The 144,179-nt window shown below is 34.1% G+C and overlaps 1 protein-coding gene and 1 long non-coding RNA gene across 3 annotated transcripts; one reads left to right on the top strand and one right to left on the bottom strand.

The window, feature by feature from the left end:
- Nucleotides 1-47,695: 47,695 nt before the first annotated feature.
- On the bottom strand, nt 47,696-95,585 carry LOC133338792 (anion exchange protein 2). Of its 2 annotated transcripts, XM_061546900.1 has the most exons (14): nt 95,500-95,585; nt 71,631-71,784; nt 70,401-70,549; nt 70,178-70,302; nt 69,867-69,993; nt 64,866-65,030; nt 64,550-64,792; nt 63,593-63,733; nt 58,207-58,389; nt 53,895-54,086; nt 52,134-53,839; nt 51,870-52,064; nt 50,222-50,450; nt 47,696-47,790 (listed from the first exon to the last, which is right to left on the bottom strand). In XM_061546900.1, the coding sequence occupies exons 1-14, from the start codon at nt 95,575-95,577 to the stop codon at nt 47,719-47,721; spliced, it is 3,759 nt and encodes a 1,252-aa protein (XP_061402884.1). In that variant the 5' UTR covers nt 95,578-95,585; the 3' UTR covers nt 47,696-47,718. The 2 variants fall into 2 exon arrangements, with proteins under 2 accessions (XP_061402884.1, XP_061402883.1); XM_061546899.1 differs by lacking the exon at nt 58,207-58,389.
- On the top strand, nt 62,593-69,364 carry LOC133338793 (uncharacterized). The gene is made up of 2 exons (XR_009754636.1): nt 62,593-62,779; nt 69,052-69,364. It is a non-coding gene; the product is annotated as an uncharacterized LOC133338793 (long non-coding RNA).
- Nucleotides 95,586-144,179: the final 48,594 nt, after the last annotated feature.

The following is a 144,179-nucleotide window of genomic DNA, read 5'->3' as shown; positions in this document are numbered from 1 at the left end:
TTGGGATTTTGGTGTATTATTTACTTTAAATCGAACGTAACTATATATGGGAGCTATATCTAAATCTGAACCGATTTTCTCGAAACTTGGCACACTTAATTCTGGAACTTATTCAGTACTCTGTGCCAAATTTCGTGCAAATCGAAATATATATCTATAGGGACTTTGGTGCCCCATTTACCTTAAATCGAACGAAACTATATATGGGAGCTGTATCTAAATCTGAACCGATTTTCTCGAAACTTGGCACACTTAATTCTGGAACTAATTCAGTACTCTGTGCGAAATTTAGTGCAAATCGAAATATATATAGGGACTTTGGGGCACCATTTACATGAAATCGGACGAAAATATATATGGGAGCTATATCTAAATCTTGACCGATGTTCACGAAACTTGACAGACATCACTCTAGGCTCAATTCAGTACGTTATGCCAAATTTCGTGCAAATCGAAAGATATATAGGGACTTTTTACATGAAATCGGCACGAAACTATATATACATATCTAAATCGGACGAAACTATATATGGAAGCTATATCTAAATTTTGTGCAAATCGAAGGATATATAGGGACTTTGGTGCACCATTTACATGAAATCGAAACTATATATGGCATATCTAAATCTGACATCATTCACACATAGACCTAAATGATTAGGTTGTACCAAATTTCGTGCAAATCGAATGATATATAGGGACCGTTTACATTAAATCGGTTAAATATATATATGGGAGCTATATCTAAATCTGAACCGATTTTTCCCAATTTCAATAGGGTTCGTCCTTGGGCCGAATACGCGACCTATGCCAAATTTCATCCAATTCGGATCGTAAATGCGACCTGTACTTTGTTTACAATTTAACATCGATAGACAGACGGACGGACATGCATAAATCGATTTAGAAAGTGATTCTATGCATATTCTCAAAAGGAACCATGTGCCTATCTCGTTTCCTTTTGCCTGTTACAAACATATGCACAAAGACATAATACCCTGTACCACAGTGTGGTGAAGGGTATAAAAATATAAACTAAACTAAACTATTCTCTTTCAAGCTTCCGAAATTTCTGGCGAGTCATTGCAGATGTGTGTGGCCTAGCGTTGTCCTGGTGGAACACGACACGTCTCCTTTTGGCCAATTCTGGCCGTTTCTGGTCAATTGTAAATGGTTTAAAACAGTTTTATGTTCGATTTGTAGGTCATGGGCGATGTTACGACTGCTAAACTTGAACATATTTGGCTGTTACAGTATCGGAAACATGAACACCATTCAGAATTTTAGCCGCTTGCCCATGTTTGTCTGTTGAAATCGCAATAGAGCTCAGATTATTTAAACTAGAGAAATTGCATCCTAGGGTGTTGGGGTTTGAGATAGTTGTACCCATTTAACGGTACATCCATTATGGTATTTTCGATATTTTCGTTACGTCTTTCAACTGTTTTGTATTTAATTAGATATTTTGTGTTCCCCTTGCTAGTAAAATCTTTAATTTATCATTGCATAGCCTCCACATAAAAGTTCCGATCCGATGTTTGAATGTCCACATCTTTCTTGTTCGGACGAATGCTTTTACAGGTTATATTTGTATATTTTTCAGTTTGATTCCAAACATCAACATAAACGCCTGACAGTAAAGACAGAATATGATACGAATTCTTCTCCTGTGGCCCCTTAGAAAAATATACCATGATGCAACTGAAACATAGATTGAATATCCAATTATGGGCATCTGGAAATTGGAAAATAAGCAAATATCAACAACATGTTAGTATAAAGATTCTTTCGCTTTAAAAGGCATTCGTTCGCAGAATTACGAAATCGATAAAATTCAACCATTATATTTTAAACTACAGAATTGTTGTTAACTTTGTGTGTGTGTGTGTGCACTTGCGTGTATTTGTAGAACAAGTAGACAACTCATCATGATATTCCACACAAGATGACTTCACAACGGGTCGGAACATTTTTAATGAATTCGTGCTTTTTGCCGTTGGGACACCCATTTGCATTTTGGGCATTTTAACGAACGCATGATCAAAAACTAACTCGTACTTGTTACTTGTTACCATACATTCAATTCTGCATATTTTTGTGTAGGCCAAGATGGTCTGACACAAGCACTCGACCGTTATTTCGTTCTTTTTTTGTTTTCTTTCTTGTTTGCGATAAAATCCGTATGACGACTACCTTTGGTAGAACACTTGCCGGAGTATGAGCAAATTTATTGGTCTGTGCTGACTTATGTGTTTTATTATTTCTTTGTGTGGGTTTTTATTTTATTTTTATTTTTTTTTTTCATTTTCTGTTATCCACACACGTGAAGTGGGTATACACAACTTGTCCTCAAAACCCCACAATAGAAGGTTAGGTGTTTCAGAATTTCACTGCTAACGTGATTCAAACAGAAGCAAGCCAAGTATCAAATTGCTTTCGGTTGCGTCTTCTCAATTTGTTTGACTCAAAAATAAATTTAAAACGAAATGAAATAATTTAAAAATATGCATACATTTTTTTTTTCATTTATACGAAGGAAATAAATGAAAAATTTTAAAAGTAGAAATTTCTCTTATTTTTATGCCCAACTCCTACTTTCAAAAGTAATTTGTAACGTTGTAATAATTTTCATAAATGTAGTCGAACTTCCACAACTGGATAACCACCATTAACCCGAAAAAACTTCTAGTTATGGAATTAATTATCATTTAAAATTTTCAAAATATATAATCTAACAAATAGGGAATAGACATTCCAATTTTCGTTGAAATATTTTAGATAGATCAATTTGTATACCCTTTACCACACTGTGGTACAGGGTATTATGTCTTTGTGCATATTTTTGTAACAGGCAAAAATAATCGAGATAGACCCATGGTTCGTTTTGCATAGAATCACTTTCTGAGTAGATGTATGCATGTCCTCCCGTCCGTCTGTCCATGTTAAATTGTAAACAAAGTACAGGTCACATTTATGATTCGAATTGGATTAAATTTGGCACAGCGCATTTGGTTGGCCCAAGGACGAACCCTATTGAAATTGGGAAAAATCGGTTAAGATTTATATATAGCTCCCATATGTATTTTCGTCCGATTTAAGGTAAGCGTAATGAATTAGTTCTAGAATTATGCATGTTAAGTTTCGTGAAAATCGGTTCAGATTTAGATATAGCTCCCATATATATTTTCGCCCGATTTAAGGTAAATGGTGCAACAAAGTCCCTGGAAATCTTTTCATTTGCACGAATTTTGGAATAGCGTACTGAATTAAGTCTAGAATGATGTGTGCAAAGTTTCGTGAAAATCGGTTCAGATTTAGATATAGCTCTCATATTTATACATATATATTCATCCGATTTTAGGTAATTAGTGCACCAAAGTCTCTGAAAAACATTCGATTTGCACGAAATTTGTCATAGCGTGGTGAATTATGTCTAGAATGACGTGTGCTAAGTTTCGTGAAAATCAAATCAGATTTAGATGTAGCTCCCATATATATTTTCGTCCGATTTTATATAATTAGTGCACCAAAGTCCCTATATATCTTTCGATTTGCACGAACTTTGGTATAGGGTACTGAATTAAGTCTAGAATGAAGTTGCTAAGCTTCGTGAAAAGATCCATAGCTAGGCCGATTGACACAACGAACTGAAGTAACATAAATTAGCCTCTGGCAAGTTTCCCTGAAATCGGTTAAGATATATAACAAACACGCGACGTCTGTTAGGATACATATGAAGAATATCCAAAGTGGTGACGGGTATTATATAGTCGGTCCAGTCCGACTTTAATACTTTCCTTACTGTACAAATATGTACAAATATTCTTACACTGTTGCTCGCCGCTGTATACATACATACAAATATTTACAATACTCCAACATACCATTGCAAACAATGTATAATAAGCACCCAAAAGTTACTCATAAAATTACAATGTTTTTTATGAATTTACTTTTATTTATTGAATTCTTTAAAAAACCAGCGACTTTTTTATGTCGGGGTAAATCATAAAAACATTAGTATCATTGAACATATTTAATGGACATGTGTTGTTGGTTGTCTTGGTGTTGCGTTCCTTTATTTGGTATTTGTTTCTTTTTCGTTACAAATGTCAAGCAAAATATTTTATGACTTAATTTAAGGTCGTAATAAAAAAAAATAGATGATTTCCTGCTAACCATTGTTATGCCAACATTTAAAAAATCCCTTCTTTTACAACGTGATAAAATATATACAATCCCACAAGATGTTGCATAACATTAAAACATGATATGTTCTATGTTGACTTGAATAATTATTTTCAGATTTTTTTAGCATAGCAATGCATTAAAAAAATGTATTTTTGCTTTTCTTATAAATTTGAAGGAACAGTTCATGTAGTTCAAAGGAATATGGAATATTATTCCGATATCAATCTATGTATATATATATATATAATCTCTTTGCTGGTTCCATTGAGACTCTTACCACTGGTGGGGGAAACGCATTTTGGAATTTGACATCTCTATTCGTCAAATAAGAGTCACACTTTGGGGACTATCCACAATAACTACTGTTTATTGTTTCCAAGTAATATATGTCACATTTTAGCTTGTTGAAGTAGCCACTGTAGCGCAAATGGGCCTGAGCAGTCAAGATACATTTCAATGACCTAATATGCAAAGACACGACGATATTTAAGACCGACCAACTTGAGTTATTGTCGTTACTTTAGAATCAGAAGTTCAATATCTTTAGAAAACGTTTAAATTTAAACAACCTATATGTAAACACCCTTAATCTTGTGAAGATTTGTATTACTCAGTCTTCATATGAACACAATCACATATTCATTAATTTTTAGTCCATGATTTTATGTTCTTATTTATTAGTATTTAAGATATATTTAAAAATTCATTTAACTAAAGTTCTACATAAAATAAAATTATAAAAAACATGAATGTTTTTGTATCAAAATGAAATTGGGACACCATTAAATAAACTATAAATTCACTTCAATGTTATATACTTGTATATCCTGTTTGAGCTCTAATTTTTCGTAAATTAATTTAACTGCGGATAGTCTTCGAGGCATCAACTTCAACAGGTTTAGTCAGTACTACGGTTCAATTTTAACCCACTCCTCCTTTTAACCCACTGCTCCTTTAACCCACTGTGTTTTGTTCAATATATGTGAATGTTTTTCAATTGATCTTCCAGACGACTCCACAGAGGTTTGATTGGGTCAAATCGGGTGAATTTGATGGTATTACCAACACATGGGGGTAGTTGTATATGAGCCACAATTTCTTTTTTGTGTTTTGGATCGTTGCATAAATTATCGCCAATGCCTACTTTTCGAGCTGAATCTTTTAAATATGTTTTACGTATATCCAAATACATTTTTGATGACATGTATCCGCATAGCATAATTGATTCTAGGGATAAGTAAATCGTATTTCGGCTAGTCGACTTTTGATCTTGGAGAAATTCGGCTTTTCAAGATCAACTTTCGATTTACTTCATAAATACTATATCATAAAGCCCGTATTGCCCAAAAATTACGCAGTTACAGAATTGTATTTCATCCGTTAACAACAACTCTCATAAAAAATTATATTATTAGTCGATTTTGTTTTAGTTGCTAAAAGTTGAAAATCGATTTTGAACAGGTTTAACAAAATCGAAAGATTGAAAAGTCGACTTTTTAGCAAAAGGTGAAAATTCGACTCATGACTTTTTTTTCGGAGGGGCGGCTCGAAAGTTAATTTTTCTGAATTATTTCTGTATTGATTTGGGTCACTTAGATCAGGCTTAATTTGCTGGACGATCCATCTCACGTCCGTGTCCGAAAGTATCCACTTTGTACCACTTTTATTTTCGATTGAATTGGATGACTTATAGCGTCGTAAGTCACTCGAATTCGTTCGTTTGGAATTTTACAAAAACAGGCTGTTATTCACAAATATCAATCGAAAATTCTACAAACCGAAACACACATGGTCTGTTCCCGTACTGCAACAACCTACTACTTTTTACTACGATAACGAATTTTCCTTTATGTTATCGAAGAAAATAGTAAAATCTAACAGACCAACACACAAATGCGAATGCGACCTAATAATAATAAAAATAAAAATCGCTCCGTCTGTTACAAACTGAACCTTAGTTAAAAAACGCAACCTAGTTAAAAATCGCTCCGTCTGATACAATATTACAAAACAAATCATTATGTTTTATGAAAAATCGCTTTAATTTATGTACTTTTTTAAAAAAGTGGCACAAAGTAACAAAAAGTTTCACAAAAATTCAAAAAGTGGCACATTTTGTATCAAAATAAAAAAGTATCACAAAAGTAGCAAAGGCGAAAAAAGTGGCAAAATTGCCACTTTAGTGGCACAACGGTTACGCTGTCTGTGTGACCAAACAAATGCATATGTATTTGTTGCTGACCGCTGTTCCACACACATTCGTTCATTGTTTGTGTGTGTTTTTATGATATTTTTTGTTGTTGTTGTTTTTAACTGTGCTCGCGAAAATTCGCGAACATATTATTCTTCAGCAAAGAATGCTCGCGAAAGAAATAATCGACGACGCTTGCAGCGAAATTTTATCGTTCGTGAATGCTTGTGCATTCATTGTAACTTTATCATTCGCGATAAATTGAAAACATTCGAATTCTCGCCCGTGAGCATTCGAGAGAAAGAGTGTATTTTATTCATTCTTCGCACCCTGGTCATAAGTGAGTCAACACTTGATTTTCAACTCGTTTATTATTAACTTATTTGGTGTACAGTTATATGCGCGAAGTAAAGCTAAAAAATTATTATTGGTATTGCATTTAGACATCCGTAATTGTTATGTGAAAAGATCAATTTAATAGAGAAAACGTAGTCAAAACCATGAGAACTAAAATCTCCTTGGAAACCAAGAATATCATAATAGATTTAAGTAAAATGGCAAATCGTTCCTTGAAATTTCCAAAATGGATGGAACTCCACACAACTTTAAAGAAAATCGTTGATAAATTTGAAGACTACCATCAATTACCTATAGAGTATATGAAAAAGTTTGCGGAATCAATGCAACGACGACTATAAATTAAAATTGACGCGTAAAATGTTGAGTTATATTATATACATGTTTCTAAAAATGAAGAATGCAAACTTTTTAATGTTTTCACGCTAAGGAATAGTGTGGACTCACTTTTGGCGCTCATTGTAAAAATACCAACAATTTGTTACGTTTTCAGTGCTCTATATTTCCGATTTTAAAATAATATTTTTGAAGTGAATTTTTATGTTCTATTGCAAACATTTGTACATGCTGTCCCAGTTTTATTTTGAGCCACTGTATATTAAATATTGCCCTACACGTTTTCGGCTTCCTATTATTTACATGGAATAAATGCAATTTGTTAATGATGACTCACTAAGGAAATCATATTCTGTGATGCCTATTAAAATGTTTAGAAAGAGATTTGTATTTGTCATGCATAAATATGTATGTATACGTATGTACATGTAGATCCATGAATATATTTTATTATTATTTATTTCATATGTATGTACATTTTTATTTGAAGATAACACAATACTATTTAAGAATATAATATATATATATATATATATATATATATACATTATCTGCAGTCATTTGGTTCATTCACGAGGAATAAGATAAATCTTATTATCATAAGAACCTTGGTTGTCATTGTAATCGCATACGGTATAATTGAACTTTCTGTAAGTAGAGAATTTTAATTTTAAAGAACATTATTAATTGGTCAAAATCTTGTCATGTGTAAACAGTAGTGGCCGGTTCAGATCTTATTCGATAATGTATTTCAAGCAAATTTCGCACATAACAATGTTTATGTGAACATAATGGCAAGTGTGCAATATGCATGTATGTATGTCTGTAATAAATTAAATATTATACCAACACACAGATTATGAATCTCGACAAGGAACCAGAAATTAGTTGGTATAAATTTCTTATTAGACATTTATTGAATTAGAGTATTCCAATGCGACAGGTGGGGGAGACTGGGGCACCTTCGGCATCGGTGCACCTTCGGCAATCGCGTTTTCGATATGAAGCTCTCACCGTACATCAGTGTTACCGTTGGGAATTTAAAAAAAAAGTTGCACAAAAAGTCGTTCCCTTGTAAAAAAAATAAAACTGTTCCTAGAATATGTCAGATACCCTTGGACCGCAAAAACGAAGTAGACGAATCGAAATAAGTTTCAATTTACACATAAAAAGGAAAATATAACTTAACAAAAACAGGAAAGAAAAGTCGCACAAAGCTTAAAAAGTTGCAAACACAGTTACAGAGCATCAAAAAGGTTGCAAATTGCGACAACGGTAACCTTGCCGTACATCACTAGTTTCGATACATAGGTAACGAATATCGAAATAAATAATTGTCCCAAAGTTTGAAATTTCTAGCTAATAAACTTATTTAGATGCACGGATTTTTGTTTTTTATAGATGTATTTGTAATATTTCCATTCCATTTCGTAAGTATTTCGTGTATAAAACCTATCAAATTTTAAGACAATATTATTAAAAAGTGGTTAATTTCGATGTTTGTTATTATAGAAATATTTAAAAATATAATGTTTGCACAAGACTGATAAAAAATAAAAAAAGTATTAAAAGCACATTCGGGTTATATTGGGCATTTTAAAGTGGGGCACATTCAGATTGTGCAATATTGTTTCCTTAAAATGTTTTTGAGTTTGAGTTTAAAAATAATCCTTTAATATGGTTCGAAATTACATATATAAGACTAAACGTGCTTGTATTGACCAAAAAGGTGATAGAAACCAGTAAGGAAAGTAGTAAAGTCGGACGGGGCCGACTATATAATACCCTTCACCACTTTGTGTATATTCAACAGATGAATCATAACAGACGTCGAATTTTTGAAGGACCATTAAAATGAAAATGGATCCATAAACATATCATTCTGCAACCTACACTAAATTTTTAATTTGGTCAGATATAGGGTTGCTTCTTACAATGGGATAAAATTATATAAAGCAATGTAAAGGAAATATATATATATATATATATATATAAGCTATATCGAAATCTAAATAGGTTAAGTTATATGCATTATGTACTTAAATTCGGGAGAAAATATATATAGGAGCTCTATCCAAATCTGAACCGATTTCAAAACTTTCCACACGCTAGGTTATGTTACCTTCAGTGCGTTGTGCAAAAGTTTGTGTCAATCGCTTTATCTAATTCTGACCCGATTCTTATTATACTTAGCACACGGTACGCTATACTAAATTCAGTACATTGTGCAAAAGTTTGTAGCAAACGGCCCAACCTTTGGCTCTTTGGTGCGCCTTTTACTTAAAATCTGACAAAATATATAGGTTATTTGGTGGACCATTTACATTAAACCGGACGAAAATATATATGGGAGCTATATCTAAATCTGGACCGATTTTCAGGAAACTTAACAAACATCTTTCTAGACCTAATTCAGTACTCTATGCCAAATTTTGTGCAAATCTAAAGATATATAGGATCTTTGGTGCACCATTTACCTTAAATGGGACGAACTATATATGGGAGCTATATCTAAATCTGAACCGATTTTCACGAAACTTAGCACACATCATTTTGGATCTAATTCAGTACTCTATGCCAAATTTCGTGCAAATCTAAAGGTATATAGGGACTTTGGTGCACCATTTACCTTAAATCGGACGAAACTATATATGGGAGCTATTTCTAAATCTGAACCGATTTTCTCGAAAATTGGCACACATTATTCTAGAACTAATTCAGTACGATATGCCAAATTTCGTGCAAATCGAAATATATATATAGGGACTTTGGGGCCCCATTTACCTTAAATCGGACGAAAATATATATGGGAGCTATATCCAAATCTGTACCGATTTTTCCCAATTTCAATAGGGATCGTTCTTGGGCCAAATAAGTGAGCTGTGCCAAATTTCATCCAAATCGGATAATAAATGCGACCTGTACTTTGTTTACAATTTAACATGGACAGACGGACGGACAGACGGACGGACATGCATAAATCGACTTAAAAAGTGATTCTATGCATATTCTCAAAAGGAACCATGTGTCTATCTCGTTTCCTTTTGCCTGTTACAAACATATGCACAAAGACATAATACCCTGTACCACAGTGTGGTGAAGGGTATAAAAACCTATTTATGATGGTGTGTGCGACCTTGAGATTTCAAGGTCCGCCGCTAAAAAATATAGACCTAAAATTCAAACATTGTGTCGCGTATTAAAACCAAAAGAGCCTTTAGAGGATCTGAATTTCAATCAGACTGATAGCGATGATAATTACCAGGCTATGACTATGGTGTCGAATGTGCCTTATCAAATGCCGAAGCTACCCCGGGTTGTGCCCCATTTGGCGAATTTGACTTTTTTTACAAAACTGTAAAAATTTGTAACTAATACTAATTTTTTATATCCATTTTGGAACTAGTTTTCAATTAAGTGTCAGAGGACAATAATCAGCCATAAAGTTTTTATATATGTTGAATAAGTACTGAGATATAGAGCTCTAAAAAAAAGTGCGGAAGGTTCCCCAGTCTCCCTTATGTAACTCGAGGGGCATTTCAATAAAATGTCCTTATTAGATCATTCAGTTAAGGGAAACCAACAATTTCTTTTTAATTCTTTAAAGACTAGTTCAACTGAAGGAATAATTACTTTTATAATGGATTATTTTAACGCTTTCTTTTTCACATTAACCTACTTTGATTCTGTGATACTATCAAACTTTTTTCAGTAGCTACTTAATTCAATTCAAAAGCAATGAATCGATATCAATACCAGTTAAGTATGTATTATATGCTAATTCACAGTGTAAGCGACAACAATTACAGAAAATGGTGATATGTGTCCATTCATTTCGCATACAACTTTTGGATGAAAGTCGAAAGGGCCGACTATATATACATTACTCACCCTACCCAACCAGATGATTTAAAAATTCTATTGTGAAATATAATTAATAATGTGAGATTTTAATATATATAATAAGCTTAATTTCGAAGTCTATCTGAAAAATTTTGTTTCAATAAAAATATATAGGTCCTTCAAATATTACTGACATCTTAAGTTGTCTATAATAAAATTGCAAATGGCAAACAATTAATTTAAACAAATTAAAACAAACAGAACGAGTTCGGCCCGGCTGACCTTTGTAGAGGTACCGTTATATTGGGGTTGAACAAAATTCGGTTGAAAAAAAAAACATATCCAAAATCTCCTAAATATGGAATAATGGGATGGAGGCTATATCCATACTATGGTGGAGAGTATAAATAGATTGATTTATGGGGATTATCCCTAAAAAGGGCGAATATCAATAATTTTTTAGGGGATATTTATTACCAAATACGAATAATAAATACAAAATTTCAGCGAATTCTTTTGAAAAACGCGCTCAAAAACAGCAAAATATAACATATATAACACTGTGCGACACGAAAATTTTTCAATGGTTCTAATGTACCAAATATGTTTAGTTGGAGTCCCTGGACCACGAAAATACCTTTGGTTTTTCTGGGTCACTTCGAAATTTTATTTTATAACGGTAAATATAGAGAAAAACGTGGTTTCATGGATTTTCAATTTAAAACTCGAATAACTTATTTACTTTTTAACAGATTTATATTATTCTTTTTTTTCTTTCGAAGAGTAAAATTTTTCCTTTCAAACAAGATATATACTTGGTAAATCGGTTGAGGATTGGCTGAGTTACAGCGGTTGAAATGTGAAAAAATACGTATAAAATGACAAAATTTACCTTTCTTCGGGCTGTACGATGAAATTATGATATCAAGCCATATAAGTTTTATTCTATTACGGGGAAGAAAATTAAATTAGCTTTCGAAAATGATAAAAATCAAAAAAATCGGTTAAAAAATGTATGACTTATACACATTTTTGTATTGATTCTATGCATATTCTTAGAACCCCTGAAAAAAAAAATTTTGTTATTTTGTAGCACAGTGTAATTTTTATAAACTTCACCACACTCTGGTACAGGGTATTTGTCTTTGTGCACATGTTTGTAACAGGTAAAAGGAATTGAGATAGACCCATGGTTCCCTTTGAGAATATGTATAGAATCACTTTCTGAGTCGATTTATTCATGTCCTTCAGTCAATGTTAAATTGTAAACAAAGTACAGGTCGCATTTATGATTCGAATTGGATGAAATTTGATACAGCTCATTTGTTTGCCCCAAGGACGAAATTGGGAAAAATCGGTTCAGATTTAGATATAACTCCCATATATATTTTCGTCCGATTTAGGGTAAATAGTGCACCAAAGTCCCTTTATATCCTTCGATGTGCACGAAATTTGGTATAGTGTACTACATTAAGTCTAGAGTAATGTGTGTTAAGTTTTGTGAAAATCGGTTCAGATTTAAATATAGCTCCCATATATATTTTCATCCGATTTAATGTAAATGGTGTACCAAAGTCTCTACATATCTTTCGATTTACACGAAATTTAGTACAGAGCACTTAATTGAATCTGGAATGATGTGCGCTAAGTTTCGTGAAAATCGGTTCATATTTAGATATAGCTTCCATATATATTTGCGTCCGATTTTATGTATACAGTGCACCAAATTCCCTATATATATTTCGACTTACACGAAATTTGGCACATAGCACTTAATTGAATCTGGAATAACAATAAGAACTCAAAGCAATAACTTACAGCCAATTCGGTTAAAAAATGCGCTCAAAGCCCTTAAAATTGGCGGTACCGAAATATGGGGCTATCCTACCTATATTTTTTATCCCAAAAGAACCCAATGTATCAAATTTCAGGAATTCGGTTAAAAAAGTCGTTCACGAATCTCAAAATTCCGAAACTTCATGGTAACTTTATATGGGGGCTTTGGACCGATAAACGTGGACCGATATAGGCCATCATCGAACTTGACTTGTCTGCAGACAAAAGACAACTTTACACCAATTCGGTTAGAGGCTAGATTAATTACAACAGACAAACGGACATGATCAAGAATGATCTGCGACTAAGTTTTTCGAATAATGCGATATTAGAGTCAATTCCGATGTACTACATGTCCAAAATCCTAATAAATACTTTCTGGGCATATATTCATAGAGATTTACGATAGAGCTTTGAATTATTGCACAAAAATCGGTTCAGATTTAGATATAGCTCCCATATATATATTTAACCGATTTAATGTAAACGGTCCCTATATATCTTCGATTTGCACGAAATTTGGTACAGCCTAATCATTAAGGTCTAGAATGATGTCTGCCAAGTTTCGTGCAAATCGGTCCAGATTTAGATTTAGCTCCCATATATAGTTTTGTCCGATTTCATGTAAATGGTGTCCCAAAGTCTATATATATCTTTCGATTTGCACAAAATTTGGCATAACGTATTGAATTAAGCCTAGAGTGATGTCTGGCAAGTTTCAAGAAAATCGGTCCAGATTTAGATATAGCTCCCATATATTGTTACGTCCGATTTCATGTAAATGGTGCCCCAAAAACCCTATATATCTTTCGATTTGCACGAAATTTGGCATAACGTACTTAATTGAGCCTAGAATGATGTCTGCCAAGTTTCGTGAAAATCGGTTTTTAGATATAGCTCCCATATATAGTTTCGTCCGATTTCATGTAAATGGTGCACCAAAGTCCCTATATATCTTTCGATTTGCACGAAATTTGGTGTAACGTACTGAATTGAGCCTAGAATGATGCCTGTCAAGTTTCGTGAAAATCGGTCCAGATTTAGATATAGCTCCCATATATAGTTTCGTCCGATTTCATGTAAATGGTGCACCAAAGTCCCTATATATCTTTCGATTTGCACGAAATTTGGTATAACGTACTGAATTGAGCCTAGAGTGATGTTTGCCTAGTTTCGTGAAAATCGTTCCAGATTTAGATATAGCTCCGTTTTATTATAGATTGATTTTAAGTAATTGACGCACCAAGGAATCAATAGGAACAAAGCGTTCTGAAATTAGTATAACCTAACCTGTGAGAAGTTTGTTTGAAATCGCTTTATATTTGAATATAGCCTCCATATATATTTTCGCCCGATTTCAAGTAAATTAGGCATCAAACTCCTCATGTTAGTCAGATTGACATCAAATTTTGCACAACGTAGAAGTACAGACATAGCCCAATGGATGGCCTATTTATATTTGTTTGAAGTCGATTTACATACTTTATGGATAGATCTAGGTAGATTCACATTTAGATAAATATCACATATTTTATTTCATGCAATTTCATGTTAATAGTCCTGTTTAATATACCCATAGTGGTGAAGGGTATCATATAGTCGGCCCCGACCGAATTTACTACTTTCCTTACTGGTTTTTATTTTTTTTTTTAGGTATTTTCTTGATCCTGAGTAGATTTTCAAACCGAAGAGGCTATAAAAAACATTTAGGGTTCTTGATGAAAAAAAATGGGAAACTCGAATCTAGTTTTGACATAACTTTTATATAAACGTTCCACGCCATTTTTTATATGTTATATTTTATTATTTATTTAAACAAAAAAATCTCACAAAATATATGTCGGCCATTCTGCATAAATATTTTTCTTAAAAATTTACAAATAATTGAATTTGTCAGATTAAATAATCAAATGGAAAAAATCTGTCTTCATCGCATATCATGAGATTGAGATTTCTTTGTAATTCACATTCTCCTCCTAGTGTGTGTATGTGTATGCGTTGGTTTTTTCTCTTGCTTTTTCATGATTTAAAATATTCAGATTATCAAAAAAAAAATCCCTTTATTGCATAATAATTCCATGTTCCTTCTATACACTCTCCATTCTGAACACAGAGTGATGGCTTGCGAAATACAACATGACAAGTGGTTGCGGTATAGATAGATGTAGATGTTGGTGGCGGTGTTGGTGTTCGTTGGTTTTTGAAATTGAATGTCACAAAAAATAAAATTGAATGAGAATTGAAGCATGTCAGTATATATTTTGAATCACTATACAAAAGCTAGCTCAACACACCATACGATGAAATCAACAGGGAGCATGATTATACATTTCTGTAGTTGTGTTGTTGCAAACACAATGTATATATATGTTGGTATTTCATTGTATATGTATGTGCAACAAAAATATGTACAAACGACAAAAAACAATACTGAAACATTCTATATACATTGAATGTTAATCTTAAGTGTTTTTATTTACTTTTGTTTCTATATGAATTTTCAAACAATAAAATATTGATATAAAAATATTTGAACAAAAAAACATTGTATTGATCTATTTTTAATTGATTTTTGAAACATATAAGCATATAAACATATAAGCAAAAAAATATAAAAGATGACTACTAATCAGGGACCGAAAATAACAGTTATTTTTTAAAATGCGAACAAAAAAATCTTCATGTTAGAGACATGGGACACCAATAGTATCATATACCAATAGATTCGTATTGAGGAGCCCATTAAGGATATTGAGTGATCTTGAGAAAACACCCTCAGTTCCCATGTTAAGGATTATTTTTTAACGGAAAAAATAAACGTTGATTTTTAACTGTTAAAAATGATTTTTATTTTTTCCGTCAAAAATAAAAGTCTTTTTGGGATTTTTATTTTTTCCGTCAAAAATAAAAGTCTTTTTGTGACTTTTATTTTTTCCGTCAAAAATAAAAGTCTTTTTGGGATTTTTATTTTTTCCGTGTGAAAAATAAAAAAGTCTTTTTGGGATTTTTATTTTTTCCGTCAGGAAATAAAACTCTTTTTATGTAAATAAGTTTATACAACTTGTAATCAGTTATAAAATTACAATTTATAAATCTCTGTCCTTATTACAATAAGTGTACACATAAGTAATCAAGATCAAAGGTAAAAAATATTTGTTATAAATTTTTAAAAAATAGTCTAGTGTACCAAATCATGAATATAAATTAAAACATCATTCCCCTGACTATTAGGTCAAATGTTATATAACTGGTACCAAACTCTATATGTTTATTTACGTAAAAAGACTTTTATTTTCTGACGAAAAAAATAAAAATCCCAAAAAGACTTTTATTTTTGACCTCTAAAAGTCCCAAAAGACTGTTATTTTTGACGGAAAAAATAAAAGTCACAAAAAGACTTTTATTTTCTGACGGAAAAAATAAAAATCCCAAAAAGACTTTTATTTTTGACGGAAAAAATAAAAATCATTTTTAACAGTTAAAAATCAACGTTATTTTTTCCGTTAAAAAATAAATAATTAAAGTGGATTTTTTTTATTTAGGTCACATAATAACAGTTATTTTTAACCTGATTTGATATAAGTTATAACCGTTACGGTCCCTGCTACTAATTGACACGTTAACAGATAGACGTAAATGAATTTCCGGACATTTTGTATATTAGTTGTTGTGCTTTCTAAGGTGGTTTCATAAGAAAAGGTTCTAAAACGTATTTTGTGTGTTAGAATATGAAACGAATAAATATTTTGAATCTTGAAATTATACAATTGATATGAAAGCGTGTGGTTTGGTGGGATTTTTTATAGCCTACAACAAAGCAGAACAGCGATAAATTAAATATTAGACAATTTTTAGGCAAATTTGAAAATTCGAATAGGATATTTAACATAAATGAAACAGCTGGTGTTTGACGATTTTAAGTGATGAAGTTTTTTGCAGAAAAAAACAGAAAGGAATGTTTAAAAGTCGGTCGGGGCCGACATAATACACTCCATCCATTGAGCTCTGCATATGTTCATTTTAATCGACAAATGTTGGGTGTTTGGTAGTATATGTACATAAATATAAATTCAAAATTAAATGATCTCAGTATAGAAAATTGGACTAGTACCTCGAACATAACAAAAATGGGGCAGGACCTTTGTATGGGAGATGCGGAAATATTCTGTGAAATAGTCGTTTTCCCACCAAATTCTCGTGATGTCAAATTACTGCCACTTAAATAAAATTACGATAGAGAGCTACAAGAATATGTTGCCAATATTGTTATTATATACTATATATTTCTAAAAGACTATTGAATTTAAATATATAGTTTGTTTTAAGACTCATGGTGAAATTTGACGTAGAATACTTCATTCTTTGATACTAAGCATGAAAAATGAAGTTTCATTTTACTTTCATAAAAATGTGTTAAAAAAATACTGAGAATTTTCTAGGAAAAATAAAAACAGTGAGCGGAGCAGTATAGTCGGACGGGGCCGACCATATGATACCCTACACAACTACCACGAAAAGCACACTTTCGGCGGTTCTATATTCTGAGCCTGGGCAATTTTTCGTGATATTTGCACCCTTTTTACTGATTATAGATCAACAACTCCACTTTCTAAGTCTTGCATATTTTCCAAAATGTTTATCTTGAAGTGAATTTTTACGCCATAAAATAAAAAATTGGTCGCTTTAGGTTTTGGTTGATTTGACCTTCGGAAAATTGACCGATCATCATCTAAACAGCCGCTCTAGGTATTTGGTCAGATCCCCTTCACCTTGTAAAATATGTGATGTTCAGCATATAATAATTGCCTCTAGAGCGACTAGAAAATCTGAAAAAATTAAAGTCTTCGGTTCATTGCACCCACTGAATGAAATCTCGACTTCACCGAAAAATATAGGCGTCGCCCTTGACCATAATCGGAAATTCATGTACAATTTCAAAGCGATCAGCGCGACTTTTCGGTCCTCTAATGGAGTAATAGTAATACTATGCACATAGTCACCTTTACCTAATTACGTATAACTCCCACATCAGAGTACATACAGCCATATAATTGCTATCAATTTGAAGGTCAACAACTCCTCTTGGATATACTATCAACTTCTCGGGTATATATCCTTCAGGAGCAAGTATATACACCCCAGAGTAAAAATTTTGTAATTTTTCACACAAAAGTCAGGGTCCATTTGACCCGCGAAATATTGACCGATCTTTATCAAAACAGGCATGCTTATTCTTAAGCCTGATCCCCTTCTCCATGTGAAATTTCGCGATGTTCGGACCAAAACCGCGGCCTCTGGAGCGACCAGAAAAACCGACAAAAATTTAGTATTTGGTCCATTTCATCCCCTAAATATTAAACGATCTTTACCAAACCTACATGCAAAATTTCGTGAAGATTGGTCCATTACTGTGGCCTGTATCGTGTTTACAAATTATAATGGACAGATGGACGGACGGACACACATGTCTAGATCGACTCAGCTAGTCGAGATATGACGATCGGTATACTTAATGGTGGGTCTAGGACCAATATTTCGCGGCGTTACAAAGTTTTGGGGCTGCACAAAGCTATAATACCCTGACAACATAGTTGTGTAGGGTATAATGATGATGATTTTATATACCGATTCGTTTAAACATATATTATATACCGATTTATCTTGTTCAATGACTTATACTAAAATATAATGGATAATATTTCTGGCCTTTATATCATCTTTTTAAAATGACATCTAGTGGGAAAGATTGGTACAAACTCGGTATAAAATCGGGTTTTAACCCTAAAATGAGTTTTCATATTTTTAAGAATTTTGGCATTTATGCTGATTTTCGAGTTTTGTCCTATTCTGGACTCATAATAAAACTTTATGGCGAACATTTATGCAGAATATTCTGACCTTCTAAAACTCCGTTTGAAAAGAGCGTTCCTCACATGTATATTAGTAATAATGCCGAAGACAACATATACCTAAAACGCACGGATTTCAAGAAATTTTGATGGGAATATTTTCGAATGTCTTTACAGTAGGTAATATTGACACGCCTTCCACCCAACGTAAACTTTCTAAATGTCGATACAAGAGTCTTCTATTTGTAGACCCTCTATTAATTTTTTTTTTGGAATTTTGCACAGTGTAATTAAGTTAGAATTTTTGATAAATTAAATTTTTGCTCTGTTCCAAACCTACTGTAAATTTGGATTTTTTCGATTTGTCTTTCATAAATTACATAATTTTTTTTATATTTCTTATAACCACACAGCATTAATTTACCAAATTTGTTTCTTTGCCGCCCACCGAAGCTTTTTTTTTGTGTTGAATTTTAACACCCTTCTAAACCCCAGAGTCTAAAGTATCACACTAACAATGGCAGTGGCATATTTCATCGTCCATCTAATTTCAAAATAAAGTAAAATTAATGTGAAAAAAATTAATACTAATAGCCATAGCCATAATAGCCATAGTTTATTACGTTCTATTATTAACGTTTTTCTTCCTATTTGAGGGAGGAAACATTTTTGATGGCCGACCGGCAGGCCAACCAGCCAGCCATCCTGCATCATAAATCATTCTATTAATTAGCAAAGGACTCAAGGTTATTAGTTTTACTATAAACTAGTCAATGTTTGTCATTGACAAACATCGCATGGTCAGTAGTATATAAATAATGTGTGTAATTATGATTTATAAGTCACGTATTGTATGTGGATAGTTATCCATGTCGTGATTTCAAAAGTAAACGTCAGTACATCGTTGAAATGGCATCCAGGCCCAAATACGACAATTTTCTTTATTAACACTAGAAAGCCGAAGGCGGTCATTTTGACCGCTTTCCAATTTCAAGTACAAAAGCAACTGTACATTTAATGACACTTTTATTTTAAATTTGGTGATTTGTTTATAATAAACGTAATTCTATGAGATACAAAAAGTCACCAAATTTTAAAAAAAAAGTGGCATTAAATGCACAGTTGCTTTTTTACTTGAAATTGGAAAGCGGTCAAAATGACTGCCTTCGGCTTTCTAGTGTTAACATACCCACCAAGTGAGGAATGGATTTATAGCTGATGAAAATTGTGTTCGAAAATTGTCATTCTACCGCCTCTTTTCAATCACCTATTCCACGTATCAACGACGTTGTGATTTGTCATCTGGTTTAATTTGTTTTTTGTGATCTGTGCTTTAAATGGATGTAGGTGTAAATATAAATGTAAAATACGCTATAATGTGCCGTAATACAGTGCAAATTCCTGAGAAAGACGTGGAATCGGCACATTCGTGTCTTCGACAATAGAGAACCGTGTCCATAATCCCCAAAATACCGAATTATGGGGGTACAGTTATATGGTGGATACCCTGAAAATTGGATCAACATTTATTATGCCCTACACAACTATATTGTCAGGGTATTATAGCTTTGTGCAACCCCAAAAGTTTGTAACGCCGCGAAATATTGGTCCTAGACCCACCTTTAAGTATACCGATCGTCATATCTTGACTAGCTGAGTCGATCTAGACATGTGTGTCCGTCCGTCCGCCCGTCTGTCCATTATAATTTGTAAACACGATACAGGCCACCGTTATGGACCAATCTTCACAAAATTTTGCTTGTAGGATGGGTTCTGGCCAATGAATACCCCTATTGTTTTTGGTAAAGATCGGTTAATATTTAGGGGATAAAATGGACCAAATACTAAATTTTTGTCGGTTTTTCTGGTGGCTCCAGAGGCCGCAGTTATGGTCCGAACATCGTGAAATTTTACATGGAAAAGGGGATCGGGCCCAAGAGTAAGCATGCCTGTTTTGATAAAGATCGGTCAATATTTAGCGGGTCAAATGGACTCTGACTTTTGTGTGAAAAATTACAAATATTTTTTTCTGGGGCGTATATACTTGCTTGAAATATTGCGCTGATCGCTTTGAAATTGTACATGAATTTCCGATTATGGTCAAGGACGACGCCTATGGTTTTCGGTGAAGTTAAGATTTCATTCCAAAAAAACTTTAATTTTGTCAGATTTTCTAGTCGCTCTAGAGGCAATTATTGTATGCAGAATATCACATATTTTACAAGGTGAAGGGGATCTGACTAAATACTTAGAGCGGCTGTTTAGATGATGATCGGTCAGTTTTCCGAGGGTCAAATCAACCAAAACCTAAAGTGACCAATTTTTTATTTTATGGCGTAAAAATTCACTTCAAGAAAAAACATTTTGGAAAATATGCAAGACTTAGAAAGTGGAGTTGTTGATCTATAATCAGTACAAAGTGTGCAAATATCACGAAATTTTGTCCAGGCTCAGAATGTAAAACCGCCGAAAGTTTGCTTTTCATGGTAGTTGTGTAGGGTAGCATATGGTCGGCCCCGTCCGACTATACTGCTCCGCTCACTGTTTTTTTTTATATTTTTTATAACCTTCACCACACTGTGGAGCAGGGTATTATGTTTTTGTGCATATGTTTGTAACAGGCAAAAATAATCGAGATAGACCCATAGTTCCTTTTGAGAATATGCATAGAATCACTTTCTGAGTCGTTGTATGCATGTCCGTCCGTCTGTCCATGTGAAATTGTAAACAAAGTACAGGTCGCACTTATAATCCGAATGGGATGAAATTTGGCACACCGCATTTGTTTGGCCCAAGGACGAACCCTATTGAAATTGGGAAAAATCGGTTAAGATTTAGATATAGATCCCGTATATATCTTCGTCCGATTTAAGGTAAATGGTGTACCAAAGTCCCTATATATTTCAAGTTTCAAAAAAATCAGAAAATCATATATATATTCGCCCGATTTTAGGTAATTGGTGCACCAATGTTTCTATACATCGTTCGATAACATTTAAATATAGATCACATATTTGAGTTCATCCAATTTCATGTCAATGGTCCTTTAAAAATGCGACGTCTGTTAGAATGCATCTGTTGAATATACCCAAAGTGGTGAAGGGTATCATATAGTCGGCCCCGTCCGATTTTACTACTTTCCTTACTGGTTTTACTACGGATATGTGTTATTCAATGAGAACCAAAATTACCAAATTGTAGCCAATTCGGTTGGAAACCTTGTCCAAAGTACCGAATTTTGGGTGTTCAGTTCTATGGGGGCTTTAAAATATGCATATTTTGTGGGGTCTCCGTTGCATATTTCGAGGTGTTACACTCCACCTTATGGTGGAGGGCATACAAAGTAGATTATGTTCGGCCGGGTCGAACTTTTAATACCCTCCACCACAGGTAACCGATGTGCCAATTTATGGTCACTTCGCTGAGAAATTCGGTTAAAAACGTAGTAATGCTGAAAATGAGGCGGCAACTTTACGTAGGGCTATATAAAAAATTTAGTCCTATATAGAAAATTTTCCGCAAAAAGTTTTATAGCAAATTGCAGTAGCATCGGTTAAAAATTCCTTTAAAATATCGAAAGTGGGTCAGTTTCGTTTTAAAGAAGCTATACCAAAACGTAAGCCGATATTATGACAATCTGAATTAAGGGAACCCCACCCATTCTCGATTTTAATTTTTCAAGATTTTCAATGGGCTGGTAAATCAATACCAATGCTTGTTAAGGTTTGTAACTTTGCACATATATATTTGAAGATTTAAAAATGAAGAAAAATAACTTACAAAAAATTGTTGTTATTGTTTTGTTGTTGTTTTTTGTAATTAAAGAAAAGTCCTTATTTGTGATGGCGGGCATGATAACTCCTCACTGGATCATCGGAATCCGAAAATTCCAACGGTGTTAGAAAGAGTACATGTCTGGCTCTCGTATGAACTAGGATTATTGAATTCGCTCTAAAACTAACAAAATGGCGGACCTTTGAAAAAATATTTTTGAAAAATCGCCGAATTTTGTCCAAAGACCAAGTTAAAAAATAAGGAAGATCTTCACCGATTGGCTTCATACGATAGCTAATCGGGCGGGGCCGACTATACTGCTCCGCTCACTACCACGAAAAGCACACCACGAAAAGCACACTTTCGGCGGTTCTATATTCTGAGCCTGGGCAATTTTTCGTGATATTTGCACCCTTTGTACTGATTATAGATCAACAACTCCACTTTCTAAGTCTTGCATATTTTCCAAAATGTTTTTTCTTGAAGTGAATTTTTACGCCATAAAATAAAAAATTTGTCGCTTTAGGTTTTTGTTGATTTGAACTTCGGAAAATTGCCCGATCATCATCTAAACAGCCGCTCTAAGTATTTGGTCAGATCCCCTTCACCTTGTAAAATATGTGATGTTCTGCATAATATAATTGCCTCTAGAGCGACTAGAAAATCTGAAAAAATTAAAGTCCTCGGTTCATTGCACCCACTGAATGAAACCTCAACTTCACCGAAAACTATAAGCGTCGTCCTTGACCATAATCGGAAATTCATGTACAATTTCAAAGCGATCAGCGCGACTTTTCGGTCCTCTAATGGATTAATAGTAATACTATGCACATAGTCACCTTTACCCAGTTACGTATAACTCCCACATCAGAGTACATACAGCCATATAATTGCTATCAATTTGAAGTTCAACAACTCCTCTTGGATATACTATCAACTTCTCGGGTACATATCCTTCAGGAGCAAGTATATACACCCCAGAATAAAAATTTTGTAATTTTTCACACAAAAGTCAGGGTCCATTTGACCCGCTAAATATTGACCGATCTTTATCAAAACAGGCATGCTTATTCTTAAGCCTGATCCCCTTCTCCATGTGAAATTTCACGATGTTCGGACCAAAACTGCGGCCTTTGTAGCGACCAGAAAAACCGACAAAAAATTTAGTATTTGGTCCATTTCATCCCCTAAATATTAACCGATCTTTACCAAAAACAATAGGGGTCTTCATTGGACCGAACCCAACCTACATGCGCGGCGTTACAAACTTTTGGGGCTGCACAAAGCTATAATACCCTGACAACATAGTTGTGTAGGGTATAACAATATGCGAGCTGAGTAATAGCAACGTCCGATTTCATGAAAATCATGTAACAAGGACCTGACGTTTATCAAGTTTTATTAAAACCAATTCGGATTTTATTTACATCGATTTAAATCATACTTGATAAATATCAGGCCCTTGGTGTATCCTTCATATAAAATCTGGAATATATTTTACATAAAATTTAGGATAGTTTATCGATTTGAATATAAAATTAGGTATGCCAATTTGTATTTGAAATTTGCACATATCTGATGTTATTTTAATGACTTATTACACACCCTGTCCTATATACGATTAGCACGATTGACATATTCATTTCGAATATACAATTGACATATTCATTTCGATAATACATATAACACTCATATATAATTAATTATGTAATTAATAATAATTAATTACGCATTATAATTATTTTCGTAAGTCATTTCTTCTTCGCTCCGGTCTGACTTTGCTACTTTCCTGCTTAATATGTATATGCGTTAATGTCAGCTGTTTTCATTTCTTATCATTTATTTATGACTTACTGATTTAAATTTACGAAATATAAGTTAAAATATGTGTAATATAAAATTCAGTAGAATATTTCAGTACTTACCTTTGAATTGTTTGTGATGAAAAATTTACCGGCACTACAAACAACATTCAGCTATCAGCCATTCATCCATCAGTCATCGTGTTGTTGTTAGGTTAAAATATGCAGTTATTTGGTACAGGTTTTCCGTAAATAAAAAAAATCCCAAACCTTATATTTGAACATGTATGTGATTTGATACGTAGATGTATTTTTTTTTAATTATTTATTTTATATTATTTTCTTTTGGCATCATAACACTTTAAGTTTTGTTTTTTTTTTTTTTTTTGTCGTTCAATAGTATGCAATTTTACACACATACACACACAGTTCCAATTATACGGTATCTATCATACATACACTGATTTCCATTGGGGCACATTTATTAATGCAACGGACGTTGCAGCAGCAACAGAAAAAAAAAAAAACTGAGAGTAAAAATATAAATAAAAATTTCGAACATAACTCACAATATTAACAAAAAGAAATGAAAAGTTTCCGTACATCCCCAGGTGCATTAAAGAGCAGCACAACAACAACAACAGCAGCAACAACAAAAACACTACAAATGCCTTCTGAATCGTTGGGAAAACACGAAATGTATGCAATTTTTTTCCTGTCCGTATACATGGTTTTTGCATTCATTCGTGCATACCTCGTCGAATGCATGGTGTAAAAATACATACATATATATATGTAGGTATGTGTCTATGTATGGTATTGAATGTTTGACTATGTGCCATGTGTATAATCGGCATACACGCACCAATGTTCCGGTCATTACTTGTACATATATACGCATACGAATGTACTACTGGTATGGAAGCTTGTATTTTTTTGTTTTGTCATTTAACTCATCGTATACCCTACACAAGAGCGTGAAACTGTGAAATGTATCGGACATATCAATTGGCTTGATCATCAGATTTCTTGCGATCTCCAATCTCCAAAATATTTCTAAAAGTATACTAATTTTACAAAATTTCCACAAACCCTGTTAACCTAAATTCTTATATTGGAATATATTATTGCCTTATGTGGCAAAAAGGTTGTGCATACTCTGAAAAAATAATGTTACAAATTCCAGACACTCAGATTGGAAAAGAATTGTCTATCCCAGGAAAATATCGAAACTTAAATGAGTCATTTGTGAAGGTATATTTTAATACATTAATCAATACTGAATAATTTCTGGAAAGAGGTATTATATTCACCAGGAATCCGATATGTCAAATTATAGCTACTTTGATGAGAAAATTCGGTTAAAATCATAATATTAGCGAATATTAGGAGTGATCTTTCAATGGGGGCTATGTCAATACCGCCTAAAAATAAGTATTTTCGCTATACAAGAGCACGGATTGTTAAAACACAACAACTTCAGTGGATATTCGGCTGAAATCATCAAAAGTACAGGTACTTTTAATGAAGGCTATGTGAAGACAGGAACTAATTTTGAAAATTAGGTAGAAAAATGCTGCTAAAACCAAAAACAAAAAATCGAAAATGGAACGGAACTGTTATATTAAAAGCATGGACCTATATAGACAATTTTTCGTAAAACTAGAATCCCAGAATGTCAAATCAAAGCCACTCTACAATGGGAAAAATGGGGCGCTACTCTTATATGGGTGCTAAATCATGGACCTATATTGATAAATCTCCTTATACATGTGTGTCTGCTTTCAATAATCTTTTATACCAGATTACAGAAACATGGGTGGTAAAATACGCCTAAAGCCTTCAATAAATTCTTCAAATGTGTCGGAACCAGAAATAGGAGTGAACCGGAAAAAATCATATTATAGCCAATTCGGTTGAATTACATACCCCAAAAAACCCTAAAAGTTGAATAATGAGGGTTCTATTACCTTGCGGCCTTTCGGAATCTTGGTTCAATATAGAATACTTTTAGCGGGGAGATTTTGTACTCATTCCAAATTGCAACCAAGCAGATTGAAAGACGTGTCCATAAGCCTCAAAATATTGATGGATACAGTTGTTTGGGTTATATTATCCTAAAAAAATGGAAGGACCATCCCTTATATTGAAACATTCAAAGCTCCCTTTTCAATATGGCCAGCTCTATCTTGATTTCAACAGACGGACGAATGGGGATATCAGGTGAATATTAACAAGTATACACGTCGTTAAGTTCGGCCGGGCCGGACTTGTTGTACCCTCTAGCAAGAGGTGGACATTTAAAATATTATTTAAATGTTTTTCTACTCTTAACCATAAGGTGGAGTGTATATTAAATTGGTCATTCCATTTGCAATACCTCGCAAATATTCACCGGATACACCATAATGTATATTCTTGATCAGAATAAAATTTCTTGTCGATTTATGCTTGTACCTCTGCCTGTCCGTTTCTTTAAATCACGATAAAGATCGCTATATTTAAGATATAGCTCTTTAAAATTTCCACAGACATTGGTAATACTCCTAGGATTTTTGGTATAGTAAATGGGATATATAGGTCCACGTTTTGGTGTAGCCGCCATATAACGGTACCCTCCAATATTAGGTTCAAAAATTGTTATTTTGCATTCTCATTGGATGTTAAATTTCCCTACCAAATATAATTAATATTGAGCCAAGTTTCAGGGTAACCCCCATGTTTCTCAACCACAATTTTTTATTTTGGATCCCATTGTATAATACATCTCCGTATCAAAAAATTAATTATATTGACATAAGTTACGGTTATAGCCCACATATAACCGTACCCTCCAATATTTGGTATTTTAGTTCTAAAAATTATAGCCATTGATCTAAGATTGAGAGTAGCCCCCCAAATAACGGTACCGCCAAATTTCCGTTTTAATTTTCGTATTTATTAATATTGACCTATATCGGTATTTAGGGAATTTTGGAGACGTTTTTTTTTTAACCCAATTGTCTGTAATTTGGCTGTCATATTTCAAATCCAATATCGATCCCCGTATTATAGATCCACTAATAGGTATTTTTAAAATTAAAATTATATTTTTCTCAGGTCATTATCGGTATTTTCAACGTTCTATCATAATATGAGTTTTTTCTCCCAGGAGCTCCCCACAATTTCATATATTTTTAATATCATCCTCATGGTGCAGGGTATAAAAAAAACTGTCGTACCGAATATGACATCGATTTTGCTTGTTGGTATGAAGATTTGACACGAAGATTACAGCCACTTCGGGTAAAAATGTTCCAATAATCCCCAAAATACCATTATATATAGAGGCTATCGTAAGCTACTAGCTAGTCAGTTATAATAACTCTGAACCCGTATGTCTAAACATGGATCTATATTGAACATTTTTTGCCAAGAGACTTTTTAACTTCTGATACGAAAATATACGTCTTCGATTTGAAAATGTGGATAAAATCATAAGTATTGGACACACTCTGGTGTTTTTCTGTCAGGAGGTTTTCTTCCGAAAATCTCAAATTCCACATGACATCGATTGGAAAATATGTGTTAGGAGTTTTTTGCAACCAACAAATATTTGATGGACCATTGTCCTTCCATTTTCCATTGCCTTAATTTTTAAGGCATCAAATGATCGGCCAGGTCTGTCTTTACTCCTATAGTTACAGACCTTAATTAAAGTTTTTTTTTTTTTAATTTCAGAAGCATTTCTTCATAGCCACTGTGCGCTTTTTGCATTTGGTTTGTAAGAATCACATCACAAACCTATAGGATTCAGATTCCATCTGTACTACATATGGAAAATACATGTGATGTCTGTTTCAAAATCTACAAAAGTGTACATTTTTTTTACTACGTAACAAATTTTTCCTTTATGATATTGGAAAAATTAGCAAAAATTAGTAGACCATTTTATATCGTATAACCCTTACAGATCGACCTTGATCTCAACCGTACTGAAATATTTACTTATAAAATATATGAATTTCGATCATTACGGTGTAAAGGAATATTAAAAAAGAATATAGTATACATTCTATTCAATCAGAACGGACATAAATGTATCCTGGTTTTATTTTACAACCTGGACGAAATGCACAAACATCAATACATACGGTTGATCATGTATGCAAAAGTAGAAGTGACCACTTTTATCTTCTTTCGAAATAACATCGAACAGACAATTTGTTCTCAATATTTTGTAAAGGACCCAGAATTCACACAAACGCACGCACACTTTTTGTCAATGAAGCTGCTTCATTGAAGCAACACTTTTAATGTCCGACCGTCCACACGCCGAAACGAATTGTATGTATGTTTATCACATACATACATACATACATGCTATAGAAATATACCAGCCGTTCATCTTAAAAATTTTACAAATTCTTCGATATCGAAATACAGAGCTATGTGACATATCTACTACTACATATATTCAATTATATGGAATGAGTTTTTTCCTCACGAAAGGAAAGTTCTGCGAAATTATAAAAAAATGATTTTTAAATCACATGTCGTTATATTGTCAAATTAATGGATTTTTGTCGTACCATTGAATAGTTAAGAAGCACGCGGGGAAATTAATTTTGAATTGCTTTAATATGTGGCAGAAACATGTACGGCTCTCGATGATAAATGAAGGTCAATGCCCTCGAAGGACAATATCAAGCATTGTGTATTTTTTATAGAGTATCCGACAAATGATGACTTTGTTAAGTAATAATTGTATATGCATAGTTGATTTTAAGTTGTACACATAATCACTCCGAAGTCGATTTTTTATATACACTTTGCTACGGTAAAAATGTTCCTCATAGAAATATTGGTTTTAGTTCCCATGTTTCTTTGGAAAAAAAATCGCTTCAGGCAATTTGGAGTCAATTTACAAATTTCCGTCTGCCTGATTGGCTGGTGCGCACGATAACTATCGATGCGAGTAACCGATCTCATCCGAACTTTGCACATCGTAATATTTGTTTGGGGGAAAACAATTCCTTTCTTTTTTGTAAATGTTTTAAAACAGTTATGGTCGATTTTTAGGTCCTAGGCGTTGTTACAACGGCTGAAATGCCGGTCAACTTCGATCATTTCTCCAATTTTATCGACATATTCGACGAAACGCCTACCTGTGCGAGGTGTATTTTTAACATCAAAATCAAGATCGTAAATGACAGCCATCAGTCCACTCCATCTGGTACGTCCCATACAAAGTGGCCAATATTTCCCTAAAATTTAATTAAATAATCTCACGCGAACGTACTATCCGATTTGAAATAAACTTTGCACAACCTAATATTTTAACCGTGCCTGCATTTTGTTTGTAAGATGGGACTTGTCGGTTCACTCCTTCTAGTACCTCCCCCACAAAAGATCAACACTTTGAAAACTTGTAAATTTCATATAAAACGCACTGAATATCCGTTTTCATTGATCAGGTTCGAAGGGTCCGGTCCGAAACTCTGAAAATACTGAAATTGGGGACCTATACCGAAACATAGTTCGATATTGACAATTTTGGTAGGAATATTTAACGCCCCATAAGCACCCTAAATATTAAATTATAGCAAATTCGATCCAAAGTCCTCCGAATACCGAAAAATGGATGGTACCATTACATGGTACACTGGTACCATTACATGGTACACTGAAACATGGCTACACTGAAACATGGGTTAATGTCGATAATTTTTAGTATGTGAATTTTCTTTCTAATCCAATGAGAATTTGAAATATTACGTACGAGGCAAAACGGCTAAAAAATGGCACTGAAACTCCCTTAAAATACTGACATTTTTGCATTTCTATAAAAGTGAGTGTTTGGTAATTTTTTAAGAGATCTCAATAATTTAACGAGTTTCCAAAATTCCGAATTGCAGGCATTGCGGTTAAAAAATGTGCCTAAAATACTGAGTATTAGGGGGTACCGCCATACTAAAAGCCTGATCCGATATATCCCCTTGGCAATACCAAACATCCTAATAGCAAAAGGTGTGCTTTAATTAAAATCTCTACTGTGATTTTAACATATGGGCAGTCAGTCGGATATTCTTCGAATCCATCATAACATCATAACACAAGCCATTCAGTTTGTTATGCCAAATTTCATGTCAATCGGAAAAACGATGGATCTTTGATAACCTATTTTGAAATCTGACGAAAATATGTGTGGAAGCTAACGTTAAATCTGAACGAATTCTCACGAAGTTCGGTAGGTTTTGTTCTTCTTGAGACATGCCAAATGCAAGAATACACAGACGAACAGGCATGCATAAATCGAAGCAGAAAATGATTCAAGGCATATTCTCAAGCGTAACAATTGGTCCATCTTGCCTCCTTCTGTATTTAACAAAAACATATCCACAAAGACATAATACCGTGCAGCACAGGTTTACAAATAGTTTCGGCAGCAAATATTTTCATATTCTATTGTTCGTTCGATAAGGTAGGGGATGTAAGTAGAATATTACATTTTTCGACAGCTATTAATAAATGTGGATATATCAAATTCCATAATACAAAAAGTCATAATACAATATGTAGACCTGTTTTGACTGGTATAGAGCTTTTATGAGAAGTTTTGTATATTTTAAAACCGATACACTTTAAAGTGACAGACTAAAATGATATTTTGTTCGCGCCTTTAAGATCACGATTCATTGCAGCAACTCAATTTGTTTTATTTACTTATGTTTCTTGTCCTAGACTTGTTTCAACATTTGTTTTTAATTCGTTGCTGACAGCTTTATATCCATTGTATTCTATTGTTTCTACCATTTCACTTCCTAATGCTCATATAGACTTCATTTTCAGATTCCTTTCCTTGAATTTAGATCAGTTTTCATTCTAGGCTATTTGAACATTGCATGACGGATTGTTTGTCTACTCGAATGTTCCAGGTTGTGACAACACGTGTACCCGCATTTTACCAATCAAATGGTATGGTCGAACGCAGACTATTCGTCCATCCGTCCATCCATCCATCATGAGGTTATTGTATGCAAGAGACTGACAATCAAACGCATTTCGCCAACTTGCCAATTGTTAGTCTGATATGTCATCGTCTTCTAAATTTGAAAACAAACAAGAAGAGTAAACAAAACGAAAAAAAACTAACATTCAGTTGTCTGTCTGTCGTTATCCTCGTTCTTTCGACAGATATTGGCGCGAGTGATATGCAATTGTGTTTTTGTTTCTGAACGATTTTGATCGCTGGCAGTTTGGTTCCAGTTATTTTCCTTTCATTGCCAGTATAAGTAAAAGTTTCTCAAAAAGTTTTCAAAACAACTCAAAGAAGACAAACAAACCGAAAATAACACAAAGAGAAATTATTACAAAATAAAAACCGTATTTGTGCATGTTATATCTGTTATTATTTTTGGCATCTAATCCACAAAGTATGCCACAGAGACCAAAACATAACATCAAACAAATTACGGTTCTTAGTAAACTGACCTAGATTATAACCGCACTCTAATATTAATAATGGTAATGCCTTTTTGGCCAACACTTTTTCTTTTATTTTGAAAAATTAATCACAACCGTTTCAGATAATATCACAACCCTTGACTTGGTCTGCTTGTGGTAAATTAATCAACTTACTTTCAACGCCACAACAAAATAAACATTCCAATATAAATATGCTGAATTGTGTATGAAAATCCACTAGTCTCCACAGTCTAGAAGCACAGGAAGTAGCTGCAACCGTTGTAGTCAATCGTTATGTTGGTTGCAACATCACACACTTGAACTATACACGCCCGTCATATGCCGCCGCCGACAAGTGATAGTTGGTTGATGCACGAACGACCGAAATGCAAAGGATATGTCACGTAACGCCAACCGAAACTGTTACGAAGTATCACACGACGTTTAAAAGGTTAACAGTCGATACACCTTAATTTCCATTCACTTTTCGGTATATTTTCTTTTGCAACATTTTTCCTTTTCTTTATCGTTTGTTATTATTATTTATTACTTGAAATTCGGTTTTTATTGTGATTTGTTGTTATCATTAATTATGCGTTAGTAAGCTTGTTCGCCAGAGCTGCATGTAGCGACCGACCGTCCTTTCGCTTTAACAACACAAATTGTACTGATTCGAGAATTTCACCTTTCATTGTGTTATGTAGTCGAATCCTACCACAAAAACATATGCCTTTAGGTTTGGCCCGCGTGTTTGATTGTGTTCGATTTCCTTTATTCAACTCATACTCATCAGATAGGTATACGAAGTAAATGTCCTTCGGCCATAAAAAATAACAGTTCAAATGTAGGCTAGCAAATTTCACTCAATAAATGTGACAACCTCTCTCTCTCTCTATCTCTTTGGGACAAGCGAAGAGAAAGAGAGGAGAGAGTGTGTGTATAATGGCGAAGAGAGGATTAAACGTACAGTTCTCATTGCGCATATCACCCATTTGTATATCTCTTCGCATTGGGCTGATAACACTGTTGCGTTTTTATATTCAAATTTAAATTTGAATGGAGTGATAAAATATACAGGGTGCATAATAACCAATCATAATTAAATCATTAAAAGGCTGACCCAAAGATATAATAAATATTTTTCTGTAGGAACAGTTCCTTTCAATTTCAAGTTATATACAATGAGTAAAAATTTCGTTATGTTCCAAAGCGTACCACAGGGTGGTGAAGGGTATAAAAATAATTACAAAACAACAACAAATGCACCATTGACATAAAATCGGACGAAGCCATAGATGGGAGTCATATCTAAATCAGAACCGATTACAACAAAACTTCGCATACATCAATCTGGATATAAGTCGATATTTTGTCTCAATCGGACAAATATTGGGAGTTTGGTGCACCATTTACATATAATCGAACAAAATATATATTTGGAAGCTATATCTAAATCTGAACCGATTTTCTCCAATTTCAATAGGCTTCGTCCTTGGGCCAAATAAGTGACATGTGCCAAATTTCATTCAAATCGGATCATAAATGCGACCTGTACTTTGCTCACAAAAGTACATTGACGGACGAACAGACGTGATTCTATGCATATTCTCATATGATTCTATGCATATTCCATGGGTCTATCTTGATTCCTTTTGCCTGTTACAAACATATACCATACCATAGGGTTATCTATACTAATAAAAGAGTATAGTGATTGATTGACTGACTGACTGATTTAACCATTCATCAACGCCCAGACGAAACGGCTGAAGCTAGAATCTTGAAATTTTGGGTGAGGGTCACTCTTGGTCCAAATGTGACAGATAAGGCTGGGTTTTTGGAAATTCGTACTAGAACGGTACGAAAAGTACTAAATGTGATACCATTTGTATTTGGCGAACCGGTAGAGCTAGAACTCTGAAATTTGGATTTGTGGTCGCTGATGGAGTGCTGGATAGGTGTAGCAAAGGGTTTTTGGAAATTCGAACAATAACTATCCGAAAAGTACTAAAATGTACTTAATTTGGTACAAATTCGTAGCATGTGTACGAAAAGTACTAAATCGTACTATAATTGGTACAGTTTTAATTTGGGTGCACCGATAGAGCGTGGACAATGAAATTTGGAGTCAAGATATCACTGTGGGGGTGTGGGATTGGGGTCAGGATTCAGTTTAAGAAATTAATACTTATGGGTACTAAATTTGGTACATTTTGAATTTTAGGTGAATCATGAAATTTGGAGTCAGGATCACTGTTGAGGATTGAGATATGTAAAAGTTTTAAAAATTTGGTACAATTTGAATTGTGAGTGCACCGATTTAGTTGGAATCCTGAAACTTGGATATGGGATCACTGTGGGTATGTAGGAAGTTTTAGAAATTTGTACTAAGTGTACTAAATTTGGTACAATTTAGATTGAGGGTGAAGCGATAGAGTAGGAATCCTGAAATTTTGATTTAAGATGTGTAGGATTTGGGTATGTAGGAAGGTTTGGAAATTGGTACTACTATGTACTAAATGTAGTACGATTTGATTTGTGGGTGAACCGATAGAGTTGAAATCCTGAAACTTGAATTAATGATCACTGTGGTGGTGTAGGTTTGGGGCAAGTAAGACGTTTTGGAAATTCGTACTACTGTGTACCAAATTTGGTACAATTTGAATTGTGAGCGAACCGATAGAGTTGGAATCCTGAAACTTGGATTTAGGAGCATTGTCGGGGTTTAGGTTTAGGTTAAATGGCAAGTTTAGAGTTTAAAGGTCGAATCATGAAATTTGGTACTAAATGGTAATCACATGTAATTTATGGTCGAGATTAATATGTGGATTGTTTTTTCTTGACATATGCTGTTTAAGTATTTCCTACATTCGCTAACGAAGTTGCGGGCATATGTTAGTCTATATATAAAAGAGTTGCGTTATAAGTGACTGACTGATCATCAACGCCCAGACGAAACGGCTAAAGCTAGAAACTTGAAATTTGCCATGTAGGTTGGGTTTAGTGGGGAGGCGTGTGATAAGGCGCATTTTTGGGAAATTCGTACTAAAAGGTACTAAAAAGTACTAAAAACTGTATTACGCGGCAACGGTTAGATAGAACTCGGAAATTTGATATGCAGCTTTGCCTACGATAAACGAAGTGGTGTGTGTGAAAAAAATTTTGGAATTTAGTACTAGAAGGTACTAAAAAGTACTTAATATTATATTTCAATGGAACCGGTGGAGATAGATATCTGAAACCCGGTATGTAGCTTAAGCTTTTACAAACAGAATAATGTGAAAAAATATTTTATGGAAATTAGTACTAAAAGGTACAAAAAAATACTAAAAGTGTATTAAGCTGGAACGGTTGGAAGTAGAACTTTGAAATTTGGTATGCAGCTTTGTCAATGATAAGGGAAGGGGAATGTGTGAAAAAAATTTTGGATATTAGTTCTAAAGGTACTAAATAATATATTTGAATGGAACCGTTAGAGGTACATATTTTAAACTTGAAATGAAGCTTAAGCTATTAAAAATATAATGATGTGCTCTATCACATTGTCAAAAATAAAAAGTCCGAATGCATCAGAAATTAGTAGAAAACAATAAATAATTCTCAAAATAAATAAATATTTGAAATAAAAACTCAAAAAATGGGAATTAACCTAAAAGACGATTCAATTTGGATAGCCTTTATTGAAGAAGACCGGAATATTTGTTACCCAACATTGCAATAAATTGAAATTTATCACAACCAATACACAATCTACGTTTTAACTTACTGGTCCACATTACCCGCCAAGTTGTTATTATTCGCAGTTTTTTTTTTTTTTTTTTTTTTTTTGTAAATTAAAGGCAATAACATTTTTATAGTCGAATACATGTATGTATATATTGTTTGATCTGGAATATATTTAGACGACAAATATACTGTCGTGACAACAATGTGGGCATACAATATCAAAAATAGAAAATGGTGGTCCACATTACCCGAAGTTACACTACTATTTGTATTGGTCCATCGGGATGATCGAGAAATAAAATATAAAAATTAGTAAGTTGCACTCGATTTAGTAGGATTCTGTCATCAAAGCTTCTTAAACCTATGTTCGAAACAAATTATGACTAAGATCTGTAATTTTCATTAAGAAATAATATTTAGGACCAATTATTATTAATTTATATTCTGTAGCTAAATTAATGTTTATTTTAACTATAATGTGGTTAATGTGGTTTTTGGAAAGATCCGCTAACGAAGTAGCGGGTGAATGCTAGTTATATTTATTTGTCTTGCAAAAGATTTGGTTTATTTGATTAGAACAATATTGACCACACATCAATAAACCGTATTTCTTAGTTTGATGTTCGGATTAGTGTGGCTAGTAAAATTGACTAACAAATTTTGATTAATTTCATCTTCTAAATACCATCCGATCCGAATGCATCAGAAATTAGTAGAAAACAATAAATAATTCTCAAAATAAATAAATATTTGAAATAAAAACTCAAAAAATGGGAATTAACCTAAAAGACGATTCAATTTGGATAGCCTTTATTGAAGAAGACCGGAATATTTGTTACCCAACATTGCAATAAATTGAAATTTATCACAACCAATACACAATCTACGTTTTAACTTACTGGTCCACATTACCCGCCAAGTTGTTATTATTCGCAGTTTTTTTTTTTTTTTTTTTTTTTTTTTTGTAAATAAAAGGCAATAACATTTTTATAGTCGAATACATGTATGTATATATTGTTTGATCTGGAATATATTTAGACGACAAATATACTGTCGTGACAACAATGTGGGCATACAATATCAAAAATAGAAAATGGTGGTCCACATTACCCGAAGTTACACTACTATTTGCATTGGTCCATAGGACCAATTATTATTAATTTATATTCTGTAGCTAAATTAATGTTTATTTTAACTATAATGTGGTTAATGTGGTTTTCCAAACAACGAAGTAGCGGGTGAATGCTAGTTATATTTATTTGTCTTGCAAAAGATTTGGTTTATTTGATTAGAACAATATTGACCACACATCAATAAACCGTATTTCTTAGTTTGATGTTCGGATTAGTGTGGCTAGTAAAATTGACTAACAAATTTTGATTAATTTCATCTTCTAAATACCATCCGATCAACACAAAAACTATAGATATCGCACTTCACCATAACCGGAACTTTATGCAAAATTGCATAGCTCTCAGCCCGACATTTCCGAGCATAATAAACTAACAACAAATTTATTTAAATGCATTTTTTATACAATACACTTTTGGTTTCGTTGATTTCGTTCAGGAATTTTTAATGTTAAAGATGCACCTCGCCCATGTATGCCAGTCGTCGAAAATGTCGAAAAAAACGGAGAAATTAAGCAGCTCTAACATCGCCCAGGAGCCGAGAATCAACCATAACTGTTTTATACAAAAACTCAGTGAGCGGAGCAGTATAGTCGGTCGGGGCCGACCATACGATATCCTACACAACTACCACGGAACTCTATCTTTCTGTGGATGTTTATTTCGAACCTGGGCAATATTTCGTGATATTTGCTCCCATCTGACATTTTTTCCGAATATTACCATTCATATTCAGTACAGATTCCCTTCACCGTGGGTTGTCTTGTTATTTTCGGCGTATTATTGGCATCGACTGGAAAAAATACAAAAAATAGTCTTCGGTCCACTTCATCCCATAATTATAATCTGATTATCACCGAAAGTTATAGGAGTTGTCCTTGACCATAACTGGAACCTCATGGAAAATTTCCGCTGTATTTCCGTAGGGTATAATAAAATAAAAAAATAAATAATGGATTTAATGTTCCCCAACATAATAATATTTTTAATGAAACACAAGTTTTTTCTATAGAATAGAATTTATTAGATATTTATTATTAGAATAACATCATAAACTAAATTACTAAATGTAAGATACCGAATACCAAAGATTTTTATTAACAAATTACAAGTTCTCTTAGAAATAACGAGTTTTGGTTCATCTGATCATTGACCATGTAGTTGTTCTAGATTAAATATAAAGTTTTATATTTACGATTGAATTCCACAACTTCAAAGTGTTTAACACTCAATATCACTAATTATCATTAGGATTTTAGTAATCAAAAAAGAAAAAAAATAATAATAATAAATAAATAAAAAAACAAACTAAAATATGGCATATAAACATCAAATGATTAAGCATATAAAGATGTAATGACATTTGTTGATTTTTATATGCATGAACAAAATAAATTGATTAATTATGGATTTTATATAAATATAATTATTTTGTTATTTTATTGAAATTAAAGTTAGTGTGATATTGTCAATATAGACGGAATTTGTATATGCGTCGTTTATTTTGAAAGTGGTTTAAGTCCATTTTAGGTTTTGATAAAAAATGTGTTTTTTTTTCGAAAATTTTTATTATGTTATATACTTTATCATGTTTAAAGCCACAAAAAAAAAACCAGTAAGGAAAGTAGTAAAGTCGGACGGGGCCGACTATATGATACCCTTCACCACTATGGGTATATTAAACAGGACTATTAACATGAAATTGGATGAAATAAAATATGTGATATTTATCTAAATGTGAATCTACCTTGATCTATCCATAAAGTATGTAAATCGACTTCAAGCAAATATAAATAGGTCATCCGTTGGGCTATGTCTGTACTTCTAGAAAACGCAACTACGTAATTCTATACTAACATGAGGAGCTTGATGCCCAATTTACTTGAAATCGGGCGAAAATATGTACTGAAATCGGGCGAAAATATATACGGAAGCTCTACCCAAATATTAAGCGATTTCAAACAAAGTTGTCACATGTTAGGTTATAGTAATTTCAGAACGTTTTGTTCCTATTGTTTCCTTGGTGCGTCAATTAATTAAAATCAATCTATAATAAAAGGGTGCTATATCTAAATCTGGACCGATTTTCTCGAAACTTGGCAGACATCACTCTAGGCTTAATTCAGTACGATATGCCGAATTTCGTGCAAATCGAAAGATATATAGGGACTTTGGGTCACCATTTACATGAAATCGGACGAAACTATATATGGGAGGTATATCTAAATCTGAACCGATTTTCGCAAAACTTGGCAGACATCACTCTAGGCTCAATTCAGTTCGTGATGCCAAATTTGGTGCAAATTGAAAGATATATAGGGACTTTAGTGCACCATTTACATGAAATCGGACCAAACTATATATGGGAGCTATATCTAAATCTGGACCGATTTTCACGAAACTTGGCAGACATAATTCTGTGCTCAATTCAGTACGTTATGCCAAATTTGGTGCAAATTGAAAGATATATAGGGACTTTAGTGCACCATTTACATGAAATCGGACCAAACTATATATGGGAGCTATATCATTCTAGACCTAAATGATTAGGCTGTACCAAATTTCGTGCAAATCGAAAGATATATAGGGACCTTTTGCATTATATCGGTTAAATATATATATATGGGAGCTATATCTAAATCTGAACCGATTTTTCACAATTACAATAGGGTTCGTCCTTGGGCCGAATAAGTGACCTGTGCCAAATTTCATCCAATTCGGATGACCTGTACTTTGTTTACAATTTAACATGGACAGACAGACGGACAGACGGACGGACGGACATGCATAAATCGACTTAAAAAGTGATTCTATGCATATTCTCAAAAGGAACCATGTGTCTATCTCGTTTCCTTTTGCCTGTTACAAACATATGCACAAAGACATAATACACTGTACCACAGTGGGGTGAAGGGTATAAAAATAAATACCACAATATTTTTGAAACAAATCAAACCCGAATAAATATCTCAATATAAAAAATTAACTTGAACCGCTTTTGAAATAAACGACTAATATATATGATTATGTCCTTTTGTAATTTCGATATCTTACTACAGAAACTGATGCGAATGTAGCTTACCTTTTATTGGTTTCATACCAAATGCCTAGTATATTTAAATCGAACATGACCAGCATAAGTATAGCATCAATTCCGTCGCATATATCGACCAATAAAATTCTATGTCGACTTAGATATATTCGTGTATTTGTTGAAGTATACACTAAATTTGTCATTCTGTTTGCAACAACTTGAATTATTCGAGGCCGACATTTAAAAAATAATAATAATATTGATGAAGACGAGATTAATCATTATAATATTTTGTAATATGCCATCCATTACTGTATAGTTGTAGACTAAATGACCTGTTCTTCCAAAACATAGGCGACCCTTTACGGTGAAGTGGATATTATAATCATATAAAATTTAAATGCATATATACCAGTCCGACTTTAATTTAAAAGCATATATACCAGTCCGACTTTTACATGTGTTAGAATTTCCCAATATTTTTTTAGCAGTCAGATTTTCATATAACCCATATTTCAGTTTTAAAAGTATGGAACTGGAATTCGACATCTGCCAAACTATTTTTCTTTTCAGTTGAAAGTCTGACATTGACGAAAATGTATCGCTTAACTATCTCACAACGTATAAAATTTTTTGAAGATAGACCATTACATCCAGAAAATGGAACGCTTAACTATCTCACAACGTATACAATTTTTTGAAGATAGATTATTACATCTAGAAACCAGTGAGCGGAGCAGTAAAGTCGGACGGGACCGACCATGCGATACCCTACACAACTATCACGGAAATCTAACTTTCTGCGGATATTATTCCGAGTCTGGCAATATTTCGTTATAGTTGCACCCTCTTGCCCGAATAGATGTCAACAGCACCTCTTCCTTACCCTGACATATTTTCCGAATATTACTAATATTCAGTACAGTCCTTCTAATTACTTGTCCAGATTCTCTTGACCGTGGGTTGTGTTGTGATGTTCGGTTTATAATTGTGGCCTATAGATCGACTCGAAAAAAATAAGTTTTCGGTCCACTTCATCCCAAAATTATTATCTGATCATCACTGAAAATTATAGTCGTTGTCTTTGACCACTTATGGAACCTCATGGAACACTTCAAAGCGATCAACTCTATATTTCCGCCCACCAGTGTGGTAATGGGTTACTAAATAATATCTCAGTAGGTAAGTACCTGTAAATATTTAAGTGTAACTCCCAAATCAGAGAACATACGACCATATAATTGGTACCAATTTAAAGGTCAACCACTCCTCTTGGATATCACGGGTAAATATATACGCTATATATATATACAAATACAATATATATACAAATACAAATTTTGATATTTTTAACACTAAAGTCAGGGTCCATTTGACCCCCTAAATATTGCCCGATCTTTATCAAAACAGGCATGCTTATTCTTTGGCCAGATCCCCTTCTCCATGTGCCATAATTGCGGCCTCTGGATCGACCAGAAAAACCGACAAAAATAAAGTTTTTTTGTCCATTTCATCCCCTAAATATTAACCAATTTTTTCCAAAAACAGTAGGGGTCTTCATTGGCCAGAACATATCCTACATGCAAAATTTCGTGAAGATTGGTCCATAACTGTGGCCTGTATCGTGTTTACAAATTATGATGGACAGACGGACGGACACACATGTCTAGATCGACTCAGCTAGTCGAGATATGACGATCGGTATACTTAAAGGTGGGTCTAGGATCAATATTTCGCGGCGTTACAAACTTTTGGGGCTACACGAAGCTATAATACCCTGACAACATAGTTGTGTAGGATATAAAAATTGTATTGGCATTTACTTTTGAAGCCAGGACATGGAAAATTATGTAAAATCTTTGTATTCGGATAATACCTTAAAAATATGTAAAATTCCCTTAAAACTCAAGAATGACGTATGTATATAAATCCAAATTAGTTTGAATTTAGACATAAAAGGCCGGCCTACCTGTGCGAGGTGAATCTTTAACATCAAAAATTCCTGAACTGGTTCTACGAAATTAAAATTGCACAGAACTTGGCTGTTACAGTATGGGAACCATAAACACCGTTCACAATTTTAGCCATTTGGATTGCGTTGTTGCCTTTGTCAAAGAAAAACTGTAAAATGTACCAAATTTTCTCTTTGTTCGCTTCCATTTTTAACACCCTGTAACTCACAACTGAATGCATCAAAGAGCAAAATAATTTTTTACTGCGAAATGTCATCCTTCCAACGAACATAAATCTGAAATCGTTTAAACGAAACTTTACGAGAAATCTATCAATACAGCCATCTTACGAAAAAAGCAATGGATTTCTTTTTCACCAACCTAATATATATACAAATTCCTACAGGGTAGTTTTAGATCCAAATCGTTAAAGTAACACAAATGCCTAAACATATGCTACAAATAGTATGTTTATAATTTACTTTATAAAATAGCAGTTATGCTGATTTACATTAGCGCCTAAAGATATGTTCTAATTTTTGCACCTATGATTTAGTAAATGACAAACAAAAGTGAAAAAGCATTAAGTTCGACCGGGCTGAGCATTGCGTACCATCCACCACAAATATACTGACAGTTACAACATAAATTTCCTTCTCCACGTGGAACTGTACTATAGGGAATGGCCTTGGGTAGGGTGATTAATACTACCGATGTAAACAAAAATTGGTGGTATATTTATATAGGCCATATTGCAAAAAATTGAACCTGCAGAAACAATGATTTTCAAAGATATATTGTCAACTACTGACCAGAAATATTAAAATGCTGTCAATATTTTTATACCCTTCACCACACTGTGGTACAGGGTATTATGTCTTTGTGCATATGTTTGTAACAGGCAAAAGGAAACGAGATAGACACATGGTTCCTTTTGAGAATATGCATAGAATCACTTTCTAAATCGATTTACGCATGTCCGTCTGTCCGTCCGTCCGTCCGTCTGTCCGTCCGTCCATGTATTTTTGTGAACAAAGTACAGGTCGCATTTATGATCCGATTTGGATGAAATTTGGCATATGTCACTTATTTGGCCCAGGGACGAACCCTATTGAAATTGGGAAAAATCGGTTCAGATTTAGATATAGCTCCCATATATATATTCGTCCGATTTAATGTAAAAAGTCCCTATATATCTTCCGAATTGCACGAAATTTGGCACATCGTAATGAATTAGGCCTAGAATGATGTGTGCTGAGTTTCATTAAAATTGGTTCAGATTTAGATATAGCTCCCATATATAGTTTTGTCCGATTTTATGTAAATGGTGCACCAAAGTCCCTATATATCTTTCGATGTGCACGAAATTTGGCACAGCGTAATGAATTAGGCCTAAAATGATGTGTGCTGAGTTTCATGAAAATCGGTTCAGATTTAGATATAGCTCCCATATATAGATTCGTCCGATTTCATGTAAATGGTGCCCCAAAGTCCCTATATATCTTTCGATTTGCACGAAATTTTGCATAACGTATTGAATTAAGACTAGAGTGATGTCTGCCAAGTTTCGAGAAAATCGGTCCAGATTTAGATATAGCTCCCATATATAGTTTCGTCCGATTTCATATAAATGGTGCACCAAAGTCCCTATATATCCTCCGATTTGCACGAAATTTGGCATAACGTATTGAATTGAGCCTAGAATGATGTCTGCCAAGTTTCGAGAAAATCGGTCCAGATTTAGATATAGCTTCCATATATAGTTTCGTCCGATTTCATATAAATGGTGCACCAAAGTCGCTATATATCTTTCGATTTGCACGATATTTGGCATAACGTATTGAATTGAGCATAGAGTGATGTCTGTCTGCCTTGTTTCGTGAAAATCGGTCCAGATTTAGATATAGCTCCCTTTTATTATAGATTGATTTTAAGTAATTGACGCACCAAGGAACCAATAGGCTGATCGGAACAAAACGTTCTGAAATTACTGTAACCTAACCTGTGACATGTTTGTTTGAAATCGCTTAATATTTGGATAGAGCATCCATATATATTTTCGTCCGATTTCAAGTAAATTGGGCATCAAACTCCTCATGTAGTCAGATTGACATCAAATTTTGCACAACTTACAAAATTGAGCATAGAATTACATAGTTGCGTTTTCTATACAGACATAGCCCAACGGATGACCTATTTATATTTGTTTGAAGTCGATTTACATACTTTATGGATAGATCTAGGTAGATTCACATTTAGATAAATATCACATATTTTATTTCATCCAATTTCATGTTAATAGTCCTGTTTAATATACCCATAGTGGTGAAGGGTATCATATAGTCGGCCCCGTCCGACTTTACTACTTTCCTTACTGGTTTTTAATATATAATGGTGCCTTTAATTTTCACCATTCTTAGCAATGAAGTTTCTAACCCCACGAGGAACTATGCTACACCGATGTTATGAGGATATATGGAACATACCAAAAAGTGGTCCTATAGCGACAATTTTTCCAAGCGATTGTTTTAAAGCATAATCCTCATGAAGCATAAATTTCAGCAATTTTAATTGGGATTTTTCTAAAATCTCCCTACCCTACATATTGGTCCTATATTGATAACGCTTGGTAGGGTATATCGGGACGACCGCCAAAAAAGTGGCGAATATGAATAATTTATGGCAGGGAGATTTTTTACCATATACGACTACGGCTACCCGAAAATGTGAACCTATATTCATAACTTTAGTGGAGATTTTTACCCAAAAATACTCAAAATTTGGGTTAGCTTTATATTGAGGTCTACCCGAAAATACGAAACTGTATTTATAAATTTTATTGTATAAATTTGGTACACAATAAGAACTCAAATTAAAAAATTAAATTAAAATGCGCTCAAAATCCCAAAATACTAAAAATTAGGAGGTATGTTTATATGGGGGTTACCAGAAAAAGTGGGCCTATATTTCTAATTTTCAGTGAAGAAATTTGGTAGTAAATTCGGTTGTAAAACGCGCTTAAGAACCGCAAAGTACCGACAATTGAAGTATTCCCTTATATGGGTGCTAAGCTTAAATATGGACCAAAAGATCCCATTTTCGAACTGGCCTGTCTGCAGTCAAAAGATAACTCTATTTGGTAACTCTACGATTTTGGTGATCTATCTTAATTCGTTAATATGATAGAATGAATTTTATGCGCTGGCGGACAGGCGCACATGTGTAGATCGTAATAGAAAAAACATCTTGACTGATGAGGGGATACAGTACTGTTAGGGCATTTTTTCTAGTGTTGATACCATGTTTCCAACTTATTATAGTTATTTTATTTCTGAAATACAGTTATATTTGATATTATAACACCGCTACCACTCGGAATTTTAGATGCTTATCTATGTTAATTTCAGGTCATATCATGATACATCGTGTATGCCCTTCATCACAAAACATTTTTATCCTACAAGAACCCGGATGGCAATTTACAGCAACTTTGGTGGACAAATGCGGATAAACCATTAAAAAAGTCCAAAGGTATCCATCGGTATAATTTTCAATTTAATAACGGTTAAAAGTCAATCTTCTCATGGAATATTGAGTTTAATATTGCATCAGACATTTGTTTAACTTTACGCGTGGGTTCGCTTATTTGCATAGTCATCGTGATTATTTCAGACCATGGGACGCCATCCTACGTTTGCTGAGAGAAAATGAAATGAAATGTCGGATTCTTAAGTGATTGTATAAAACTGCATATATTTCACTTCGATACACTTCTGCTAACGATTTTTTTAAAGCGTAGATGCCTGTCTTAAAAACAATTTGGTCTTTAGAATTAATAAACTCTGATATCGAGTTTTTTAGACTGTCTTGATTTTCATAGTGTTTGCCACTTAAAAACAGCTCTAAATGCTTGAAAAAATTAAAATCGGTCGCAAGAGATCCGATGAATATGGCATTGGTTCGAAATTAATCGCCAGTCCGAAAAATTTCGAACCAACGCTGCAATTTCTGACCTCCCCAAGCGCGCAGCTTTTGCAGCACTATTACAAAGTTTATACTCATGTAAGAAAATGACGCGAATGTTGGCAGAATTCATATCGGCAATAAACTCAAAATAAATAACAAAAGGAAGCACCTTCGAGAAACCCCATTTTGCTGAAATGAGTCTCAGGCAATGGACAATATGACTATGAATGAGGTTATGCCAAAGATAAACGTATAATGAAAACAGGGAGACAAACCTCCTCATGTAAAGAGAATTCTACATTTCATACCCACCAACCTAATATATGGGCTCTTCCATCTATATATGTCGAGATGTTACAAACGGAATAACAAATTAATTTACAAACGGAATAACAAATTAAATCGGCAATCCATCTTATGGTAGAAATTGAATAAAAATTAAAAAAAAAAATAGTATTACTCCCTTAGGCTATATTAATCAACTTTATTTTTTTCCAATTCAAATTACACTGTGTAACAAATTTGAATTTGTTTGATAATTACCGGGAAATTTTAACAGATTATGAAAAAGGGGCAAAAAAAGAAGACACGTGTATTGGCGTTTTGAAAGTTTACGTCGGGAGGTAACCTAAAAACATCTTGTGGGAAAAACGGGTAAAAACTTTTAATAAGTACGATATTAACCCTAAAATGAGTTTTTGTTTTTTATTTTTAAAAGATTTTTGACGTTTAGGCTAATTTTTGAGTTTTAGTCTATTCTGAGACTTATAGTAAAACTTTATGGCGAACATTTCTGTAGAATATTCTGAGCAGCTTTAACCCCGTTTTGAATGAGTTTTCAATCACAGCTGGAAAAGGGGACCGAAAATACCCCTTTAATGAGTCGGTTGAGGGTTAAAGTTACATACCAAAATATTCCTCGATATTTTATCAGGAATATTGCCGAAGACACGATATACCTAACATGCAAGGATTTCAAGAAAACATAATTCGAAAATTATCAAAAATCTTGAAAAGGGGGAATACTGCCCCCCCCCCCCCCCCCCCCTTTTAGGTTACCTCCCGACGTAAACGTTCAAAACGCCGATACACCTGTCTTATTTTTTTAGCCCCTCTTTCATAATCTGTTGGAATTTCCCGGTAATTATTTTTTGTTTTGCACAGTGTTATAATGTTAAAAAAGAAAAATTATACTTTTCCTGTGTTGCTGTTAAATTTTGAGTGTGAGTGTGTCCTATTATTTTAGATTTTTTCTTACATTTTGAAATTCGTTGATATTGCATGATAATTCATTAATAATATTTTTTTATCTGTAGATATTTTGTAAATATTTCTGAATGTCTATGTATATATATAGTACTCTATGTAAAGTATGTATGTATATTATTTCTTAAAATAGGTTTGCATTTTATTTGTATTGTATTTCAACCTGATATTCAAGTATACAATCACATAGAAGCCTTTCAGCAGCTGATTTGAACATTTAATATGCACGGAGATTTGTTTGTTTGTTTGTATGTATAGCATAAATATATTAATTTTCTTCTTTTTTCGCTTTGTTTTTATTTTTATTTAAGATTGGTTGTGTTTGTTTTTTTTTACATATATAACAAATAAATAGGATTTTAAACATAAAAAGGAAACAAACAAAAACTAAGTACAACATAAAATATATATTAAGTACGTAAATTTACAATTGGTTGCATCATTTTGTTTTGTTTTAAAGATATTTTAGATTATTATTTCTAAGAGTTTTACATACATAGATTTAATACTTTTAGTAATAAAGCTCACAAAGGTGTTTTATTTTATTGAATTATAGTTTAAACTTTCAATTATCGCTTGATGTTTATTCTTGTAATAATAAGATTTATTAAAATATTTTCTCTCTTTTTTTTGCTTTGTTTTGTTTGGAATTATTCCAATTAATTTAAAATGTGTGTGAGTGAGTGTTTGTTGGTTTTTCATTTGTGTGAATAATTGAAATTTGTTTATTGTGTATATACTAACAGATGTAAGTACTTAATTACATTTAGACTACAACATGTTGCAATTGCAACCAATGTTCAACATACTCGTAGAGTTTCAATCTAATTGATTTTCACAAGAAATTATTAACAAATTAGATATTCTATTTATTAAGTTTTTTCTTTGTTTTGTTTTCTCAGGGGGGTTTTTTTGTCGTAATTACTGACAATAACAACAACAAAAAATTTGTGCATTTTCTAGTTCTAGAGGAAAGGTTACTTTTTTTGTATGAGGATTTTTTTAACGATGAAAGGTATCTACGCGGGTATGGTTGCCTCTTCATAGAAATCTGGTTCATCTTCATCGGCTTTAGCTTCGCTGCCATCCAACTAAAATGAAAATTACAAAAAAATCAATAATGAGGAAATTTATAAAGAATGGTCTAGAAAGGGAGCAAAGTAGGACGAGTCGACTATATTATAAACTACACCACTTTAATTATTAATTTCATATCCAATAATAAATGAAAACTATAATATTTAAATGAGGTATCGTAAATGTACTTAGCAGGTAAATCAAAATCTTATTAGAAACGAATTTGGTAACAGCTACTACCCTGATGTGTCGTATTAAATTTTATCGTTATAAAATTTATACATCCGCAGTGATGGAAGTATATATGAATAATATATAGAATCGAATCAAAAATAAACGCTATTTTCAAATTCTGTAAGTTACATATGATCGATTTTCGATTTTATACCCTCCACCATAATATAGAGGGTATATTAAATTTGTTATTTCGTTTGCAATAACGTGAAATATTCGCCGGAGACCCCACCAAATATATATATATATATAGAGCTCTGAAATATAGAGCTCTGAAATTTTGCACAGACATTGCTAGTACTCCTACAATGTATTGTATTGCATATTGGGGATTTTAGACACCCTTTTTAACACATTTGGTATTTTGGATTCTCATTGTATAGCACATATCCTTACCAAAAATTATTGCTATTGACCCAAGTTTCTGGGTAGCCCACATTTACTCCCCATTACTCGGTATTTTGGTGATTTTGGGCAGGTTTTCCAACCAAAATCGCCGTAAATCGGTATATATTTATACCCTTCACCACACTGTGGTACAGGGTACTATGTCATTGTGCATATGTTTGTAACAGACAAAGGAAACGAGATAGACCCACGGTTCTTTTTGAGAATTTGCATGGAATCACTTTCTGAGTCGATTTACGCAAGTCCGTCTGTATGTCTGTCCGTCCATGTATTTTTGTGAACAAAGCATAGGTCGCATTTATGACTCGAATTGGATGAAATTTGGCATAGGTCACTTATTTGGTTCAAGGACGAACCCTACTGAAATAAGGAAAAATCGGTTCAGATTTAGATATAGCTCCCATATATATTTTCGTCCGATTTAATGTAAATTGTGCACCAAAATCCCTATATAACTTTCGATTTGCATGACATTTGGCACAACGTAATGAATTAGGTCTGGAATAATGTGTGTTAAGTTTCGTGAAAATCGGTTCAGATTGAGATATAGCTCCCATATATATGTTCGTCCGATTTAATGTAAATTGTGCACCAAAGTCCCTATATATCTTTCGATTTACATGAAATTTGGCACAACGTAATGAACTAGGTCTAGAATCATGTGTGTTAAGTTTCGTGAAAATCGGTTCAGATTTAGATATAGCTCCTATATATACTTTCGTCCTATTTAATGTAAATTGTGCACCAAAGTCTCTATATATCTCACAATTTGCACGAAATTTGGCACAGCGTACTGAATTAAGTCTAGAATGACATGTGTTAAGTTTCTTGAAAATCGGTTCAGATTAAGATATAGCTCCTATATATATTTTGATCCGATTTTATGTAAATTGTGCACTAAAGTCTGTGAAAATCATTCGATTTGCACGAATTTTGGCATAGAGTACGGAATTAAGTCTAGAATGACGTGTGTTAAGTTTCCTCAAAATCGGTTCCGATTTAGATATAGCTCCCATATATAGTTTCGCCCGATTTTAGGTAAATGGTGCACCAAAGTCCCTCAAAATCATTAGATTTACACGAATTTTGGCATAGCTTTCTGAATTGCATGAATTTTGGCACAGCGTACTGAATAAGGTCTAGAACGATGTTTGTTAAGTTTTGTGAAACGGTTCAGATTTACATATAGCTCCCATATATATGTTCGTCCGATATTAGGTAAATGCTGCACCAAAGTCCCTGAAAATTATTTTTGTTAATTGTACACCAAATAATCTCTGTACTAAAAATATTAATATGTTATCAAATTTCCGGGTAGCCCCATATAACGGTACCCCCAATACTCGATATATTGCGGATTTTGGACAGGTTTTCCAACCGATTTGGCTTTAATTTAGTATTTTGGGTTCTCATTGTACAGCACATCTCCGTATCAAAAACTATTCTTACTGACCCAAGTTACTACTCCATAATATTCGGCATTTTGCGGATTTTGAACACGTTTTCCAGCCGAATTGGCAGTAATTTAGTACTTTGGGATTTTCATTGTACAGCACATCTCCATACCAAAAATTATTAATATAGACCCAAGTCGGTATTTTGAAACTTTTCGACACATTTTTTCAATCGAATTCCCTGTAATTTGATATTCAGTATTCTCATTGGCTATCAAATCGCACTAACAAAAATATCAATATTGATATCCGTTTTTTTATAGCCCCATCATTTGCTCAAAGTGGTGTAGATTATAATAATGTCTGTCCCGCTCGATCAATTTTCATGAACATTAATACAAAAACTTACCGCTGCAATTTCCTGAGGCTTATACATTGCTGCTAATTTCATACGAATTGGTACCATCATCACCAAAAAGAAGGGGAATGCCAACGATATCTTTGACGATTTCACAGCCCACAGTACGGCTAGACATAGAACTTGAATAACCGTAAACATGTGCATTTTCCAGGTAGGAACTTTCTTAACATAGGGTGTTGGTGGATAATGTTTTACAGGCATAAAGAATAATCTCACTCTGGAAAAGAAAAAAAGAAACAAACGTTAGTTCGTACTTAAAAAATGTGGATAAGCGAGCATTAAAAAAAAAACACACACACACAATTTATTCGGGTCACATAGATTGTAAAATGCGGCTAGAATTTCTGAAATTTCTAAAGCAAATAATATGAAATCCCGAGTCTGTACTTCTAAGGGCTAAGAAATCTTTAGAAGAGGTCTTTAGATTGAAAAATAAGAAGAGCTCCTTAAAAATGCCTAGAACGAGGTCTTGGGCAATGTAGCCCCTATTGTTTTTGGTAAAGATCGGTTAATATTTAGTTGATGAAATGGACCAAAAACATTTTTTCTGGTCGCTCTAGAGGCCACAACACCACGAATGTTTACACCAGGAAGGAAATCTGGCCAAATAATAAGTATGACTGTTTTGATGAATTTCGGCCAATATTTAGCGTGTCAACTGGACTTTTTAGCCCAATAAGTTGATAGTATAACCAAGAAGAGTGGTTGACCTTTGAATTTTTGTAAGATTTTCTAGTCGGTCTAGAGGTCATAATTACATACAGAATATCACACAGTGCACACGGTGAAGGGGATCTGACCAAATATTTAGAATGGCTGTTTAGGCGATGATAGGTCAATATTCCAAGGGTCAAATCAAGCAAAACCTAATATGAGCAAATTTTATTTAATGGTCAATTATCGGTATAGTGGGAGTTTTTAGAGCTTTGTGGTAGTCGGTCGGTCCCGTCCGACTTTATTGCTCCGCTCACTGGTTTCATATTTAATTTATATAAATATTGGCTTATTTATTACATTAATTTATGTACACATATAAAAAAGAATAAAATTTTATTCATTATATAATACACACTTGTGCCAATGTAATAATGAAAAATAACCGAGTGCATGCTTTTGTGACTGTGACTCACTGTATATGTAAAATTGAATTGATTTTCACCAATTCCATAATTTTTGTATTTGGTCCATTAGAATGAATTGTGCCAATTTTTATCGCAATTGGATAATAACAACGATTTTCATTTTGTTTATATGAACTAACAGACAGACGTGCTTAATTCGACTTAAAACTTTCTTCTAAGTATCTTATCAAATGCAATCAAGACCCATTATTTTTTGCATTTGTAAGGTTTTATGGAGGATTTTCTCTAATTGCATTGCAAGATTGAGAATTCTGAAAGGCTTCCATTATCTCCATTGTGAAGATTTTAGAAAGTTCTCACTTATTTTCTCCGTTATATAAATACCTATCACATACAAAGCATCGTGTCGAAAATCTTCATTCACCATACTTTAAGACAATTAATTTTAACATTTACTCAAATTAATCTATGCTACAAATATTTGCCAAGAATTAAATTTGAATGCATTGCCATATTTAATAAGAAATTTCATGGAACCCATTCTATGCACTTACCTATCAAAGAACTGGACACCACTCATTGAAGCAACGCCCATATACAAGAACACACCGAACAGCACAGCCATAGGAATGAGACGTAATAATGGTGCCATAGTAACGGACAGACCAATCATCAGTGATACAAAAAAGCCAGATAGTCGTTGTTCTTTGACATCAATAATTCTCGGCGACTCACCGGGAGCATGAGTTCTGCAAACGAATACAAAATATTTTGTCTAACTCAAGGACATGGAAAGGATATACTTTAACTATATGTACCTGGACATTATGGTGAGGGCGGAGACATGAGCCACTGAACGTACAGTGGCAGCACAATGCCATGGCATACCAAAGAATCCGCATAGCATATTCAAACAGCATAACAATACAATATCAAAATGAAGGCCGGATCCCTTTTTTAATCCTCTTTCGGGCTTGTCGACAATCAGCTCGGATATGTGTGATTCCATGAAAATCAGTATGTAAACTAAGAGGGCAGGAATTCCGGCCATGAAAGGCAACCAGGTCTCAACAGGCCCCAAACTGACTAACCAACCGCGATTAACAGGATCACTGGGTGAAATGCCCTCGGGCACACTCAACTTTTCCGTGTACACTTGCGGTATGAAATAATCAACCATGACAAATATTGTTATGGAAATTGGAACCCCAAAGTCACCGAGGGCACGACGAGCATTACGTCCCAAAAAATGTGAGTTACGGAACAGCTTCAGATAGTAGGCCACAGTAAATGTGCCCAATGTTAGGATGGTGCAAAACAGAGCAGTATTGGGCATATTCAACGGAGAAAGGCTACCATAATCCATGGTCATACTGGAATTTGTTGTCACATTTGCTCCATCTATGCTGGACGAATCTGCCAGGCCCAATACGGTCTCATTGACCCCATTCAATGGTGATGAACCAACCATTGTCGGTGGTGGCAAATTGTAATCAGCCAACAGGGGATGTTTCTTATACACCGATACAAGTTTCATAATTGTCTCCACGATGTAAATCAAGGTGATTAAGGCCGAGAATATCTCCTGGGTGAAACGGGTCAAGAGACGAACATAAACACTGCCTTCAAATGCCGAAACCAAAATTGAAATAACCGCCAACCATATACCGATGTAGGCTCGTATGGTTAGGAAGCTTATTCCATTTTCCTTGCAAAAGTTATTCAGGGCCTCGTCGAACAGCAGCAGCGGTCCAGTTGTTCCAATAATTACCAACGGTTGACCAGCCAACGAGTGGAATATGACACCCACCACAGAGGCACTCAACAGGGTTTCCGAAATACCAATTAAATTGTGGGTTTTATCCGAAGCCAAACCACCAAAGGTGATGGCTGTCGAAAGGCAAGCAAAATACATAAAAATGGTGGCGGCCAACGTTTCGGTGTTCAGGCCATCCAAAATATCACTGCGATACATGGGCAAGCGTCGCTTAAGATCGTTGCGTAGACCACCCCACAGGCGGTGTGTTTTCTCCAAGGGGCTTGGTTTTTTCTTTCCATCATCATCGTCGTCATCCGGCTTTTTATCTACCAGAGAACTTATCAGATCGGTGCCGACGTTATTGATCTGCTTCTCTTTGAGTTCCTTCTTGCTCTGGAGAGCCTGGGCCTTACGCGAACGAATCCAGTCCTTTTTGGCTTTCAACTCTTCGAACGGCAACAGATCATGGCGGTCCCAATTGCCAGGTGGCAAAACAATGGAATCGTCCAAGAATTCATTTATGGCCGAGAGTAAATCTTTTCTATCATCAGCTGTATAGGCAATGCCGTGGAATGATTCGTTAGCCATGAGAGTGGCAATGGCACGACCCACTTCATGGTAATCCAAATCATAATTGGGTGGACCCAACAGAATGAACATAAAGCGAACGGGTATGGGAACTTCGGTCAGACTTGGCATCGGTACACCTTCTGCTAAGCGCACAAAGGCAATGGTTGGTTGTTCCAAGAAATCGACAGCACCTACCTATAAATGCACATCCATTAAAAGAAACTCTAGGAATCTGCTTCGTAATACATACCAATACAGTTGTGGCTTCTGCTCCCTGAGGAATTCTCTTGAGGATGGTATCGTTTTGCAGTTTCTTTAAGTCTTCCTGTGATGACGAATACATATCGTCCTTCATATCAATTTTTAAATCATTGCTTTTCTTACTGCCTCCAATTTCTAGGGCGGGCATAATTTTAATTTTTTTATCATCACCCGAAAGATTCTGCACAGAGAAGACAAGAGGAGTGAAAAAAACAAAGATTAAGAAAATCGTTCTCAGGATGTTTTGATTATTTAAAAGGAAAAAAAGAGTAGATGTTGAAATTGAAAAAAAAAACAAAGAAGAAAAACATGCAAGAAAAGCAACAGAAAAGCAAAATTTTACAGCATAGTTATTTTTGTTTCAGAACATTAAGTAAATAAAAAAGTTGTGACAAAAAGTTGTGTTAGATAAATAAATAATTCGAATTTAATAGTTAATAACACAAGAAATATCATTTGAAAATATTATGTGTGTGCCCATCCATGCCCAAGTAGCAAAAAATAAATTTCGAGATTTTGAAAAATCCATTTTCTTTTAACTTATGTAGAAATAGTCGATTTAAGGGGACCTCCCAATTCTCGGTGTCAAAAAATTTAATTTTGTATTTTGACTTAATTCGATCCTACAAAATTCCTTATCTTCGCTAGAATATATTTTCTACTAAAAATATGTTTTAAAATAAAAAAATATATATATTGTATAAAACATATTCCTTGAAACAAACTACGCTTTAAATAATATTTTTAAAAAAATGTACAAACATTTTTGATGTAGATCGAACTCTGTAGGTTACTATAATTTGGAAATCGGGATTTCTGGTGAATAAATAAAATCTTTCCAGGAAGTTTTCAAAAGGCTCATGACTTTTATATCGATAATATACCAAGGTCCCGCATAATTTTCGGTACGTCAATATTAAGATCCCCATCATTTTATAACCTCCACCATACAGTGAAGTGTTTATTAAAATTGTCGTTCCGTTAGTAATACCTCGAAATATTCACCGGAGATTCCACAAAGTATATAAATTCTTTATCAGAATAATATTCTAGGTCGATATCGATTTACTCATGTCCGTCCGTCTATCTATCTGTGTAAATCACGATAGAGATCCCAAAATTTAAGATAGAGCCTTGAAATTTTGCACAGAAATTGCTAATACTACTAGGATATCTGGTATTGCAAGTGGAATATATCGGTCCAAATTTTGGTGTAGTCCACATATAACAGTGCCACCCCCAGTATTCGGTATTTTGGGAATTTTAGACTGGTTTTCCAAACGAATTGGCTGTAATTTGGTATTTTGGGTTCTCATTGTATAGCACATCTCCATACCAAAAATTATTAATATTAACCCATGTTTCAGGGTAGCCCCTATATAACGGTACTCCCCAATATTCGATATTTTGGGGATTTTGGACACGTTTTCCAACCGAGTTGACTGTGATTTTGTATTTAGGCTTCTCATTGTACCGTACCAAAAATTATTAATATTAATCCACGTTTCAGGGTAGCCCTCATATAACGGTACTCCCCAATATTCGGTATTTTGGGGTTTTTTGACAGGTTTTCCAACCAACTTGGCTGTAATATTGTGTATTCATTGTATGACGCACTTCCCTACTCAAAATTTGTAACTTTGACCCACGTTTAAGGCTAACCCCCTATAATGCGGTAGCCGCAATATAGAAATTTTTGGCATGCTTTTCAAACAAATTGACTGGAATTTTTGATTCTCATGACGGTATCATCACATCTCCACACTAAAAATTATTAATATTGACCCAAGTCGTCTTTTTGAAAATTTTGGACACGTTTTCAAATGAATTTACAGTAATTTCGTAGCTTGTTTTCTTATTGGCTGTCAAATATCCCTAACAAAAAATGTCAATATTAATCTCCGTTTTATTATAGCCCAATATAACGGTAGCCCCCATTATTATATTATTTGAGAATTTGAATAATTTTGTTCTGCGCATTTTTCGCTATGTTCGAGGTCCTAACATAACATGGAGCCCGCAATAATTTTAGATATTTTGATTTTCATCCTCATGGTGGAGCATATAAAAAGTTCGGTCGGGTCGAACTTAACATAGTTATTACTTGTTAATGTTTTATTTATAATTTTCTTATATTAAAAAATATTGTTTTTTTTTTTTTTTTTTTTTTTTTTTTTTTGTAAAAAGTGATAAAAAACTTTTTATATGCATTAGAAATATATTTTAAAAATGCTACCCTTTTTAATTCCTTAGTGGAAAAATAATATTATTTAAACCTGAGTTTTAAAAATTTATCATGAAAAATGTTTAAATAAAATCAAAGCAAATCCAAATTTGATTTTTTTTTAAATCCATGTTTGAACTAGTTTTTTTTTCAAATACGTGCCTGAAAATTCTACAAGTAAAGTGTTTGTTCAATATTCAATGTCATTTTTTTGTGTTTTGACAGTAAAATCGAATAATGGAATTTAGAATATACCATTAAAATTTTAAATATCATCTACCAAATAGAAACGGAACAACTTTAGCGCAAAAATCGAAAATGACCGACTATAGGTCACAAATATTGCTAATATTCAGTAAATCCCTTCTAATTACTTGTCCAGATTCCCTTCACCGTAGGTTGTGTTATGATGTTCGGCTTTCAATTGTGACCTATATATTGACTCGAAAAAACTCAAAAAATTAAGTTTTCGGTCCACCTCATCCCAATATTATTATCTGATCATCACCGAAAATTATAGGCGTTATCCTTGACCATACCTGGATCCTCATCGAAAATTTGAAAGCTATCCGCGCTGTAAATCCGCCTCTAGTGTGGTAATGTGTTACTAAATAATATCCGAGTACGTAAGCACCTGTAAATATTTAAGTGTAACTCCCACATCCGAGTACATATCGACGCCTCCGAACCATAGTATGCTAAGTCGACTTAGCATGTTTTAAAGTTCTTCACGTTTTTAGATACTACGGTCCTTAATTTAAATTCACTGAAATTTTGTTAATCACCTGCCAATCCAAACCAAAGTTATAAGCAAAAATGTACTTAGCATGGCACGTTCGATTAAAGAAACTTCCATACTTTGAAAGCTTCTACTGAAAAACTCACTTTTCAGACTTAGCATACTATGGTTCGGAGGCGTCGATATGACAATATAATTGGTATCAATTTAAAGGTCAACCACTCCTCTTGGATATGGTATGAACTTTTCGGCTCTATGTCATTCAGGAGTAAATATGTACGCTATAGAATACAAATTTTGTCATTTTTCACACAAAAGTAAGGGTCCATTTGACCCGCTAAATATTGACCGATTCTTTGGCCCCATCCCCTTCCCCATGTAGAAATTCGCGATGTTTGGGGCATAATTGCGGCCTCTAGAGCGTCCAGAATATCAGACAAAAATTTAGTTTTTGGTCCATTTCATCCCCTAAATATTAACCGATCTTTACCAAAAACAATAGGGGTCTTCATTGGCCAGAACCCATCCTACATGCAAAATTTCGTATAGATTGGTCCATAACTGTGGCCTGTATCGTGTTTACAAATTATAATGGACAGACGGACGGACGGACACACACACACATGTCTAGATCGACTCAGCTAGTCGAGATATGACGATCGGTATACTTAAAGGTGGGTCTAGGACCAATATTTCGCGGCGTTACAAACTCTTGGGACTGCACAAAGCTATAATACCCTGACAACATAGTTGTGTAGGGTATAAAAATGACACACAAGGAAACGAGTTAGAAGGACAAAGAGTTCTACAAAAAACGTCCTCATAAGATTTCACGAATGAATAATAGGGTCGCGAGCAAAAAATCATCACATCATATTTCCGAACATTCACCTAGTGTGCATTTTTGCCTCTGTGGCTTTCACATACTCGCCAAAGTCTTTCATCCCCAATGGGAATTTTCGAGTGAAATAAGTGTGTTCCACTTTTAAAATACTGCAATTTGGGGGTTTTTTTTTGCAATGGCCCCAAAAAATATGTTCAATTCCAAGAAAAAAATTGTGTTAAATTTGTAAAAATTAAGGACAAAAACACTTTTCTAATACAAACAAAAGAGTGTAGAAATAAATTTCAATAGAAAATTTAGTTATGCCGAAATAGTGTGTGTTGGTTTGTTTTAATTAAACAATTTTAGCATTAAAAATCTATTTACATAACAAACAAAACAGAAACGAAATAAGCCACAAACAAAGAAAAGAAGCACTTTTCTACATAATCAAATCAGTTTTTCTATAAATATACATATTTTTTTTTTCAAAATTAGTATTGTATAACATTTACACCCATGTAGGACAATGTGGAATGCCTACGGCAAGACGCATCTATGGTGACTGCTGTCGCTGGTGGTGCACTCAGTGTTTCACAGATGGAACGACGTGCTGGTGCGTTGGTTGCATTTATTCGAATTCGTTGTTGCAACTGTAGTTGTTGTTGGTTATTGTTTTCACTTCCCAATAAAAGCAACTGTACGAGTTTGTGTGGTTGAACATTTTGTTTTTATGTTTTATGCAAAGGTTCATTGTTGGAATATTTAAAATATTATGGTTTGAAAATTATATATAATATTTAATATAATTATATATATGATTTTATATATAATTTTACCACAATTACATATGTATTAGGGTGAAAAAAGTACCATGGTTTCAATAAAAGAAAGAAGAAAGAAAAAGAGATCATTGTATTAAACGAAATGTGGTTTGCAGTGAAGTGTGAATACTTCTTGTTATGAATTCGTGGCGTGTATAAAGAAGGGAAGCGAATAAATGGGGGGACACATGATTGAATTCAAGTGTGGTTATTATGAGAGTCCTTGGCAAATTAAGAACTTATTTCGAGAATTTGTAGATAATTTCGAAGCATAAAACTATGTGCATAATCAATCTATACTAAACATTTGGGAAATTACTAGCAATAAACTTGGAAAATATGAACATAAAAAACATACCTCGATTTATTAGCCCTTTGAGCCTCGTTTTTTTCCGTGATTGCAACTTTCGTAATAAGATATAAACTAAATATCATTGCATTCGAAAGATACAGTACATTCTTTCAGAAAAATAATAGTCCAATATCAAGAAAAGATAAGTCAATATCGGCGCAAACAAATTCTTCTTTAGATTCTTATTTCAAAGAATCTGAAATAATGTTGAGAGTACAATTCGTACAATTCGAATACGTTTAATTAAATAATTTGGACTGTATACGCAAATTGGTACATTTTTAACCTCAAATATACGATGGATAAAAAAATAGTTTTAGATTTGTATACCCTTAACCATACTGTGGTACAGGGTATTATGTCTTTCTGCATATGTTTCCTTTTGAGAATATGCATAAAATCACTTTTTAAGTCCGTCGTTCCGGCTGTCTGTCCATGTTAAATTGTAAACAAAGCGCAGGTCGCATTTATGATCCAAATTGGATGAAATTTGGCATAGGTCACTTATTTGGCCCAAGGACGAACCCTATTGAAATTGGGAAAAATCGGTTCAGATTTATATATAGCTCCCATATATATTTCCGTCCGATTTTATGTAAATGGTGTACCAAAGTCCCTATATATCTTTCGATTTGCACGAAATTTTGCACAGTATACTGAATTAGGTCTAGAATGATGTGTGTTAAGTTTCCTGAAAATCGGCACGAAATTTGGTACATTGTACTAAATTAGGTCTAGAATAATGTGTGTTAAGATTCCTGAAAATCGGTCCTGATTTAGATATAGCTGTACTAAATTAGGTCTAGAATAATGTGTGTTAAGATTCCTGAAAATCGGTCCTGATTTAGATATAGCTCCCATATATATTTTCGTCCGATTTAATGTAAATGGTGTATCAAAGACCTTATATATCTTTCGATTTCCACAAAATTTGACACAGCGTACTGAATTAGGTCTAGAATGATGTTTGTTAAGTTTCCTGAAAATTTGTCCAGATTTAGATATAGCTCCCATATATATTTTCGTCCGATTTAATGTAAAGTCCCCATATATCTTTCGATTTGCATGAAATTTGGCATAGCTTACTGAATTAAAATTAGAATGATGTGTGATACGTTTCCTGAAAATCGGTCCAGATTCAGATACAGGTCCCATATATATATTTTCGTCCGATAGATAAATGGTCAACCAAAGACCCCAAAGTAGGCCGATTGACAAAAAATTTGGCACAACGTACTGAAGTTAATATAACCTAGCTTGAAGCAAACCTGTATCTGACCAAATGAAAAATTTAGTATAGGTTGCTGAATGATATGTTTATGGATCCATTTGCATGTTAATGGTCCTTTAAAAATTCGACGTCTGTTAGGATTTATCTGTTGAATATACCCACAGTGGTGAAGGGTAACATATAGTCGGCCCCGTCCGACTTTACTACTGTCCTTACTAGTTTCTTTTGATTTGAGTCGCACATTATTAGTTCTTGAAATGTGTAATCGAAAAAAAAACAGTTGAAACGCAGTAAGGAGCCGAATAGATGATAATGTGTACAATATCCTGTAGATAGAAGAGTCATAGCATCTTTGGAAAACCATTGAAATGGAATCAGGCGAAAAAAAAATCATTCTGAAATATATGAAAAATGTGATGTCAATCTGGCAGATTTGGATTTTTTTGTGTAACATTTAAATGAAATTCAGCAAAATTATGTATGGGAGCTGTATCCAAATCTGAACAGATTTCAACAAAACTTCAAACTGGACTGAATTCAGTACGCTGTGCAAAATTTTGTCTAAATCGGACAAACAATGGGTTACATAAAATCGAACGAAAATTTATATGGGAGCTATATACAAGTTTGAACCGATTTATGCATTGAAATTGTTATTATTTGGTCAACGTTTTGATATAGCTGCCAAAAATTGGTGACACGCAATTTTCGGTATTTTTAATGTTTGAACTGGCAGCTGTGTCATATTTCATCTAATACGGATCATAAATGCGACCAGAATTTCGTTCACAATATATAATGCCCACAGACGCACATATATACATCGACACAGAAAGTGATAGCGCATATCTTCAAAAATAATTACGGTTCTATTTCAATTTTCTGTACAACAGTAGGATGTAGAGTATAAATAAAAAAAGTATTTTGTGAGTCTATTGTATTTGTATTGCCCTCTTATTGCGAAAAAAAAACAAAATGCTAATTTTAATTTTTTTTTAAACCAATTTTCTAAGCAGATAAATGACTAATTAATGAATGAAAATTTACCATAATATGATTATACCTTACATATCTATTGAGTCAGGGTGTTAATTATTTATTTATCTTTTTTGTGTCATTCGTATGTTACAATGTCATTAATATTACTATAATCTATTTAAAAGCCTGTTAAATCAATCAAAATGAAAAGTAATGACGGAATAAAAAAGAATGGCATAAAACAAATATTACACTGTGCAACAATGAATATGCCAACAAACTTCAAATAAAATTTTTTAATTCACTCTACCATATCCATGTTTTGACATTTCCTCCATATAAGGGCTGTGCCCCTCCAAAGGAATCCACGCCGTTGTCGGTGTTATGAATGATTTAATCGCATTTTTTCAATTGTAGTGGCTGTAATTTAGCATTCTCGATTACTGGAGGATAAAACACATTTTTTTCGGAAAATTGTCTATATAGGTCCATGTTTTGATATAGCTCCCACATTTAACCGATTTTTTTCTTCGAAGAAGCTACAATTTGGCATATCCAGAACATTATAGATATATTTTTTTAGAATTGTCTCCATACTAATAACCCATTTAATTTTCGGTGAGATAAAGTTCATACCCCATTTTTAACACCTGAGTGCTTGTAATTTAGAACATTATTTTTTCAGGGCATGAACGAACACCAACAAAAAATAATGCAATAATATAGTCACCATATTAAAGTTTAACGGATTTAAAAAATTTAAAACATCCCACATTCGACTGAACAAAATTCTGTGTTATTTTTGAGGCTAAATTACAAATTTCGCACTAAATTGAGGGTTTATTAGAATTTTTTTGTTATATTTCAATTTTATGTTAAGATGTCCACTTATTGATTACCATGTACTTATGGCATTTTTATTATAAACCAGTGAGCGGACCAACCATACGATACCCTACACAACTACCACGGAACTCTAATTATCTGCCGATGTTTATTTCAAGCCTGTACAATATTTCTTGCCCAATTAGAGATCAACAACACCTCTTCCTTACACTGTCATATTTTCCGAATATTACTAATATTCAGTACAGCCCTTCTAATTACTTGTTCAGATTCCCTTCTCCGTGTGGTTGTGTTGTGTTGTTCGACTCATAATTGTGTTCGGCTCGAAAAATACAAAAAAATTAAGATTTAGGTCCATTTCATCCGAACATTATTATCTGATCCATTGTCCTTGGCCATAACTGGAACTACATGGAATTATTATCAATTTGAAGACCAACTACTCCTCTTGGATATGCTATCAACTCTTCGGGATTATGTCCTTCAGGAGTTAATACATATGCCGTAGAATCCAAATTTTGTTATTTTTCACACAAATGTTAGGGTCCATCTGACCCGCTAAATATTGTCCGATCTTTATTAAAACGCGCATACCTATTGTAAATGGAGAAGGTATCCCCTTTTGATAAAACATTCCTTGTCCAGCAGTTTGTAAACAAACAACCATAGTGATGGTGTGGGCCGCCATAACAGCCGATGGTCGCTCCCCGCTCTATTAATCGACCGTGACATGAGAATAAATGCCGAAAATATTCTGAAGGATGTTTTAAAGCCTTGGGCACACAAACATTTTGGCCGCAGACCTTGGACATTCCAACATGATTCAGAACCATCGCACTCAGCACGCGCCACCCATGGTTACAAAATGAGGTTCCTCGCTTAATTTCCAGCGCACAATGACCAACATTTTCGGATACCAATGCGTTGGACTATTGTGTCTGGTCGTCGATCACCTCAAGCAAGCGCTTCGCCGGATATGGTCCAAAATAGCGCAGAGCAACATTCGGGCAGCGTGTGACGGTTTCATTGGCCGTTTGAAGGCCATAATTCGTGCCAATAGTGACCAATTCGAACAAATCTAAACATATTCTAAAATTTGATTTTTTTATTTCACCCTGTATATGCTGTTTAAAAGTGTCCAGTAGAATTTGCTCACACTCCATCATAGCAACAAAAAATGTAGCATGGTGTTATAAAGGAAAGTCCCACTGCTGTGATTAATGTTATGGGACCATATGAAAGGATTGCGAGAAAATAACAAAGCGTAAATAAAAATGAAATGAATGAAACTGAAATAAAAACAACGGAACTATGTCTACTAAAAAACATCGATAAATATTTTTACGGACGAACAATTGACTTGTACAGATGGATGGATGTATGGATGGATGTATGCATATACAATTATAGTTATGGGCATTAGGGGGACGTTTTTCGACGATGAGTGCAAATATTGTAGTATTGAGAGCGATATATATTTATATATTGATATGTTTAATTATAAGTAATGAGTATGCATTGTCTAGTGTTGACACACCCCGCACACATACGCTTTTATTTTTGTTCGGCATATCAGCATATGAGCACGTTGTTGTGCGTGTGTGAATGAGTGATATATCGAATTGGAATTTTCTTCAAATAATAAAAAAAAAAAATACTATGGATATTACCTGTAAACTTGTATAGCTATTGTATTTTCGCTTGGTAAAGGGAAAACCACTTTGGTGTTCGTTGACATGACGATGGCGTAAAAGTAGGGAACGTAATACGGCCGGTTTGTCATCCACATGAATTAAATCTTCTACAACCATCTGCAATGAAAATATGACATTAGGATGTAATGAAAAAATAGTTTATAGAAATTAGTTTATAGTCATTGTACAATAATATTACATAATAATATTATATAATACGAGGGCAGTTCGGAAAGTTCTTAGCCTAGCACAAAAGTGCGGTATAAACAGAAAAAAAGTTAAGTGTTTTGGTAACTTCCATCTCTGTTAAGAACACATGTTTAACTATGTTTCGATCTGGCAACTCCTTCATATAGAAACAGTTGTTCAAAAAAGACGCATCCGCAATTTTTTACAATCGAAAAATTAGAAATGCGTGCTTTCATTGTAAAAATGTTGCGGATGCGTCTTTTTTGAACACCTGCTTCCATATGAAGGAGTTGCCACGTTTGCTATAAAAAATATCAAACCTTCAAATGGAAATTTCAGATGGCGCCTGGGAATATATGTATATATTAGCCCACATAGTCATTGTACAATAATATTATATAATACGAGGGCAGTTCGGAAAGTTCTTAGCCTAGCACAAAAGCGCGGCATACACAGAAAAAAATTAAGTGTTTTGGTAACTTCCATCTCTGTTAAGATCGGGCAACTCCTTCATATAGAAACAGGGGTTCAAAAAAGACGCATCCGCAATTTTTTACAATAGACAAATTAGAAATACGTGCTTTTATTGTAAAAATCTTGCGGATGCGTCTTTTTTGAACACCTGCTTCCATATGAAGGAGTTGCCACGTTTGCTCTAAATAATATCAAACTTTCCACTGGAAATTTCAGATGGCGCCTGGGAATATATGTATATATTAGCCCTCATTATCATCTTCTACTTACTTGTTCGACAACACGATATGCCACAGCTGGTAAATCTTTTTCATTCAAATCCAGCAGCACAACACCCGTTTCAAGGCAACGACGTAAATTAAGCAATGAATGGAATGATAGCGATGAAACATGAGCTTTACCCCAACGATCGGAACCCTCTTGAACGTCTTCTTCATATTTGATCCAACGGGCCGTTTCTTTCCATTCACGATCCTCACCGGATCCCATAAGTTCATCAAGCTGCACAAAGATCTATAAAATTCATAATGACAAATTTGGCTATATATTTTATTCTGTACATAGTGGATCCATTCAAAAAACTTACTTCATGTGGACTATGATCAAATTCCTTTTTAGCCTGCTGCTGTAAACCGGCCACACTTATTTGTGGCAATTCACGTAATTTTATGGATGAATGATGAATTTTGTGCCTTCTCAATGCCCGTGGATCATCGGAGCGATGTGATCTTAATTCATTGAGATCCGCTTCCTATAAGAAGTAGAATTTTACATTACTTTAAAAGGTATCCAAAAAAACAACTTAATGTGTAATGTTTTTAACCTGTGGCGTCTTTGGTTAGCAAAAGGGGGTTTAGGTTAAGCAAAATAGTAGAAGAAAATAAAAAAAATTGTATATATGGTTAGCTTCATATACACTTTTACACAAATAATTATATACTTATTATATAGAAAATGACACAAAGGATCGCCAAAAAGTGTACTCAGTGTTCTGTCTTAGAATACCTATTAGTATTACATTAGTATGATCATATGATCGAACCACTATATTTTATGGAGAAAATGTAACCGGTTCATGAATTTGAAATTTATGTTCATATTTTCTCCTGGGAAAAGATATCTGCGATTATATCCCCTTTCTTTATTTTGGCTAACTCTGCTGACTTATTTCCAAGCAAAAAAACAATCACGATCTTCGTCTCCATTCTCACAAAAATGTAAGAAGAAGCAAAGAATACATAAAAATAGATTTAAGATTATAGATATAAAAACTGCAGTCATAAAATTAAAAAAAAAACTAAATGCAATACTAACTAAGGAGAGAGAGAGAAGATAAGTGGTGTTCCAATGAAAATTAAAAGCACAACTTTCACTACTTGGACAGGTGTCATAGCACGACAACATTGACAACGTAGGAGAGTCCGTCATATTTTCTTTACGGTACTGGACTTAATCACTACTCGGGGGTTTTCCGTCAGTAATCCCACTGCTGGAGCATTTGCTAGCCTCTGCAATAGAACAATTTCCATACTGTCACTTTTTAGGGATTAGGATATGAATGATTCTCAGTGTAGTTTCTGAAGGAACTAGTTCAAACTATTCCGAACGAGAAAATATCGGTACCATGCTCATCTCTTTCTTTGGTTTAGTTAATTTTTCCTCTCGTTTAAATAGTTCCCTTTGATTCAGTACTTTATACAGATCTTTAGTTCCGTTCATCCGAACGAGAAACTATCCGTACCATCTTCTCTTTCTTTCGTTCATAGTTCCTTTTGATTCAGTACTTTATACAGATCTTTCTGTTCATCGATCGAATTAATTGATATGTACCAATGAACGACAAAACAAAAACAAACTATGGAACTAAATGAATGACCTAGTTCCTTTTGTGGAGCGTACCGAAAAAAATATTGAACCGATTCAGGAACGAGATTACTTCACTCTAGGGCTGTCAGTTAGGATTTTGTGTAATGCAATCAAACTTTTCATCATATTTCACCAACGTTTTCTTAAATAAAATGGGGAACCATGGATTTCACCAAGCACTTTGAAAGAAACGATTGCAGATTTAGATAACATGTTTAATGACTCAAAGACCGAAGAGGATTTGAGATGCTGTGCGAGGAGTAATGCTGTGTGAGGAGTAATCCGAAAAGAAGGCATGCCACAATAATCATATTTACAACGTTCTGAAGGAGAAGTGATTTTAACATACACTGATGATGTGCTATTGGCATTGCAATGACGTGGATAGAAAGCTGAATGCGTTCCTGGAAACACTTCACAACTCAACCAACTATCAAAGTTTGCAATGGGTTCATCAGAATTTTATACTGGATTGAGTTTCTTGTAATTATCCCGAAATATAGATCATTCGGATTATGTGCTGCTGAAGGCAACGAAGGTGAATTTCGCAGCAATAACATTTCCGTACGCAAGAATCATGTAGAGAAAGAATTCATATATTATATGAATAGTATTCAGAAAAAGTTTGCCAATGTCCGGATTTCTACATTTTATAAATGCAATTCATAGAACTTTAAATACTGGTTTCTTGCCAGGGAGAGAAAGAGAGAAAAAGAAAACAAAAATTTTAGAGTGTGTTTGTATGGTCGTGTTTTTCTATGGCACAGATACTTTCTGTAGTTATGATACTTTTCTGTTTTGTTCTTTTTTATGCCTTGTCTCGTTGGATGCCAATTAGATCCATGTTCGCCCATTAAGTCCCAATTAGAACAATCATCACATATAACAATGTTAAATACATTATCGGTCTTGTTGCTCGTATCATCATTAGCTTGACATATTATATCTGGTATTCGAAATAATTTGGAAAATACATATGCGAATTTTCTATATATAGCAATGTAGTGACTGAAATAAACAAACAATGAAGTACTAAACTAACCACAATCCAGTAAATGGAGAGACAGAGCACCACCAAGTGAGGGGGGAGACGGATTGTCTATGACAAAACAAAACACAGCCGAACAGTGAATGGTGTTGTTTTTTTTTTTTCAAAGAGTGGTAAAGTCAGATGGAGGAGAAAAATAGAGTTGCTATTAATGAAAATATTACATATTAAGGTACATAGACAATATGAAACCAGTGAGCGGAGCAGTATAGTCGGACGGGGCCGACCATACGATACCCTACACAACTACCACAAAACTCAAAATTTCTGCGAATTTTTATTCCGATTCTGGGCAATATTTCGTGATATTTGCACCCTCTTGTCCGATTAGAGGTAAACAGCACCTCTTCCCCACACTGGCATATTTTCCGAATATTACGAGTATTCAGTACAGCTATTGTACAGATTCCCTTCACCGTGGGTTGTGTTGAGATGTTCGGCATTCATTTGTGGTCTATAGATCGACTCGAAAATAACACAAAAAATTAAGTTTTCGGTCCACTTCATTCCAAAATTATAATCAGATCATCACCGAAAATGATAGGCGTTGTTCTTGACCATACCCGGAACCTCATGGAACATTTCAAAGCGATCAGCGTTATAGTTCCGCTCTCTAGAGTGATAATGGGTTACTAAATAATATATGAATACGGAGATACCTGTAAATATTTAGGTGTAACTCCCACATCCGAGCACATACAACAATATATTGGTATTAATTTAAAGATCAACCACTCCTCTTCGATATAATATCAACTTCTTGGTTCTATGTCCTTCAGGGTAAATATATACGCTATAGAATACAAATTTTGTCATTTTCACACAAAAGTCAGGGTCCATTTGACCCGCTAAATATTGACCGATCTTTATCAAAACAGGCATGCTTATTCTTTGGCCCGATCTCCTTCTCCATGCAAAATTTCACGATGTTCGGACCATAACTGCGGCCTCTGGAGCGACCAGAAAAACCGACAGAAATTTAGTATTTGATCCATTTCATCCCCTAAATATTAACCGATCTTTCCCAAAAACAATAGGGGTCTTCATTGGCCAGAACCCATTCTACATGCAAAATTTCGCGAAGATTGGTCCATTACTGTGGCCTGTATCGTGTTTACAAATTATAATGGACAGACGGACGGACGGACACACATGTCTGGATCGACTCTGCTAGTCGAGATATGACGATCGGTATACTTAAAGGTGGGTCTAGGATCAATATTTCGCGGCGTTACAAACTTTTGGGACTGCACAAAGCTATAATACCCTGACAACATAGTTGTGTAGGGTATAAAAAAATAAAGTATGAATGGAATTATGAAAATATTCAATAACATATTTTTCGGTGTACATTAAGGCTAATGATATGGGCTAGATAAGTCTTACAGACCGATCTCACTTTTGTTGCAATCAGTTAAGACTCTTGAGACATTGCTGTTCTTTAGAAATTGTGAAGAGATCGTCAACCCGTCGCAAAATGGTTAGAGAGCTGAACACATCGCAACATTCCATTCGGCAAATATTAAAAAATGAGCTCAGGGTAAAGACATTGAAATTCCAAAAAAGTGCAAGAACCTACAACAGGAAGAAAATAGACTCAAAAAATCTAAAGAGTTGCCTCGTTTGGCGAAAGTGGAGAACTGCCGCATTTGGTTTTATCCGATGAGAAAACATTGCACCTTCGATTGACCACCAGAACTCAAGCTCCGGTCATGATGATGGTGTGGGCCGCCATAACAGCCGATGATTGCTCTCCGCTCTTATTAATCGACGGTAGCATCAGAATAAATGCCGAATATTATTGCGAAAATATTCTGGAGGGTGGTCACAGACCTTGGACATTCCAACATGACCCAAGAATGGTTACAAAATGAGGTTCCTCTCATCATTTCCAGAGCACAATGGCCACCAAAATCTCAGGATACCAATCCGATGGACTATTGTGTCTGGAGTATTTTTGAAAGCAAGGTTGGCAATAAAAAATACCAAAGTGTCGATCACCTCAAGCAAGCGCTTCGCCGGGAATGGGCCAAAATACTGCAGAGTAACATTCGGGCAGCGTGTGTCGGTTTCATTGGCCGTTTAAAGGTCATAATTCGTGCCAAAGGTGAGCAATTCGAACAAATGTAAACTTATTCTAATATTTGATGCCATTTCCGACATTGTTTGCATTCATTTAATAAAATTTAAAAAAAAAAAAAATTAAAATGATGGCGTTTGACTTTGTTGCAGTTTTTTTATCTTAACCAGTATATGCGTTGACGTGGAATTTAAAAAATAAAAAACCTGAACTTTTTAACCTATGCCATTGTGAATTTCAACGGAGAATTGTATGAGCATGGTAATAGGTTGAATAAAAATATCTAACGAACATAACATACTTTTTCTATTAAAAAATTAGATGAATACGAACCTACATAATTGAAAATAGAGTAGATGTAAGTTGAAATTTTAGGGTAGGTATTGATGGTAGTATAATGCAGATGAACTCTGCGTTGAGGTCAAAACGAACAAAAAAACAAAATTTTTTTGGGATACACTTAAGGATACAACCGAATAAATTAACTATAACAATTAATCTCAATTAGCTTAGGGCATATCATAAGCATACTAATAAATATCACATAACAATGCAAATACTAAAGATTCTAAATACCAAATCGATTTAATTACCTCCAATGCCGCATCTTCCGGTGCTGATATTTTGCGATTACCGGCATCGCCATTTTCATCGCTGACTTTTTTGGCTTCCACGCTGTCTTGATGGGAAAATTTCCGTTGTCTATAATATTGTATTCGACTGCAAAGAAAAAGAGGGACGCAAAACAAAATAATTATTATAAGGCAATTATTATTGTATTGGACAATAACACACACACACACATACAATAAAGCAAAACAGGTATCAACTAATTAACGGCAATTTGTATTGTTATTATCAGAGAAAATAAAAACAAAACAAAAAAAATTAACGCCAAACTAACCTTTTTCTTCTTTTACGTTCGTGTATATTATCGTTGGGTTGTTCATCATAGCTTAGGCTAGGCGGTGTAACAACGGTTGCCTTCTTTTTTCCAAATTGCACGTGTTTTTCATCGGCTGAATTATCCTGTTGAGGGTTGAAAAAAAAAAAACAATATTGATTTTTATAATAATATTTAATAATGTTTATATTTTATTGTTGTTGGTTTTGATTTAGTTTATTACCGAATGATCTCCATGACCAGCACGTTCTGACACTAATGGATAATCTTCTGGAATATCATCGTAATTTTGAGCATTGGTTTTTTCATTGCCCTGTTCGTATTCGTTTTGTTCTTCTATATTTAAATCTCCAGGTATAGTTTTTCGATTGGCTGCAAAAAAAAAGATATTTGGATTATTGTTGTTTTGTTGATACTGTTATTGATATCAAATATTGAAAGTGACTGGCATTACAGACCGGCATACATAAATATATAGAGAGTGAAGAAAATATTGGCAGAACGTTGTCGATATTAGTGCATGCTGATGCCCTTCACCACACTGTGGTACGGGGTACTTTGTTTTTGTGCATATGTTTGTAACGGGCAAAAGGAAGCGAGATAGACCCATGGTTCATTTTAAGAATATGAATAGAATCAATTTCTGAGTCGATTTATGCATGGCCGTCCTTCTGTCTGTTGATGTTAAATTGTAAACAAACTATTGGTCGCATTTACAATCCGATTTAGATGAGATTTGATACAGCTAATTTATTTGGGCCAAAGGACAACCCCATTGAAATTGGTGAAAATCGGTTCAGGTTTAGATATAGCTCCCATATATATTTTCGTCCGATTGTTATGCATATGGTGCACCACAGCCCCTATATTTCTTTCGATTTGGTCGAAATTTGGCGTAGGCTACTGAATAATATCCAGAATGATGTGTGCAAAGTTTCGTGAAAATCGGTTTAGATTTAGATATAGCTCATATATACATTTTCGTCCTATTTAATAAAAATTGTGCACCAAAGTCGCTATATATCTTGCGATATGCTCGAAATATTGTACTGAACTGAGTCTTGATGCTGTGAGCGAAGTTTCGTGAAAATCGGTTCAGATTTAGATATAGCTCTCATATATATTTTCGTCCAATTCATATTCAGTTGTCCCTGTCCGACTTTAATCCTTTCCTTACAGGTTTAAGATTTACTGAAAATTGGGCAGGTTATTAAGGCCCTTGTTTTATCATAGCCCCCCTTAAAAATATGAAAACTCATTTTAGGGTTAAAAACGATCTTATTCCGAGTTTGTATCAATTTTTCCCACTAGATGTATGTTGAAGTTCCTAGCACAGATTTCCAACTTGAATGCCAGTAGTTTAGTATTTTCTTCTATATGGCTATCATTTTCATTCGCAACTTTAAATTCACCTTCTAAAAAAGTTGAGCACAGGCGTGGCGTTTCTACTTACCACTGTTAATATTTTTAAAGCTACCGGGAATTGGATGTACAGAATCTTGAAATGTTGTTACATCGAATTTTTCTTTAAGGGCAGTTGGACCAGCGAAAACTTTTTCCATCTCCGAGTCCAAGTGTACTTCATTGGGATCTTCATTGCCAGAGGACTGAAAATAAAAACAAGTAAGAAATAACAAATTATTATTATTGTTGTATAGGTTTAATGATAAAGTTGTAAATGTACATGTACACTGTGCAATAATTTTAAATTTTTTTATTCGATAAAATGTTTAAAAATAAAAGACATGTTTCGGTAATTTTTCCATTTCCAAGGATACGAAATCCTTGCATATTAGGGGATTTATTAAGAGGATTTTTATTTAATACGTTAAGACGACTGTCTGATGGGTCTTTTATATCAGGTCAGAATATTCTACGAAATTTTTCGTCATAATGTTTTACTATAAGTCTCAGAATAGTTTAAAACTCGGAAATCAGCCCAAATGTCAAAAAAACTTAAAAATATGAAAACTCATTTTAGGGTTAAAACCGATCTTATTCCGAGTTTGTATCAATTTTTTCCACTAGATGTCATTTCAGAAAGATTGTATAAGGTACATACATGTTCTCCATGTTCTAAATTCTAGTATAAGTCATTGAGCATTTGCATATTTTGTTTTTGCAAAAAACAAAAACGACAAAAAAATATAATATATATATATATATACCGAATACACATCATAGCGTATAAATTTGCCTTTATATAATACCCTTTACCACGTTGGTTATATTCTACATATGTATCTTATCAATTTCATGTCTAATGTTCCTTCAAAGGAAATTTAACGAATTTAAATAAGTGATCTTTATCCATAAGTGAACAACTCCACATGCCTTTCTGCAGCCTATGCTAAATTTTATTTCATTCCGGCAGATTTAGAGTCGTTTGCGTATTTATGTAAATCGATTCAAAGTATTCGATATGTCGCAGTATTCAAAATTTAATCTCAAGCAGACACCCGTTCGAAATATATATGGAAGATATGTCTGCATCTGCACCAATTTCAACAGAACACAACTAACTACGTTGCACAAAATTTCGCACCAATTACCAAAAATCGTACGAAAATATATATGGGAGCTATATGTACATCTGAACCGATTTTTTCCAACATCCATAGGGTTCGTCCTTGGGCCAAATACATGAGCTGTGTCAAGTTTCATCCAATTCCGATCATTAATGCTACCTGTACTCTGTTTAAAATTTAACATGGACAGACGGACGGACGAATATGCGTAAATCGACCCAGAAAGTGATTCTATGCATATTCTCAAAAGAAACCATGTGTCTATCTCTTTTCATTTCGCCTGTACCACAGTGTGGGGAAGGGTATAGAAATTCACTAACATTGTAAAGTTTTATTACAGATGGAAATATAGAAGTACTGCTCCGAAATTTTAAAATTTGAAGTAATTTGTTCTAAAACGTACTAAATAGTGTAATACGGAGCAAGGGATAAAAATAGGATTGTGACATTTAGCATGCAACTTTGTATATAACGACGCACGGTGTCACGACCGCGGCCAAAAATGGTCAAAACCAAGTACCTCGGAGGACAAATTTTTTGATGAGGACTGATAGAAAATACTCCAATTAGAATAAATATGAAATTTGATATCGATATGTCGAGTAGTTTTGTCTCTACAAAGGTTCAAATCTGATAATTATTTATAAACTGATTTTTTACCATATTTTCCAAATATGGGTGTGTTTTTCTGATGCTCAAATATTTGAATATTAAAATTAACGGTTATTATAGAAGTGTTTATTTTGGTTCCTGTGGATGTTAAAAACTAGGATTCGCTGTAGTTTGTATGTATATAGATATCATATGGTGTATACCATGGTACAATTATAAAAGGTAACAGCAAATCCCAGCTGATTTGATTCCAACGTAATACTAGTGTCAATATGAATTTGACAAATTATGTTTTTAAAAATCACCCAACAGGAAAATTGAGAACGCATACAATTTGAAATTGTTCTTTATTAATGTGCTCCCGTATTCAATTTACTCAATCTGCCTGCTGGGAAAGTTTGAGGAAGCAAATCTTTCTTGAAGGAATAACTCGCTATTTTCATATGTGTTACACATATATATGGCAATGGCTCAATTAAAGGAAAGATGTGGAAGCGATAGAAATATAAATTTGATAGATTTTCATTCATGTTTTCCAATTTTTATTTTGAGGATTCGAAAATATTTCATTTTCAAAATAAAAATAATTTGATGATAATTTGTTTGTTTGTTTACAGTTTTCTGTCAAATGAGTTGACACTAGTAGAACTTTCAACAACAAATTTCCATGTGGCTGTTGTATCGTTTTCTGTACAACAACACTTGCTGTTACCTTTTATTATTATATACCATGGGTGTATACAGTCGTCCACACTTGTACAGTTCATCAAATTTGTAAAACAAATTTTGAAATTAGTGGATCAGAAAAAAAGTTTCAAAAAGTTTCGCTCTAAGTATACCCTACACAACTTTGTTGTCAGGGTATTATAGCATTGTGCAGCCCCAAGAGTTTGTAACGCCGCGAAATTTTGGTAGACCCACCTTTAAGTATACCGATCGTCATATCTCGACTAGCTCAATCGATCTAGACATGTGTGTCTAGATCGATTCACCAATGAAGACCCCTATTGTTTTTGGTAAAGATCAGTTAATATTTAGGGGATGAAATGGACCAAATACTTAATTTTTGTCGGTTTTTCTGGTCGCACCAGAGGCCGCAATTATGGCCCAAACATCTCGAATTTTTACATGAAGAAGGGAATTGGGCCAAAGAATAAGCATGTCTGTTTTGATAAAGATCGGTCAATATTTAGCGGGCCAAATGGAACCTGACTTTTGTGTGAAAAAATTACAAAATTTGTATTCTACAGCGTATATATTTACTCCTGTAGGACATAGAGCCGAGAAGTTGATAGTATATCCAAGATGACTGATTGCCCTTTAAATTGATACAAATTATATTGTCGTATGTACTCGAATGTGGGGGTTATACGTAAATATTTACAGGTACTTACGTATTGAGATATTATTTAATAAACCATTACCACACTAGAGGGCGGAAATATAGCGCGGATCGCGGACCACGCCAATAATTTTCAGTGATGATCAGATAATAATTTTGGGATGAAGTGGACCGAAAACTTATTTTTTGTGTTTTTTTTCGATTCGATCTATAGGCTACAATTATAAGCCGAACATCACAACACAACCCACGGTAAAGGGAATATGGACAAGTAATTAGAAGGGCTGTGCTGAATATTGGTAATATTCGGAAAATATGTCAGTGTAAGGAAGAGGTGCTGTTGACCTCTAACCGGGAAAGAGGGTGCAACTATCACGAAATATATACAAATTCGCAAAAAGAGTTCTGTGGTAGTTGTGTAGGGTATCGTATGGTAGGCCCCGTCCGACTATACTGCTCCGCTCACTGTTTTTTTTTATTTTAGTTGTGAAAAGTGTGTTATTTAAGGAATAAAAGGAATTAGCTGCGGAGACCTGCGTTCCTAAGAATCATTTATCTTTTTTGGTGACCACCTTATAAAAAATATGGCATATTCATGAAATGGTTAGAAGCGAATAGTCCAATATGTTTTGTATACAATTAAATAAGTTATTGAGGGCCAAATATGAAGGAGAAGATGGATTCAGAACATAGTAATCATACAATATTTTACATAAAATTTGCAATTAAGTGGTAAAAACGTTATTCGAAGCGGATACATGGGAAAATTGCCAATTTTCATTTGAATTTGGTTGAATATTAAATATTTTATAGGCCAAAAATGATGACATTCTCAAGGCCCATTATATGGGAGGCATACCAAATCTTGGTCCGATCTATACAATTTTTTGTCAGTTGCTCTTTAGTCCAATAATAAGCACATGTACAAAATTTCATTAACTTACGATAACTCCTTCTATTTTTGGCCACTGTTTATATGAACTCGCGACATAGTGCGACGTAAGGAGGCAATTTTTTCTCGAAATTAGTTCTAAAAAGTAACAAATAGCTCATCACGGTAGAACGGCCACTATTAAAATTTGGTATGTAGCTTTAACTATGATATTTTTTTTTTTTGAAAATTTAAACTACCATTTTCTCAAAGCTTCAGAAAAAAACCCCACATCGAAACAAATATGGAAACAAATCTAATTCATACAATTTTGTAGTTGTTAATGTTTTAGCTCACAGGCAAAGTATTATCTGTATACAGCCATGTCTGCATATAGTTAATCCCCTATATAGTGAACACCACGATATAATGCCCACAATTTTTTAAAAATATATTATAAACAGTACAAAGAAGTTCTAAAGGTAATTTCAGATATGTTTTAAAGTCAAACACTTAATAATGTCAACAGGCCTTGCTGAAATTTGTTAATTATATCCAGAAAAAATATATATAATATATATATATATATACAAGTACTTCTCGTATTTATATTTTTTCTCTTATGCGTCTTTCCTTAAGCAAAAATCAATAAACCGCGCTTTCTTTTAAACGAATTAAATTGTTTTTTAAATTCATTCAAAATATCAGTTTATAATTAAGTGATATTTTCAATAAAACGGTGTGAACACATTCGTGCATACATTACCAAACATAAATTTTCCAACAACATGATATTTTTCTGTTTAACAATACCAGTTCTAGGAAAAAATGTTTTTTTTTTTGTGTTGAACATTATAATTTGTTAACTATAGTTATTATTTGAGTATACTGTAGTGGATTTGCTGTATACCACTTATACTTAATGTATAATAAATTACTGTGTCACATTTATCGTCGTTCTTCATTTGAAAATGTACTGAATTGTGTATTCCATTAGAAAACTATACTAATGGAAAACATTATTTGAAACAAAAAGTTTAGGTCTTAACATTGAAATTAATGTGTGTCTTCTTATTTAACACTAGAAAGACTTGAATTTTATATATACCTATATTGCCTAAAATCGGTCAAAATGACCTCATTCTGAAAGAATTTTTATTGTGTAAAGAATTTTTTAAGTTATTTTTTTATTATTTTTTACATTATTTACAATCATACAAAATGTTATTATTATTGGCTTTCGGTGGGAGAGTTTCCCTTTTTGAAAAATAAGATCGCGGACAAAATGTTCGAAAAAGAGTAAGTGTATACTCTAAGAGTGAAATCGACAAACGGTTTTCGATGTTGTTGTACAGATCTGGTCATATACGAAATTTACTTTATACAATAATAAAAGTAGTTTGATTTAATGTTTAATATTTCACAAGCGGTCAAAATGACCGATTTTAGGCAATATAGGTATAGCACATGTGAATACGGAAAAGGAAAGAGGGGGAAGCCGCTACTATGATTAATAAAAGTAGCTGTATGTGGTTCAAAAAGTCACCAAATTTCAAAAAGCTGTGTCATAATAAACACAATTGTTTTTGTACTTGAAATTGAAAAACGGTCAAAATGCCTTCGCCTTCGACTATCTAGTGTTAATATCCAATAGACACAAACATTAATTCAGGGAAAAAGCATTGTTAAGAAGGAGTGTGTAGCTATTATTAACTACAGTAATTGGCAAAACCAATAAAAATTTTGAACATACATCATGCATTAAATATTCACGATTTGGCTCTAATTTGTTTTTTTTTAATATCATTGGGTAGAAAATCCTTTTACCAAAAAATATTTATATTGTTTCATATTTCGGGTTAGCCCTATTGAATTTTGATACTTTGAATGCACATTCCTACCAAAAAATAGTGAATATTGGTCCACTTTTTAGGATAGGCCTCATATAACGATACCCCTCAAATATTCGATATTTTGGGAATTGGATTGGCACATTTTTCATAGTTAGTTATTTGGCACATTTGTGTTACTTGAAATGAAAATATGGGGAACATATCAAAAAGTATGCATATACCGACACCTAAAGTCACAAAACGTGGACCGATATTCACAATTCATGGTAAGGTAGAACTTGTGCATGAAATCCTCAAAATACTTCAATTTAGAGGACAAAGGTATATGAGGCCATAGTCAACATAAACAAGATTTTATTTCGGCGGGTGGGGTGGTGGCTACTGATTTCACGATTTTAAATTTTCAAGTTTTTCAATGGGCTGGTAAATCACTACAAAAGCTTTTTACGGTTTGTAACTTTGCTGATATATATTTGAAGATTTAAAGAAAAAGAAAAATAATTTACAATTTTTTTGTTATTGCTTTGTGTTTTATGGGATTAAAGAAAATTCATTATTTTTGATGGCGGGCATGATAACTCCTCACTGGAACATCGGAATTCGAAAATTCCAACGTTACAGAAAGAAAGGGTACATGTATGGCTCTCGTATGAACTAGGATATTGACTTCGCTCGAAAATCAACAAAATGGCGGAAAATCGCTTATTTTTTACCACAAACAATTAAAGAAGATCTTGACCGATTGGATTTATCCCAGTTCATACGATAGATATACACTCACAGAGAAACGTTACAAAATTTGGAATCGATCGGATTATTAGTTTTTGAGTTATCGTGCTCGCCATTCGCAAAAACCCTGTGTGGAGAAAAATGTGTTTAAAGTTTGAAAAGCCCTCTTGCCGTCACTTGATGCTAGCACAATAAATCGGCTATTTCTTCAAGATTTGTTGAGATTTTCACTTGAAATTTTATAGGGACATTCTTGAATTTGTGTATATTCGAATTAAATCAAAATACAAAATTTGCATTGTAGAAGAAAATTGTTTTCCTCTTTTGCATACAGGGATTTGCAGGGATTTCGTGTAGGAATTTCCGAACATTATATAGCTCAATTTCGAACGTAACATGTTCGCTAGGCCTAAATGCTGAACCTTTTCAATGAAACTTGCCAGAGATTCATTTATATTAACTTCAGTACGTTGGGCCAATCTGTCTAGCTTTATGTCTATAGTGCACCATTTATTTAAAATCGGACTAAAATATATAGGAGCTATATGTAAATGTGAACCGATTCAAGAAAACTTGACACACGTAAAGTTATACAAAATTCAGTATATTGTACAAATTGTGTGCAAATCGGCCAAATTTTGGGTCTTAGTGTACAATTTTCATTAAATTGGACGAAAATATATAATATCTAAATCTGAACCAATGTTCACGGAACTTAGCACACATCATTCTGGATATAATTCAGTACACTATGCCAAATTTCGTGGAAATTTGCGCACCATTTACATAAAATCGGATGAAAATATATGGGAGCTATATTTAAATCTGAAATCATTCTAGATCAGTTCAGTACGCTATGCGAAATTTAGTGCAAAACGAAAGATATATAAGCATTTTGGTGCACCATTTACATATAATCGGACAACAATATATATGGGAGCTATATACAAATCTGAACCGATTTTCACGAAACTTAGTACACATCATTCTGGACATAATTTAGTACGTTATGATAAATTTCGTGCAAATCGAAAGAAATACAGGGACTTTAGTACGTCATTTACATAGAATCAGACGAAAATATATCTGAACAGATTTTCACGAAAGCTATATCTAAACGAAGAGCTATATCTAAATTTGAATCGATTTTTCCCAATTTCAATTGTGTTAGTCCTTGGGCCAAATAAATGAGCTGTATCAAATTTCATCCAAATAGGATTATAAATGCGACCTGTACATTGCTTACAATTTAACATCAACAGACGGACATGCATAAATTGTCTCAGAAAGTGATTTTATGCATATTCGCTAAAGGAACTATGGGGCGATCTTGTACATGCACTAAGACATAATACCTGTATCATAATACAGGTATTATGTCTGTATTTATTTTCACAGGTTTTTATAACTGTGAAGGTTATAAAAAACAAATTACAGCGAATTCGATTGGAATACGTGCTCAAATACAAATTAATGTGTATTTATATTTTTTAATGGAGAAATTTGTTACCCAATCTCTACTCAATATAACAAATTTTAGCGAGTTCGGTTGAAGAATGCGTCCAAGAACCCGAAGATTTGGGATAACAATTTGGGAAAATTTGGGATACCAGAAGAAGTGAATCTATATTTACAATTTTTAATGGAGAAATTTGTTACCTAATTCGGTACTTGACCTGTCTGCAGTCAAACATTTTGGCGATCTATCTCAATTCGCTTAGAGGCCAGAGTGATTGCAACAGACAGTCTGAAAGGCGGTCATGTTTAAATCGTCATAGGTTCGGAAATGATTTTATTGATGAGTTACAAACGGGAAAACAAAAACCGTAACATATAAATGTATCTTCACAAAGCAGATTATAGAGTCATATAAAGGCAAAAAATCGCCATAGCTTCGGAAATGATTATTTTGGTGAGCTACAAACGGAAAAAAACAGAAACCGTAACATATACATGGATCTTCACAAAGCGGATTATAGAGTCCAAAAAAGGAAAAAAATCGGATTATAGAATACGAAATGAGTTCTGAAATGCAAACCGGATGATCCGCATTAGCGAGGTCGCAATTATCGAGATTTTACGGTATATATTTTAGTCCGAATTAAGTTTTAAATTAAGTCTAAAAAAATCATCCAATTTCATGTAAATTGTACAGCAAACATACACCGCCGTTTGTTCGAAGATATTGTGTGTGTGTGTAATATTTGCTTTAAGTTGGTTAAACGTCCGTAGGACATACAGATTGACATGTGTGTGTACCGATTGACGTTCTACATATATAGAGATAGATCACATATTTAATTTCGTCCGATTTCATGGCAATATAGCTCGAAAAGGTGATACATCTTCCGGATTGATAATACGAGTCGTAGGACCACCTATGTAGTTATCCAAAGTTGTGTGGGAATTGTATAATCATCTAACGTTGGCCCTTTACGTGTAATTTTCACATAAACATTTACACAGCTTCCACTTCACATCAAATCAAAAATTTAATTCAAAGCAAATATTTGGTTAAGTCTGCTAGAACAAACAAACAAACAATGGGAATGTAATTCTTTAAAATTGTTCGAATTATTCAGTTAGGTCAATTTTTTTTTTATATATTTTTTTCCCATAATTTGTTATGACTAAATTATAAGATTTATTAAAGTCATCTATGCCAAAGGTTATTTGCATATACAAATTGGATTCGGATTTAATACATTGGCAATTCTCAGAATATCATAATTCCATCGATTTTAAAATTCCACATTAAATAACGTAACAAATAAATTCATGATAGTCACAAATATGGATGAAGGTTTTTTACTTATTTTCAATGTATGTATGTGTGTATTTATGTATGTATATGCGTAGTCGTATAGTTTATAATATGTATGTGTAACCTTGAGATTTAATCCTCAGAGTATTTGATGCTGGACTCGAATTGTGGCTTTTAATCATATTATGTTGCTTCTTTTATTGTGGATATTTGTTCGGTTAATTTTTCTTATTATTATTTTTTTTATTTTATTTTATTTTATTTTTTTTTGTAATATTTAATGTTGATTACACAACAAATACACTTTTATATTGTAAGCATCATAAAATATCTTTACATGTTTTCTTTACAGATTTCTTAAATGTTTCGATCCATTTAGATAAGGTAACTGATTCTTGTTGTTGTTGGTTTGGTTACAATATTTAGGCTTTTATATTTTCCATCACTCATTGTTACACGAAATTGTGGAATTTATTAAGATACGGTTCGTTAAAGGGGAATATTTGTTTTTTTTCGTTTGATTTTCAAATGTTTGTAGTATATTTTTAGGAGAGCAAATATTTCGATATGAACTTGTCGCTGTGAACATCCGTTGAACAACTACAGCTGAACGAACATACAATGGCAAACATCAAAAATACCACTAGTGGCATATATACATAGTCGTTTTTGTTTTCTCTGCTTCTGATTCTGCTTCTTCTTTATCTTTGCCATTGTTGTTGTCTGTTATTGGCAGTTGTTTCCTGTTGCACAGCAGTGTGAGTTAAAATGCTGATAACATGCCCCCGCATTATACGAAATAGGTACTGACATTTTGGCGCTTAATTTTAAGTTACAGCCGCCTTTAACGTTAACATTCAATGTGTTCGGAATAGGGTTTGAAATCTCTTCGAACGTAGCAACATCATTTGCTCTCTCTGTAGACATATGACTGCTAGCATCTAACATTTACGATTTCTTTTTAATTTATATTCCATATGTCTTGTGCGCACTCTCCCTTGAAAACAGCTGTTCTTGAGCCGCCTTCAAACATTTTCAAGGATACTCTGCAACAAACGTGTTTTCTGTTGTTGTTTTGTTTTGATTTTTTTTTTTACTTGCAAAGATGCCACCTCCATATATTAATTGTTACATATTTATGCATTGCTCTCCAGCTGCTTTTATTTATGCTCGATTGACGTAACATCTACAGAGTGTGCACTTGAACTTTTAACCTGTAGCTTGTTGCAAGAAAAATTGTTCATAGATAAAAATAAGTAAAAACATTGTTAAGCTGAGTCGGAACGATTTTTTTATACCCTCCACCATGACTAGGGCATTTAAAATCGGTCGGAAAACTTAGAGGTTGTAAATTGGCTGCCACTAAGAAACCGAAAGATATACCACATTACGTACCTGATTTAGATAAGGGTATTATGCCTTTGTGCATATGTTTGTAACAGGCAGAAGGAAACAAGATAGTCATATGGTTCCTTTTGAAAATATGCATAGAGTCACTTTCTGAGTCGATTTATGCATATCCGTCCGTCCGCCTCTCTGTCCATGTTAATTTGTGAACAAAGTAAAGGTCCCATTTATGATCCGAATTGGATGAATGTTGGCATAGGTCACTTAGTTGGCCAAAGGATGAACACTATTGAAATTGTTACAAATCGGTTCAGATTTAGATATAGGACCGATTAAATGTAAATGGTGCAAAAGAAATTTGGTATAGCGTACTGAATTGAGTCTAAAATGATGTGTGTTAAATTTCGTGAAAATCGGATCAGTTTTATATATAACTCCATATATTTTCATCCGATTTTATGTAAATGGCGTACCAAAGTCCCTGTATATCATTCGATTTGCACGAAATTTGGCATAGCGTACTGAATTGAGTCTAGAATGGCGGGTGTTAAATTTCGCGAAAATCGGATCAGATTTGGATATAGCTCTGATATATATTTTCGTCCGATTTAATGCTCGAAATTTGGTATAGCGTACTAAATTGAATCTAGAATAATGTGCTAAGCTTCCAAACATATTTTCGTCCGATTTATTGTAATTGGTGTACCAACTCCTAATGCTTGTCCGATTGGCACGATATTGTGCACAACGCATCAAATTGAGACTAGAATGACGTATATTTCGAATGGGTGTCTGATTGAGATTAAATTTTTAATAGTGCTGCATACCGAATAGAGTTTATCAATTTTGCTATAAATCGATTTCCGAATAAATCTGCCCGAATGAAATTAAACTTAGCATAGATTGTAGAAAGCATGGCAGTGGATTACGATTACATATTTAAGTTCATTCAATATCATCTCAATGTTCCTTCGAGGGAACATTGACATGAAATTGTTAGAATACATATCGACGCCTCCGAACCATAGTATGCTAAGTCGACTTAGCATGTTTTCAAGTTCTTTACGTTTTTACATACTACGGCCCATAATTTATATTCCCTGAAATTTTGGTAATCATCGGCCAATCCAAACTAAAGTTATAAACAAAAATGTACTTAGCATGGCACGTACGATTTAATATACTTCCATACTTTGAGAGCTTTTTCTGAAAAACTCATTTTTCAGACTTAGCATACTATGGTTTGGAGGCGTCGATATGTACAATATACCCAAAGTGGTGAAGGGTATCAGTCCGAATTTCCTTACTGTTTTTAACATTAAATTGGGACATAGGTTCGCCTTCGTTCAACCTTAATCACGCCTAAACCGACACATTTCAGGTGTGCTCAAGGTTGAACCTGTATATAGGGGCTATGTGAAAAAGTGGACATTAATTTATGGTTAAAAATGCGCCCAATGCCTTCATAATATCTAAAATGAAGCTAGAAGTATCACAAAACTTGCAATGTTTGAATTTGTATTCCCGCCACCGTTCCCAACACCTAGAAATATTCACAGGAGACCCCTTTCCTGATCAGAATAAAATTCTATGTTTATTTAGCATTGTCCTTCTCGTCTGTTACAAATATTGCCCCTACTCCTAGTTTGGTATTGAAAATGAAAATATTGGTACAAAGTTAAAAGCTTTTTGTGGGGTCTACCCTAATACCCTATATAACGCTGTGAGCTTTTAGCCACTTTATTCATCTTAATCATCTGTAATATAGTATTTTAGGTTCTTCCTATGATAATATTGATTCTTTTTTCAAATGATTGTAGCATATTTTTAGGAGTGCTAATATTTCGATATGAACTTTTGGATGTGAACGACCGTTGAAAAACTATAGTCGAATATACAAAAATGTGGTATTTTGGTTTCACATTATGTAGAAAATCTCCCAACTAAAAAGAAGCAATGTTGGTTCACTTTTTAGGGTAGCCTTCACATAATTGTACCTCTCCAATATTCGGTATTTTGAAGAGATATGTTTTTCCACCTAATCATCAGAAAATAGGTATTTTAGATTTTTATTGGTATATTTTTGGGTACCTCTCAAATTTCCGTATTTGGCGGAGTTTGGACACGTTTTACAATCGCATTTAATATTTTGAATTACCATTGCAAAGAAAATCCTCCCTAAAGGTCCATGTTTTGTATAGCTCCCTTATAACGACACCACCCAATTTTTGTATTTGTGTGAGGTTAGACGCATTCTCCCCTTGGTATTCGGGGGTTCTTGTAGGGAACCCCCAGAAAATGTTCTAAATATGTCTATATTGGTCCAAATTGGTATTAGAGACCCACAAAAGTGGCATCAATTTGAATAATATGTTTGCTCCATATAAAAATGGACCAGACCCGTTTTCGGTTCATAATTTTTACATCGTTCCCATACAAAGGTCCTGCATAATTTTGTCTCTAATTCGCTTCTTCATTTTTCCCAATAAACATCCTACTAGCAGACAACATATTGGTATTAGAGGCCCACAAAAGGTGGCATCAATTTGAATATTCGGTTAATAATTGTTACGTTGTTCCCATACAAAGGTCCTGCATAATTTTGTCGCTAATTCGATTCTTCATTTTTCCCAATAAACAGCCTGCTAGCGGGCAACATACAATGACGTAGTCACCATATGAAGTATCCGACCTTTTCATGAAATTTTGAGGTTATAAAAAGTTCGCCCGACGTACCTATTTTATATGACAATTTTTCAATTTATTTTACTAAACTTCTACCAAGTCCGACAATCGAATCAATGGATATAACCACAAGTAGTCAACTTTTAGATAAGAACGTATGTGTCACATAAAGCAAATCAATAATCGAGGTGATAGTTCAATGGAAAAATTGGATGATACAAAAATGTTTGCTTTTCGATTCGAGAAGCGGGATATGAAGACATGCTATCTCGAAAATAACCTACAATAGTCACAAACAAATATGTAAAAAATCATAATGACATATGGTGATTTTGCCCTTGGGCGTTCTTAATTTCCTTAAGTATATAGAGATGCTGCAAGTTGATATATCATTTTATATTCAATAAAAATAGCTAAAGTATAATTTTTTTTTTAAATAAAAATGTAGTAAATTGCAGTAGGTCTTTTCTGTATTTAAGTATAAAAACGAAATAATTCAGTATGCCTCCTCACAAAACCCTATTTTCCGCATTATATCTCCAAAATCGCAAATATAAATTTTCATTTCTGTTTCTGAAGAAAATACATTCCCAGTGCGGAAAAATTCCCTAACACTGCCAAGGCTGGAGATATTTTATGACGAATATGTTTTTTTTCTACATAAAAGTGCTATTTGCACATATTTTTATATAATAACATTTGTTTTAATCTTATCCGCAATTCACGTGTTTCTTCAGTAAGCAATTGAGAGGGAGAAAGAAAGATAGTGAGAGTAGAATGTAGAGAGAGAATTATAAATAAAAATCAGCTTTCATGTTAAACTATTAACATTTCAAGCTTTCATCAGACCATAGTATAAGAGAACCGTCATACACATTAAAAGGGTACAACAAAAATCACTGTGTATGTGTGTGTATACGATATGTATTGTTTGGCTCGTACAATCGTAATATAGATAATATACAAAGCAACATATACATATATACAATTAACAACAGTCCTTATACATGGTCAAGGCCAGTGAAGGCCAAATGTGTAAAACAGTTTGTATGTATATATGTTCGAGTGTATACGTACATACCTACATATGCTAAAAGCTCTCAAACATACCGATATACATATGTATGTATATTCATTTGAACTTCCTATATTTGAATATTGTCTGCACGTTGACGTGTTTGAGTAAAATAATAAAATAACTCCAGGGCATTTGGCTGGCAAACAACACCCCCTCCCCCTCATACAACGAACTGATGATGTTAATATTTTAAAAATTCAATTGAGATGCATTGCCAAATAATGTTTGCCTATGTGATGTGAGCTGCCACAATTACATTACCAAAATTAAGTGTGTTGAAAACACACATACATATTTATTTCTTAAACATAAATAGATTAGCATTATGTTTGGCATAAAAGTCAGCTAAAGGTTTAAAATTGGAGAAAATTAAAAAAATAATTAGAAGGGGATAAAACTTAGCCATAAGGGCAGCCATGAATTGAATTCGTTCGGGATGCTATGTTTAATTGTTGCATGTTTCCTTTCCATTGGAAAGTTATACAAATTAACATTTCCATTGGAAAGTCTGAAATTGTATAACATAAATATTTTATCAGTATGGGTTTACTTACGACCATGTGTTGTGTTGTTTATGGTGGCTTGATAAATCCATTTGCAAAAAAAAAGAAAATTTAGCAAGCTATCATTTTTACAGACTGCAACGTGAATCCTAATCAATGAACTTAATTTTTATAGACTGTCAAAAACTGTTCAAATGAATTAATTCGTTACCGACGTTCGCTTTAAGGAGAAGATCAAAACCGGCCATTTCCTCACAGAACATTGGTACTGTGCGTAAACTAATAATGCAATATCTTCAGTTGGCATACCGTGAAATAAGGACATCCTTGGGTATTTTTCCCCACCTGCATACATACGATATTTCAGGAACATCTTGGCGCCAAAAATTTTTGTTCTTATTGTATCCCGCAAAATTTGAGAATTGCTCGAAATACTTGAATCGATTGGTACATAAACATTTGGGCGGATGTGATCATAGTTCTTTAAAAGAAGTGTATAAAATCATCGCAGGTGAAGGATCATGAAACTATGCTGTGGAGGACCTCGAAGGCGAGCCAAATTCCAAGAAATTTGCTGGTGGATGGAGCACTTCGAAGCTTCTGGACGGCAGTTTCTAGTACAACAGTGGAGACGTTGCTCCTGCTCCATGAAGTTTTCTGAGAAATTCTAAAACAAGAGATGCTCCCACACATTGCTGACTTATTTTTTTTCGCACATTAAGATAGCTGGGTAGTCAACGATTTACGACACCAGAACCGGAAAACGGTTCTCCGGTTCTTTTTTTGATTTTTTCCGAATCATCGCAGGTGACGCATCATGAAACTTTGCTGGGGAGGTCTTCGAAGACATGATAAATTCCACAAAAGTTGCTGGTGGATGGAACACCTCGAAGCTTCTGGTCGCCTATTTCGTGGACAAAACTGCTCACGTGGCTCTTGTTCCATGAAGTCTTCGGAGAAATTCGAAAACGAACAAGAGACGCTCCCACACATTGCTGACTTGTTTTTATTTTCGCACATTAAGAATTCTGGGTAGTCAACGATTTCCGACGCCCGAAAGTTGCTATTGAAGTACTCGGAAAACTTCCAGAAGAGTTCTCCGGTTCAATTTTCGACTTTTTGAAATTTTCTCACAATTCTGCTTAAACAGACGACTTTTTGACCTGCCAAAAGGTGAAATTGATGGATATATTTATTCTTGCATATCCAAGATAAAATGGGTAGTCAAAAATTTCCGTTGCCAGAAGATGCTGCTTTGGCGATCAGAAACCACATTTTGATCGGAGTCGAGAAAATGTTTCAACCATTCGTTTACGGACATTAAAAAAGTGTATAAATCGTGAAAACATAAAACAATATTTGATAATAACAAAACAAGTGCAAATAAGGCTTGTATGGCGAACTTTTTGTAACCTCTACCATAAGGTGTACTTTCAAAATTCCATGAAGAGTTCGGGTGTGGTGACTATGTCATTGTAAATTGTCCGCTAGTATGCTATTTATTTGGGAAACTGAAGAACCGAATTACAGACAAAATTATGCCTGACCTTTGCATGGAAATGATGTAAAAATTATGAACCGCAAATGGGTCTGCTCCGCTTTTATAATGAGGAAACATATTTCTCAGATTACAGACACTTCAGCGGGCCTCTAATACCTTAAAGGTACACAATTTGGACGGAATCTTTAGAAGGGGGCTATTGTCCATACATAGAAAATGTAGAAAATTTTCTCTATGAATGAGTTTTACCCTACAAGAATACCAAATTACAGCCACTATGTCATGGGCAGAATGTCGTTACAAGGAATCTTTACCAAAGTATGGATCAGTATTATAAAAACTGGGCAAATATTTGATCCATAAAATATAAAAAAAAATATAAAATTGATCCATAAAATTTATTTTTTTTTAAATGTTTTTGATTCATTTGGCCGTTCATCATAAATACATCCATTCACAATATTTGGTCAGAACACTGTCCGCATGGAAAATTTGTGATGGTCGGCTGATAATTGTGATGTCCAAAGCGACTAGGAAACCATATAAAAATAAAGCTTTCAGTCCATTTGCGAATAATCGCCGACATATCATCTAATCATCATCGAACATTATAGGCTTCGTTTTGACCGGAACCTCAAGTAAAAACTCCTAACCATTAGCGCTACATTTCCGACCTCTCTATGTTACTGGTAATACTATACAATATCAAAATACGTAGACCACCTTAAATATTTACGTATAATTCCCTTATCCGAGTACATACAGCCATGTAATGGGTATAAAAGTCAACCACTCCTCTTGGATATACTATCAACTTCTCCAGTCTCTAGAGTGCAAAATTTGTCAATTTTCACACAAAAGTCCGGGTTCATCCGGAAATATTGACCGATCTTTATCAAAACAGGCACGATTATTCTTTGATCAGAATAAAAATTCTCGATCAGAATAAAAATTCTATGATGATTTAGCTTTGTCCGTCTGTCTACTGGTCCTTGTTTGGTATTGAAAATTGACTATATGGGTTCACTTATTAGGTTAGCCTCCATATAAAGCTTTTAACTTTTAGCCACGTTATTCAACTTACATAGCTGAATTTGGTATTGTGGGTTCTCATTATGTGGAAAATCTTCCGACTAAAAATAATCAATATTGGTTCACTTTTTAGGAAAGCCCTCATATTATTGTTTCTCTCCAATATTCGGTATATTGAAGAGGTACAATTTTCAGCCTAATCACCTGTAATTTGGTATTTTAGATTTTCACTGGGTACAAAATCGCCCTACTAAAAATTCTAAATATTGGTCCACTTTTTATGATAGCCACAGTATCTCCCACATTTCGGTAGATGGTGGAGTTTGGACACGTTTTACAACCGCATTGACTCTAATTTGATATTTTTAATTCCCATTGGGTAGAAAACCTACCTACTAAAATGATCAGTATTGGAGAATGTTTCATTTTTTTTAAAATTTACGTCAGTTTTTAAACACACCTCGTATTTTCTATAAAATACTGTGGTCTCATAGGTATCTACACGATATTCGCCACCTACCTTTGCATTTGTTTACTGGCTTATTCTAGCCTTTCAACATGTTATCGTACATTCATTTACACTGTAATGCTTTTGGCTTGGACGATAGTACCCGTAATAGTGACCTTGACCACGACTATCGATTTCTTATTCCATTGAACGATGTCGGCTATGATGGATTTTGTCAGCGAATGTCCAATATTCCAATGGGGTATTGAATGAAAGTTCATCATCGTTGACACATGTTATTTTCTTGTTTTTTGGTATATTGCGATTTTAGTGTGAACCAGTCAGATGACTGTGACACATGGTATTCCACACGATTTTACCGAACATTTCGTGGGGGGTGATTGGGGTTAGGTTAAATGGTGGGAATTCAGATTAAAAATGCAAAAATGAAAGACGTTCGTAACCGTTGCTACATTGCATTTCGTTTAATTAAACAACACACACACACACATGCAAACACAACCTAATGGATGATTTAAAAGGGATTAAATATACACAAAGATTAAATTGGATGAAAATCTTAAAATACCATATAATTTAATTGAGCAGTTCAAATATTGAATAACGAGAAACAAGGACAAATTTTCTTATGTGGGCTATCACAACAATTACCGCTAACGGTATTAGGATACTCTACAAAAGGGATGAGCTCATAAGGGACTATTATATATATCTTAAATATTTTCAAAATTTTTCAATCAAGTTTTTCTATTGCGATTAAGACACCGCCAACACTTAGATGTCAACTGCGGCGACGAAAATAGTTGATCACCATTTTTTTATGTCCACGATAGGCCGGTATTAGGCTGTACATCGGCCCATCAATACCATGTTTCAGTCGATCAAAAGGCGCACATTTCTCCGAAAACTTCAGGAGCTATTTGTGGTGTATCACATATCACATATATCTTAAATCACATATATCTGAAAAAGATAGTCTACTTTGATTCTAGAGAACTTGTACAGACGGCCACAAAAATTTAAGGATCTTCAATTTAAAGAAATCCTGCTATAGATAACATATGCGAATATTTATCATCAAAAATTGTTTTATTGTTTTCCAAATTATTATCCATCATGATCTGAAAATTTTTTCGATGCGCTCATACAAATTATCGACGATTTTTTTCTTTCGGATTGAGACACTCATCAAAATTTATTGGCGACGAAAATGATCAGGTGCCAAGTTAGAGCTGTACGGCGGATGATCACTTAATTTCATCTTTTGGACGGGCGCTAATTGGAGCCGATTGTCGAGGTAAGTGATGATTCGTATTTTTTTTTTTTTTTTTTTTGTTTCGTTTTTCTCCGATGATTCAGAAAACAAATAGTGATATACCTCTCACAATTGAGCCTTATACGTTGCTCAAACGGAACCAACACTTAGCCACATACCCTAATTCAGCGAAAAAAAAAGAGGAGACCATTTGTTTTGCTCGTGTTATAAATATATTTTGATCGTGATCGCATATTTTCTTTTTATTTTTTTGCCAGGAATATGCACGCTAAGGGGGCAACGCCAAACGTCCAGACAAGGTCCGCCGACATATGGGCGCCCAGATACCCATGCTACCACAGACATTCGATCTGGTTTATAAACGAAACGAATCCCACAGGACTTCACTCTATATATCTTCACTGTTCAGTTCATGATTCTCGAAATGCTGGCACAAACCTCTAATCGGTTAAGAGAATGCAAATATCGAAAAATATTGTCCAGGTTTGGAATATAGATCAGCAGAAAGTTTGACTTCAGTTAGCCCCGTCCGACTACACTGCTTCTGACCATTGTAATTTGTAAATACAGGCCACAATTATGGATAATCTTCAAGAAATTGTGCATGTAGGACCAGTTCTGGCCATTTAGGACCCCTCTTGTTTTTGGTAAAGATCGGTTAATATTTAGGGGATGAAACTTAACTTTTAATTTTTATTAATTTTTATTGGGATTTTACATGGAGGAGGGAGTCGGGCCCAATAAGAAGCATTTATGTTTTGATAGAGATCGGTCAATAATTAGCGAGTCAAATGGACCCAGATTTTTGTGTAAATAATGACAACATTTGTATTCTATAGCGTATTTATTTACTCCTGAAGCTGATCGCTTTGAAATTTTCTATGTAGTTCCAGTTATGGTCAAGGACAACGCCAATAATTATCGGTGATGATCAGATAATAATTTTGGGGTGAAGTGGACCGAAAACTTATTTTGTGTGTGTGTCTGTTTTTTTAGTCGATCTATGGGCCACAATTATAATCCGAACATCACAACACAACCGACGGTTTAGGGAATCTGGACAAGTAATTAGAAGGGCTGAGCAGAATATTAGTAATATTCGGAAAATATGTCAGTTTTAGGAGAAGGTGCTGTTGACCTCTAATCGGACAAAAAATATTGTCCAGGCTTGGAATAAACATCCGCAGAAAGTTAGAGTACCGTGGTATGGGCAGGGTATTGTATGATCGACCCCGTTCGACTATACTGCTCCGCTCACTGGTTTTATTTATATAACGTCTATCTTCTACGACGAGCAATACAAATGGTGTAGGGTTTCCCACCCACAAACGGAAATTTGTTTGTTGGGTAATATGTCAATCACTTACTAATCACCGCAAAGTGATTTTTATTAGGAAACTTATGGATCCAGTATGTTGTAGTTCTAACCTGAATAACTGATATATATATATATATATATATTAATCGATTGACCCACCTCTCATGTGGTTATCACTCCTCTCACTTATTTCACTGATAAACAATATGTTTTGACAATTTCAAATTTCGTGACAAGGGCAGAAAGGTGCGACCTTTAAATGGATTTCAAACACTGTGCAACAAATTATTTGAAGTAGATTTATTGGTTCTAAACCGAATAGAGTAAAAAAATGTTTGATATGTTTTACTATAGTTTAGATAAAGATATGTTCACAGACTAGAGATTTCCGTAAATTATTTTTTCTCACAGCATATAATAATTTAAGAAATGACGAATTTTTGTATGTGGCCTGCCTTCAACATGCTAATTTTTCAAAATGCTAATTTTTGGTTTATTCCATGATAATTATGAGGAGCTTTGATCTACAACCAACTCCCTATTTAAGTACACAACTTTTATCGAATAAAATCAATTCAATTTTTCAACGAAAAAGGGTCTTTTCGTTTTGATCGTTACTAGAACCGGCTGATTTCAAACTATATTTGTCGATTAGTGTAAGGTCTGATTAAAACAAACAGATAATTGTTAAATTATTGACACATCGAACTATAATATCTCCATGCGTAATGATAATTGTGTCAAGTCATTGAGGTCGGGCCAATGGCAAAACTTTCGATAAAATGTTGTGTTTTATTTAAACAAATAAACAAAACAATGATTTTGAAAATTGAAAGTAATATCAAACGGGTTTCGTTATTTGGTAAATAATTCATTGGAATTGCATAGATATAAAATGTAAAACCGATTTAAGGGGACTCCCCATTCTCGGTTTCAAAAAAATTAATTTTGTATTTTGATTTAATTCGAATCTACATTAATTCAAGAATGCCCCTATGGAATTTCAAGTGAAAATCTCAACAAATCTTGAAGATATAGCCGATTAATTGTGCTGGCATCAAGTGACGACAAGAGGGCTTCTCAAACTTTAAACGCATTTTTCTCCAAACAGCGTTTAGCGAATGGCGGACACGATAACTCAAAAAATAATGATCCGATCGATTCCAAATTTAGGGACGTTTCTCTGTGAGTGTATAGCTATCGTATGAACTAGGATAAATCCCATCGGTCAACATCTTCCTTACTTTTTAACATGGTTTGTGGTACAATATAGGCGATTTTTCGAAAATAGGACCGCCATTTTGTTGATTTTGACCGATTTTCGGATTCCGATGTTCCAGTCAGGAGTTATCATGCCCGCCATCAAAGAGGACATTAAATTTGCTTTCATCAACAAAAATAACAGATTTCGGAAATGCAAAATCTTTTCTAACAGCCTGTTTTTGTAAAATTCCAAACGAACGAATTCGAGTGACTTACGACCAAACTCCTTGGTTTTGAAAAATATGTCATTTATTTTTGTTTTGAATCAGAAAACATCTATAAACATAAATAATGGTTTGGTCGTAAGTCACTCGAATTCTTTCGTTTGGAATTTTACAAAAACATGCTGTAAGTGTTTCTGAACGAACTAAAATCGTATTTTCCGGTTTTTAGGGTTTACGAATTTTCAATGGAACTCTACCTGGAAGACCATTCTTACGCAGAATTCGTCGAATTTTTCTGGGATGTATTAGGTTGAGGGGAAAAATCCTTTATTTCTATGTGAACTATAGGATTTTATTTAACTCGCTTCGGAATGTCCAATTTGGGTCAAATATGCACCGTTTTGTTATATGATTTGTTGCCATTTTAAAAGTAACTTCATTATGCCTCTCTCATAGAAGTCCTGCTCTCTATTTGCAAAATACTCTAGTAGTCACTTTTCATAGATACCAATTTTTATCATAATCGCTTGGTGCCAAGTCCAAACTGTATGGCGGATGCATTAAAAATTCCCAACCATGCTCCCCAAATTTCTGGCGAGTCATTGTAGATGTGTGTGGCCAGCGTTGTACTGGTGGAACACAACACCTCTCCTGTTGGCCAATTCTGGCTGTTTCTGATCAATTACTATCTTCAAACGGGCTAGTTGTTGACAGTAGAGATCAGAATTTAGCATTTGGCCATATGGGATCAACATATAATAAAAATAATCCCCTTCCCATCCCACCAAATGCATAGCAGAACCTTCCTGGCCGATTGTCATGGTTTGGCCACCGTTTTAGTTGCTTCACCGCTCTTTGACCACGATCGTTTTCGCATTTCGTTTGATTCATTTCTTATCTCCAGTCACAATCCGCTTATGAAATGGGTCTATATTATTCCGTTTGGCCAAGGCTTCGCAGATGGAAATTCGATCCATTCAGTTAATTGGATTGACACCCAAACATCGAGCTTCTGTTTGAATCCAGCTTTGTGTAAATGGTTTAAAACAGTTTTATGGTCGATTTTTAGCTCCTGGGCGATGTTACGACTGCTAACATGCCGATCAACTTCGATAATTTCACCGATTTTATCGACATTTTCGAATGGATTTCTTTTTCACCAACCTAATATTTCTTATTTTTCTGCGATATCAGCAAGTTTAGGTGCAAGTAGATCGGTCACAATATTCGTCTTCTATATTTAATATTGTTTTTATACCCTACACAACTATGTTGTCAGGGTATTATAGCTTTGTGTAGCCCCATTGGCCCTAGACCCACCTTCAAGTATCGTCGTATCTCGACTAGCTGAGTCGATCTAGACATGTGTTTCCATCCGTCCGTCCGTCTGTCCATTATAATTTGTAAACACGATACTGGCCACAGTTATGGACCAATCTTGACGACATTTTGCATGTAGGATGGGTTCTTAGGGGATGAAATGAACCAACAACTTAATTTTTGTCCGTTTTTCTGGTCTCTCCAGAGGTCGCAATTATGGCCCAAATTTACACGGAGAAGGGGATCGGGCAAAAGAAGAAGCATGCCATTATTTAGCGGGTCAAATGGCCCCTGACTTTTGTGTGAAAAATGACAAAATTTGATTGATTGATTTTTTTTGTAATTCCCTGTTTTTGACCACAAACCAAATTAGAAAATAAGAAAAACTCGACCAATCACCTCATGCGATAGCTATTTAGATCCAGAATAACGTATTAACATTTGGATTGGAATGGACTATTTGATTTTGAGTTATCGGTCCGCCATTCGTAAAAACACTGTTTCGAGAGAAGCGCTCTCGCCCCCACTTGATACTGAGACAGTAAATCGTTTCCCTTAATATACAACTTCTCAAATATCGAGGATTAACCGGAATCGGTTAAATTTACTGAACCCAATTTATGATATTATTGATTTCTTTTTAGCATGCTTCTGCTATTGTACTTACCTTTTTTGTATTGAATCCCAAAAATGATAATTTTCGGACATTATTGTCGCCAGATGAACCCTGGCCACTGAAACTCATGTTGATGGTATTTTTTCTTCTTCTTCTTTATATTACTGTGATATATAATGGACTACGACGACGTTTATGGACATGTAGCTGTAAATAAAGAAAAAAGTAACAAATAAAGCATGAATAAATCACTTATAAAGAAATCATTTGCAGTTAGTTTTAATAAAACGGTACATCATTGTAAGTGCTTGTGTAATAACAACAATAGCAACAACAACAACAATAATGACAACAACAATAAAAAAATAATAAAAAACAAATTCATGAACAATAATGCCATTTAATTAAAGTCACGCATGTCTTTTGTCACGCAAATAAACGTGATATAAAATGATGATGAATCCATATCATCACAATTGTCTCATCATCATTATCATCACCGCCACCATCAATTCTGTTTGTGTAAACATTTGGCTAACTTTCATCTTCATTAGAGACACTGTTCTACATGCAAACAGACAGACGATAACGTCATCACTGGAAGCCCTCATAACGAGCAATGATCACCATCATCATCATCGTGGTGATCGTCATAGTCATCATTGTTATTGCCAATTAATAAAAGCACGAGACTTGTTTCCCTATTTAATCAATTAAGCCCACTCATTGTTCAGAACTTTTTTGTTTTTGTTGTATTCTTCTTTTTTGATATATTCTAGTTTGTCTGGCTGTATAGAATCAAATAAAATTTACCGATTGCCTGCATGATCGATAATAGTTCGTTCCTATATACGGTTCGGTAATGGGTTGGATTGTTGATGGGTCGGACATACATAGCCAACTTTATTCGTTTGTCAGGCATTCGTTCACACTGTGAGCGACACTGTCACAAATAATGAATTGAGTTTAATTTATTGCTGGTGTTAATAGTCGAGCTGGGAATGTGTTTTTTTTTCTTTCGAGTAATAATAATTTCACAATTTCAAACAATAAATGACATTTCAAAAAAATAATTGGGAAGGAAATATTCCATTATTTACTTAAAAATAGCAGAAACACAACCAGACACACACATATATAGATATGCAATTATTTATACATTAATAATTAAAATACGTCTGTTTCGGGGTGCTAAAGTAAATGCAAGATTCCAAATATAATTCGAAAATAGGTGTATGTTTTTATTTTTGAAATTTGTAAGTTGTAAGTTTTTTTTTTGAAATTTGTAAGAAATTTTTGTAAGTTGTAAGTTTTAAAAAAAAATGCATCGATGTGTAATTTGATCCCAATTGTTTAAAACGTCTCCGTATGAAAGCAAGGTATTTTATATTTTATATGAAATAATGGTGTTATTATACCCTACACAACTATGTTGTCAGGGTATTATAGCTTTGTGCAGCCCCAAAAGTTTGTAACGCCGCGAAATATTGGTCCTAGACCCACCTTTAAGTATACCGATCGTCATATCTCGACTAGCTGAGTCGATCTAGACATGTGTGTCTGTCCGTCTGTCCATTATAATTTGTAAACACGATACAGACCACAGTTATGGACCAATCTTCACGAAATTTTGCATGTATAATGGGTTCTGGCCAATGAAGACCCCTATTGGTTTTGGGAAAGATCGGTTAATATTTAGGGGATACTAATTTTTTTCGGTTTTTCTGGTCGCTCCAGAGGCCGTAATAATGGCCCGAACTTCGTGAAATTTTGCATGGAGAAGGGGATCGGGCCAAAGAATAAGCATGCCTGTTTTGATAAAGATCGGATGGAACCTAACTTTTGTGTGAAAAAGTACAAAATTTGTACTCTATAGCATATATATTTACCACTGAAGGACATATACCCGATAAGTTGATATTATATCCAAGAGGAGTGGTTGACCTTTAAATTAAGACCAATTATATTGTTGCATGTGCTCGGATGTGGGAGTTACAACTAAATATTTACAGGTATCTCCGTATTCGTATATTATTTAGTAACCCATTATCACTCTAGAGAGCGGAACTATAACGCTGATCGCTTTGAAATGTTCCATGAGGTTCCGGGTATGGTCAAGAACAACGCCTATCATTTTCGGTGATGATCTGATAATAATTTTGGAATGAAGTGGACCGAAAACTTAATTTTTTGTGTTATTTTCGAGTCGATCTATAGACCACAAATGAAAGCCGAACATCACAATGCAACCCACGGTGAAGGGAATCTGGACAATAGCTGTATTGAATACTCGTAATATTCGGAAAATATGTCAGTTTGAGGAAGAGGTGCTGTTTACCTCTAATCGGGCAAGAGGGTGCAACAAATATCACGAAATATTGTCCAGGCTCGGAATAAACATCCGCAGAAAATTTGAGTTCCGTGGTAGTTGTGTAGGGTATCGTATGGTCGGCCCCGTCCGACTATACTGCTCCGCTCACTGGTTTTTACATTTAAATTTTATTGTTTGATTTGACGAACGAAGCCGACAATTTTGGGTATAAAGTGGCGAGCAAGACAGAACGAATAATGGTACATTTTCGACTAGAAATAAAATAAAAATTTTTCTTGTTAAGATATTTCAAGAAAATTAGCATGTTTATTCACTATTTGTTAGATTATACCATGGAGACTTTTCTTAAAAACAACAAAAAGTGGACCCATATTGACGACGCATGGTAGGGTGGAACATCCCCAAAATACTGCAATTTAGAGGTCACAGTTACCTAAAGCCATTACCCACGAACCCAGGTTTTATTTCGGTTTGTTGGGTGAAAGCTGCTGGTTCAATATGAAAATTGTCATTGCAGAAAAATAAAATATCGATGAGTACGTCCCTGGAGGCGATACCCACCAGGTGCTAATTGAGTACTGATATAATTCATTCTCAAACCTCAGTTTCTAGTTTTTTATTTCGATATCCTACGAACGCGGAAAACGTTTGATAACAATTTTAATATAAATAAGTGAAACCAGTAAGTAAAGTGGTAAAGTCGGACTGGGCCGACTATATGATACCCTTCACCACTTTGGGTATATTCAACATATGTATCCTAAAATACGTCGATTTTTCGAAGGAAAATTGACATGAAATTGAACAAACTTAAATATGTGATCTTTATCTATATCTGAACCGACTAACATCAATCCCTACACATGTCGTTCTGCAACCTATGCTAAATTTTGTAAACCGATTTAAAGCAAACTTGACACACACGCTATTCGGTATGCTGCCCTGTTTATAGTTTAATCTCAATCAGACACTCATTGATTATTTGGTGTACATTTAACATCTGAACCGATTTCAAGGAAACCTATCGGAGATTAATTTATATTAACTTCAGTACATTGTGTCAATGGGCCTAGCTATGGATCTTTAGTGCACCATTTACTTAAATTGGACGGAAATATATAAAGAGGTGTATGTAAATCTGAACCGATTTTCACGAAACTCTGCACACATCATTCTATATTTAATTCAGTGCGCTATCCCAAAATCGAAAGATATATGGGGACATTGGTGCACTATTTACATAAAATCAGACGAAAATATATATTGGAGTTATATCTAAATCTGAACCGATTTCCACGAAACTTTGCACACATTATTCTAGACTTAATTTAGTACACTATGACAAAATTCGTGCAAATCAAAAGATCTGCAGGGACTTTGGTGCACTATTTACATAAAATCGGGTGAAACTTTATATGAGAGCTATATCTAAATCTGAACCGATTTTCACGAAACATGCCACACATCATTCTAGACACAATTCAGTACGCTATGCCAAAATTCGTGCACATCGGAAGATTTACAGGGACTTTGGTGCACCATTTACCTAAAATCGGACGAAATTATATATGGGAGCTACATTTAAATCTGAACCGATTTTCACAAAACTTAGCACACGTCTTTTTAGATTTCATTTAGTGAACTATGCCAAATAGACGGATTTTCATGGATCCAAAAATCGGGCAAAAATATATATGGGAGCTATATCTAAATCCGAACCGATTTTTCCCAATTTCAAAAGGGTTCGTCCTTGGGCCAAACAAATGAGTTGTACCAAATTTCAGCCAAATCGGATTATAAATGCGACCTGTACTTTGTTTACAATTTAACATCAACAGAGGGACGGACGGACAGACGGACGGACGGACATGCATAAATCGACTCAGAATGTGATTCTATGCATATTCTCAAAAGGAACCATGGGTCTATCTCGATTCCTTTTGCCTGTTACAAACATATGCACAAAGACATAATACCCTGTACCACAGTATGGTAAAGGGTATAAAAACGTTAAGTTCGGCCGGGCCGATACTTGCAATGAAAATATAGAAATCTTAACAAAAAGTGGACCATTACCGATACTATTACAATCCGATTTATGTAAACATAATGGCTTACCAAATACAAATTTCAGCAATTTTTATGGGGATTTTTTCCGAAAATAAGAAAACCCCAAAAACGCAGAGTATAAAATCCTCAAAGTACTGTTATATGGGCTATGTCAATATTGATTACATAGTGTAGGAATAGCGAATATGTCTATTTCGAACCCAATATTTTAGTTTTGTATCTCAATTATTTCTTTCAGTAGGTATAATTATATGGGGGAGAATCCTAAATGCTGGTCAGAATAATGAAAACAGATGGCTAATCGTCTTAGAATTCGATAATTTGTAGGGTAAAACTCACAACTTCGAGCAACGACCATACTATGGTAGGATGCGCCAATATGGGGACAACAACAACACTCGGCACTATTCTGCTAAAAAGTTTAACATAAAAAGGGGGTTATATGGGTCGGTAACCAATAAGAACCCATTGTACCAAATTTCAGCGAATTCGATTGAAAACGCGCTTAAAATCCCCAAAATGCCGTAAATTGGGGCTACCGTAATATGTGGGTTATTATCCGAAAAAAAATGGACCTTTATTTATAATTTTTGGTGCAGAAATGTTGAATCCAAAAAGAACCCTTAAATATCGAAAATTGGGTGGTTAACCTCATATGGGGGCTATGCCTAAACGTGGACCGATATAGCCCATCTTCGAACTTGACCTGCCTACAGGCAAAAATTTTAGCAATTTATCTCATTTCGTTTATACGCTAGAGGGATTACAACAGACGGACATGGCTAAATCGTCACAGAATTTTACGCTGATCAAGTATATATATATATATATATATATATATCGAAAGATATGTAGGGACTTTGGGGCACCATTTACATGGAATCGGACGAAACTATATATGGGAGCTATATCTAAATCTGGACCGATTTTCTCGAAACTTGGCAGACATCATTCTAGGCTTAATTCAGTACGATATGCCAAATTTTGTGCAAATCGAAGGATATATAGGGATTTTGGTGCACCATTTACATGAAATCGGACGAAACTATATCGGATAATAAATGCGACCTGTACTTTGTTTACAATTTAACATGGACAGACAGATGACCTATGCCAAATTTCATCCAATTCGGACGATAAATGACGGTTTACATGCATAAATCGACTTAGAAAGTGATTCTATGCATATTCTCAGAAGGAACCATGTGTCTATCTCGTTTCCTTTTGCCTGTTACAAACATATGCACAAAGACATAATACCCTGTACCACAGTGTGGTGAAGGGTATAAAAATGGAGCAAGAAAAATGTATACTAACGCATCAATTGAGAACGGCTGGACCGATTTGACTCATTCTTTCTTTCCGTTGTCGGTAATTACAGTGGGAAAGTCTTTATGAAAGAAAATTTTGAGAAAAATCCGCGAAAAACTTGCAAAGATTATTTTAAAGAAACGGCTGGACCGATTTGACTTAAAGTTTCTGTTAGTAGTCTGTTTGAGAAAAATCCGCGAAAATGTTGCAAAATTTATTTTGAAAGGTATTAGCATTTCCACACATTTTATATCGAACCTTTACAGTTTTATGAAATCTCATTTTCATACATGTCAAAAAAGTGTATTATTTTTTCGACAATGATTCTTTTTTTTTGCCGACAACTTGAAATTTGGATGTGGACCTATGTAAACTAAAACCTATGTAAAAAAACGGATGGTAACTGAAGATAAGAAACGAATCAAATACGATAACACTGTGCGAAAACGATCGTGGTCAAAGAACGGCGAAGCACCTCAAACGGTGTCCAAACCATGACTATCGGCCAGGAAGGTTCTGATTTGGCCAACAGGAGAGGTGTTGTGTTCAACCAGGACAACGCTAGGCCACACACATCTACAGTGACTCGCCAGAAATTTGGGGAGCTTGGTTGAGATTTTTTAATGCATCCGCCATACAGACCGGACTTGGCACCAAGCGATTATCATATTTTTCTTGCATTGCAAAATGTCTTTAATGATAAAAAATTGGGAGGATTATGAAAATTGACTATTGAGTATTTTGCAAATAGAGAGCAGGACTTCTATGAGAGAGGCATTATGAAGTTACCTTTAAAATGGCAACAAACCATACAACAAAACGGTGCATATTTGGCTCAAGTCGGACATTCCGAACCATGTTAAATAAAGTCCTATAGTTCATATTAAAAATAATGGTTTCATTTTTTTCTTCAACCTAATATTGCAGAAGACTACAGTTGTGGCAAATTTTTTCATTCATGCAAAATGGGCCGATTATAAATGACCTTTGTAATTTGCTAACATGTTATCAGGGACAGACGGGCTAAATCGATTTAGATGGTCGAGCTGTGACGATCGATCTACCAAAACGATGGGTCAGGATACTTATATTTAAAAATTATCCTAAACCCCTAAAATATATTGGTGTAGGATATCAAAATCTACAAAAAAATCCTTCTCACTTTTTAAAATTGTTCTTCTATTTTAGATTTTTTTCGAAACATTTCTTGGCAATCACGTGAGTATTTTTCCACCTGTGATATTTGCAAATGTTTTCATGGTAAACTGTTGGCCAACAACAACGCTCTACACATAATTGCTTTTCAGCTTTATCACCAATGGGCGCCAGAATTGAACTTTTCCGCAATAGTAAATGCAGATTTATTTATTGCTTAGTGGGAATATTAAAAATGCTTTGAACTAGGAATAATTAAAATCACATTTTCACACGCTGCAATTGTTGTTGCCGGTTGCACATAGACACAAATCACAACTGTCGCTGGCAAATCGACAAACATGGCCAATGAAATATTCAATTGGATATCGAAAAAGTCATTTACCGTTTAATTCAAATGCAAATAACAATTTATTGCATTTTTTTCTGTTTTGTTTGTCAACTCCTTTCCTTTATTGTCTTTAATTAATAATGTCCTTTCGTTTTTCTGTTTTCATTCACATTACACACACGCGCGCACAAATTCACACGAACCCGAAACGCGTTAAGACAACACCGCACTTCAGCTCTTATTTAAATATAGACAGCAAGGTATTAGTAATAACAACAAAATTGAGTGAAGAAAAAAATGTAAAGGATGAAAGGATATATTCAGCGTAACAAAAATAAACAACAACAATAAGTAAAGTAAGCAAACACTTGGCGGCGGACGGCAAACGAAAAGTATCGATTATAACCGCACGAATGTTAAAATCGATATGAACTTGTTGCTAAAGAACACACGGCGATTTATGCACCATCGAGCCACACAATATAGACACCATGCCAGACAAACAGATATCTACGAATGTATGTATGTAGAGCGAAAGACAGTAAGTCTGAGAGACAGACAGACCGATATACGGTAGCAGAGTTACCAAAGTAATCATTGTCATGGGCTGCCTGTGCTTGTGATATCGAAGTCGGCGGCGACAAAAGGCAGACGTTGGAGAGCAACAAAAAAACCAGCATTACTATGACACCAACAACAAAGATATCTTCGTTCCCAACCCAAAACCCTTTGGTGACAACCTTAAATAAGCAACAACAACCAACCAGCTGGGCTCCGTTTGGTACTCAACAAACCTACATACATAAATAACACTCACACATTATTAGAAGTGCACGTTAATTCACAGCCAGGAATAATTATTTACTCAAATCTTCTTTACATACTTTCTCATATAGCAGTAGTAAATCAATAAATGAGTGTGGAGAAAGAGAGAGCGAAAAGAAAACAACAACAGAAAAAAAAACTAAATTAATAGTGTTTATTTACATTGGCATGGCACAGTGTTTCGGAGTTCAATAATTATACCCAACACATCTATGTTGTCAGGGTATTATAGCTTTGTACAGACCCAAGAGTTTGTAACGACGCGAAAAACCTTTAAGTATACCGATCGTCATATCTCCATTATAATTTGTAAACACGATATAGACCAATCTTCACGAAATTTTCCATGCGGGGCCGGTTCTGACCCCTATTGTTTTTGGTAAAGATCGGTTAAAAATTAGGGTATGAAATGGAACACAAACTTGATTTTTATCGGTTTTCTGGTCACTCCAGAGGCCACTATTATGACCCGAATAACACGAATTTTTACACCAGGAAGGGAATCTGGCCACAGTATAAGTATGACAGTTTCTATGAAGATTGGTCACAAATTAGCGGGTTAAATAGGCCCAGACTTTTGTGTGAAAAAATACAAATTTTGTGTTCTATGGCGTATATGTTTTACTCATGAAAGACATAGACCCGAGAAGTTGATAGTATATCTAAGAGGAATGGTGGACCTTTGAATTTATACCAATTATATTGTTGTATATACTTGAATATGAGAGTTCCGCTGCAATATTTACAGATGTATACGTATTGTTATATTATTTAGAAACCGAACACCCACGAGTGGGCGGAAATGTGGCGCTGATCGCTTTAAAATTGTACATGAAGTGCCAGTCAAGGACGACGCCCATAATTTTCAGTGATGTTGAGATGATATTTAGGGGTGCAATCTTTATTTTTGTCACATTTTCTAGTCGCTCTAAGAGCCATTGTATTCCGAATATCACATATTTTACATGGTGAAAGGCCAAAATGATTGTAGCGGCTGACCAAATGATTATAACAGCTGTTTATGTGATGATCGTTCAATATTCCGAGGGTCAAATCAACCAAAATCTGAAGTGAAAATTTGTTTTTATTTTATGGCCTTTAATCGGTCAAGAGGATGTAAATATTGCGCGTGCCCCTATATAGAGACATTTATAAATTCGTATTTATGTGAACGAAATGTACTAAACGGCACTAGATTGGTACAATTTGGATTTGGGTGAACGGAGTGAGCTGGAAACCTAAAATTTGGAATAATGGTTGCTGTCGGAATATAGAATTGAGATATGGAAGCATAGTACTTATGTGTACTAAATGGTACTATATTTGGTACAACTTGATTATGTGCTAAATGATATAGCTGGACACCAAAATTTTGGAATAAAAATTACAGTTGGAGTGTATGGTTGACGTATTTTAGGAAATTCTTCATTATAGAATCAAATAGTACTAAATGGTACCAAATAGATTACAAATTATTTTTGTGTGAATGGATAGGGCGGAGATCCTGAAATGTTGAATTAATATTACAGTTGGAGTGCAGGATTGAGATATGTTGGTGGTTTTGAAAATTCGTCATTATGTGTACTAAATGTACAATTTAGATTTGAGTGAATGAATGGAGATGGAAAACTTATATTTGGAATGAAAATTACAGAATTAAGATAGTATTGGAATTTCGTACTTATAGATACGAGAAGAACTAAATGGTGCTAAATATGTTACAATTCGTTTTGTGTGAGCGGGATTCCTAAAATTTGGAATTAAAATTAAGGTTGGAGTGTAGGATGAGACATTGAGGTAGTGTTGAAAATGCGTAATTATGTGTGCTAAATGGTACATAATTTAGTACAATTTCGATTTAAGTGAAAGGATAGAGGTGGAAAACTTATATTTGAAAATGAAATTACTGTTAGAGTATAGGATTGAGACAGTGTTGGAAATTCAAACGAAAAGTATTAAATGGTACTAAATATGGTACAATTTGGATCTATGTGAACGCATAGGGCTGGGATCCAGAAATTTATGAACAAAATTACTGTTGGAGTGTGGAATTGAGGACGTTTTAGAAACTCGTACTTACGTCTACGAAAAGTAATAAATGGTAATAAGTTTGATACATTTTGGATATTGGTAACTGTGGGACTATAGGAAAAGTACAGAATGGTACCATATCTGTTATAATTTGGATTTTAATGAACAGACAGAGCTGGAATTCTTAAATTTGGACTTGCCATTACTATTTGAAATCAGGATTGAAGTACATTTGTTCTTAAGATAACGAAAAGTACTGAATTCGGTACAATTTAGACTTTGGTGGAATTAAGATTACTGTTAGAGTGTAGAATTGATGTAGTTGTAGAAATTCTTACCAATGAATATGAAAGGTACTAAATGGTACTAAATTTAAAACAATTTGGATTTTATTGAATCCTCAGATTTGGTATTTAGGTAGTCTTGAAAATGTGTACTTATGTGTTCGAAAAGTGTTAAATGGAACTAAATGTGGAATCTGTACGTATTTGCTAAAATATATAATAGGAATTCTGATCTCTTTATACCCTTTACCACTCTGTGGTACAGGGTATTATATCATTGTGCATTTGTTTGTAATAGGCAAAAGGAAACGAGATATAACCATGGTTCCTTTTGAGAGTATGCATAGAATCACATTCTGAGTCAATTTATTTATGTCCGTCCGTCTGTCCATGTTTAATTGTAAACAAAGTACAGGTCACGTTTATGATCCGAGTTGGATGAATTTGGCCCACGGACGAACCCTATTAAAATTTGGAAAAATCGATTCAGATTTACTTACTGGAATCAGGAAAACATAACGCCTGCCAATTTTTATTATGCTTCGATATGTATTTTTGATTGAATTCATATTAACTGTGCACAAAATAATGAATTGAGATTTAATTTTGAACAGCGCTCTGTGTTGTAGCAATATTAATAGTTTGATTTGAATCGATTTCCATATTTTTGTCCCGTTGCACAAAAACGTTTGTTAACCTGCCCTAATGAAATGGAATTCGACATACGTTAACAAGGACATGTGTGTGGATTAATGTATCCATCAAAATTTTGGCGATCTATCTCAATTCGTTTAGAGGCTAGAGTGATTACAACAGACAGACGACAGACTGAAATGCTTAAATCGTCATAGAATTTTACGCTGATCAAGTATATATATTTATAGGGTCGGAAATGATTATTTCGATGGCTTATAAACAGAAAACAACCTTAATATACCCTCCATACTATGGTGTAAAGTATAGAAAGATGCAAATGTACCCGGCTATTGATCTTATAGTTAAGTACGCTCTCATATAGACACATATCACATATTTAATTTAGTCCAGCTCAAGGAGCTATCTCTTGAATATAGCAGAAGTGGTAAATGGTATCATATAGTCGGACACCGTCCGACTTTACTACCTTCCTTACTGATTTTAATCTGTGTACTGGAAATAAAAAAGAAATTTCGGAAAATAGTGCTTATGTGTATGAAGAGTACTAAATAGTAATAATCTTCTTATTAGATGTAGGAATAGAGGTGGAGTTCAGAACTATTATACAGTATTAACGATTTTCATATGAAATATTATTTATTATTATTTATTTTATTATTATTTGTTTGCATTCTCTTTCCGCATACGAAGTAGCGGGCACCTTGCTAGTAACAAATAAAAATTGTAAAAAAAAAAAACTAAAATCGAACTAAACCACTGTTCATTAACTTAATATTTACATTTTTCTCCTTAATTCTCTTTCTGGTTATGAATCTCTCTAGCTCTGCTTTTTTCTCTCACTTTTCCAATGTGGGACATTTGGGATATTGAGTAGGCTCCAGGCATTCATGCATGTTTGCCCGATATGGTACTTTGTCATATTTTTCATAGCTAATAATCTCTCTAAACAGCTCGTGTATCAAGGTTATTTACGAATTGCCGGCAGCAATATTTCTTTTCTTTTTTTTTGTATTTTTGTTATTTATTTATCCACTAAACGACTGACCCACGAATGTTTACGAACTTAGACACAATGTATGTATTTCTCGTGTGTGTGTGTGAGTGAGTGTGTGATGTGACGACAACAAAATCAGAAGCCAAGGCACACAAAGTGAACGTCCAAAAATAACCATTGACAGCAGATATTAAGCGATCATCTCGTGACTTTTGTTAATTGCGCGGGTGACTGCCATATCTCTTGTTCTGCACGTTGTTGCTACTATTTTTCGAAGCCTTTCCGATATGAAATTGGTTTGTTTAACGGCCCGGGAATATAAAACAAATTAACACATTTCATGTGAAAGAAGACCAAAATATTGTAAAATAATAATCAATTTGTTAGCACATTTTGTTATAGAAAATATTCACTTTTAAAGGGGATTTTTTTTTGCAGGAGATAAAAAGCAAAAAAAGAAGAGACGTCAGTGATCGGAAGGTATTAGATTTTCACAAGGTTGTGTTTCGTAATATTTAGTTTCTTGAGAAAAATAGATAATGTTTTAAATTCGTTATTGCATTTTCGAAGGACAGTCTGTCAAGTAGGTGGAGTATGTATTAAATTTTTCATTCCGTTTGCAACACATCGAAATATTTACCGGATGTAGGAGAGAGGGGGCACCTTTGAACAGCGCTCATAAAATCTTGGTTTAAATTTTTTCCGACCCGCTACCTCATTTTTGTATATGGCAAACTTGTTCTTTATGTGAGTAAACCACTTTGGCTAGCTTTTTCAGTTTTCGACAAATCGTACATGGGTGACCATTTCTGATATGTTTGAGTAAAATACATTTATATTTTAACATAAACACTGTAAAAAAACAAGCCGTTCAAAAATGTCAAGCCTTGTTCAAAGGTGCCCCACTCTGGGGGCAGTTTTGAACACTTTGGCTTCCTCTTTTAAAACAGCAATAAAATATTTATATCAAGCTTAATGTATGTCATATGTAGGGTAAACGCACCTAATTCCGGCATGTACCAATAGTCGGCATCTATTTTATATAACTTCAAATAACTAAAAAATCCTATAACTAAATATGAAAAATACCTTGAATAATATTCGATAACACTGCAATCTATTTCTGTATGAAATTTAATCGAGGTAAGTACATCTATTCAGCCAAAATTTGGCATTTGGTCAATGGGCTTTGTCAACACTAGCGATAATTCATGTTTCTTAAGAAAAAAATTAGTGGGCATGTCGATTTAAAAGGACTCGTAACTATATTAAAATTATATAAGTTCCAAAAGGATCTTCTTCGTAATTGTAAAGAACAAAGAGGAGAATACGTTGGAATGTAAAATCAATAAAAAATATTTGTAATAATGATATTTTTATCGATGTCGCCCTTAGGAACAAAAATGTTTAAGGTTTTCCTATAGTCGGCATATGGCTGAATAATAAGCACATTTTCGATCATTTTGGCTCAAAATTGAAAAAAAAATGTTAAATAAGTGCTCTAAAAAAGAATTAATTTATAAAAAATCAGTTTTGAGTGGTTTTACATAATGGAAGACATTGTTTAATTTAAAAAATGTTTAACCTCTGAAATGCCTTATTTAGCCATGCCGAGAATTGGATAACAGGTTCCCAAAGTTGGCACTATGTTTTATAATTGTAATATTTTAATAAATTATATTATTTTTATAACTTTTTCAATACAACACTGATGGGAACGTCCCATAGTAATAATTTATTATTACAAATAGCAGAAAATCGATTAAATATGTTTAACTAAAATGCGACATGCCGATTATTGGAACATAACATGCCGACAATTGGAAAAAAGTGCCGACTATTGGCACAAAGGCACTATTTTACACAATTATTAATTTAATCTACTTTAATACAAATTAATTAAACAAATTTATATTCCATCGGGGAGTAAACTAAATTTCGAAAGAGATGAACCTAAATACGATATCGTGGAAATGGTGCACTTGTAATGGTGAAACGTTTAAAAAATTCTTAAAGTGCCGACTATTGGTGCACTTACCCTATATTCATTGTAAAGGTTACATATGTACCTATTACTTAAAGTTTATAAGAAACCAAAAATTATAAAATAAAAAAATTTATGAGGCTTGAAAGAAAAAAGTGTTCAAAGGTCCCCTATATATATATATATATATATTTGATCAGAATAAAATTCTATGTCCATTAGGTACATTAAGTACACGGTACATTTTGGGTTCTCATTGTATAACCCAAGTTGCCACCATATAACGATACCCCCAATATATAGTATTTTGGGAATTTTGGACATGTTTTCCAACCGAACAGGCTATTTTTTTTTTTGGTATTTTGGGTTCTCATTGAATAACACATATCCGTATCAAAAATTTTAAATATTGTCCCAAGTTGCAGGGTAGCCCCCATAAAGCGATTTTCCCAAAATTCAGAATTTTGGGGGTTATGGGCATGTTTTTCAATCAAATTGGATGTAATTTTGTATTTTGGGTTCTCACTGAAAAAATTATTAATATTTTCTTTGCGGTATTTGCACCCCCAATATACGGAATTTTTGGGATTTTGGACAAGTTTTTCTATCAAATTGGCTGTAATTTTGTATTTTGGGTTCTAATTGTATATAAGATCATTGTACTGAAAATGATTATGCTTATGAATATGCTTCAATCGGCTTAAAAACGTCTCAAAAATAACTGTGGATGTTCCCTTCTACGGAATATTTCTAGACCTTTCTCCATATTGTGGAGTGCATATTAAATTTTTTATTCAGTTTGAACCACGTCGTTGGGATATTTAAAGTTAAGGTTTGATTGATGTTAAAAATGATATCAGTTCAAGATTTGATATAAGCCCCCTAAAAACGAATAATATCTAATTTCATACTTTGGATTCTCATGGGAAAGCATATCTTCTTCCTACCAAAATTTTAAATTTTTGTAGACTTTCTTGCGTTGCCCACAGATAAAGGTACCTCCCAATTGTGGGTATTTTAATGAGTTGTGGCAGGTTGCATCCAACCAATTTGATTGGTCTACGTTTCGGTGAGGCAGTCATATAACTATACTAGCCTCTAACTTGATGGTGCCCACATAAAGGTCCAGTCTCTTTATGTGTATTTTGATGATCCTAGGTGCGAAGTGGAAGTAATTTGGCATTCCGGTGCCTTGGCGAGCCAACAATTTATGCATAGAATATTTTTAATATTCACAAACTTCAGGTTTGATATTTCGTTGCCATAGATTTTAGGTATTTTAAATGGCTACCTTGCCGTAATTTTCAACTTGTGAACATATCGAAGCAGATTAGAATGTTGTCAAAGATATTGCTGATCATATTGGCATATCGTTCGCCTCATGGTAAGCAATTGTTATACCCTTCACCACACTGTCGTATATGTATTAGGTAGATAGACCTATGAATCCTTTTGAAAATATGCATAGAATCACTTTTTGAGTCGATTTAAGCATGTCCGTTCGGCAATGTATTTTTTTGAAAAAAGTACGGGACGAATTTCTGGTCCGATTTGGATGAAATTTGGCAAAGGACACATATTTGGTCCAAGGAACCTTATTGAAATTGGAGTAAATCGGTTAAGATTTAGATATAGCTCCCATATATAGTTTCGTCCGATTTTATGTAAATGTTGTACCAAACTCCGAATATTGACCCGATTGTGACAAAATTTTGCACAGAGTACTGAATTAGGTCCAGATTGATATATGCCAAGTTTTGTTGAAATCGGTTCATATTTAGATATAGCTCCCATATATAGTTTTGTCCGATTTTATGTAAATGGAGCGCCAAAAAGTTAAATTTAGGCCGATTGCCAAAACAGTTTGCACAGCGTACTAAATTAAGCTCAAATTTTAAGTATATGGCCAATATTTGCCCGATTAAGACAAAATATTGCACAGCGTACCGAATTAGGTCCAGAATGATGTATGCGAAATTTTGTTGAAATAGGTTCAGATTTAGATATAGCTACCATATATTTTATGTAAATGACGCACGAAATTTCGCATCGGATATGGAATTTAGTCTAGAATGCTTTGGTTAAGTTTAAAATCGGTTCATATTTAAATAGCTCACATATATACTTTAGTACCATTATGTGTAAATGGTGCACCAAAGATCCTGTTCTAGTTGCCAGATATATTGTTGTTGAAATCGGTCCATGTGTAGATATAGCTCCCTTATATTAGGTTGGGAAAAAAGAAATCCATTATTTTTTTCGGCAGATGGCTGCACTGATAGATTTTTCGTAAAGTATCGATCAAGCAATTTCAAATGTATGCTCGTTGGAAGGGTGGCATTTCGCAGTAATTTTGCTGTTGGTGGATTCAGTTGTGAGTTAAATGGTGTTAAAAACGGAAGTGAACAAAGAGAAAATTCGGTACATTTTACAGTTTTTCTTCGACAAAGGCGAAAATGCAAGCCAAGCGGCTAAAATTTTGAATGGTGTTTATTGTTCCGATACAGTAACAGGTAATTTTGGTTTCGTAGATTCCCTTCTGGGATTTTTCACCTTAAAGGTGCACCTCGCATAGGTAGACCGGTCGTCGAAAATGTCGAGAAATGATCGAAGTTGACCGGCATGGAGCTAAAAATCGACATAAAACTGTTTTAAACCATTTACAATTGACCAGAAACGGCAAGAAGAGGCCAAAAGGAGCGTTGTCGTGTTCCACCAGGACAACGCTAGGTCACACACCAGGGATGCGAAATGAAATTATTTAAATTGTACTAACTTTCAATAAAATGTGTACTTTTTTAAGTCCGATTGTACTTTTTATATATTTTTTAATAAATTTTGTTTGTTATTAACAAATAATAGAAACATACACAAAGAATTCATATTTATATACACATAGATAAAATGAACTCTTGAAACTTAACAAAAAGGTACATACAAATTCATTTGTTGTTCGTATTTATAAGTCTTATATATAAAATGGTCAATTAAGTAAATCTTTTTTGCAACATATTCTTATGTATCGTTAGCAGCAAATCCTTCGCTTAGATAAGATTTGAAACAATCGAAACATATAGTCCTTCCCTTTCTTTGGTTTTGTTTTTTATATGAAAATAATCTTTCCACAACTGCAGATGAATGTGGAATAGATAATAATCCTCTAAAAATTGATGATATATAAATAGATATATCTTCCTTTAGTTCATTTATGTAGATATATTGCTTTTGCAAGACTTAATAACTTCTACATGCATTCTGGCATCCTCAGGCTGCATTTCTAAATTGATATTATTTATATATGTATCCTAAAAGACGTCGCCTTTTCGAAGGAAATTGACATGAAATTGAACGAACTTAAATATGTGATCTTTATCTATATCTAAACCGACTAACATCAATCCCTACACATGTCATTCTGCAACCTATGCTAAAATTTTGTAAATCGATTTAAAGCAAACTTAACACACGCTATTCGGTATGCTGCACTCTTTAAAATTTAATCTCAATCAAACACCCATTGATTATTTGGTGTTCAATAAACATGAATAAGTCGAAGAAGCTATGCTATATCTATATCTTAACCGAAGGAAACTTGCTAGAGATTAATTCATATTAACTTCAGTACGTTGTGTCAATCGGCCTAGCTAAGGGTTTTTAGTGCACCATTTACTTAAAATCGGACGAAAATATATATAGGAGGTGTTTGTAAATGTGATCCGATTTTCACGAAACTTTGCACACATCATTCTAGACTTAATTCAGTACGCTATACCAAAATCGAAAGATATAGGGGGCTTTGGTGCAGCATTTACATAAAATGGGACTAAAATATATATGGGAGCTATATCTAAATCTGATTTTCACGAAACTTTGCATACATTATTCTAGTAATTTAGTACGCTATGAAAATTCGCAAATAATGATTTTCAGGGACTTTGGTGCACCATTTACCTAAAATCGGACTGCTATATCTAAATCTGATTTTCTCCAATTTCAATAGGGTTCGCCCTTGGGCCAAACTAGTGGGCTGTGCCAAATTTCATCCAATTCGGATCATAAATGCGACCTGTACATTGCTTACAAAAATACATGGACTGACGGACGGATAGACGGACATGCATAAATCGACTCAGAATGTGATCCTTTGCATATTCTCAAAAGGAACCATGAGTCTATCTCGATTCCTTTTGCCTGTTACAAACATATGCACAAAGACATAATACCCTGTACCACAGTGTGGTGAAGGGTATACAAAGGGTTTGAATAGAATTGAACCTTAACTTTTGGGAATCAGCTTCGAAATCATTGAGTGAAATAATATTGAAGTGATTCCCACTGCCTCGATAACTTTTTGACGTGAAAGCCATCGAGTTGTTGAGTATTTAAAAAAACAGCATGAATATCTGTACCGAAATGTTCCTGAAAAATCATCTCTCTCATAGAACTGTACAGAAATAATAATTAATATCTTTACGGAATTTATCAATCTAATCGGAAATATTGAATTTTGAAGCGGCATAGGTATTTCTTTTTCCCCACCTAATATATTTTTGTTTTTATGCAAATAGCAAATGGTGAAGCCTATGGCAAAAATTCAGCGGGTCGTTTCATTCCATATATATTTTCATCCGATTTCATCAAAATTATGTACCAAATAACTAAAGTTTGTCCGCTTATGACGATTTGGTATACAACGTACTAAATCGAACCTAGAATAACGTGTATTGGATTTTGCGTCGAGATAAATTTTAGTCTGAAAACACATAGTCATGTTCAATGTTACGTGGTAGGGTGCGATGGAATTCGTCAGAAACGTACAGAATTGTGAAAAACACAATTATGGATTTTCCGCCATGAAAAAGGTCAAAAACAAACCGGTTAACAGGTCAAAAACAAACCGGTTAACAGGACGCAAACCACCGTACTCGGCAAACTGGCCCTTTTTCCCGAAAGAAAAATTGAGAAAACAGATTTTTGTTATACCAAAAAGCATACGAGTATTATATCCCAGGGGGATTACTTTTAAGGGGACAGATTAGTTATCGATGAATAAATAAATACTTATTGAAAAAACAACAATTATTTTTTTGATATTATTTCAAAATTTAAATCTCCCAAACCTTCACTTGAACCTTTTGCATTTAGTACACCCAAAATTGTATATTGGATGTCATATGATAATGAAAAAACAACATGATATGGCATGTAATATTAACTCAGCAAATAGAATTATTAACAAGATTTACAGAGGTATTTGTCAAACGAATGTCACATTCGATTGTCCAGACAATGTTGATTAATTAAACCTTAACATTAAAAATAGTTCACTTAGTTATTGATAGCTTTTGTAAACTAATTTATTTTAATTTTTTCGAAAAAGTAATTAATTTATTTGAATTAAATCGGCACATGTCATGAGTTATTATTGTCTTGTGGCGGAAAAACAATTTCGCATTATTTTTAAATCTCGGAAGCTCATCAATAATGCCAATGGACAGTAGTCATCGACAAACGTGTATTTGTCGGACACTTACGAATAATACCCGTAGACAATGATATGTCAACGAGGTTCTTAGAGAGCGAGAGCTTATATGATATATCACATAATTATTTATCTTTTATGTGTGTTTTTTTGTATTTATTTATATTTATTCATACGATACATAAATATTCGTTTCGGGTATTTTTTTCATGGAAAATTGAAGGGCTGAATATGACGTGAATGGGGTGTGAACAAATTATTTACTTATTATTTTCCGTTGATTGCAGTCGATATTATGTAATATTAATTGATGGCAAAAATTGTATACATTCTTAAGCATTAACAATTTTGCACACACTCGTGATAATGCAGAAATTTATTTATTATTTTTTTTTTCTTTTTTGTCATATGTTTAGAATTTAGAGTAAAGTAAAATAAACAAAAAAATCCAATAAGTATTTATGGTGTAAACAAGACTAAAGCAACAAACACAATTTTATAAATTTTATAAAAATAAATTCAGATATTACGACTACCAACACTACTAGGTTGGTAACAATGGATCAAAGCGGATACTCAAAACATACAAGTTTTTTTCGAAAATCTAACATTCCTTATTGACGAAATTTTAAAATAATGGTTATTTTTTAGATCAGACCTCTTATACAGTACTACTTCACTGCTATTTAGCAACTTAATATGAGTTATTTTTCTATAACGATTTTTTAAATTTCCCCCATATGCATTATAGCTTTAGAACAAAAAGTCTTTATAGAAAAAGAAGAGGTCGACGGCCTTTCTCCCTGGCAAATGTTAGTCCACAAAAAAGGCTATAAATAATTTGTATAATTAAACCAAATAAATTTAAATATTTATCTAAAGTAGATTAAACTTTACAAAGTGCACAGTCGTTAGACATAGCTACCACCAGGTGATGGGAAAAATTAAATATTTCAATTTTGGCAATAATTTAAATAAATATTTTTAGCAAAATAAATTATAATTTATTTGAGCCAGGTAAATAAATAATTAACGTTTTCATTAATAATTGACACTCATGTGTCAATTAAACCATACAATTGCTACATTTTTATAATTTATCTAATTGGAATTTGGTAATTTTTCAAATTCCGTGGGTTGTGAAGTGCATCTGTCCCTTTGGTATTAATAATATTTGGTAATATTTTTCGATCAATATATGTGCATAGGGTCAAGTCTTAATGTGTTAATTAGGACCTACTACGGGTACGATTAAAATGTGTCTTATGGAAATATCGGTTTAAACCCCAAGTTTCTTTGGACCCATATGAGGGTACCCTCCAATATTCGGTATTCGCTGTAATTTAGTATTTTGAAGTCGTGTAAGGTCCCTACCAAAAATTATTACTATGGGTACGATTAAAATGTGTCTTATGGAAACATCGGTTTAAACCCCAAGTTTCTTTGGACCCATATGAGGGTACCCTCCAATCATTGGTATTTTGGGGTTCTTGAGCACGCTTTTCAACTGAATTCGCTGTAATTTGAAGTCGTGTAGGGTCCCTACCAAAAATTATTACTATTCGCCCCCCTTTTATGGGTAGATCCCATATAACCCCCTTTTTATACCCTTCACCACACTGTGGTACGGGCAAATCTTTGTGCGTATGGAAAAAGGAAACGAGATAGACACATAGTTCCTTTTGAGAATATGCATATAATCACTTTTTAAGTCGATTTATGCAGGTCTCATTTATGATCCGAATGGGATGAAATTTGGCACAGCTCATTTATTTGGCCCAAGGACGAACCCTTTTAAAATGGGGGGAAAATACAAAATAAAACCAGTAAGGAAAGTAGTAAAGTCGGACAGGGCCGACTGGTGTACCATTTACTTAAAATCGAACAAAAATATATATAAAAGCTATATCGAAATCTATACCGATTTCATCGAAACATGTCAAAGGTTTTGAGTTCTTGATGCATTATTTACTTAAAATATATATGGTAGCTCTATCCAAATTCGGTTCAGATTTAGATATAGCTCCCATATATATTTTCGTTCGATTTAATGTATATAATGCACCAATGTCTCTATATATATTTTAAATTCACAAATACCAATGTCTCTATATATCTTTCAATTTGCACGAAATTTGGCAAAGCGTACTGAATTAAGTCCAGAACTATGTGTGCTTAATTTCATAAAAATCGGTTCAGATCTAGGTGAGTTCTTGATGAATCATTTACTTAAAATATATATGGTAGCTCTATCCAAAATCGGTTCAGATTTAGATATAGCTCCCACATATATATTCGTCCAATTTAATGTAAATGATGTACCAAAGTCCCTATATATCTTCCAAATTCACGGAATTTGGCATAGCGTATTGAATTAAGTCTAGAATGATGTGTGCTTAATTTCGAGAAAATCGGCTAAGATCTGGATACAGCTGTCATTTGTAAATTGTGCACTAAAGACCCAAAGTTTGATTGACACATAAATTCATCTGTGGCAAATGGTGCACCAAACTCTTAGTCTCAAATTGTGACTACAATGGCGTTTTTGAAATAGGTGCAGATGCAGACATAGCTTCCATACATATTTCGGATGAGTGTCTGATTGGGATTAAATTTTGAACAGTGCGGCATAGCGAATAGTGTGTATCAAGTGTGCTATAAATCGATTTACATAAATGTGTCCCACTGTACGCAAAGGACTCTAAATCTGTCGGAATGAAGTGCAATTTAGCATAGGATGTAGAAAGGCATGTGTATGGATTGATGTTTGTCGGTTCACTTATAGATAAAGGTCACATATTTAAATTCGTTCAATTTCCCTCGTAGGAACATAGACATCTGTTAGGATACATATGTAGAATATACACAAAGTGGTGAAGAGTATCATATTTTCGGCCCAGTTCGACTTCAGTACTTTCCTTATTGGTTTCAGGCATCCACAAAAATATACCTTGGCGGTCAATATCAACAAAAGTTTCCAAAGACATGGTGCCAGTCAATCGTCATATTCGTACAAGACTTAGATCATGTTCGAAGATGGTCCACCCCTTCTGATACCTAACCCACATTATGCCAAATTTTAGAAATTTTCTAATTCCATAATGTACGTGTAGGTTCATTATTATTGTAATCGTAATATTTTTCTACCAAAGTCCATTTATTCTGATACCTCCCTCATAATGTGTCAAAATTTTGGGAATAGGAAAATCTAATATCTAGCGAATCAAATGTTCGATTTGATCCATAATATTTTTTTATCAAACATTATATCTTTCTTTGCATACACATTCTAAGCACCAGCATATATATATATATATATAATTTATATATGTATGCATACGTTACGTAAATGTCAACGACTACAAAATACAAAAAAAAAAAAAAAAAAACAAGATAACTGGAATTGATGAAAGGTAATCATGCACCAGTGCATCTGATTGGTGTGCATTCTGGCCACCGGTTACACAAATAGACACACATTTTGTCATTGTGTTGGTCTGGTCAACGTCATTATTACATTGGCAGTTATTCAAGTTCAATGCCACACATTGTTCATATTTTTTATCATCTGTAATTTCATTAAAAAAACATAACCGGTTACAAAGTTATGTTTTATATGGATGTTGATACAATTACGGACTAGAAACAGGAATGAACATGCGCAAATATATAGTTACAAAACATGAATAAATCTAAAAAATATGTTGGTTAGTAGATACATTTTTTGGCATCAAGAAGAACGACATTAATGGAGATATCGAAACACATGGTGTTTAGACAAAAAATTTGGTGTGCCTACATTACTCAAGCGGTCCTCTGTCGTCACATGACCTTGCTTCAAAAATCAAAAGTAAAAAAATTGATTTTTCGAAAATACATACAATATACATTAAATCGATTCATGCATGTCCGTCTGTCCATAAATTATTGTAATAATAGTACAACTTTTTTATTTTGCCCAAGGACGAACCCTATTGAAATTGCTAAAAAAACCTGTTCCGGTTTCCACTTTGGAAATTCAATTCCTGACGAATTGAGTCCAGAATAGCTTGGGCATAAAACCAGTAAGGGAAGTTTAAAAGTCGGACGAGGCCATTTTAGGCACATACAATTTATGCTAATATCTACAATATCCTGTCGATTGACAGACATATCATCTTTAGAGGACCTTTAAAATGGTGTGACCTACCCATACACATACCTTTCTGAAATCTATGAAAAATTCCATGTCAATCGGGGAAACTTGGTTTCTTTGGTAAACCATTTGTATGAAACGGAGCAAAATTATGTATGGGAGCTAAATGTAAATCGGAAAATGCTTGGGTTTTGGTGCACCATTTACATAATATCGGATAGAATTGGACGTAGCTATATATGGAAGCTATATACATATATAAACGTGAACCGATTCCAACAAAACTTCGTATACATCAATCAGGACCTAAATCAGTACGCTGTGGAAAAATTTATCTGAAATCGGCCAATCTTTGGAAGTTTGCTGAATGATTTATATGGGAGCGATATCTAAATCTAAACCCATTTCCACAAAATTTCACAGACATTAAACTAGACCTAATTGAGTACGCTTAGGGATACGTAGTCGAGCGCAAAAGTCGACTTTTAGACTTTTCGATTTTTGCCTCTGACCAAAAAGTCGACTTTTCGATCTTTCGATTTTTGCCTTTGACTAAAAAGTCGACTTTTGATATTTCGATTTTGTCAAAACTGTTCAAAATCGATTTTCGACTTTTACTGACTTCTGCAAAATCGACTAAAAATTTGATTTTTTTATATGAATTATTGTAAACAGATAAAGTAAAGTTCCGGAAAGTGCAATTTTTGGGCAATTTGAGCTTTGTGATAAAAAACCAAGTATTTATGAAGAAAATCGACAGTCGATCTTGAAAAGTCGACTTTACGATTTTCTTATAGATCAAAAGTCGACTTCGACTTTTAGACTTTTCAATACAAAAAGTCGATTAATCTATTAGTCGAAAGTCGATATACTTATCCCTAAGTACGCTTGAGTATGCAACATTTTGTCTCGATTGGACAAATATTGGGTGTTTGGTCCTTCCTTTTACTTAATATATAGGAGCTATATCTAAATCTGAACCGAATTCTCCAACTTCAATAGGGTTCGTCCTTGGGCCAAATAAGTGCCAAATTTAATCCAACTCGGATCATAAATGCGACCTGTACTTTGTTCACAAGAATACATGAACACACAGACGGCCATGCATACATCAACACAAAAAGGAATTCTATGCATATTCTCAAAAGGTACCATGGGTCTATCTCATTTCCTTTTGCACAAAGACATAATACCCTGTACCTCAGGGTTTTTTTTTTGAAAAATCGCCTATTTTTGACCACAAACTAAGTTAAAAAATAAGGAAGGTCTTCACCGATTGGCTTTATCCTAGTTCATACGAAAGCTATACACTCACAGAGAAACGTCCCAAAATCGTTTGGGTTATTAGTTTTTGAGTTATCGTGCCCGTCATTCGCAAAAACGCTGTTTGGAGAAAAACGCGCTTAAAGTTTGAGAAGCCCTCTTGCTGTCACCTGATGCTAACACAATATATCGGCTATATCTTCAAACATTTTTGAGATTTTCACTTGAAAATTTATAGGGACATTCTTGAATTAGTGTAGGTTCAAATTAAGTCAAGATAAAAAATTAAATTTTTTGAAACCGAGAATAGGTGGGGCCCCCTTAAATCTACACCTACATCCATATAAACGGAAGAACAAACTTTTTACAACATCCAACAGCATTTTTTTTAGTTTTTTGTTCATTTATAACAAACAAATGTTTCGCCGCTGAGAAATGTAATAATAAAATTAAGAATCGATTGTTATTATTGTTGTTTACAGTTGTTTTTGTTCTGCTTTCAAGTCTTACGTTTTTAAATTATCGCGATTTCCAGATGATCTTGAAATTGTCATTTTGTGCTAAGTTTACATTCATTCCGTTATGCATTTAATTCGGAATGAAGAAAAATCAAAATGTGAAAGGTATATTTTTGGTGGGAGCACGTGACACGTACGTAAACAAGTATGAGGGAGACAACCAACAACGACAACAACAAAATATATGTTGTTTCAAAGTAAACCAGTTCCATTGGTAATCAATTCATCTACCGATTGTTGTAGGACCATGTTATGACTAAATAGGAAAGGAAATTGACATATTTAATTGTTACCAATCAATTTTATTGCTCACTTTCAAAAACAAAAAATATTAATTTCTGTTTGCAATTCCAGTGGCATTACACTATAATTCATATTTAATTGTTCACAAAAAACGAACAAACAAACGAAAATAATAAAATATTTGAAATATTAATTGTCATAACTTTGTATAAATCACAATTAAAAAATGTACAAAAAAATAAAGAATGATTAATTACTTTCTTCGAATGATGACACTGATTTCAGGTAAAAATATTAAAATAGAAATTCTTAAAAGTCCAAAATATAAAAAAAAAAAATTGGTTATGTACATATGTATGTAAATTTTAATTAAAAAAAAAACAAATTTATTATTATAAATTCACATTTAATTATATTAGTATTACAAATAAAAAAAACCAGTAAGGAAAGTAGTAAAGTCGGACGGGGCACCATTTACTGAGAATCGGACGATACTATATATGGGAGCTATATCTAAATCTGAAATCTAGACTTAATTTAGTACGCTATGCCAAATTTCGTGCGGATTTAAAGATATTTAGGGAATTTGGTGCACCATTTAGATAAAATCGGACGAAACTATATATAGGAGCTATATATAAATTTGAACCGATTTTTACGAAACTTAGCACACATCATATTATACTTAATTGAGTACGCTTTGCCAAATTTCGTGCGAATCGTAAGATATTTAGGGATTTTGGTGCACCATTTACATAAAATCGGCCGAAAATATATATGGGAGCTATATCTAAATCTGAACCGATTTTGTGTGTGCTAAGTGACTTATGCCAACTTTCATGCAATTCGGATCATAAATGCGACCTGTACTTTGTTTACAATTTAACATGGACAGACTGACGGACGGACATGCATAAATCGACTTAGAAAGTGATTCTATGCATATTCTCAAAAGGAACCATGTGTCTATCTCGTTTCCTTTTGCCGATTACAAACATATGCACAAAGACCTAATACCCTGTACCACAGTGTGGTGAAGGGTATAATAAACGGATGAGATATTCAAACTGATGAGATATTCAAACTGTTCTCAACATAACCACTACAAATCCAACAAACTTTTTAAGGTAGACTCAAAGGATATATTCTTAAAAAAATCTAGGGAACAAGATCAAGATTTACTTTTGGGAGGGCAGAATTATCTAAGTCTCAGGCATTCAAAATACCTGAGACCATACAATACCCTTATATGTGAGTTGCATTGTCAACCAAGTTTCCTCCTCCTCCTTCTGAAGGGTATATTAATTTCGCTTTTCCGCTTGTAACTCATCGAAATATTAATTTCCGACACTATGGAGAATATATATATTCTTAATCAGCGTAATATTCTATGACGATCTAAACATGTCCGTATGTCGGTCTGTTTTAATCACTTTAGCCTCTAAACGAATTGAGATAGATAGCCAAAATTTTGCATAGAGTTGTCTTTTGTCTGCTGGTAGGTCCAGTTCGAAGATTGAATATATCGGTCCACGTTTAGGCATAACTCCCATTTAAGGGTACCCCCAAATTTCAGCATTTGATTTAGTACATTGGGTTCTTATTGGATATTAAATTTCTCCACCAAAAATTGTAAATATATTTTATAAATATTTTTTCTAGTAGCCCATATTTTCATATTTAGATATAGCTCTCATATGTATTTTCGTCCGATTTAATGTAAATGTTGCGCCAAAGCCCCATACATATCTTTTGATTTACACGACATCTGGTATAGCGCACTGAATAGAATGATGTGTGTTAAGTTTCGAAAAAATGTGTTCAGATTTAGATATAGCTCCCATATATGTTTTTGTCCAATTCCATGTAAATGTCGTACCAAAGTCCCTGCATATAATCCGATTTGCACGAATTATGGCTAGCGTGCTGAATAAGGTCTAGAATTATGTGTGCTAAATTTCGTGAAAAAACGGTTCAGATTTAGCTCCCATATATATTTTATTTTCGTCCGATTTAATGTAAATGTCATACCAAATCCTCTATATATTTCCATTTGCACGAAATTTGACATGGTATACTGAATTGGATTTAGAATAATGTGTGATAAGTTTCGCAAAAATCGGTTCAGATTTAGATATAGCTCCCATATATATTTTCGTCAGATGTAATTTAAATTATGTACCAAAGTCCCCATGCAACTTTCAATTTGAATAAAATTTTGCACATCGTACTGAATTGTGCTAAGTAGCGTGTAAAACTGTTCAGATTTAGATATAGCTCCCACATGACGTATCAAATTAAGTTTAGAATAATGTGAGTAAACTTTCGAGAAAATCGGTTCAGATTTAGATATAGCTTAATATATATTTTCGTCCGATTTTATGTAAATGGCGCACCAAAGTCCCAAAATATTTTTCGATTTGCACGAAATTCAGCATAGTGTACTGAATTGAGTCTAGAATTTTCTGTGGTTCCGATTTAGCTAGATTTTAGGTAAATGGTGCAACATGCTCCTCATTTTTGTCTGATTGACACGAAATTTTGCACAACGTATCAAACTGAGACATATTTTCAATATATATTTGGAACGGGTATTTGGGTTTAAATTTTTAACAGTACGGTATACTGAATAGCGTGTATCAAGTTTGCTATAAATCGATTTACATAAATGTGTTCCGTTGAGGACAAACACTTTAATCTGCCCGAATGAAATTAAATTTAGCATAGGTTGCAGAAATACATTTGTATGTTCCTTCGAGAAAACATAGACATGAAATTGTTAGTTAACAGAATGTGTTCTACGTTTTAGGTGTGTCCCCATATAGTCGTATTCATAAATAGTATGGGGGAATATTCTGTACTCAAAAGTACGTAATTCTAAGACAGTTTTGCCGATTTAGCCATCTGTTGTCATCATTCTACCTTTGGAGAATATCGAGATACAAAACTAGAACGTCAGTTTGGAGAATGCAATTTATTGGACCGCATTTTGGCCTAGGCCCCATATAATAATAATTACCGATTTTCGGTATTTTTAATATTCAGCGTGATGCAAAAATGTTAGGCATAATAGATCATATAATGATAGCTCCAAATGTTCGGTAATTCCTACACGAAGCAATATTGGTATAGCCTCCATGGATGTACACATACAAACATTTTTATTCTGCAATTCATATTGTCATATTGTACCAGCAGTTCCCACCCCACCTACTATGGTGGAGGGTATCCTGTCAGAAATTAAGACATTTTTCACTGTTTTCACACTTGGTTGTAAAATGGGGATATAACCTAAAAAATATTGAAAAATTTTACCTACCTAGAACCCACAATGAAACAAACATCGGTTGGAAATAGGCTTAGAACCATCATTCGGAAATATCCTCCACCATGGATTGAAATTGTGCACAGATTTTCAAAATGTGGATGTAAAAACATCCACATTTAAACCAAAGTCTAACTGCATCTATCAGCTGTGCAGTTAACGTTTGGTTCCTGAATAAAAAAAAATCATTTTTTCGAAAACATTTCAGTTTGTTTAAGAGGAAGTTTTTGTTCAGCATCGATTACTTTCCATGTAACCACATATTGGTATTCTGCATTTGTTGATATTGTGCTGTGTAAATTTATTCAGTTTTTTCCTTTGGTTTCATTTATTAAAACAAATTGTGGCTGCCATCATTTAACAACAACATCTATTGTTGGGATATTTAAATTAAAATTTGTTATTTCGATGCGACAAATTCTGTGGTGGTCTGTAGTTTACAATTTAAGCGAACATTTTGCATAAATATTGAATAAACAATCAGAATCAATTTGAGGCTGGCACAACCAACCAACCAACCTTCATTCATCGAAATGTTATTGTCATCGAGGAATGAACGTTCAATGTTGTTTTGTTTTTTTTTTTTTCTTCATATTTCATTTTGTTATACCCTCCACCATAGTATGGAGGGTATATTAAATTTGTCATTCCATTTGTAACTCATCGAAATATTCATTTCCGACCCTATAAAGTATATATATTCTTGATCAGGCTAAAATTCTAAGACGATCTAGCCATGTCCGTCCGTCTGTACGTCCGTCAGATCAAGTTCGAAGATGGGCTTTATCGGTCCACGTTTAGGTATAACTCCCATGTAAGAGTACCCCCCAATTTTCGGTATTTTGGGGTTCTTGAGCGCGTTTTCAACCGAATACGCTAAAATTTGGTACATTGGGTTCTTATTGGGTACTGAATGTCTCCACAAAAAATTAAAATATATGGTGGAGGGTATCCAAAGTTAGACCGAACTTAACGCTTTTTCATTTTGTTTTTAGTTTTACTTTCCTAAACTGCGCAAATAAACCAATGAAAATGGAATTCGAATTGTAAAAATACAAATATTGCACACACGAGAGTACAATTTTTAGGCATGTATAAACTTTAAGGATACCACACAACACAGATACATAAAACAAAAAACAAGCGAAAGTTATTCTTCAAATGATCACTGCCCTTACAAGGCAAAATTCAAATAACAAAAGTTATTGACAGAAAATATTAAAAAAAGAATAAGAATCATATTGATTTTTCTTTTTTTGTATGAAAATAATAGTTAGGACTTTTGAAATGCCTAATATCACAAGGTGACGTCACCATAAGGTTGAGTGTATATTAAATTTGCCAATTCGTTTGCAACAACTCGAAATATTCACCGTATATAAAGTGTAGGTATTCTTGATCAGAATAAATAATATATGTGAATATTTGGAATATATCGGTCCACGATTTTGTTTAGCCCTCATATTAAGGTACCCTGCATTATTGGTTTTCATACCCTTCACCCCTTCAATTTATAAATATTGAAAATGTTGGCCATTCTTGGGGTAGATAGCAGAAGGAGAAGATCAATGGGACCCATCTTCGGACTTTATCTAGGATAATAGGTTGTACAAAGTTCGGTTCAAATCGGACATTCCAATCGCCTTATATTGAATTTATAAATATTGAATATTTTGACGCCTTGTAGGGGAGGTATCAGAAGGAATGGACGAATGGGTCCAATCTTCGAACTTGATCTAAGCTTGGTAAAGCTAAAAGGTTGTAAAAATATTGGATAGTCCGTTCGCATGATATTATAAAATTAATTTTTAGCACAATTTTGAACATTTTTTTGTCGGGATGTGCCAGAAAAAGTGGGCCGATTTTTGCAATCTTTGAACTTGAACTAAGATTGGTAGGCATATTGCGATAGGCAACGTTTGGCTGAAATAGGTTACTCCCTTCGAGAGCTACCGAGCCGGATGGATTTTTGTAAAACGACTTCTTATTGTCTGAACCGGATATGGTCCAAAGACAACATTTCGATGAGACTGAGGGTATAAAAACCAAGTGGATACTTTTGACTGTGACTGACACTACCATGACAAAAATATTTCAAATTGGTTTTATTTACCTATACTTTTGAAACCATGAAATGGATAACCGGGTAGAATGCCGTATATCAGATTTAAGTTATCGCTCTGTTTAGCCTACTGACTACCTTCGTTTCTACTTCCGTTGTTACAGTAGCTCCTAGGTAACATAGGCTCTGAACCTATTCAATTATCTGACCTTGTAGCATGATGCTTTCTGTACTGATGTTGTTAATTTTCATGGTCTTATTTTTCTTGATATTACTCCAAAATAGGTTGCCCATTGGTATTATCCAGTTAATTTAAGAAGAAATCTTGTTTTAAATTGCGTTCTTATCCAGCACCCAGACATTTTGTCGTGAGCTGATTGGTATTTTTAACTTTGCGAGCAGTAACAGCCACCTTTGAACGAATTGAGTAGGAGTCGGCCAAAGTGGGACTGACAGTAAATGGCGAGAAGACCAAGCTGATGGTATCATCGCGCAAGATGTCCAGTAAACTCGGACCTACTGTTGAACTTGAAAACTACAGCTTCAAGATAGACGAAGATTTTATATACCTCGGCAACTCTATAAATAAAAATAACGACATCAGTTTTGAAATTCGGAACAGGATAGTATTGGCCAACAGATGCTTCTATGATCTGAGTAAGCAATACAGGAACAGTATAGTCGGACGGGGCTGACCACACGATACCCTACACAACTACCACGGAACTCTATCTTTCTGTGGATGTTTATTTCGAACCTGGGCAATATTTCGTGCTATTTGCTCCCTCTAGCCCGATTAGATGTCAACAGCATCTGACATATTTTCCGAATATTACTATTCATATTTAGTACAGATTCCGTTCACCGTGGGTTGTGTTGCGATGTTCGGCCTATTATTGGCATCGACTCGAAAAAACACAAAAAAATAGTATTCGATCCACTCCATCCCATAATTATAATCTGATCATCACCGAAAGTTATAGGCATTGTCCATGACCATAACTTCATGGAAAATTTCAAAGCGATCAGCGCTATATTTCCGCCCTCTAGTGTGGTAATTGGTTACTAAATAATATCTGAGTATGTAAGCACCTGTAAATATTTAAGCGTAACTCACACATTCGAATACATACGACAATAAAATTGGTATCAATTTAAAGGTCACCCTCTCCTACTGAATAATGGCCATAGAATACAAATTTTGTAATCTTCCACACAAAAGTCAGGGTCCATTTGACCCGCTAAATATTGACCGATCTTTATCAAAACAAGTATGCTTATTCTTTGGCCCGATCCCCTTCTCCATTTAAAAATTCACGAAGTTTGGTCCATAATTGCGGGCTCTAGAGCAACCACAAAAAACCGACAAAACTTATGTATTTGGTCCAATTCATCCCCTAAATATTAAACGATCTTTACCAAAAACAATAGGGGTCTTCGTTGGACTGAACCCTTCCTACATGCAAAATTTCGTGAAAATTGGTCCATAACTGTGTCCTGTATCGTGTTTACAAATTATAATGGACAGACGGACGGACACACATGTCTAGATCGACTCAGCTAGTCGAGATATGATTATCGGTATACTTATAGGTTGGTCTAGGACCAATATTTCGCAGCGTTACAAACTCTTGGGGCTGCACAAAGCTATAATACCCTGACAACATAGTTGTGTAGGGTATAACAAGGGCACATCTCTACATACGCTGATACTGCCCGTGCTGGTGTATGGATCTGAAGTATGGGTACTTGGGCAAACAGATGAGGCAGTTCTTGGAGTTTTGAGAGAAAAATACTCCGGAAGATCCGATCTGCGTTAACGATGAATATCGCCGGTCGAATGAATCATGAGTTATACCATCTATTCTCGGACATAGACAAAATCAGACGCATTGAGTTGCAACTACGTTGGCTAGGTCATGTTGTAAAAATGAATCTGGATGCTCCAGCACAAAAGGCCAACTGATGGTTCTCGCAGAAGGGGAAGGATTAGATTTCCGAACCTGGTCTTTCAAATTGGAAGAGTTGGGCACGAAACCGACGAGGCTGAAAATCTTTCGTCTTTTTTAAGCTCGGTTTTTGTCCATCAATATATTCATTTAAAGTGGAAAAATTACGATTCTATTGTCCATCAATATATCGATATGTTTTCATAGGGGCTTTACACCACTAAAACAAGGCCATTGACTTATTTTAAGGGAAATTACCTTGGTTATGAACGCTGATTGTTGTCACATTTAATATGAAGTCAATCAGCCCGATATACTGGAGTCTACTGAATGTGTCAGCTTATTTCTACATCTATTTATCTTCTTAATATACGTCTACAACAATTTCTCCATATGGGAATTTTTCGGAATTTCATGGCTATGACTTATTTGTTGTTGCTGTTTCACAGTTAAGAATACGTGGGCATTAATCACCACTGCAGTACCTCCCTAAACATGTTATTGTAAATGATTTTTTTTATTATGTTTTACAGCATTAAAAATAGATATATTTTTGTATTAGTCGAGGTTTACCTGTAAACCTTAATATTACTCACCCTTTCTTTATCGGATTTGTTGTGATAAGTGCTTGATTAGCATTGAATGTATTTCACTTCGATGGTATTAAAAGTTGCCACCATAAATAAATAACGTGTTGTAATTAACAATAATTATTTGGACAATTTGTTCTTGGTACTTGAGAAGAAGAGAAAAAACGAAATGAGCCTCTAGGGAACCACTCACAATTGTATTGGATATATGTGTTTTCATATAAAGGTATAAGTACTATTTTTTTGTGTTTCTATACAAATAATAACATATTGTTTAAAAAATAGAGGAAAGTTATTTTATTCTAAGAAACATTTTTTTATGATGGGTGCTGCTTCTATTTAGGGTGCAGCGCTAATCAAATAAAAAAGGTAGACAACGACCGTTGGAATGCTTTCGTCAGACTGTTTGTAAATATTTATAAAAGACATTCATGGTATCAAAAAATCGATTTATTATTTAACTGTAGTCTATAACATTCCAAAATGTGTCATAAAAATTTCCGTCTGACTGTTGATGTCACGATAAATCTCGCAATATTTAAGATAGACCTCTGAAATTCGGCACATACATTTCTAATACGCCTATTGATTGGATATATTAGTCCATGTTTTGGTATAGCCAACACAGTTATCAACATCGCTCATCCAATCTTAGATATACTGCCAACTGAAAAAAAATCAACTTGCGCTGAACAGTCTTGGTTCAGTTTACCCGTTAAATATTGACCGATACATTTTAAAATCTTTAACACAGCTTTGCCTATTCGTTGGTTAGTTACTCTTCATTGGTAATGTTCGGGTCATAGTTGTGGCGGCTTAACTCTAGATAAGTAAACATCATCCACTTTTTTGAAAATTGGCCACACTTAGGGATTTTTACATCTATAATAAGGATACGGGTTCTATGTGAACGATTGGAGTACAGGGTTATATCCAGTTCTACAAAATCTATTACGGTATCATCTTAAAGCATATGAAAATATATGGGAACTACAAACAAAAACAGGTTTTTGGACCAGGATATTTCTTTTGAAAAGTGTCAGTTGGTGTTACGGACAGATATATACCCACAGCCTATGGTTTGCCGAGATTTGCGGGATTAAACACAGGTAATAATAGCAACGAGTTGCATATTAAAGCTTGATATTTGTAAGGTAAATATATTACCATGTACACATTTTAAATGAATATGGATATTCCGTTCGTTTCATGTGAGATTTACACAAGCTTTAAAACTGTTCACCCTTTGTGGGGTCGATACTAGAAAGAGTAGGCCGATACGTCCCATCTTCCAACTTTAATTACGTTTCAAAGAAATATTACTATATACATATTGGACATCAAATCAAACATGCGACAAAATAGTCAACGGACTTAAAAGTTTTCAATATTTTGACCCATTCTAACGGTGGTACCAGATGAAGAGGACAGATGGATTCCATTTTTAGATTCGATATAGGCTAGGTTAAATTATTACGATGAACAAAGCTTAAATGCAATTTGGATATTCCGTTCGTTTCATATAAGATTTACAGAGTTTCAAAAAATTGACCCTCATTGGGAGAAACACGAAAAGGAGTTGACCGATAAGTCCCATTTGCCTAATATTTAACTTATAAATATTGAAAATGTTGACCCTTTGAGGGTGAGGTACCAGACGGAGTGAACCAATGGGGCCCATCTTCGGACATAATCTAGGCTGGGTAAAAATAATAGGATTTGCAAAGTTTGATTCAAATGGCATGATAGTACAAAATTAATTTTCACCAGCTTGAAATTAGTGAATTAAAGTCCAAATTGGCCTGGAATGGGGTTTGTAAATTTCGTCCGATTTTAAATAAATTGCTTCAATATTAATATATTTTTGTACAAATATATTTTAGTACATATATATATTTAGTAAATCATATATATAAATATACGTAAAATTTTTCGGGTATTTTTTTATTAAAATAGTTATTTGATATGTATATATAGAGATGGGCAGTGAGTAAATACAACAACATCTTACACCGTATTTCCGGGTTTCTGTTATCAAATCGACTTAGAATGGATAGTTTTACGATATTTTAAAGACGTGGGTATAAACTCATTAACTGCGGAACCACTTGACATAGGCGGCCAACATTTTGAATACATGTTTTTAATTTCAAAGCAAATATAGAAATTCAATATAATCGTATGTCCCGAATTGGCTGTGATTTGGCACAGAGTGTTCCTTTTGGGTACCAAATGTCCATGCAAATATTTATATATGTAGGACCACGTTTACTGGCAGCCCCCCTATTTTGAGTATTTACCCAAAAATTGGGTATAAACTCATTAACTGCGGAGCCACTTGACATAGGCGGCCAAAATTTTACATACATGTTTTTAATGTCAAAGCAAATATAGAAATCCAAAATGGGGTCCCTGGGTCCAAGTTTTGATATAGCCCCCATATATTCCTATCTCCCGATTAATGGTATTTTTTGTCTTATGTATGTAGGTCCTAGTTTACTTTTAGTCCAAAGGTACCCCTATTTTGAGTATTTACCCAAAATTGGGTATAAACTCATTAACTGCCGAACCACTTGACATAGGCGGCCAAAATTTCGCATACATGTTTTTAATGTCGAAGCAAATATAGACATCCAAAATTTGACACAGAGTGTTCTTTTTGGGTACCAAATGTCCATGCAAAAATGTATGTATGTAGGTCAAAGTTTACTGGTAGCCCCCCTATTTTGAGTATTTACCCAAAAATTTGGTATAAACTCATTATCTAGCGAACCACTAGACATAGGCGGTCAAAATTTCGCATACATGTTTTTAATGTCTAAGCAAATATAGAAATCCAAAATGGGTAAAATTTAAAACTCGGTAGAATTTGTATTTGGTGTACATAAATCGGTTTGTAGAATTGTCGGTATAGGTCCCCTTTTTGATATGTTCCCTACATTTTCATTTGAAGTACCTTTCAATATACCTATGGTGAAGGGTATTCAAATTTCGGCTAGGTCGAACTTAACGCATTTTTACTTCTTAAATTTGATATGATTTCCATTAGAGCATATTTCATTTCCATATTCGCTAATGGAAATAAGTCTTTCGTAATAAAAATAATGGATTTTGGCTAGGTTTTCGACGTTTCAGTCATTAACATCACCGTTTTCTGACGAACGATTTGACCATCTCAAAATACACCGTTCCCATTTATCTTCAAATCGTTTTAGAATTCGAAATATTTCAAATAACCGCAAGAATAACAATTCCCATTGTCATACAATCGACGTAGAAATGTACACGTTTTGGAATGTAATTTCACGTTCACTCGGCATATTGAATCGAATACCTAATTGTTATACATATTGTAATTTTGTCATGTCATATTTTGAAAGTTTGATATAATTCCTCAAGATAAACTTTGATATGACACCTATACATTTGGGCCGATATGTTATTATTTGTATTTATTTTTAATTGATTAAGGGTCGCGTGATGAGTTCTCTATGAGATTAAAAAAAAAAAAAAACAAATTACATCTAGCCAAGTCAAATGACGAAATGCAGCATTTTTTCAGAGACACAAAACTTTCCACTCGTTAAGATTCACTGCGAATTGTGATTGGATTTGAATTCTTTTTTATTTTTATTTTATTTATTTTTTAATTTTTTTTATTTGGTTTAGGTTCAATTTGTTTGTTTTGTTATTTTTGGTTGTAGCTCGAAGCAAATATGTGCGTATGTGTGTATGTATTGAAATTTTGTTTTTTTATTTATTTTTCTTTTTTGTGGGCAATCAACAGCTTTGGTATTGAAGTTAATGATGATGATGATGATCACCGATCTGCGAGGTTTTGTTTTGTTGGTGTGTCAATTATTTGCGCAGGGCAGGAGGGTATGTAGGCGATTTTGAAAATGTTTATAAATTAACTTCTTCTTCGTTTCTTATTGTTTATTGCTTTGTGGTTATTCACAGTATTTCCTCCATTTTACACATATAAATTACATAGATTATTAATATCTTTTTTTATTTTTGCTGCTATACGTTCTTTGTTGTTATTTTATTTTTTTGCAAGCTTCAAGAAAAATAAACCAACTTGTGGTTCTTATTATAAACAAACCATTCGTAAATAGCACTTTTTGACCGTCGCAAATTATTGGCGTTGTGAAATAGAAACCCCAGCAACGGCACGGTCATCCACGGAAATTGAAACACATTTCAGCGCAAAACATCGATCGAGAACGTAAAGGGTAGAACGAAAACGATGATTAACAAAGAGCGTACGATAAATCTTTGGACATGTGTCTGCAGCCAACGATATGGAGGGAGAAAAAAACACAAGACCCGAAATAACAACAAAAACAACAAATAAATGAAAAAACACAAAAAAAAACTTGAACTTGATCGTAACGTGTCGCGTGTATTGGCTGTTGCCGTTTTCACGTTTCTCACACTAATGATTTACAGTTGCTCTGCTCAGCACGTTTTAAACGAAATCAAGAAAAATACCAACAATTTGACAGCAACAACACTACACCATTCAAAATCATCTACGTCATCATACATTCAATGTATGTATTACATACATACAGTCATACAAAACACACACAGTGTGTCTCCCCAATATGTTTGAGCTGCGGCTGGACGTGGTGGACATACTCTCCAGAGTTGGAAAAATCCCACACTATTGTACGATTCTCGGTACAATTCACAAAAAAAAAAAAAAATTGTACCACAGAAGTAGTGGCATTCGTTTACATGAAATCGAACTAAATCATATATGGAGATAGGATTTAAATCCGGGAACTGAGTAGATGTTTGAATCACTTTCGGACAATTTTAAAGCATCCATTCTCAAACGATCTGGGTCTTGCGTTTGGGATCATTTTCTTGATAAAATTGAAATGTTGTCCACAATCCCAATTTTTCAGCACTACATTTCAAATTATTTTTTAGAATTATCAATAATTCCTTCAATAAAAAAGAGATTTCCTACTCCGGCAGAGCTCATACAGCCCCATACCATTACAGAGCCTCCTCCGTGCTTTACTGTCGAAATTGAGTGCCTAGGGCACATGGCTTTATTCGCCCTAAGTCCAAATTTACTTGCATTATCAAAAAAATATATATTGTTGAAATGCAGAAGCCTTTTTTAATGTTCCTGAACGAACTCAAATCGGATTTTCGGTCTTTGGAGATTATAAACGGCTTTTTCAGTGCAACGATTTCAGAAAGTTTATGTGCACTTAGCTTTGGATTATCGGCCACTTGCCGGAGCAACCACTTTTTGTCTCTTATATTGAATATTTTCATTTCGCTTCCGACTTGTTGCTAATCGATCGAATTTAGGTTTTGTACCTCAGTATAATTTTCTGGACAGCAGATCGATTAATTTTGATAATATTTTCCGTCGAGATTTTCCTAGTTCAGTATGGTGAAGAAATCATTTTCTGTCGGCAATGGTCTCAAATTCTCACGATGGTTATCCAAATAAGCAAATTCATGTGTAAAGTGTAAAAAAAATGCTGGTGCAGTATTTAACATTACAACATAATGTTAAATACTGCACCAGAATTTTTTTTAATACCGGTGGGTACTTTTCACTGTGAGGCTGCAATTGCCATTGTTTAACAATAATTCTTTTCTTATATTAAATTTATATAAATATTGCTAATTTTATTTCATATAAAAAATCATAAAATTTTATGCATTCATTAAAACGCACTTATACCATTTTTATAATAAAAATACAAGTGGATACTTTTGACTGTGACTCACTGTATAAATGAGCTATATTTAAATCTAACCCTGATTTGGTGCTAAAGTTTGTATCATAGGAATTCGGCACTTCGTTTGAAAAAATATGATATTCGTCTGAAGGTAGAAAACTTACAAATTCGTTGAACCCTAGTTCCTATGGTATCTAAAAATATTACCCTGCCCCCTAGCATTCAAAGTCATCATACCAGGGAAGAAACTATTTCAGGTTGTATGGAAAAAAGTCAATTACTACAAGAAAGATCTGCTCTAAAAAAGGGGATGTTCTGTGAGGGGATGACAAATGTGGAATCTTGAGACGTTTGAATTCAATTCACATATGTGGTTAACAAAATTTAATTAAAAGACGCAAAAAACGTATCCTCCACCATGAGGTGGATTGGAACTTTTAGGCGGAGGCTATTGGTAGGAAGGTTTGACCACCAACGAGAACCCAAAATAACAAATTCGCCCATGTGACATGTTCCGAGAGTTTTTGAATTCCCATACTTTTTTAAATTCCCATGTTGTGCAAAATGGTGTGCTCAATTTCGAGCGAAAGTGCGCCTCGAAAGCATATGTCTGCTGGCTTATTAATTGCCCTGGTTTCTACCAGAAAAAGTCTAATGATACTGGAACGTGTTAAAATAAGAATTTATGGATATTTTGAGAGAAGTGGGTCCTTTCATACACAAGGGTGCCATTCCCGAAAGCCTCCAGTTAGCAGGTATCTTAAGATTTCTGGCTGTTGGTGGGTTTCAGAGGGTAGTGGCAAATGATTTAAATATAAGTGTTGATCGCACAACAATGTGTAAAATATTTTGGAGAGTAATGAAAGTCCTGAAAGACAAAGTGTGTGCAAGCTGTGGACAGCTGCAGACCAGGATCCAGTCATGATGCTTTTATTTGGCATATGAATGCAGCTAGGCAGCATTAACAAAAGGGGAAATGGTACGCAAAATAGTTGGCTTCTATGAGACAGTGGTTACGCTTTAGAAACATTTTTTGATGCCCTATAAACAAGTGGAGCATGGATCTTCTCAACATCGATATAATAAAGTGCACACATCTGCAAGAAACATTATTAAAAGGACTATTGGAAATCTTAAAAGTAGATTTTTTATAGATTCTATTCTTATTTTGATCATATGGTGGTTGAGTTGCCAAATTGATCTCAAAAATATTTCGCGCTGTTTTTGATAATAGGAGCCCTTTTTATTTTCTTTAATTTTACTATAAAAACTAATGTAAATACTGTAGTTTTTAAACAAATATTGTAAAAACACGTTAAATATTACTTCAGCGTTCTTTTTCAACTTGTACGTACTCAGAAAAACACGTACGATCTCATTTCGTTTTCAATCCACAAGGCTATATGTGCTCGAATTATATTCCCAATATTTTTGGAATTATATTCCCAATTTGGGAATTCGGAATGGAGCACACCAAATTTGGGAAAATGTTTCACATTCGAGCAAACTCGAAATGCAGCACATGGGCGATTAAAACCATTTCGGTTGAAAACATGTCCAAAATAATGGGACCTACGCAATGAGTCAATATTGATAAATTTTGGTATGAAGATTCTCAATTAAAATACAAAATACTAAACTGCACACAGTTTGGTTAAAATTCGAGCATATATTAGCCAAAATACCGAAATTATATTAAAGCTACCCCAAAAAAGAGAACCAATTTTGATCACATTTGGTAGGAATATTATTGGATTATGATTATATATATCGCATGTTTTTCATTAAATCGGAAATTTTAGTCACGGAAAAAATGGATTTATTATAAATTTTATATTCAAAATTCATTAAACATTTTATTGTACACATCGGGACTTTTTCATTGCCTTAAGTTTTCCATTTACCATCACTGATGCATTGGTTACTGTTGCTGACACCGCTATTATTGTCGTTCATAGGCGGAACGCTGTGGAATACTCTCCACAACTCTCAACGTACAAATGATCGTCTGCAGAGATGTTGCACATACAAAACAATTCTCTCATGAGTTATTTCACAGCAGGGTTGGAAGTATTATATTCGATGCGACAATACACTTCGATTGTTTGAAGTTAAACATTTCAATTTCAATCGGGCGTATATGGATGCACAGAATTTTTAAATTTGTTACTGTGGAAATTTTATTGATCAAAGATAAAAAACAGGTACGGGTAGAGAGCCGCTCTACCCGTACCTTACTCTCAAAGAGATCACATGTGGGGTGGTTTGCTTGATGTTGATATAAACCAGAGATGTACAGTAGATAGTTTTTTGTTTAATATTTCAAACGCGGGTTTTTTCTGGTATTTTATTAAATTTTATTGTTGTCTAATTTAAATTAATCCTAAATATAAAATTTTATTATCCTTCGTTTATCAGAGTCTTAATAAGAGGAAGAGGACTTGAAGACCTTTCAAATCGTGCCCATCCTGGTAGACGCAGAGTCGAAACGTTTCTATGCTAATCGTTTCTATGCTAATCGTTTTTGTTGTTAATTAAAATGGTCGTAAGTATGGCGGTCGCCATACAAGGCCAAAAAACGTGGATTTTCCAAACGAGAAAAGGGAAAAATATATCATTTAGCTCTGAGCTCTGAAAATTTGCATAGACATTTCTAGTACTCTTAGTGTTGGCGTGATACCGTGTAGCAGTGAAACCCCAAAAATAAAGAAAAGAGAAACGATAGAATGTTTATGTAAATATTTTCAATCTTTATTGTAAAGTTAATGGGTTTCGTGAGAAACAAGACTTTACCTTAACGTGCGTTAACTACGATAGCGAGAGATGTTTATTCTACGAAAACGATAACGCAAGTGTTTACTCTACGAGAGTTCGAAAGCAAGTTTAATCAACGAGAGTTAAAAAGCAAGTGATGTTGCGATGGGCAAGAAAGCTACAGCAAGGCCGTGATCAACAACTACGACCACAGCATTGGAAAGCGCCTCTCTGCATCCGAACTAAGCGAATGTGGCTTCCAGGAGATATAGTAGAAGAGAGCGAACTCTCCCCTACAATCCGAACTAGGCGAATGAGGCTCCTGGAAGATATGCAGAGAAGATTTCCCCATTGGGCTCCGAAGAGCGGCCAATTAAAGTGGTTAATTGTAATGCTGTAGAAGGGGAAACAATGTATCGAACATATACATTGCCGTAAGCAATGTATCGAACTTAAACATTGCCGCCCACCTTGCCGCGCTAGCTGCGTGGCAACCGATATTAGGTTAGTGCGCGACTTAAAATAAGGTTAGTAATTGCATTTTGAATTAAATGCATCGATAGGTATAGTAGTTCATTTTATTGAGCAACAAATTAACAACAAATAGCGAGTTTGGAATATGATATAAAAACTAGTATTAAAGGTTGTTCGTTATGTCAACTACGCAATTTGACTAGGAATCGGTCCTGTAAGTATATAACCGAATATAGTTTTCTGAGCCACCAGTGAATTCAAAACAATGTGAGGCGACTCAGCCGATAGAATTTTAGAGTATAAATCTGCTCCCAATAACAAATCGATATCTTTGTTATCGGAAGTATCCGCTAAATCTAGGTGAGATATTTTGGAATGCAGATTTGGAATGGAAGACAACGACAATAATTTTTGACAAATATTTGGCACGACCAACGCGTTTGTAGATAGAGTATTTAACGAATTTTTAGGTGAGGATAAATTCAATGAACAAATTTCTTTAGAAGTGTTGGTTGAAGCATTATTTACTCCAGACAGAGTAGCGTTTGTAAAGCGAGAATCAATTCCAACAGTTTGTTGTAGTCTCTTTGTCATGATCGAGACTTCCGACGAGGGATCTATAATAGCCCGAACGGCATAATTTTTTCGATTATGTACAACATTTACAACGGCAGTTCCCAAAAGCACATTTCTGTTTTGAGTGGTGTGCAAAACTTGCCGATTGTCCAATTTAGTATGAGAACTTCGAATGGGAGTGATCGAACTAGAGCGAGTTTTGGGCAAAATATTAGACGAATTTGACAACTTTATGTTTTGTGTACGGTGCAGTAGCGTGTGATGTCTATTTTTGCAAATCGAACAATTGTGATTACTATTGCAGTTTTTAACTTGGTGTCCATGAGATAGACAGTTGATGCAAAGACCTTGCTTTTTTACCAATGAGAATCTATTCTCAAACGAAAGTTTTAGAAATCGAGAGCAGACTCGTAGATGATGGCTCTGCTGGGGACACATCACACAAGTACGATAAAATGATTTGGAGGAGGAATTAGGCGATTGTGGTGTGGAACTAGGCGATTGTGGTTTGAAAGTAGGCGATTGTGGTTTGAAAGTAGGCGATTGTGGTTTGGAACTTGAACTACTATATGGCGAATTCAATTTTCTAGGAGAATTGATCCAATTATCAAGACACGACAACGTTTGTATTCTATCTGAAAGGAACGCATCTAATTGTTTCCAAGTAGATAGAGATGATTTGTCTTTGATAGTTTGTTCCCAGAGTGTTAATGTTATTTTTGGTAAACGTTGCAGACAAATGAAAACTAGAATTGGATCCCAATGATCCGTTACTACATCGTAAACAGACATGGCGGAAATGCAACTATTTATTCCACGTTGAAGTGTTTTGAGGCCAGAGATTGATTCTTTTTCTATTGCGGGAATGTTGAAAAGTAGTTTGAGGTGATTGTTCACAAGGATACGCTTATTGTCAAAAGTATCCTGCAATGATTTCCAAGCAAGTGAAAAGCTACGATTGGTGAGTGGAAAGTTCAAAACAATTTCACGAGCCTCACCGCTGGTTTTTTGAATCAAGTGACATAATCTTTCAATGTCACTCAAACGAGAATTATTTATGAAAAGCGTGGTGAACAGATCACGAAATGTTGGCCATGACATAAAATCTCCACTAAAGATTTCGATGTCGCAAGGAGGCAAGGTTAGATATTGAGAATCGATAGCATGATTGACAAAATTAGTAGGTGTGAATTTCGACGAAGCGAGGGTTTCGTTAGAAAGTAAACCAGAAGGTTTGCTTTCCTCGCAGATTTTGGACAACGAAGATAATGTGTTCGAAAGAGTAGGCAGTGGAGAAGGCGTGCTTGCAAGGAATTCCTCTGTAGGTGAAACAAGTTGAGGAACTGTTGGCGGATGGTTAGGCGTGACAGAAACTACTAGTGGCGAAGACGGCTTGGAGGCTTTCAGTCTGTCTAGCTTCTGATTTATTGCCGAAAGGCAATGTTGATATGCCCGAAAGGAACTGTCGTATTTACCCTCGACGACATTCTTATCTACGAGTTGAGAACTCGACGATGTCGACAGGTGGTCAATGCAATCATCATAATAATTTTTGAAGTTAGTCCAGAGTTCACAAATTTCAGATCTATGTATGTCGAGACTATACAAATTAAGTTTCTCGGGTTTGATCTGATCGAAAAACGAATCGTATTTTATGAGAGCGTCGGCGGCTCTAATGAAACGCGTTAGAGGACTGATGGACATGATTGCAACGAATTAAGAGGAAGTAAGGGGACGAAAGAGGGAAACGAATCAATTCCTGAAAATGTATGTGGACACAGAAGTTTAGGACACGACCAAATTGAATCCAAGTGTCGCAAAATAACGAAAAGTGAACTAACGAAATTTTAGAAGATAGACTAAAATGTGCCGACGAATTTTACAATTGTCTTTATAATTTCGAAAAGGTAGAAATAGAAAGCTAAGTTCTACCAGTAGAGTGCGAAAGCTGAAATCAAATTGAACACAATATTCCGTGATGGATTTATGTGATGGAATTTTAGAATTATTCAATTTATGAAAATATCTAGCAAACAACAAAAAAATTGAAGATATGCGATTAGAAATTCCAAAGATTGCTTTATTTGAGGATGTAACTATCGAAATTAGTCTGTAAGATGTAGGGTACTAATGTACAAAACTACCAAACATGCAAAGAATAATGTAGAATATTTCCAAACCAAACTATAAAAAGTACCACAAAACCAAGATAGTCGATTGGAACGACAAAAAACAACAATTTGTATTATACTTCCCAAAAAGAGAACAAGAAGTAGCGAAAATAATTTGAAAATCGCTATCACCGACAGTAGGGTGCACGAAATTTCGGATTGTGCTACAATTTTACAGCCAATTAATTTTTGGTGTAAAAGCAAATAACTATTTTTTTTTTTTCGAAAAAATTACAAAAAAATCAATAAAATTGCGAAAAGGAGTTTTTGATTAACCCACAAATTAATGCTTCAAATGCGCTTGTGAATGCCGAAAGTAGGGTATTTTTGGGAAAAGTCCAAAAATCTACAATAGACCAACAAATATAACAACAATCTTTTATAAATTATTTTTTAAAATATTATTTATAAAATCCACTATTTTTCATACGACCCACTGTGCAGTGGTGAACAACGAATACCGCACAAAAGGGAATAAAACACAAGCAGTGTTGAGTGAGCGGCTAACGCACTACAAACAGACCAACGACAACGAACCAACAGAGATGTGTGGGGAGAGCAAGAGCTTGTTGGTACGTTTGTTTGTTAGTCGGCTCACACTAAACAAGGCGGCTGGAATGCGAGAGTGATATTTGTTGTTGATATCACACGATCAACAAAACAACGAGAACGATCCAACAGTGAGTGTTGGTGAGATGGATATGTTGTTGGTATGATTGAGTGTTAACCAAGAGACGCTATAAAAAGGCGCGTGGAATATTATGGATATATTTATGCAAACAAACGAGAAGAGTGGATGCGATATTAGAATTGTTGGTAGGTTTGAGAATAACAAGGAAAAGTAGAAAAAGGGCACGAGAATATTAGGTATTGTTGTTAGTGCTTTTTCTCACTAGTGGCTAGCGGAGTTAACGATAATGCGGGGGTGTATATGTAGCATTTAGTGAGAAATAACAAATAAGCACTACACAACCGATCACTGGCAAACAAATTATTGCAAGAATATGAGACAATGTGTGGACTGTATATTTAGGGAAACACGCGTTAAGGCAATTGTAGGGCGACCAATGCGTGACGTAGCGAACAAAAGTAGCAACAAATGGAATATTTATTTTTTTGTAAAGCGAAATGTAAAAAACGAAAACATTCGCGGTATGCTCAATATAAAGGAAACTGAACTACGTACCTTTTGATATGATGTATTGTTGTTTGTGGATGATGATGCAGTTTTTGATGTTTATGAATATGATGATGATGAGATGTTGTGTTTGGTGAGGGGGATGATATTTTTCTCCTTTGAAATAGCGAAAAATGCGAAATTGTTGGTAGATTATCACAATTTGTTGGTATCAAAATGCAAGAAAATGCTTATTTTTATCCGGCTCGAACGGATCAAAATGTTGGCGTGATACCGTGTAGCAGTGAAACCCCAAAAATAAAGAAAAGAAAAACGATAGAATGTTTATGTAAATATTTTCAATCTTTATTGTAAAGTTAATGGGTTTCGTGAGAAACAAGACTTTACCTTAACGTGCGTTAACTACGATAGCGAGAGATGTTTTAGCAACGAAAGCGAGAATGTAAGTTTAATCAACGAGAGTTAAAAAGCAAGTGAAGTTGCGATGGGCAAGAAAGCTACAGCAAGGCCGTGATCAACAACTACGACCACAGCATTGGAAAGCGCCTCTCTGCATCCGAACTAAGCGAATGTGGCTTCCAGGAGATATAGTAGAAGAGAGCGAAACTCTCCCCTACAATCCGAACTAGGCGAATGAGGATCCTGGAGGATATGCAGAGAAGATTTCCCCATTGGGCTCCAAAGAGCGGCCAATTAAAGTGGTTAATTGTAATGCTGTAGAAGGGGAAACAATGTATGTATTGCCGTAAGCAATGTATCGAACTTAAACAGTAAGAAAATCTCAAATTTTGCCTACAAAATGTGAAATTTACCCACATACTGAAAAAACTTTTTGGTGCATGCAATCAAAGAATCAATGTCGCAATTCTTATTAGTGCGTCTGCGTAATGCTATCAAAATGTGAAATTTACCTACATACTGAAAAAACTTTTTGGTGCATGGAATCAAAGAATCAATGTCGCAATTCTTATTAGTGCGTCTGCGTAATGCTATATGCGCTTGCAGTTTAGTTGTAACTCAACCCGTTTTCTCAAAATCAACTACCATGTCAAAGTAAGAAAATCTCAAATTTTGCCTAAAAAATGTGTAATTTACCTACATACTGAAAAAAACTTTTTGGTGCATGTATTCAAAGAATCAATGTTGTAATTCTTCTTAGTGCGTCTACGTAATGCTATATGCGCTTGCAGTTTAGTTGTAACTCAACCCGTTTTCTCAAAATCAACTACCATGTCAAAGTAAGAAAATCTCAAATTTTGCCTACAAAATGTGAAATTTACCTACATACTGAAAAAAACTTTTTGGTGCATGTAATCAAAGAATCAATGTTGTAATTCTTATTAGTGCGTCTGCGTAATGCTATATGCGCTTGCAGTTTAGTTGTAACTCAACCCGTTTTCTCAAAATCAACTACCATGTCAAAGTAAGAAAATCTCAAATTTTGCCTACAAAATGTGAAATTTACCTACATACTGAAAAAACTTTTTGGTGCATGTAATCAAAGAATCAATGTTGTAATTCTTATTAGTGCGTCTGCGTAATGCTATATGCGCTTGCAGTTTAGTTGTAACTCAACCCGTTTTCTCAAAATCAACTACCATGTCAAAGTAAGAAAATCTCAAATTTTGCCTACAAAATGTGAAATTTACCTACATACTGAAAAAAACTTTTTGGTGCATGTAATCAAAGAATCAATGTTGTAATTCTTATTAGTGCGTCTGCGTAATGCTATATGCGCTTTTAGTTTGGTTGTAACTCAACCCGTTTTGTCAAAATCAACTACCATGTCAAAGTAAGAAAATCTCAAATTTTGCCTACAAAATGTGAAATTTACCTACATACTGAAAAAACTTTTTGGTGCATGTAATCAAAGAATCAATGTTGTAATTCTTATTAGTGCGTCTGCGTAATGCTATATGCGCTTGCAGTTTAGTTGTAACTCAACCCGTTTTCTCAAAATCAACTACCATGTCAAAGTAAGAAAATCTCAAATTTTGCCTACAAAATGTGAAATTTACCTACATACTGAAAAAACTTTTTGGTGCATGTAATCAAAGAATCAATGTTGTAATTCTTATTAGTGCGTCTGCGTAATGCTATATGCGCTTGCAGTTTAGTTGTAACTCAACCCGTTTTCTCAAAATCAACTACCATGTCAAAGTAAGAAAATCTCAAATTTTGCCTACAAAATGTGAAATTTACCTACATACTGAAAAAAACTTTTTGGTGCATGTAATCAAAGAATCAATGTTGTAATTCTTATTAGTACGTCTGCGTAATGCTATATGCGCTTTTAGTTTAGTTGTAACTCAACCCGTTTTCTCAAAATCAACTACCATGTCAAAGTAAGAAAATCTCAAATT

The sequence above is a fragment of the Musca vetustissima genome, unplaced genomic scaffold (assembly GCF_032173495.1).
Source record: "Musca vetustissima isolate MV318-11 ecotype Yass unplaced genomic scaffold, APGP_CSIRO_Mvet_v1 utg19289, whole genome shotgun sequence".
Taxonomy (NCBI): domain Eukaryota; kingdom Metazoa; phylum Arthropoda; class Insecta; order Diptera; family Muscidae; genus Musca; species Musca vetustissima.
This window is presented reverse-complemented; position numbering and strand designations above follow the sequence as displayed.

Bases quoted from the DNA above. Each gene is read 5' to 3' on its own strand.
- LOC133338792 (XM_061546900.1), bottom strand. From the start codon at position 95,577: ATGAGTTTCAGTGGCCAGGGTTCATCTGGCGACAATAATGTCCGAAAA. The intron at 58,390-63,592 runs GTAATATCCATA...AAACTCGTACAG, and splicing joins ATAGCTATACAAGTTTACAG to TTGCTTTTATTGGGAAGTGA. The intron at 52,065-52,133 runs GTACATATAGTT...ATTCGTTTGCAG, and splicing joins GCCCTCACCATAATGTCCAG to AACTCATGCTCCCGGTGAGT.